Source organism: Coregonus lavaretus (genome assembly GCF_964263955.1).
Source record: "Coregonus lavaretus genome assembly, chromosome: 38".
Lineage (NCBI taxonomy): Eukaryota > Metazoa > Chordata > Actinopteri > Salmoniformes > Salmonidae > Coregonus > Coregonus lavaretus.
The window spans coordinates 1,374,876-1,519,054 of record NC_140025.1 but is presented as its reverse complement, the minus strand read 5'-3'; the positions used below and the strand labels follow the sequence as shown (position 1 = coordinate 1,519,054).

The 144,179-nt window shown below is 43.1% G+C and overlaps 8 protein-coding genes across 10 annotated transcripts in view; 6 read left to right on the top strand and 2 right to left on the bottom strand.

The window, feature by feature from the left end:
• Window positions 1-57,761: 57,761 nt before the first annotated feature.
• LOC311112257 (transcription elongation factor A N-terminal and central domain-containing protein-like) lies at window positions 57,762-58,976 on the top strand (the record flags this gene model as incomplete). Its single annotated transcript, XM_084155308.1, has 1 exon — window positions 57,762-58,976. The coding sequence occupies one exon, from the start codon at window positions 57,762-57,764 to the stop codon at window positions 58,905-58,907; it is 1,146 nt and encodes a 381-aa protein (XP_084011434.1). The 3' UTR covers window positions 58,908-58,976.
• Window positions 58,977-62,214: 3,238 nt separating this feature from the next.
• LOC311112265 (ras-related protein Rab-9A-like) lies at window positions 62,215-68,210 on the top strand. Of its 2 annotated transcripts, none has more exons than XM_084155317.1 (2): window positions 62,215-62,472; window positions 65,049-68,210. In XM_084155317.1, the coding sequence occupies exon 2, from the start codon at window positions 65,125-65,127 to the stop codon at window positions 65,728-65,730; it is 606 nt and encodes a 201-aa protein (XP_084011443.1). In that variant the 5' UTR covers window positions 62,215-62,472; window positions 65,049-65,124; the 3' UTR covers window positions 65,731-68,210. The 2 variants fall into 2 exon arrangements, with proteins under 2 accessions (XP_084011443.1, XP_084011442.1); XM_084155316.1 differs by having other exon boundaries at window positions 62,382-62,477.
• Window positions 68,211-72,294: 4,084 nt separating this feature from the next.
• LOC311112261 (neuronal membrane glycoprotein M6-b-like) lies at window positions 72,295-106,038 on the bottom strand. Its single transcript, XM_084155312.1, has 7 exons — window positions 105,904-106,038; window positions 77,610-77,796; window positions 77,283-77,442; window positions 76,427-76,595; window positions 75,714-75,787; window positions 75,345-75,410; window positions 72,295-73,030 (listed from the first exon to the last, which is right to left on the bottom strand). The coding sequence occupies exons 1-7, from the start codon at window positions 105,905-105,907 to the stop codon at window positions 72,935-72,937; spliced, it is 756 nt and encodes a 251-aa protein (XP_084011438.1). The 5' UTR covers window positions 105,908-106,038; the 3' UTR covers window positions 72,295-72,934.
• Window positions 106,039-107,056: 1,018 nt separating this feature from the next.
• LOC311112264 (gem-associated protein 8-like) lies at window positions 107,057-109,184 on the bottom strand. Its single transcript, XM_084155315.1, has 4 exons — window positions 109,104-109,184; window positions 108,796-108,841; window positions 108,261-108,624; window positions 107,057-108,048 (listed from the first exon to the last, which is right to left on the bottom strand). The coding sequence occupies exons 2-4, from the start codon at window positions 108,796-108,798 to the stop codon at window positions 107,789-107,791; spliced, it is 627 nt and encodes a 208-aa protein (XP_084011441.1). The 5' UTR covers window positions 108,799-108,841; window positions 109,104-109,184; the 3' UTR covers window positions 107,057-107,788.
• A 2,184-nt stretch (window positions 109,185-111,368) lies between these two features.
• LOC311112252 (motile sperm domain-containing protein 2-like) lies at window positions 111,369-117,469 on the top strand. Of its 2 annotated transcripts, none has more exons than XM_084155301.1 (15): window positions 111,369-111,676; window positions 111,765-111,822; window positions 112,146-112,301; window positions 112,637-112,723; window positions 113,056-113,210; window positions 113,805-113,865; window positions 114,183-114,221; window positions 114,316-114,440; window positions 114,844-114,999; window positions 115,125-115,222; window positions 115,414-115,507; window positions 115,595-115,691; window positions 115,852-115,981; window positions 116,131-116,233; window positions 116,570-117,469. In XM_084155301.1, exons 1-15 carry the CDS (start codon window positions 111,566-111,568, stop codon window positions 116,792-116,794), a joined length of 1,695 nt encoding a protein of 564 aa, XP_084011427.1. In that variant the 5' UTR covers window positions 111,369-111,565; the 3' UTR covers window positions 116,795-117,469. The 2 variants fall into 2 exon arrangements, with proteins under 2 accessions (XP_084011427.1, XP_084011426.1); XM_084155300.1 differs by having other exon boundaries at window positions 111,420-111,676; window positions 114,892-114,999.
• A 1,483-nt stretch (window positions 117,470-118,952) lies between these two features.
• On the top strand, window positions 118,953-132,308 carry LOC311112260 (26S proteasome non-ATPase regulatory subunit 14). The gene is made up of 11 exons (XM_084155311.1): window positions 118,953-119,126; window positions 119,860-119,909; window positions 122,076-122,147; window positions 122,257-122,376; window positions 122,491-122,561; window positions 122,734-122,884; window positions 127,455-127,562; window positions 127,675-127,749; window positions 128,042-128,167; window positions 131,961-132,023; window positions 132,141-132,308. The coding sequence occupies exons 2-11, from the start codon at window positions 119,862-119,864 to the stop codon at window positions 132,237-132,239; spliced, it is 933 nt and encodes a 310-aa protein (XP_084011437.1). The 5' UTR covers window positions 118,953-119,126; window positions 119,860-119,861; the 3' UTR covers window positions 132,240-132,308.
• An 899-nt stretch (window positions 132,309-133,207) lies between these two features.
• LOC311112255 (T-box brain protein 1-like) lies at window positions 133,208-136,230 on the top strand (the record flags this gene model as incomplete). Its single annotated transcript, XM_084155306.1, has 6 exons — window positions 133,208-133,740; window positions 134,009-134,163; window positions 134,253-134,374; window positions 134,664-134,816; window positions 134,960-135,021; window positions 135,618-136,230. 6 exons carry the CDS (start codon window positions 133,208-133,210, stop codon window positions 136,228-136,230), a joined length of 1,638 nt encoding a protein of 545 aa, XP_084011432.1.
• A 6,741-nt stretch (window positions 136,231-142,971) lies between these two features.
• Window positions 142,972-144,179, top strand: part of LOC311112250 (sodium-driven chloride bicarbonate exchanger-like) — a gene marked incomplete at both ends in the record, with an annotated part of 33,395 nt that continues 32,187 nt past the window's right edge. Inside the window, one exon of the mRNA XM_084155298.1 lies at window positions 142,972-143,019. Within this exon, the coding sequence (XP_084011424.1) occupies window positions 142,972-143,019 (48 nt within the window). The remainder of the gene's footprint in view (window positions 143,020-144,179) is intronic.

The following is a 144,179-nucleotide window of genomic DNA, read 5'->3' as shown; positions in this document are numbered from 1 at the left end:
CATTTTTGCCTCAAGGGTGTTGCCAGTGAGATTCTCATCCCTGTCTTTTTGTCACTCTCTCTGTCTCTCTCTCTGTCCCCAGCCATTGAACAGGAGAAGCAGGCGTCGTCGTGAAGACTACCCATCCGTCATGCACTGTTCACCCCCTCCTCCTGCATTGCCTTCTTTTCACTCACTTCTTTTTAGCTGTATAACTTTGTAACCCGAAATGTCAAGAAAAAACCCACCAACAACAACAACAGAGCTGCACTGCGATGGATGACTATCCATGTCCAGGCGCTGACCCCGCCCCTCCTACCACCTCCACCAATAGAGGAGCAGGCCCTCGCCAAGCCAGGAATGAGGAGGTACTACCAACCAACCAGGGGCAGTATGGTGGACGGGCCCAAAGGTGTGGGGTGTGGTGTCCAAACATCAACACGGGGTAGAGAGGGCTACAGGATGGGGGCGTGGCCATGGATCTAGGAAGTTACATCCCTCGCTCCACATCCAATTTCCTGTGTGGCCTCTTGTCGACCTGGTAACACGCCCCAACCGAGGTGTCCGGCGTTTTTTATTTCAATTTCGGAAAAATGCACAACGTTTTTTTGTTTTTACGCTGGTAATATGATTAACGTACCCATCGGTTAATACAAGTTTTCTGTCAGATATCTTTTTATCGAAGCAAGGATGAAAAAAAACGGAATCCATCTAGTCTTGGGAGATACTCGTGTGGACTTTATTTACGTTGATGTTTTTAAAACGTTTATTGTACGTTGACCTTTTTTATCGATGTGATTTGGGATAGCTTTTTGTGTTGCACCCTGTCTCTGAATTGTTTAATATTGTAAGGAAAAAAGATAATTACTGGGAATTAATTCCATGTGTTCTGCTTTCAACCGTACAGTCTATCAAATGATTTGGAGTTTTCTAAAGTCCCAACAGTCATGTTATTCAGACACATACCATTACCAATAATGGAAACAGTGAAATGTTGTAATAAAAAAAGAATTTGTTTCTAAGAAGTGAATTGCGACATGCTTTCTTTATCCATGCATTCTTTGACATTGAGGGATGCATACTTAGTGGACCACCCACATTCTGTATGTGTCAACTAAGGCCAATACTGTGGTCTGCCAACTAACCCAAATTTCAACCCTGCTTGTACTCCACACGACCCATGGGCCATGACCCTTGAACCTGCAAAGCGATGAGGCTGTTTGCACTGGGAAAATCCACTCAAAAACCACATTATCTTTGGGTATTTTACTCATTAGTCCACTGTTGATACAGTCCCAAAAATGCATTTTGCATCATCATGATGATGTGGCAGGTGATACTTTGCTTCTTGAAAGTCCTATATCTTGAAACCTTGACTGCTGACATGCAAAACATTTTGGGACTGTATCAACAGTGGACTAATATTATTATGTTTTTTTAAGAGAGAGTTTGAGTGAATATCCAGGAAATTTCAATTCACAATGGAGTCCTCTAGTTCCAGAAAGATCTGTGGGCACGTTGATGATTAAGGCCTTTTATCCCATGTTTATTGGGGAATAAGATGTCTCAGACTCAGCCTTGATTATCACACACATTCAGAATCAGTTCAGGCATTGTAGACACTTAGAGTTGAGTGAAAAAAGGAGTGGTTGCGTTCATATCTACTGTTATTCATGAAGTACACATTCATTCATAGAGTATTTATTTGTAGGCCATGTGAACAAATGTATGGATGTACAAAGTTCACACAGTGTAGATATAAACTCTGACAGAATAATTTAATTATTTCAAATGTTCAAAGAAATATAATAAGCGCATAATAAACATGAAGATTCACCTCTCGATTAGATTTTGAATGAGTTAGCAGTTCTTTGTCCTCAGTGTGGTCAATAGGGTGTTGCCTCTCTCTAAGTTGGAGATTTATTTAGCCCAACTCCCTTCAGCTTGAATTAGTGTTTGCCTGCAAAGCCTAATGGTATTATCATGACATCAGACACTCCACTTCCTGTAGATGGACAGACAGATGAAAAACATATCCCCTCCATCCATGCACAAGCCAGGCCTGTTCCACTTCACTTCCTTATCAATATAAAAAGACAAGTTGCGGATTGGGCCTTTAATGATGACACTGCTCATACTGTATGTTGCAACAACAATCAATTATGGTGACTGAAAATAATGAAATCTTGAGATGAATACTGCAGTCTACTCTGTTGACATTTCTATCCATCGGCCATGTGCTGGTGAAAAGACAAAGAATACTGAGTACTGTATAAGGATTTCAATCCATTCCTCATTCCGGCCTGTAGTGTCCACAAAAGGTGCAGCTAGTTTAATACCTAACAGTAGGTTAATCACACATGTCAGTGGATTGATGTTAAGTCAGTTACTCTTAATAAGGCATTAATCTGCTGCCCGGGCTGGACAAGGCTGAGGACTGCTGAGACAGACAGAGAGAGAAGGCCAGGGTCACAGCCTCATTCTCACGCCTCACGCTGCTCACATGCATGGGCACTGTGACCTCACTGGATTAACCCCATAACTACCTAACTAACTAACACTCTCTCTCTCTCTCTCTTTCTCGTTCGTAGTCACCAACTGACCAACCCCATTGAAGGATGTTATTTACCAAGATGAATGTACTGTATAAATAATCTCTAAATAATATTAGCAATCTAATAGTGGGGTGACTCATAGCTTATGTCTTAGTATGTGCATATATGATATGTCTATGTGCATTTGGGCGTGCATAATGAGGTGGGGGCGGGGAGGGGACAGGGCTGTACATCGGGTCAGATGTGTCACCGGGGTGTCTGGGGGCTGAGGACAAGGCGGGGATGACCTACACCGTAACCCATGGTAACAGCTGCATGGAGCTGCTGCTGAGTCACTTCCTGGTTTATTACTCTGATGCTTGTTGTGGATGATCACGGTGTCCTACCAAGCGCTTACCCTGGGTTTGCAGTCTAAATAGAAAAACCTTTATTGTTATTTCTACCCATTTTAAAGTCACAATCTGGACTTTGCGTTTTATTCCAATGACAGTCAATGGGTAGGCTAATCAACGGGTAGTCCTATATCATTAATTTAAATGATCATTGAACAGCAGGAAATATCCCATATTGTTCATTTAAAGAGCTGTGTGAGAAAGAAATACATAGGCAAACATTTAGGGCGTCCATCTAGAACGAGGTCATTCCATCTCTTAAATTCTGTGGATTTTGACATCTGTAACTGCCTCCATGGGTCCAGTTCCACAGAAGTCCTCTATTGTTTGAAACTGGGCACAGATAGAGCGATGGCCATATTCATTGATGGATTGATTGATTAATGGTCCCTGTACAATCGCTCCTTTCCTGGCTGCAGACATACCCTGCAGAGGCCAATGGGAGGCCGGTTAGCTCTTCACAGGCGGTTGCACAGGATCAGCGCTCTTTAATGTCCGGGGCGCTGGGCACTAAATAGATAAATGAAGATGGGTGTGAGAGTGGGTGTCGATGCTCGGCAGCACAAGAGAACAGCACCAGCTGCTCTCTCTCAGGAGTAGTGTTGTTGTGCCATAGGTAGGCATAGCTACTTATTGGGGACTGTACATGGTATGTAGGCTACGGAAGATGATTATAGATGGTGTGCAATAAAATGTGTTCAACTATGCCATATCGTTGTTAAATATTTGGCTGATTTGTGTTTACTAGCTTGAGACCATTGATATGCTCCATTGACACAATGAAAAATAACCAACAATCTGTTTTCAATCTTACAATGATTGTTCAAGGATGCTTGATTTCTTTCTCCCCAAAGACAACACAGGACGTATGTGGAAGGGACTCCAGACAATCACGGATTATAAAGGGAAGCCATGCCTCGCTCCCGGACCAGTTAAACACCTTTGTCCGCTTCGAGGAAAACAACATTGAGCTGCTGGAGTGGGCCCTCGACGCTCACGAGGACTGTGTGCTCTCGTTCTCTGTGGCCGACGTAAGTCATTTAAGCGTGTTAACCCTCGCAAGGCTGCTGGCACAGACGGCATCCCAAGCTACGTCCTCAGAGCATGTGCAGACCAGCTGGCTGGAGTGTTTATGGACATATTCAATCTCTCCATATCCCAGTCTGTTGTCCCCACTTGCTTCAAGATGTCCACCATTGTTCCTGTACCCAAGAAAGCAAAGGTAACTGAACTAAATGACTGTCGCTCTGTAGCACTCACTTCTGTCATCATGAAATGCTTTGACAGGCTAGTTAAGGACCATATCACCTCCACCTTACCCGACACCCTAGACCCACTACAATTTGCATATCGCCCCAACAGATCCACAGACGAACCAATCGCCATTGCACTGCAAACTGTCCTATCCCACCTGGACAAGGGGAATACTTATGTAAGAATGCTGTTCATCGACTACAGCTCAGCCTTCAACACCATAGTGCCCTCCAAGCTCATCACTGTGCAACTGGGTCCTGGACTTCCGGATGGGAAGGTAGGCAACAACACGTCCACCACGCTGATCCTCAACACTGGGGCCCCACAGGGGTGCGTGCTCAGCCCCATCCTGTACTCCCTGTTCACCCATGACTGCGTGGCCAGGCACATCTCCAACTCAATCATCAAGTTTGCTGACGACACAACAGTGGTAGGCCTGATTACCAACAACAATCAGACAGCCTACAGGGAGGAGGTGAGATCCCAGTGGAGAGGGTCAAAAGCTTCAAATTCCTCTGCGTGAACATCACTGACAACCACACAGACGTGAGGCTGAAGAAATTCGGCTTGGCCCCTAAGACCCTCACAAACTTCTACAGATGCACAATTGAGAGCATGCTGTCGGGCTGCATCACCACCTGGTATGGCAATTGCAACGTCCGCAACCGTAGGGCTCTCCAGAGGGTGGTGTGTTCATCCCAACGCATCACCGGGGGCACACTGTCTACCCTCTAGAACATCTACAGCACCCTGTGTCACAGAAAGGCCAAAAGGATAATCAAGGACCTCAGCCACCCTAGCCAAGGCCTGTTCACCCCGCTACCATCTAAAAGGCGGAGACAGTACAGGTGCATCAAAGTTGGGACCGAGAGACTGAGAAACAGCTTCTATCTCCAGGCCATCAGACTGTTGAACAGTTACCACTAGCCGGCCTCCGCCCAGTACATTGCCCTGAACCTTAGTCACTGTTCTAACCAGCTACCACCCGGTGCTCTACCCTGCACCTTAGAGAGTGCTGCCCTATGTACATAGTCATTGAACACTGGTCACTTTAATAATGTTTACAATACATACTGTTTCACCCACTTTATACAGTGCCTTCAGTTTTCACACCCCTTGACTTTCTCCACATTTTGTTGTGTTCGGAAATGGGATAAAAATTGGTTTAATTGTCATTTCTTTGTCAACGAGGTACACAAAATACTCTGTAATGTCAAAGTGGAAGAAAAAAAAAACATGAAAAGAAACACGCTAATATATCTTGATTGCATAACTATTCAACCCCCTGAGTCAATACATGTTAGAATCACCTTTGGCAGTGATTACAGCTGTGAGTCTTTCTGGGTATGTCTCTAAGAGCTTTGCACACCTGGACTTTAAAATTCTTCAAGCTCTGTCAAGTTGGTTGTTGATCATTGCATGGTCAAGTCTTGCCATAGATTTTTAAGCCGTTTTAGGTTAAAACTGTAACTAGGCCACTCAGAAACATTCGATGTTGTCTTGGTAAGCAACTCCAGTGTATATTTGGCCTTGTGTTTGAGTTTATTGTCCTGCTGAAAGTTGAATTTGTCTCCCAGTGTCTGTTGGAAAGCAGACTGAACCAGGTTTTCCTCTAGGATTTTGCCTGTGCTTAGCTCTATTCCATTTATTTTTATAATAAATAAAAAAAACGCCCTAGTCCTTGCCGATGACAAGCATACCCATAACATGATGCAGCCACCACCATGCTTGAAAATATGAAGAGTGGTACTCAGTGATGTTTTCTGTAGGATTTGCCCCAAACATAGCGCTTTGTATTCAGGACATAAAGTCAATTTCTTTGCCACATTTTTTGCAGTTTTAATTTAGTGCCTTATTGCAAACAGGATGAATGTTTTGGAATATTTGTATTCTGTACAGGCTTCCTTCTTTTCACTCTGTCAATTAGGTTAGTACTGTGGAGTAACTACAATGTTGTTGATCCATTCTCAGTTTTCTCTTATCACAGCCATTAAACTCTGTAACTGTTTTAAAGTCACCTTTGGCCTCATGGTGAAATCCCTGGGCAGTTTCTTTCCTCTCCGGAAACTGAGTTAGGAAAGACGCCTCTATCTTTGTAGTGACTGGGTGTATTGATACACCATCCAAAGTGTAATTAATAACTTCATCATGCTCAAAGGGATATTCCAATATCTGCTTTTTTTTTACCCATCTACAAATAGGTGGCCTTTTTTGCGAGGTTGAATCTGGTCTTTGTGAATGAATCTGTGTTTGAAATTCACTGCTCGACAGAGGGACCTTACAGATAATTGTATGTGTGGGGTACAAAGATTAGGTAGTCATTAAAGAATATCTAGTTAAAAACAATTATTGCACACACATGCAACTTGTGACTTCTTAAGCACATTTTTACTTGCCATAACAAAGCAGTTTAATACTTATTGACTCAAGACATTTCATATTTTTAATGAATTTGTAAAAATTTAGAAATACGTAATTCCACTTTGACCTTATGAGGTATTGGGAGTAGGCCTTGGCAAACAATCACAATTTCATCTATTTTAAATTCAGGCTGTAACACAACAAAATGTGGAATAAGTCAAGGGGGGTGAATACTTTCTGAAGGCACTATATGTATATACTGTATTCTAGTCATGGCTCGTCCTATGTAACTTATTTGTTTTATTTTTCGGGATTATGTGTGTATTTTTTTTTTACAGTATTATTGCTAAGTATTACCGCACTGTTGGAGCTAGAAACACAAGCATTTCGCTGCACCTGCGCAAATCTGTGTACGGGACCAATGAACTTTGATTTGATTTGTCTGAGGCCAGTATTTTCTTATCGTCCCACCCAGACAGTCTGTCTGAGCAAACAGTAGTACGCCCTAACCCCTACACATAACCACTCTGAGGTAGATTGTATCAGTAATGACTCTGATGTGTAGCTACACTGCATTCGTGCAAAGACCTGACAGTAGCACATGTATCCATCCAAGATACGGAGTGTGAACTGTTCTGCACTCCGCAAGACCTATGCCTACTTGTATAGATCGACTGTTACTTTGAAAGATATCTGGAGACTATTTGCCTGTATTACAACGTCACTGTTTGATATTAACAAGTGTCTTTTTCATATAGGTTGTGATTGAGCTGTAAGGTATTAGCCTTGATAAGAGGTACAGTGTGTATGATGTCATCATGGGGTCAAAGATCATGTTTGTTTGTGATCACATGAAGTGACCAGTGGCGGCTCCTGAAAAAATTCTCAGGAGGGGCAATTTTTCTGATGATTTAGGTGACCTACACACATTTAAAAAAAGATATGTCCAGCAACAACATGAAGACAGGGGCAGCATATAAGTCAATACCAGAAGCATTTATTGACTGATCTGGGGAGATGGATTCCAGTTTCTGTGACAGATTATAAATAATCTCTGATGCCTTTGTTATATTAGCTTTTGGTTGAATGTACTGTCGTAGTAAATATATAATGTTATAGCTTGGTCTGACTAAAATCTTGTGCATGACCCATTTTGTGTTGGGCCTTTGTATTCAATACAATGAACAAGAGTCCTATCTTGTCAGCCTTGTCAGCAGGTGGCTAAGGATAACACCCACGCCATAGGTCTCTCAGTTCTTCCAACTCACGAGTTCTTGCCCTGAGGACACACACACACACACCCACACACACACACACACACACACACACACACATCATCACTGATAAACACACACACACACACACACACACACATCATCACTGATAACAAACACACACACACACACACACACACACACACTGATAACAAACACACACACACACACACAAATCCTCTTCTCTTAGGCTGAACATCTGAAGACAGAGAACCCGACTCAGAGCCAATGCAACAGTGACACTAGCCTGGAGGTGACATCGCCCAACTCATCAGGACCAATCAGAAGATCAGAACTACTAGATTCAACCTACTTCATTTTATTGTATAAAATGTCAGCACACAATGTTTAGGGGCTCTTCTGATAAACTCCCTACGAGTTTGACGAACGGGTCCGTGCACGCGATTCCAGATATCTTTACCTCTGAATAAACTGCCTTATATTATACAATTATCCACCTTGTCCAAAAGTCTCTACTTTTTCTCCGTTCTCCAGTAAACTTGTTTTATCAACAATAGTAAGGTTCAATGACACAGAAAGCAGTTCAATGTCGGGGTACAGAGTCGCTCTCTTACCAGGATCGCGGTCCGCTCTGACCAGGGTGAAGGTGGCCGGCTCCACCTCTCTGTCCGGGACTCTGTCATCCAGCCAAGTCTCCCAGCTGTATTGGGATTTTGCTGCCAGCAGCGTTTTCATTATTTAGTCCGTTCGTAGCGGGTATGTACACGATCAACAAGATCAGTCCAAAACCGAAGATCAGTCCAAAGCAGAATGTTTGCAGAATGTTTGTAAACTAAGTCTACAAATTAAAAACATAAAATAACGCCACACAGCAGGTCGCAACATAGACGCTGGTAGCCGCCATTGTCTTAGTTACGTTCAACGTTACGTCACGTATGACGAAAGCGCGTAAGTGCATGCACACAGACACCCATAGAGAATGTATTGAAAGCTTTGAAATGTGAAAAAAATAGATTTTACATGACAGGCTATGAGAGACTTCTGGGCGATTTTCAACCTGACTGAAATCGCCCAAAAAACGGGCGGGGCCATTTGAAGCACGACTTTAGCCTGATTTGACATTTAGTGGCTGGCAGATCAGACGTGAACACTGATAACTGCCGTTGCCGTGATATAATTGATTAGAAAAAAAATCCCTTCCTTTTCCCGTTTGGCAGTGCGTCGCCCATATCGCCCTATTGAACAAGCCGTCCATGGAAGTGACTTCATACACCCTTTGAAGACATATGAACTGCAGGGATCTCTCAGGAATCCTTGTCTTGCCAAGGGATAGGTATTTTCATAATGTGAATTAACGCAAAAGAGGGAGGCAGGGCTGTACTATCCCTAATAATGCAGTTGGGAAATTGTAGCTTTACTGTTGTCAGCATTTATTACCCATGTTGGTTTGCTACGTGATACAATCTCTTAGCAATCTTTTATCTGTCACCGTGTCATTGGTTGTCTGTGTATTCCTCATCAAATTTCATGGAATTTCTCAATCCATGTCCTGGCCTTAAGCAAGAGCCATGACTGACATATTCATCGCTGCAATCAGTTGTATGTTGACTTGGCTCTGAGATCATAGAAAGAGATTTTTTTCTGTTTTCTCTGCTCTGCCCAGAGGAAGGAAGGTGTGTCAATGCTTGGGGAGAAATGGCTCTGCCCTCGTCTCTACATGCTGTGTGTGCAGGAGAAAAGGGGGTGGCACTATATCGTTGGCTATAGTAAAGAGACTATGGACAGCACTCCTGTAGTCTACTCACTACTCTATTAGACTAGCCCCAGTAGGCTGGAGATCAATGATGGCTAGAGGTGTTGACTGTGCTCCATTCCATGTCTGTACTGTAATGCATTAGCCGAAGTAGAGGGGAAATCGATGGGCACTGCTTGGACAGCACAGCTAAGCAGAGCATCAGTCCACCCATGGCAGATCGACTCATGGTGATTTGATGAAGTGGCATGCTGGTGCTGCTGACAGTAGTTATTGACTCAAAGATGTTGACTTTGATGTTGATGTTGACTTGAAGATGTTGACCCCCCCCCCCCCCCCCCCAGTGTCTGTCTGTCCTTCTATACAGTATGTCTGTGCCTCTGCATGATAAACGTGTGTATGTGATCAAGTCTCATGTTCTGCATTCAAGTGTGCGTGAATCACCTTCAGCAGAATCTGCCTGCCTGCGCTGTTCCACCACTCCTCGTTAAGAGGAGGGAGGTGTAAACATGGACAATCTCTCTTTATAACTGCCTCCTTGGGGCTTTCAGTGAGTGACAGTGATGACATTTCCACTCAGCAGGAAACTGTGCTCGACACACTAAAATCAAGTGTGCCTGTGTGTGCCCCCATGCATGTGTGTGTGTGCATGCGTCAAACCACAGAGATATCTGAGCTATTTCTCAGCTTCTTCTTCCTCTGAGACAATGCAGCTCTCTTCACGTTCAGATTTGTCTCTGTCTCTGTGAGACTGTGTGTCTGGTGTTGGGTTTGCAGTGAGACTGTGGAGTCACAGTATTAATTATGTTGTCACAGTAAGGCCTGAGAAGGAGAAAGACAGTTCTGGTTAATTACCACCCCTCATGTCATGTCTATCTTTGGGTTATACATTAATTAAAGCAACATTATATACAGTGCCTTCAGAAAGTATTCAAACCCCTTGACTTTTTCCAAATGGTGTTGTGTTACAGCCTGCATTTCAAATGGATTAAATTGAGATTTTGTGTCACTGGCCTGTACACAATACCCCAAAGGGTCAAAGTGGAATTATGTTTTTAGAAATGTTTACAAATTAATAGAAAATGAAAAGCTGAAATGTCTTGAGTCAATAAGTATTCAACCCATTTGTTATAGCAAGCCTAAATAAGTTCAGGAGTAAAAAATGTCTAACAAGTCACATAATACTTTGCATGGACTCACTCTGTGTCCGATAATAGTGTTTAACATGATTTTTTAATGACTACCTCATCTCTGTACCCCACACATACAATTATCTGTAAGGTCCCTCAGTCGAGCAGTGAATTTCAAACACAGATTCAACCACAAAGACCAGGGAGGTTTTCCAATGCCTCGCAAAGAAGGGCACCTATTGGTAAATGGGTAAAAAAAAAAAAGCAGACATTGAATATCCCTTTGAGCATGGTGAAGTTATTAATTACACTTTGGATGGTGTATCAATACACCCAGTCACTACAAAGATACAGGCGTCCTTCCTAACTCAGTTGCCAGAGAGGAAGGAAACCGCTCAGGGATTTCACCATGAGGACAATGGTGACTTTAAAACAGTTACAGAGTTTAGTGGCTGTCATAGAAGAAAACTGAAGGTGGATCAACAACATTGTAGTTACTTCACAATAATAGCCTAAATGACAGAGTGAAAAGAAGGAAGGCTGTACAGAATAAAAATATTCCAAAACATGCATCCTGCATGTAATGAGGCACTGGAGTAAAACTGCAAAAAATTTGGCAAAGAAATGTACTTTATGTCCTGAATGCAAAGCGTTTTGTTTGGAGCAAATCCAACACAACACATCACTGAGTACCACTCTTCATATTTTCAAGCATGGTGGTGGCTGCATCATGTTATGGGTATGTGTCACACCCCGGCTCTGGGGACTCTAGTATGTTGAGCCAGGGTGTGAGTTTTCATTTGTTTTCGTTCTAGTTTAGTATTTCTATGTTGGCCAGTGTGGTTCTCAATCAGAGGCAACGTGTATCAGCTGTTGCTTGTTGTCTCTGATTGGGAACCATACTTAAGCAGCCAGTTTTCCCACAGTGTTTGTGGGATCTTGTTCCTGTTGTAGGTTTGTGTTTTGCACCTTTGGACGTCACGTATCGTTTTTGTTATTTTGTTCGTGTATCAATAATAAAAGCATGTTCGCAAATAACGCTGCGCCTTAGTCCTCTGTATACGACGATCGTGACAGAATGCTTGTCGTCGGCAAGGACTGAGAAGTTTTTTGGGATAAAAATAAACGTAATAGAGCTAAGCACAGGCAAAATCCTAGAGGAAAACCTGGTTCAGTCTGCTTTCCACCAGACACTGGGAGATTAATTCATCTTTCAGCAGGAAATTAACCTAAAACACGAGGCCAAATATACACTGGAGTTGCTTACCAAGGCGATATTGAATGTTCCTTAGTGGCATGGTTACAGTTTTGACTTAGATTGGCTTGAAAATCTATGGCAGGATTTGAAAATGGCTGCCTAGCAATGATCAACAACCAACTTGACAGAGCTTGAAGAATTACAATCCAGGTGTGCAAAGCTCTTAGAGACTTACCCAGAAAGACTCACAGCTGCAATCACTGCCAAAGGTGTTTCTAACATGTATTGACTCAGGGGTGTGAATACTTATGTAAATTAGATATTTCTGTATTTATTTTTCAATAAATGTGCAAAATCTTCTAAAAACAAGTTTTCACTTTGTCATTATGGGGTATTGTGTGTAGATGGGTGAGAAAAAAGATATGTAATCTATTTTGAATTCAGGCTGTAACACAACACAATGTGGAATAACTCAAGGGGTATGAATGCTTTCTGAAGTGAAGTCGACAGTGGCGGCTCCTGAAAAAATTCTCAGGAGGGGCAATTTTTCTGATGATTTAGGTGACCTACACACATTTTAAAAAAGATATGTCCAGCAACAACATGAAGACAGGGGCAGCATATAAGTCAATACCAGAAGCATTTATTGACTGATCTGGGGAGATGGATTCCAGTTTCTGTGACAGATTATAAATAATCTCTGATGCCTTTGTTATATTAGCTTTTGGTTGAATGTACTGTCGTAGTAAATATATAATGTTATAGCTTGGTCTGACTAAAATCTTGTGCATGACCCATTTTGTGTTGGGCGTTTGTTTCTGTTCCTATCCTATAACAATGGACAAAAGAGTCCTATCTTGTCAGCCTTGTCAGCAGGTGGCCAAGGAGTGGTGATCCTAGCTGACCTAAGACAGGACACTTTTACTTTACTCGCGTGCACGAACGAGTCCGTGCACGCGATTCCAGATATCTTTACCTCTGAATAAACTGCCTTTATTATACCATATCCACCCTGTCCAAAGTCTCTACTTGGTCTCAGTTCTCCAGTAAACTTGTGATTATCAACAGTACACAACGGTAACAAACAATTGGGGGAACTCACGGGGCAGATAGTAACCACTTAAAAGGAAGCGATTCCCAAACCTTCCATAACAAAGCCATCACCTACAGAGAGATGAACTTGGAGAAGAGTCCCCTAAGTAAGCTTGTCCTGGGCCTCTGTTCACAAACACAAACAGACCCCACACAGCCCCAGGACAACAACAACAACAACAACAACACAATTAGACCCAACCAAATCATGAGAAAACAAAAAGAGAATTACTTGACACATTGGAAAGAACAAACAAAAAAACAGAGCAAACTAGAATGCTATTTGGCCCTAAACAGAGAGTACACAGTGGCAGAATACCTGACCACTGTGACTGACCCAAACTTAAGGAAAGCTTTGACTATGTACAGACTCAGTGACCATAGCCTTGCTATTGAGAAAGGCCGCCGTAGGCAGACCTGGCTCTCAAGAGAAGACAGGCTATGTGCACACTGCCCACAAAATGAGGTGGAAACTGAGCTGCACTTCCTAACCTCCTGCCAAATGTATGACCATATTAGAGACACATATTTCCCTCAGATTACAGCGATCCACAAAGAATTCGAAAACAAACCCAATTTTGATAAACTCCCTTATCTACTGGGTGAAAAACCACAGTGTGCCATCACAGCTGCAAGATTTGTGACCTGTTGCCACAAGAAAAGGGCAACCAGTGAAGAACAAACACCATTGTAAATACAACCCATATTTATGTTTATTTATTTTCCCATTTGTACTTTAACTATTTGCACATTGTAACAACACTGTATATATACATAATATGACATTTGAAATGTCTTTATTCTTTTGAAACTTCTGAGTGTAATGTTTACTGTTAATATTTATTGTTTATTTCACTTTTGTTTACTATCTACTTCCCTTGCTTTGGCAATGTTAACACACGTTTCCCATGCCAATAAAGCCCTTAAATTGAATTGAATTGATAGTAAGGTCGCAATGACACAGAAAGCATTTCAATGTCGGGGTACAGAGTCGCTCTCTTACCAGGATCGCGGTCCGCTCTGACCAGGGTGAAGGTGGCCGGCTCCACTTCTCTGTCCGGGACTCTGTCATCCAGCCAAGTCTCCCAGCTGTATTGGGATTACAGCTGCCTGCAGCGTTTTCATTATTTAGTCCGTTCGTAGCGGGTATGTACACGATCAACAAGATCAGTCCAAAACCGAAAGATCAGTTCAAAGCAGAATGTTTGCAGAATGTTTGTAAACTAAGTCTACAAATTAAAAACATAAAATAACGCCACACTGCAGGTCACAACAGAGACGCTGCTAGCCGCCATTGTCTTAGTTACGTTCATGGTTACGTCACGTATGACGAAAGCGCGTAAGTGCATGCCCACAGACACCCATAGAGAATGTATTGAAAGCTTTGAAATTTGAAAAAAATAGATTTTACATGACAGGCTATGAGAGACTTCTGGGCGATTTTCAACTTGACTGAAATCGCCCCAAAAACGGGCGGGGCCATTTGAAGCACGACTTTAGCCTGATTTGATATTTAGTGGCTGGCAGATCAGACGTGAACACTGATAACTACTGTTGCCGTGATATAATTGATTTGAAAAAAATTCCATTCCTTTTCCCGTTTGGCAGTGCGTCGCCCATATCGCCCTATTGAACACACCGCCCATGGAAGTCGATATATACCTTAGTTAACATATAACAGTGGATAAAGCCTCATGTGATGGTTTAACACTCAAACTATTACCAGAACATCTCTTTGCCATTGGATTGACACAACTAATCATTGGGATAATGAAATGAGCAGAATAATCATGCTTGTTTGGGAATATGTGAAGGAATAGCTGAGTGGAACTGGAACGTTCAATGTGAACATTTCGAGTGGATAAAACTGGGCCCTTTTTCCATTTTGTGAGTGCATGTGTGTCTGTATGTACACATTAATGTGTGGTGTGTGTTTTTGTCTGTGAAGGCAAATATTGTGCCAACTCACTGTAGCATTGCTCACCTCGAATGCTACTGTGTCCATGTGTGAGCATGATCCCCTAGCGCTAATTGATACTCAGTCACTGTTTGTGTGTGTTATAACACAAACTATGTGCCACAAAATGCTATTGTGTTCCCTTATAACACTCTACTTGTCTTCTTGAATTAGGAATAAGCATTAGGCATCAATCCTCCTGAATCTGCTGTTTGGGCCCATGTGCTATTCCTTATTCCTTAAAGCTACAATCTGGGATTTGTTGTATAGCAGAATAGCGAACCAACCATTCACTTGTTTTGGTAGAACAGATTCCCAGATCCCAGACTGTAGCTTTAACTAAAGCAGTGGAACCCAGGAATGAATGTAGTCTTTCATCGTTGGCCCAAACATTGCTCAATGATATGTGTTCATGTTGATCTCTATCTAGGTCGAATATGTTTCAGCCTGGTTCTGTCTGCTGCCTCTGGAGATGGTTATTAGTGTAATGATGACGAATAGGGACACATAAAACTGTCTGCTTTTTGGCTCCTTATTGATGAATCATCTCTTGCCAGAGCCCTTGAGCCAAAAAGTTGATAGCTTTCTCATTCCTGTGTCAATTCTGAAATCAAAATTCTCAGCATCTTATTTCATTGACTAAGACATAAAAAATTTGACTTGTGTGGGCTGTTCGGATGACACGTGTTGAAAGACGTATTGTACAGTATATTATAGGTCTCCTGAAATGTATACATACAACAGACTACAACGCCAGAGGCCATCCATGAGTCATGTGACTGGAATCCACAGTATGGGGAAACAGCGCCACTGACCGCCCCACCACCGTTGTTATAGATTTTGTTACCGAGCTGAGGAGCGCCGCACATCATAGTAAATCTTTTTTGCAGTACATACATATTGTGCTCTTCTATCAAGCGTGCAATGATGTCCCAGGGGAAAAAACTGTGTTCGTTGTTTGCAGTACAGGAACTAGGAGTACTTTGCTGTTGTAATATCTCAAACGGACGTGGCTGTGTCACCATTAAGGATTCCAGCTTTAAGTCACGCACACATGAGAAAGAAAACATTTGACTGTCTACATTTGAGATGGGAGCCCTTAGGCAAACTGTATATACAATGACATCACAGTGTCCAAATGCATCCTGGGGAATTCTGCCAGAAGGAAGGGTCAACCGCAGAATACTCTGGATGCATTTGGCTGTGTGTGTGTGTGTGTGTGTGTGCATGCATGCGATGTGCCTGTGTGTGTTGGTGGGGGGTTCAAAGATTAATGATGAGATGACTGTCAGTCTGATTAAAACACATGATAAGACTCCTCCCTAACACCTTAATGTGTTTATTCTGAGTTTCCATTTTGGGCACGAAGGCTGGTACGGCTGCGATAGCGTCTTCTGGTACGTTGATTACTCATACAGGTCAAGGTCGGCATGAAAGCAGAATCAACAAAATCAGACACACATTTCTCCAGCGCAAGGTAACCAATCCAGGAAGTTGGTCCAGAATCATGGGCAGGGGAACTAGCTGTAGTGGACTACATGCAAAGTCAAGGTGAACAGCACGGCTACACTTTGAATATGAATATTAGTGTATATGCAGTGAGTCTCAAGGAGGAAGCTGTTTTGGGAGGTTTTCTGAACTAAACCAGGTACAAATGTGGGAAGGATTGTAGCATGCAGCAAGCATATAATGTCTCACATACTTACATACATACATACAGTTGAAGTCGGAAGTTTACATACACTTAGGTTGGAGTCATTAAAACTCATTTTTCAACCACTCCATAAATTTCTTGTTAACAAACTATAGTTTTGGCAAGTCGGTTAGGACATCTACTTTGTGCATGACACAAGCAATTTTTCCAACAATTGTTTACAGACAGATTATTTCACTTATAATTCACTGTATCACAATTCCAGTAGGTCAGAAGTTTACATACACTAAGTTGACTGTGCCTTTAAACAGCTTGGAAAATTCCAGAAAATGATGTCATGGCTTTAGCTTCTGATAGGCTAATTGACATAATTTGAGTCAATTGGAGGTGTACCTGTGGATGTATTTCAAGGCCTACCTTCAAACTCAGTGCCTTTTGCTTGACATCATCGGAAAATCAAAAGAAATCAGCCAAGACCTCCGAAGAAAAATTGTAGACCTCCACAAGTCTGGTTCATCCTTGGGAGCAATTTCCAAACGCCTGAAGGTACCACGTTCATCTGTACAAACAATAGTACGCAAGTATAAACACCATTGGACCACGCATCCGTCATACCACTCAGGAAGGAAATGCGTTCTGTCTCCTAGAGATGAACGTACTTTGGTGTGAAAAGTGCAAATCAATCCCAGAACAACAGCAAAGGACCTTGTGAAGATGCTGGAGGAAACAGGTACAAAAGTATCTATATCCACAGTAAAACAAGTCCTATATCGACATAACCTGAAAGGCCGCTCAGCAAGGAAGAAGCCACTGCTCCAAAACCGCCATAGAAAAGCCAGACTGCGGTTTGCAACTGCACATGGGGACAAATATCGTACTTTTTGGAGAAAAAATTGAAAAATAGAACCGTTTGGCCATAATAGGGGCTGCAGGTAGCTTAGTGGTTAAGAGCATTGTGCCAGTAACCGAAAGGTCGCTGGTTCTAATCCCTGAGCCGACTAGGTGAAAAATCTGTCGATGTGCCCTTGAGCAAGGCACTTAACCCTAATTGCTCCTGTAAGTCGCTCTTGATAAGAGCGTCTGCTAAATGACTAATTATTTATTATTTATAATGACCATCGTTATGTTTGGAGGAAAAAGGGGGCATCTTGCAAACCGAAAACACCATCCCAACCGTGAAGCACGGGGGTGGCAGCATCATGCTGTGGGAGTGCTTATGTGCAGGAGGGACTGGTGCACTTCACAAAATATATGGCATCATGAGGAAGGAAAATTATGTGGATATATTGAAGCGACATCTCAAGACATCAGTCAGGAAGTTAAAGCTTGGTCGCAAATGGGTCTTCCAAATGGACAATGACCCCAAGCATACTTCCAAAATTGTGGCAAAATGGCTTAAGGACAACAAAGTCAAGGTATTGGAGTGGCCATCACAAAGCCCTGACCTCAATCCTATAGAAAATGTGTGGGCAGAACTGAAAAAGCGTGTGGGAGCAAGGAGGCCTACAAACCTGATTCAGTTACACCAGCTCTGTCAGGAGGAATGGGCCAAAATTCACCCAACTTATTGTGGGAAGCTTGTGGAAGGCTACCCGAAAAGTTTGACCCAAGTTAAACAATTTAAAGGCAATGCTACCAAATACTAATTGAGTGTATGTAAACGTCTGACCCACTGGGAATGTAATGAAATAAATAAAAGCTGAAATAAATAATTCTCTCTACTATTATTCTGACAGGTAGCCCTATTTGGTAAAAGACCAAGTCCATATTATTACAAGAACATCTCAAATAAGCAAAGAGAAACGACAGTCCATCATTACTTTAAGACATGAAGGTAAAGTGGGGAAAAAAAGTATTTAGTCAGCCACCAATTGTGCAAGTTCTCCCACTTAAAAAGATGAGAGAGGCCTGTAAATTTCATCATAGGTACATGTCAACTATGACAGACAAATTGAGAAAAAAAATCCAGAAAATCACATTGTAGGATTTTTAATGAATTTATTTGCAAATGATGGTGGAAAATAAGTATTTGGTCACCTACAAACAAGCAATATTTCTGTCTCTCACAGACCTGTAACTTCTTCTTTAAGAGGCTCCTCTGTCCTCCACTCGTTACCTGTATTAATGGCACCTGTTTGAACTTGTTATCAGTATAAAAGACACCTGTCCACAACCTCTAACAGTCACACTCCAAACTCCACTATGGCCAAGACCAAAGAGCTGTCAAAGGACACCAGAAACAAAATTGTAGACCTGCACCAGGCTGGGAAGACTGAATCTGCAATAGGTAAGCAGCTTGGTTTGAAGAAATCAACTGTGGGAGCAATTATTAGGAAATGGAAGACATACAAGACCACTGATAATCTCCCTTGATCTGGGGCTCCACGCAAGATCTCACCCCATGGGGTCAAAATGATCACAAGAACGGTGAGCAAAAATCCCAGAACCACACGGGGGGACCTAGTGAATGACCTGCAGAGAGCTGGGACCAAAGTAACAAAGCCTACCATCAGTAACACACTACGCCGCCAGGGACTCAAATCCTGCAGTGCTAGACGTGTCCCCCTGCTTAAGCCAGTACATGTCCAGGCCCGTCTGAAGTTTGCTAGAGTGCATTTGGATGATCCAGAAGAAGATTGGGAGAATGTCATATGGTCAGATGAAACCAAAATATAACTTTTTGGTTAAAACTCAACTCGTCGTGTTTGGAGGACAAAGAATGCTGAGTTGCATCCAAAGAACACCATACCTACTGTGAAGCATGGGGGTGGAAACATCATGCTTTGGGGCAGTTTTTCTGCAAAGGGACCAGGACGACTGATCCGTGTAAAGGAAAGAATGAATGGGGCCATGTATCGTGAGATTTTGAGTGAAAACCTCCTTCCATCAGCAAGGGCATTGAAGATGAAACGTGGCTGGGTCTTTCAGCATGACAATGATCCCAAACACACCGCCCGGGCAACGAAGGAGTGGCTTCGTAAGAAGCATTTCAAGGTTCTGGAGTGGCCTAGCCAGTCTCCAGATCTCAACCCCATAAAAAATCTTTGGAGGGAGTTGAAAGTCCGTGTTGCCCAGCGACAGCCCCAAAACATCACTGCTCTAGAGGAGATCTGCATGGAGGAATGGGCCAAAATACCAGCAACAGTGTGTGAAAACCTTGTGAAGACTTACAGGAAACGTTTGACCTGTGTCATTGCCAACAAAGGGTATATAACAAAGTATTGAGAAACTTTTGTTATTGACCAAATACTTATTTTCCACCATAATTTGCAAATAAATTCATAAAAAATCCTACAATGTGATTTCTGGATTTTTTTTCCTCATTTTGTCTGTCATAGTTGACGTGTACCTATGATGAAAATTACAGGCCTCTCTCATCTTTTTAAGTGGGAGAACTTGCACAATTGGTGGCTGACTAAATACTTTTTTCCCCCACTGTATGTCAGGAAAATGTCAAGAACTTTGAAAGTTTCTTCAAGTGCAGTTGCAAAAACCATCAAGCGCTATGATGAAACTGTTTCTCATGAGGACCTCCACAGGAATGGAAGACCCAGAGTTACCTCTGCTGCAGAAAATAAGTTCATTAGAGTTACCAGCCTCAGAAATTGCAGCCCAAATAAATGCTTCACAGAGTTCAAGTCAGAGACACATCTCAACATCAACTGTTCAGAGGGGACTGTGTGAATCAGGCCTTCATGGTCGAATTGCTGCAAAGAAACCACTACTAACACAGTCTAACACAGTCCAAGGACACCAATAATAAGAAGAGACCTGCTTGGGCCAAGAAACACGAGCAATGGACATTAGACCGGTGGAAATTTGTCCTTTGGTCTGGAGTCCAAATTTGAGATTTTTGGTTCCAACCGCCGTGTCTTTGTGAGACACGGTGTGGGTGAATGGATTATCTCTGCATGTGTAGTTCCCACCATAAAGCATGGAGGAGGAGGTGTTTTTGTGTGGGGGTGCTTTGCTGGTGACACTGTCTGTGATTTATTTAGAATTCAAGGCACACTTAACCAGCATGGCTACCACATCATTCTGCAGCAATACGCCATCCCATCTGGTTTGGGCTTAGTGGGACTATCATTTGTTTTTCAACAGGACAATGACCCAACACACCTCCAGGCTGTGTAAGGGCTATTTTACCAAGATGGATAGTGATGGAGTGCTGCATCAGAGGGATGTAGCTCAGTTGGTAGAGCATGGTGTTTGCAACGCCAGGGTTGTGGGTTCGATTCTCACGGGGGCCAGTATGAAAAATAAAAAAATAATGTATGCACTCACTAACTGTAAGTCGCTCTGGATAAGAGCGTCTGCTAAATGACTAAAATGTAAATGTAAATGACCTGGCCTCCACAATCCTCCAACCTCAACCCAATTGAAATGGTTTGGGATGAGTTGGACGACAGAGTGAAGGAAAAGCAGCCAACAAGTGCTAAGCATATGTGGGAACTCCTTCAAGACTGTTGGGAAAGCATTCCAGGTGAAGCTGATTTAGAGAATGCCAAGAGTGTGCAAAGCTGTCATCAAGGCAAAGGGTGGTTATTTGAAGAATCTCAAATCTCAAATATATTTTGATTTGTTTAACACTTTTTTGGTTACTACATGATTCCATATGTGTTATTTCATAGTTTTGATGTCTTCACTATTATTCTACAATGTAGAAAATACTACAAATAAAGAAAAACCCTTGAAAGAGTAGGTGTGTCCAAACTTTTGACTGGTACTGTAAGTCTTGAAACAGGAGACAGGGGAGCCAGTGTAAGAAAAATAAAGATGTCATTGAGCTCCTAGTTCCTGTTTATCATCTCTAGCGACATAAAGGGGATGTTTATGATTATATTCACACATTTACAGAGCCCCGCCCACTCTTCAAACACATGCTAACACGCGTGCATGCACTTATGCGCGGACACAAACACACACACACACACACCATGGGTATGCCATGGCAAGGGACCAAGAGGGCACATTGCCCTCATTACCTCAAATTAAGTCACCAACAGTAGGCTGTACGCCAACCTCGGCGCCCAAATAAGGAGGGGCCTCCTGAAACAGCACATGGAAAGCCCCTTGACCAAACAGTACCTCTTGTCCAGTAGATAACTTGGACAATAAAAAACAAATATTTAGTTAATCTACAGAAGGGTCTTGCTAAGTAAATATTTATCCTGCGTTGATAAACATAAACATAATTGATAATTGGTCTATTTTGTCTGCAAGGACAGCCTTGGCGGTTCATGAACTTCTTATTACACATGTACGTTCACAGAGAACGTACACAGAACGTACACAGAACGTACACAAAACGTACAAACAACGTACAAACAACGTATACACAATGTTTTATTTACTAGTTTGCAGGCATTTTAGGAATTTCAGCCACATGCTGTTTTGTCTGAGGTGAGTGAATTCTCTTATTGATCCATACAGACGTTGTGGGAATTGGCCAAAGAGCTTGACCCAACTTAACCACAGAGGATATTCAAGGACGTTGTTCTCCTTAGAAATGTGTTTGTTGCCGAAATTGAGTTGAAACACACAGTATGTTATCTTTAATCCATAATGAATGGTGTTTGCTGACTTCATCATGGTTTTTATCAGGAGGACCAGTGTCTTCTCCTCTATGTCAGAAGGCCGGCCAGAAAATTGTGTACTTTAAAGTTTTCAAAATAACTTAAGAAATAGGTTTACCAGCATTTGAAAACTGCATACAGTATATACAAACGTTAAAAACCACGTCTGCTATATGGTGTGTCTGAAATAATGGACATCTCTCTCTCTCTCTCGCTCTCTCTGTCAGAACAATCTTTCTGCTGCATGGGCTGAGCACCAATCACAGCCAAGTCTTGCTGAGCTTCCTCCGTTCACACCAGAGGACAGAATGTCCCTGAATGTACTCTCTTCTCTCTTCCTCCATCACAGATGAATGAGGCTTTGTCAGCTCGGTCTAAACAAAAATAAGAAGTTGAAGATTTAGCTTCCTCTTAGGATATATCAGTTGAAGAGTTTAAAAGTAACAGGAGCTATTTGAATACAGTTTGACAATTGCATTATATGTTATACTGTATGTTGTGTAGTCCACTGAAAATGAAGACATTGAATGCTGCATGTTCCAATAACACCTGAGAAGCGAAAGACATTCAAGTTCGAAATTCAATATGGGGTCACATCAGGGTGAGGGGGTGGAGTGACTCTCAAAGACTCCAGTGTCATATGAGGCAAAACAGGAAGTTGCACAGCAGTGGAGCTCCAAAATGGACTCTTAGTGTTTGGGGGCTTTTTTCTTCCCTTATCACTGCCCATCTCCTCTCAGATCCGAAGAGGGACTGCCTGGGCCTCAGCGCTGTCTCCATGGCAACCGACCAGCTAGTCCCCTCAGGATGTGTTGATGATGTAAACCTCACTCTGATAGCTGTGATAGGGCTGGGGGCAGTACTGTATCTAACCTGACCTACTGGAGCAATCATTTCAGGTGTGAAACCCTCTGAATTCGCTTCAATATGAAATGATTGTGAGATAAGTGTAATAGGGTTATTTGATAGGACAATTCAAGAATTTGCCATCTCTGATATACACTGAGTGTACAAAACATTAAGAACACCTGCTCTTTCCTTGACATAGACTGACCAGGTGAATTCAGGTGAAAGCTATGATCCCTTATTGATGTCAATCAGTGTAGATTAAGGGGAGTGGACAGGTTAAAGAAGGATTTCTAGGCCTTGAGACAATTGAGACATGGATTGTGTATGTGTTCCATTCAGAGGGTGAATGGGCAAGACAAAAGTTGTAAGTGCCTTTGAACGGGGTATGGTAGTAGGTGCCAGGCGCACCGGTTTGAGGGTGTCAAGAACTGCAACGCTGCTGGGTTTTTCACACTCAAGAGTTTCCTGTGTGTGTCAAGAATGGTCCACCACCCAAAGGACATCAAGCCAACTTGACACAACTGTGAGAAGCATTGGAGTCAACATGGGCCAGCATCCCTGCGGAACGCTTTCGACACATTGTAGAGTCCATGCGCCGACGAATTGAGGCTGTTCTGAGGGCACTATCGTGATAAGTTAATTCACCTTGTTGCGAACATTACCAGTAGGCCTATCTATGAGTCATTGACTATGACATTGATAAGGCAATCTACTTTAGACTGGAACTCATTGTCCCACAATACAGCAACCATGTAGGCCAATCTGATATCAATGTAGATAAGACTGGTTGACTGTGTCTGACTCCGTGCACCAGAGGAGGCTGGTGGGAGCGGTATGGAACGGTATCAAACACATCAAACATATGGAAACTACATGTTTGACATATGGAAACTACATGTTTGATACAATGAGCCCGTCCTCCTATAGCTCATCCCATAAGCCTCCTGTGCCGTGCACATATTCATAACAGTTGTAAAACCAATGATACACTTGATGTCAGGATGTGGCTGATATTGAAATCTTTAGATTTGCAACTATTCGTGTCGCACTGATAAGGCATTACTTAACATAATGAAGTTTGAACACAGGAGGTTGCTGGCACCTTAATTGGGGAAGACGGGCTCGTGGTAATGGCTGGAGCGGAATTAGTGCAATGGTATCAAATACATCAAACACGGTTTCTATGTGTTTGATGCCATTCCATATACTCCATTCCAGCCATTACTATGAGCCGTCCTCCCCTCAGCAGCCTCCACTGAGTTTGAATAATGCATAAGTTAAATCAGATAGGAACTTTCCCATGTGAACCACCTATTAGCATGCAGGTGTTCACACTACATTTTCTACAAAACAGGACATCATCTGAATCCTGGCTGCTCTTCAAGATTACATGGATACAAAACTAGTATAGTGAGGGTATACATTGTTTCTCTGAGAGGTTTTGTTGGTTTGAGGTTGGAAATTTGGCAGTGGTCCTCCTCTAGACTTCCTGAGCTCAGGTCTGTGTGACTGTGAGCTTGAGAAGACCCTGTGGTTCCTCTCTGTGTGAATGTAAAACAATACACACCGTGATGTGTCTGAGGTTCTGTTGTCTCTGCACAAGGAAGTCGGCTTCAAGGAGTTGATTGCACTTCCTGTTTTGGATGAGATTCTTTGGCCACCTAGCAGCCTACTGTTCTCCTTTCGGACCAGTTTCCTCGTTGTTATCAAAAGGTAAACCACTACACTGTTGAACGGTTGTACAGTCGACTGAGCATTGGCCAACGCTCTTCAGAGTTTCAGATACTATAGTCTCTTGTGACAGACCAAACATTATAATCAAGTAGCTGGTTATTGGTGCCGAGATTACAAATACTCAATTGCCCCACATGATTTGCAGGGACAAGAGTGGGTCAAAACAAATGGTACACCCTCGGGTTGATAATGACAGTACTGTGCGTACCACTACAAATGAGCACGCATCTGCTAATATATTAATTAAGCATGTGTTAATTAATTTGAATTTGAAAGAAAGTCAACAAGGGTTGCTCTGGGAAAAGGAATCCAGATACCTTGAGCTTTGGCGGGTGAAACAGGCGTCCCCTGTGTGTCTCTTTGTCCGTTGAGCCCCCCTTCATCAGAGAGGCCTTAGGTCGGACGTGTGCCTGCATTCTCCCCAACCCCCGGGGCCTGCCTCTCGCAAAACTCTGCGCCCAACTCGCCCTCTTTGCTTGCCAGCCTTGCGCATGACCCGGTCTGGCACCTGGTGCCACGGGCCGCGCTCCAAACTCCCTCACGGGCCATTGTTCCCTTCGCCCAAAACCTCCCCCCATGCCCCCCATCAACCCCATCCCAACGTGGCCACGGTGCCAGACTGTCCCCAACAACAATAGGCTACCCACTCAAGCATAGCTAGAGAAAGGAGAGAGCAGAGCGGACACAGTCGAGTTATGAAGTCTGTGCGCCGAGAAAATGTTTCCTTGATTGAGTCTTTTGTTTAATTTCAAACATTTTCCAGCCATTCATATTAAATACATTTATCAGGGATGGCTTGGGGGAGAGGGAGTAATCTGTGTGTGGTGGAGTAGAATAGTAGGAATACGGGGGAAACCGGGAATAAAGTGGAAGAGAGGGAATGTCAGCCATGGAGCACCCTATAGGGAGGTGTTGCAACAGATATTTTACCCAGGCATCTCACAGCACGAAGACAGATGATAGATGAGATAGAGGATGAGGTCTGACGGCCTGTCTTTCCCCTGAAGGTAGCTGATGCTATACCTGTCTGTGCAGGCAGTGGAGTGGAGTGTTGGGAGGCCTCAGCCGTAGGCTACACAGCCTGTGTTCTGCACGCAGGGTGTTAGAACTAATCCATCTTTCAAGTCCCCCCATGACTTCAGGGGATATATTTTCAATCAAACGTGGAGTTCAGAATAAGTTGTCCTGATATTCTAGAGGGCGTATCAGTTGACGACTAAAGTCAACTTGAGTAGTCTGCTGCGTACCAACTCATTGAGCCAAACATAATTGAAGCGTTTTAGGTAAACTTTGAGTGAATCCCAGAGAGCACAGCCTTTGCGGATTTTCCTCTTCGGTTCTATAATTAAACTGAGTGTATTTCTCTGTGGACTGGCCGGGGATACGCTTCTTGGTATGAACATTACTTGGCATTCAGTTCCTACGGGAAATGTGAAGGGAAATACCAAAGGATTAGCTGAGAGAGCGAGAGAGCGAGAGAGAGAGAGAGAGAGAGAGTTGGAAGAAAGAAAGAACGGCCTCCCTCCCTCCAAACAGAATTCTTCCAAACCCCCATGTTCTCTCTCAGAGAGGTCAGACTCAGGGTTACTTCCCAGAAACGATCCCACCCTCCACAGCTTTCCATAGCAAAGCTCTAGAATACTGATTAGGATAATACTGGAATTCTATTGTATTCCCTTTTAGGACAATTTATACAAACATTAGGGATGTATTACCACACTAAGTGTACTACGTGGAAAACAGGAAGTGTGGACCAATGTTAAATCAAAACAAACATTCTACCCTGACAGCGATCTCAACCATCTGGTTAGGATTTGTGATTTCGCAACATATTGTTGCTACCACACTAGATTGTATCCTCATCTGACTCAGTCTACTTAAACTGGCTTTATTATGAAGATTTCATCATGTGTTTCATGTGGACTTCATCATGTGTCTCTATGTTTGTGTACACCTATGGGCGTTTATTTGTCTGTTTGAATCCCCAGTAGCCATTTGCAGGTACTTTAGCAATAGCTAGTGTGTGTGTGTGTATATGTGTGTGTGTGTGTGTGTGTGTGTGTGTCTGTTAGAGCCACAAGCATTCTGAGGCCGTGGGCTGGTCCCTCCCATTCACACTTTTCACCTAATGTGTGTAATGGTTAAACTCTTGGCAGGCCGGGGTCATACCAAAATGCCCTTAGGGGCTTTTACAGAGCCTTGTGTGGTGTTCCAGTAATGTACGGTTGTATATCAAACATACTGATTTGATGAGGTAAAACTAGCGTTCAGGGAAAGACCTCATCCAAGCTGTCCATAAAAAACTAGAATGTGTGAAACAAACCTCCTTGAAGTTGAGTGCTTTTTGGTAACAGGGTTGAAAAGGCATCAGTTATTGCATGTTGACATTCTGGTTGACATGAGATTCCAATAGCACTACAAAGAGGGTACTTTAAACAGCAGAGAGGTGCTAGACCAACATTAACCAACCAATAGAATAGAATAGAATAATATAAAATTATGAGAGCTGTGGATGTGCATTGGCAGATTTATCGTCCCAGGACCCAGGTGTGGACGTCAACATGTTTATGAGGATTCCTAACTCCATTTCTTCTAACAGTACCACGACAGATATATAGATGAGATTAGCCAAGTCACAACAAGAGCCAAAACAATACAGTCTTTATCAGTCTCTATCAGTCTCTATCAGATGGGCACTATGAGATACTGAAACAATGGTCTAATGTAATGGGCGAGCTGGCTGGTAGCCGCCACTGGCATTCCTGCATTGAGCAGTCAGATAGATAGAGATAGACCCACTGACCATCCATTCAGCCCCATTAAGAACCCAATCAATTTGCACAGGGATGGGAAGAGCCCTGTTAAATGTGTCCACTCAGTGTCACATTCTGGTGGTGATGGTATTGTTGGGGTGGATGGGTACTGCTAGAAGGCTGCTATAGCCCAGAGGGGTCATTGGGCCAGTTGAGTATTCGGTTCAGTAATATAGGGCAACTGGTGTTGCTATAGCTACAATAACAATGTAATTTCAGTCTGAATATAAGTGAAAAAAAAGTCCATGTGTAAACTGAAACTAAGAGCCTTGTTATTGTCTGGGAGAAAACAAGTGTGTGTGTTCTCATTAGGAAGTTGGTATTTTGAGGTTTACTTTCTTTAGTTTTAATATGCTCCTCAAGAGTTGTCTTTAAATCCCATGTTCCAGAGTGTTGTTATCAACAAATATCGAAACAATGCCAAGTGGTTCGTATGAACACTTCAGATCTAATCAAGGGAATTCAGGCTTGTGTGTTAATTACTTTGCAATCTTCCACTCATCTGATCTGGTGTTCAAGCACTTCAATTTTGACATGGCGTTCATTTATGAAGTGTGAAGCGTTTCATCCTGTACCATGATAGATAGACCTACAGCTCTCATGGTACAGGATGACACGCTTCACACATCATAAATGTCACTCAAGCTTCCATACGTCCCGAGGGTTTAGAATTGGGTGGAAACAGACTGGTTACATAACAGACAGGCTGGATCCAAGAGCCTGAGGCAGGGTATGTTAACTCTCCCTAAAGTAAAATACCCGCATTCAACTCAGCTATTCTGTGAATAGCAATATGAATACATTACACAGTAACATGGACACTGTAATGTAAAGTGTTACCAAAGTGGAAAAGCTTCACCCTTTTGAATGAACTGTTAACCCAAGTTAATGGGCCTTAGTTTTCAACAGTGCCGTATGAGACTACCTACTCACACAGTATAGCCTTGCTAGGACCTGGTGTTTTTCTGACCCTATGACCTGAGCAGGAATATACAGTGGCTTGCGAAAGTATTCACCCCCCTTGGCATTTTTCCTATTTTGTTGCCTTACAACCTGGAATTAAAATGGATCTTGGGGGGGGGGGGGGTTGTATCATTTGATTTACACAACATGCCTACCACTTTGAAGATGCAAAATATTTTTTCTTGTGAAACAAACAAGAAATAAGACAAAGAAACAGAACACTTGAGAGTGCATAACTATTCACCCCCCCAAAGTCACTACTTTGTAGAGCCACCCTTTGCAGCAATTACAGCTGCAAGTCTCTTGGGGTATGTCTCTATAAGCTTGGCACAGCTAGCCACTGGGATTTTTGTCCATTCTTCAAGGCAAAACTGCTCCAGCTCCTTCAAGTTGGATGAGTTCCGCTGGTGTACAGCAATCTTTAAGTCATACCACAGATTCTCAATTGGATTGAGGTCTGGGCTTTGACTAGGCCATTCCATTTAAATGTTTCCCCTTAAACCACTTGAGTGTTGCTTTAGCAGTATGCTTAGGGTCATTGTCCTGCTGGAAGGTGAACCTCCGTCCCAGTCTCAAATCTCTGGAAGACTGAAACAGGTTTCCCTCAATAATTTCCCTGTATTTAGCGCCATCCATCAGTCCTTCAATTCTGACCAGTTTCACAGTCCCTGCCGATGAAATACATCCCCACAGCATGATGCTGCCACCACCATGCTTCACTGTGGGGATGGTGTTCTCGGGGTGATGAGAGGTGTTGGGTTTGCGCCAGACATAGCGTTTTCCTTGATGGCCAAAAAGCTCAATTTTAGTTTCATCTGATCAGAGTACCTTCTTCCATATGTTTGGGGAGTCTCCCACATGCCTTTTGGCGAATACCAAATGTGTTTGCTTATTTTTTTCTTTAAGCAATGGCTTTTTTCTGGCCACTCTTCCGTAAAGCCCAGCTCTGTGGAGTATACGGCTTAAAGGTCATATGGACAGATACTCTAATCTCTGCTGTGGAGCTTTGCAGCTCCTTCAGGGTTATTTTTGGTCTCTTTGTTGCATCTCTGATTAATGCCCTCCTTGCCTGGTCCATGAGTTTTGGTGGGCGGCCCTCTCTTGGCAGGTTTGTTGTGATGCCATATTCTTTCCATTTTTGAATAATGGATTTAATGGTGCTCTGTGGGATGTTCAAAGTTTCTGATATATGTTTAGAACCCAACCCTGATCTGTACTTCTCCACAACTTTGTCCCTGACCTGTTTGGAGAGCTCCTTGGTCTTCATGGTGCCGCTTGCTTGGTGGTGCCCCTTGCTTAGTGTTGTTGCAGATTCTGGGGCCTTTCAGAACAGGTGTATAGTATATATACCGAGATCATGTGACACTTAGATTGCTGTCACGTTCGTTCATAGACGGGTCAGACCAAGGCGCAGCGTGATATGCATACATGTTTATTTGAACTGAATAAACAACGACAAAACAACAAACTAAACGAAACGTGAAGTCCAAGGTACACAAACAACATACCTCACACGGAACAAGATCCCACAACCCACTAGTGCCAATAGGCTGCCTAAGTATGGTCCCCAATCAGAGACAACGAGCGACAGCTGCCTCTGATTGGGAACCACACCGGCCAACATAGATCTAGACATACTAGATCTAAACATAGAAAATACAACATAGAAAATCACAACAAGGAATATACACACCCTGACTCAACATATAAGCGTCCTCTGAGTCAGGGCGGGACAGTACCCCCCCCCCCCCCCCCCAAAGGTGCGGACTCGGCCCCGGAAAGGGGCCGGGTGGGCATTCCGCCTTGGAGGCGGATCCGGCTCAGGACGTGACGACCTCTCACTCTTCGCCTCCCTGTTGCGCCCCTGGTCTGGTCTAGACCTCGGCGCGTTGCTTCCCCTCTCCTTCCTCCCATTATATTCCAAGCCCTGTCTGGACCCTGGTGTGGGAGACCCCGAACCTGGAGAGGGGCTGACGTCTGGGTCTGGACTGGAGCCGCTGACTGGAGCTGGACCGGGCACCGGTGGAGCGGACTGCTCAGGCTCCGGACTGGAGCCCGTGGAGCGGACTGCTCTGGCTCCGGAGTGGAGCAGCTGACCAGAGCTGGGTCAGGCACCGGTGGAGCGTACTGCTCTGGCTCCGGAGTGGAGCAGCTGACCGGAGCTGAACTGGGCACCGGTGGAGCGGACTGCTCTGGCTCCGGAGTAGAGCAGCTGACCGGTGCCGGACCAGGCACTGGTGGAACAGGCACGGGCCGTGCCGGACTAGACACACACACCACTGGCTTGGTGCGAGGAGCAGAAACAGGCCGGACCGGGCTGGCGATGCGCACCACTGGCTTGGTGCGAGGGGCAGGAACAGGCCGGGCCGGCGACGCGCACCACTGGCTTAGTGCGGGGAGCAGGAACGGGCCGGACCGGACTGGCGACATGCACCACTTGCTTGGTGCGAGGGACAGGAACAGGCCAGACCGGGCTTGCGACGTGCACCACTGGCTTGGTGCGAGGGACAGGAACAGGCCGGACCGGGCTGGCGACGCGCACCACTGGCTTGGTGCGAGGGGCAGGAACAGGCCGGGCCGGCGACGCGCACCACTGGCTTAGTGCGGGGAGCAGGAAAGGGCCGGACCGGACTGGCGACACGCACCACTTGCTTGGTGCGAGGAGCGGGACTGTGTTCCTTTATTAACCCCCGCTCCTTCTGCTGCCTAACCAGCTCCTCTCGCCGTGCCTCTACACCTTCCTTCTGCTCCCTCTGAAACAATGGCCCCCGTAATCTGGTGGCCTCCTCTCCTAACCAGCAGATCTGCCCTGTCGCGGCCTCCTGCTGCCTCGTCGTCCACACCGTGTGCCCCCTCAAAACTTTTTATTGGGATTGCCTCTCCACCCTGATCAGGGCCTCCATCTTTCTTGCCAGATCCTCTCTCATTTCCTGCCAAGTCCATCCTCTCTGCTCCTCCTCGGCACACTGCTTGGTCCAGGTCTGGTGGGATCTTCTGTCACGTTCGTTCATAGACGGGTCAGACCAAGGCGCAGCAAGATTATGCATACATGTTTATTTGAACTGAATAAACAACGACAAAACAACAAACTAAACGAAACGTGAAGTCCAAGGTACACAAACAACATACCTCACACGGAACAAGATCCCACAACCCACTAGTGCCAATAGGCTGCCTAAGTATGGTCCCCAATCAGAGACAACGAGCGACAGCTGCCTCTGATTGGGAACCACACCGGCCAACATAGATCTAGACATACTAGATCTAAACATAGAAAATACAACATAGAAAATCACAACAAGGAATATACACACCCTGACTCAACATATAAGCGTCCTCTGAGTCAGTGCGTGACAATTGCACATAGGTGGACTTTATTTAACTAATGATGTGACTTCTGAAGGTAATTGGTTGCACCAGATCTTATTTAGGGGCTTCATAGCAAAGGGGGTGAATACATATGCACGCACCACTTTTCCGTTGTAATTTTTTTTCCATTTCACTTCATTCAAGTTGGGCTATTTTGTGTATGTCCATTACATGAAATCCAAATAAAAATCAATTTAAATTACAGGTTGTAATGCAACAAAATAGGAAAAAAGCCAAGGGGGATGAATACTTTTGCAAGGCACTGTAGTACATCTAGTTATAGCTATAACTAATCTGCTACCTGGTGAAGTCTGAGGTTCACATTTTACCAAACTTAATTTGACAGATGGAAGGGATGTCCATTTTCCAAACACACACACACATAAATGCATATGCACGCACACACATGCACACACAGTCTTCACACACACAAACACTGAAGGACAGAGGTGTTCATTGTAGTGACTGGAGACCATTCACACCTATTACACAGTGTGGAGGAGGAGGCCTGTAGGAAAACAAGGTTGTAAAGAGATAAAAGAAGAGAAAGAAGGTCAGAGGAAGAGATGTAATCTCCTTACGCACAATGGGGGCAACCCTGTTTTCATGGGAACTGCTGTGAGAATAGTAATGTTTTTGTTTTGTTTGCCCTGGTAAGGTTCCAATCTTGTATCTCTCTGCCTTCTTTCCTACCTCACAGGCTAAATGTGACACAAACACTCCCCCCCCCCCCCCCTTGGCGCGGTGATACTTCTACCACAGCCATGAAGAAAATTGTCCCATTGCAAATAGGAATCAAAATGCAGTTAAGGTTAGACCACACCTTAAAGTGTCATTCAGTGGATGTGCACGTTTTCGCTCAACGGTGATTATGGTGTACAAATGGCCTGTCATCATTATCAGTTCTAAGTTAGTAGAGGCCCTGAAGTTTCCCTGACCATGTAACCGGACCAGGAAACACTCCAGGGCCCAATCAGAAGTAACAAAGGAGAGGTTGAGACTAACCAGGTGATGTGAGACTCAGAAACTCATTGTGACTTTCTTCCCCCTATCGGAGGTGTGGTTAAGCCTCTTTCTCTGCTCAGTGTTTTCTCTGCTCAGTGTTTTCTCTGCTCAGTGTTTTCTCTGCTCAGTGTTTTCACTCCTCAGTGTTTTATCTGGCCTGTGGTGAGGAGAGGAGTGCAGTCTCCTTGCCTAATGATCTACATCACAGTGGTTAGGTTATAAATAGCGGAGCGGTCATGGCTGATGGCAGTGCAGTGGGGGAAAACGTTGTGCTCTCTCTGCTGAGAGAGAGACTCAATGGGGATGGGGAATACGGCATAGGGCGTTGCCACGGCAACATCAATGGGCAAATTAATTTCCCAAGTCATCAGGGCAATTTAATTCAAATAAGTTGCTATGAGGGAGCATGTCATATTGATGGCATGAGCATACGGTACGCAAATCAACTATATTGCTCACTCAGTATGCTAGTAGAATGTTCCTAATTCACACTGCTCAGGAGTTTCCATTCTATATCAGTACAGAAAACGTATAATAATAAGCATTTCCTTGACATGTAGCTTTTTCTTTCTCAAGCTCATACATGTATGCAGCCTCTATTACTGAACAGTGTGTGAGAGAGTGTTGTTTGTATTAATGTTCCCCATGCAGTATATACATTGGGGAAACTCTTTATACACTCTTTATGCATTCACATTCTTATGCAAATCACTGTTGAGGAATTTCAAAGAGGAACTTCGCTCTGGCTTCCTTTCTCTGTTTTAGCTGTCTCTGGCCTAATGTGGAATAGCGTGCACTTTGTATCAGGCTTTACTTATTATAGAGTTACAGTAGTTTGAAAGTGGTTTATGATTGATCATTTGCATCTTATCATGCAAACAGGTGGTAAAATAGCTGTATATTATCATAGTGAATTCCTCAGGTGGAGAAAGACGGGAGTACAACCAAATCAAAGTACGTCTTCTATTATGAAAAACAATGGATAACCAATCCCATTATCAATTACAAATATATTATTTGAGAATGTATTTTTTACAAAGTGATGGAAATTAGATTTTTGTTGTTTAGCGAATAGTCAACAGATTTCATTGGGGTTGAATTAGTAGCCTATATCTTTCTATGTATCAAACCGGTGTTGTCATGGAAATGGATATTGAGCCAACATACAACAGATGGCATGTGAAATCAGTGGCATCGTTTCAACACAGTAGCTTGCTAACAGTTCTAACCAGAGAGGAAGGAGTTCATTATGTTTCTCTACACAGCCTACACAGGCTAGTTCTTTCCCAAGTCTGTGAAAGTATGTGAGGGAGAGCAAGTATGCACAGGTCTGACTGTGTTTATCACCCAGATACATGGGTTATAATCTCTTCTCCAGTAATGTCAAAACTGGGTGTGACTTACTCTGCTGAGTGTTGTGGCTATCACAGCAGCTCCTGGAATAACTAGGCCTAACTTAGTGGAAATAATTGGACAGTAGTTTACATTTACATTTTAGTAATTTAGCAGACGCTCTTATCCAGAGCGACTTACAGGAGCAATTAGGGTTAAGTGCCTTGCTCAAGGGCACATCGACAGATTTTTCACCTAGTTGGCTCGGGGATTAGAACCAGCAACCTTTCGGTTACTGGCACAACGCTCTTAACCACTAAGCTACCTGCCGCCCCAGTTGTACCAAGGTTATTTTGCTGGACATGCTGGGTCAGTGTTTCCCATACCATTGTACTGTATAGGCGGGGCGCTCCCTTCCACTACCTAGCTTTGTTCCCCCTGCCTAAAAGTGTTTCAATTGAAAAGATCTGTGAATAAGAGGCCCTGGATGTAGGTGTGGGGGGCCTATGAATGGGGAATGACTGACTGTTTTTGTACAGTGCCCAAAACTTCCAATAGTACAGCAGTCAGGACTTAGCAGGCCCCCTCAATGCACACACACACACACACACACTTTTGCCTGGCTCTGGACCAAGACCAGATATAATTATTAACATTCCACCCCAAACCCAGGCCTGCATCTCAGGTTAAAGCTTCAGCAGGAATTCCACTATTCCACTGACGTCATCACAGTCCCCTATATGGAAGTGGGAGACTTGTTCAATTAAAGTTAGGTCAGCACAACACCTATGTGTGATCTGATGCACTATAAATGTGCATTACTGATGTACATAGTTCCTTCTCAATCGTCCAATAAGATAACCACAAAAGTACAGTACAGTGGGAATTATCAAGTAACTATCATGTATCATGCTGTCAGTCCTGTCTCTCTTTTTCCTGTATAATTGCTTTACATTTCTAGGAGGCTTCAAAGCTAAATCTGATGCTTTCCATTCTTACTTCCCTGAAGGAAAGGACACAGTGAAAAAAAACTTTCTTCAATCAATGCATTATTTTCTCTCTCTCTCCTTGTACAGTATTAGCATACCCGTGGCGGGAAAGTCTGGCATGCCATTGTCTGATTGGGGGGAACCAACGGCGAGGAGAACAGCCCACCAATGAGAGGACCACCTGCAGGGACAGCTGCCGTGCCATTCCAGTGAACTGAGGACATTTCTGCTCATTATGTGTGTGTGTGTGTAAGTAAAAAAGAAAGAGAGAGAAAGAGAGAGAGATGGAGAAAGATAAATTGAGAAAGAGTCAGGGGATTTGAATGATTGAAAATAGATAGACACAGTTGTTTTTCCAAAATACTGATTATCCAGCAGCTGGAGCATGAACCCAGTGAAAAATTCCACTTTTCAACACTCTTTCAGTGTCCTTTCAACACTCTTTGTAGTGCCATCTGAGGCCACTGGCTCGTTCCCTTGTTTTCGGGGGTAGGCGTACAAATGGGCCTTTTCCTCTTGGAGGCCTGAGTGGAACACATTCACATGGGGTCCAATCTCTCTCTCTCTCTCTCTCTATTCTCACTTCTCACTTTGTGTCTCTCTCTTCTCTCTTGCTCTCTTCCTCTCTCTCCCCAGGTAGCACATTTGGTTCCTTGGATGTTGTGGGAACGTATGTTTTTGGTTTCCCATTTGTTCTGGGAATTAAGCCATTAGTTTCCTTACCATTAAAAAAGAAAGTTTTCTAAACGTTCTGAGAACGGAAGTGAAAATGTCGCCTGTTCTGGGAACGTAAATTTGTAGGTTGCAGGGAGATTCTGAGAACGTTTTTCTATGGTTCACTGAACGTTTTCCTGAGAGGTTTTATTAACGTCCTGACAACGGAAATTATAGGTTATTTGAAGGTAATTAAATAACATTCTGAGATCATGTTTCAATAAGACCTTTAATAACACTGATAGTATAGTTTGGGTTAACTGTTTTGAACTCCAAGCACAGATAGAAATTCTATTGATTAGGCATTAATCATGCAAACACATTCATTTTTTTATTGTGGCATGGCGTCTGTGAGACTCAAACCTATGATCTTCTGCTCTCTATCCATGGAATTAGTCCACTGCGTCACGAGGATGGAGCTACCATGCCATGTTCTTTTTTTTACTCATACAATCTTGTTCATTTTAGCCTATTCAAACAGACCCTATTTCAAAGGAAACAAGCACTCATTCAAATCAGGTATAAGTATATAGGTTATAGGTTGAGAGCTTTTGTGAAAGAGCACAGTTAGAAAGATATAGCATATAGAAGCAAACCGGATGGACATCATGAAAATTATTGGAGAGGTTGAGGGTAGAGGAAGTTCAGGAGTAAAAACAAACAAAATATAATTATTGTAAAATTGACTGTGTCTATAAATGTATATAGTATGTATAAGCTGGAAGTAGAGCTTGGTCGCAAATGGGTCTTCCAAATGGACAATGACCCCAAGCATACTTCCAAAGTTGTGCCAAAATGGCTTAAGGACAACAAAGTCAAGGTATTGGAGTGGCCATCACAAAGCCCTGAACTCATTCCTATAGAAAATGTGTGGGCAGAACTGAAAAAGCGTGTGTGAGCAAGGAGGCCTACAAACCTGACTCAGTTACACCAGCTCTGTCAGGAGGAATGGGCCAACATTCACCCAACTTACTGTGGGAAGCTTGTGGAGGGCTACCCGAAACGTTTGACCCAAGTTAAACAAAGTTGTTGTTCACTAGTTTAATCCAATTAGGGAAGGGGTAGTGGCGTTGGAAAGTAATAAAGGATATGTATATACAGTTGAAGTCAGAAGTTTACATACACTTAGGTTGGAGTCATTAAAACTAGTTTTTCAACCACTCCACACATTTCTTGTTAACAAACTACTGTTTTGGCAAGTCGGTTAGGACATCTACTTTGTGCATGACACAAGTAATTTTTCCAACAATTGTTTACAGGCAGATTATTTCACTTATAACTCACTGTATCACAATTCCAGTGGGTCAGAAGTTTACATACACTAAGTTGACTGTGCCTTTAAACAGCTTGGAAAATTCCAGAAAATGATGTCATGGCTTTAGAAGCTTCTGATAGGCTAATTGATCTAATTTTAGTCAATTGGAGGTGTACCTGTGGATGTATTTCAAGGCCTACCTTCAAACTCAGTGCCTGTCACGGACGTTGAAGGACGGGTCAGACCAAGGCGCAGCGTGAAATGCATCCATGTTTATTAAACCGTATAAACATACAAAAAACAACAAAAGTAAACGAAACGTGATGTCGGAAGGCTAATACATACACAAGCCAAACTCACCGAAACACAAACAAGATCCCACAACACAGGCAGCAAAACAGGCTGCCTAAGTATGATCCCCAATCAGAGACAACGAGCGACAGCTGCCTCTGATTGGGAATCACACCCGGCCAAACACAGACATACAAAACCTAGATCTAAACATAGATCTACCACCACATAGAACTCAATATGCACACCCTGACCAAACTAACTAGAGTTCTGTAGGTCAGGGCGTGACAGTGCCTCTTTGCTTGTCATCATGGGAAAATCAAAAGAAATCAGCCAAAAAGTTGTAGACCTCCACAAGTCTGGTTCATCCTTGGGAGCAATTTCCAACCGCCTGAAGGTACCACTTCATCTGTACAACCAATAGTACGCAAGTATAAACACCATGGTACCACGCAGCCGTCATACCACTCAGGAAGGAGACGCGTTCTGTCTCCTAGAGATGAACGTACTTTGGTGCGAAAAGTGAAAATCAATCCCAGAACAACAGCAAAGGACCTTGTGAAGATGCTGGAGGAAAGAGGTACAAAAGTATCTATATCCTATATCGACATAACCTGAAAGGCTGCTCTGCAAGGAAGAAGCCACTTCTCCAAAACCACCATAAAAAAGACAGACTACGGTTTGCAACTGCACATGGGGACAAAGATCGTACTTTTTGGAGAAATGTCTTCTGGTCTGATGAAACAAAAATAGAAATGTTTGCCCATAATGACCATCGTTATGTCTAGAGGAAAAAGGGGGTAGCTTGCAACCGAAGAACACCATCCCAACCGTGAAGCACGAGGGTGGCAGCATCATGCTGTGGGGGTGCTTTGCTGCAGGAGGGACTGGTGCACTTCACAAAATAGATGGCATCATGAGGAAGGAAAATTATGTGGATATATTGAAGCAACATCTCAAGACATCAGTCAGGAAGTTAAAGCTTGGTCGCAAATGGGTCTTCCAAATGGACAATGACCCCAACCATACTTCCAAAGTTGTGCCAAAATGGCTTAAGGACAACAAAGTCAAGGTATTGGAGTGGCCATCACAAAGCCCTGACCTCAATCCTATAGAAATGTGTGGGCAGAATTGAAAAAGCGTGTGCGAGCAAGGAGGCCTACAAACCTGACTCAGTTACACCAGCTCTGTCAGGAGGAATGTGCCAACATTCACCCAACTTATTGTGGGAAGCTTGTGGAGGGCTACCCGAAACGTTTGACCCAAGTTAAACAATTTAAAGGCAATGCTACCAAATACTAATTGAGTGTATGTAAACTTCTGACCCACTGGGAATGTGATGAAAGAAATAAAAGCTTAAATAAATAATTCTCTCTACTATTATTCTGACATTTCACATTCTTAAAATAAAGTGATGATCCTAACTGACCTAAGACAGGGAATTTTTACTAGGATTAAATGTCAGGAATTGTGAAAAACTGAGTTTAAATTGATTTGGCTAAGGTGTATGTAAACTTCCGACTTCAACTGTATATGTCTTCAAATGACATTCTTAGAACGTTCTTTGAATGTTACTAATGTTTTCTTGTGGTTTTAATGGAAAGTTTTTTTAATGTTCCGAGAACATGACTTTAAATAGAACCATGAGGAAACCTGCAGAAAACATTATGCTGAAGTACTGGAATTCCCACAGAAGAACGTTGTTTCTTAACGTTCTACGACTGTTCTGAGAATATGAGCTTAAATAGAACCACAAGGAAACCTGTAGAAAACATTATGCTGAAGGATTGAAATTCCCACAGAAGAACGTTGTCTCTTAACATTTCTTAGAACCATGAGGAAACCTGTAGGAATCATTATGGGAAGGTTGTATGCAAAATAAACATAGGACAACCACGCTCTCACCAAGCTCTAAGAAACATCTGGTTCTCAGAACATTCTATGTTAGCTGGATCCCTCTTGCTTTTGTCTTTCCAACTCTCTCTCTCTGCCCCTCTCAATTCAATTTCAATTCAATTTAAGGGCTTTATTGGTATGGGAAACGTATGTTAACATTGCCAAAGCAAGTGAAGCAGATAGTAAACAAAAGTGAAATAAACAATAAATATTAACAGTAAACATTACACTTAGAAGTTCCAAAAGAATAAAGACATTTCAAATGTCATATTGTGTATATATACAGTGTTGTAACAATGTACAAATGGGTCTGCCTATGGGGCCCTTTATCAATAGCAAGGCTATGCTCAATGAGTCTGTACATAGTCAAAGCTTTCCTTAAGTTTTGGTCAGTCACAGTGGTCAGGTATTCTGCCACTGTGTACTCTCTGTTTAGGGCCAAATAGCATTCTAGTTTGCGCTTTTTTTTTTGTTAATTCTTTCCATTGTGTCAAGTAATTCTCTTTTTGTTTTCTCATGATTTGGTTGGGTCTAATTGTGTTGTTGTTGTTGTCCTGGGGCTCTGTGGGGTCTGTTTGTGTTTGTGAACAGTGCCCAAGGACCAGCTTACTTAGGGGACTCTTCTCCAAGTGCATCTCTCTGTAGGTGATGGCTTTGTTATGGAAGGTTTGGGAATCGCTTCCTTTTAAGTGGTTATAGAATTGAGCGGCTCTTTTCTGGATTTTATCATTAGCGGGTATGGTCCTAATTCTGCTCTACATGCATTATTTTGTGTTTTTCGTTGTACACTGAGGATATTTTTGCAGAATTCTGCATGCAGAGTCTCAATTTGGTGTTTGTCCCATTTTGTGAATTCTTGGTTGGTGAGCGGACCCCAGACCTCACAATCATGAAGGGCAATGGATTCTATAACTGATTCAAGTATTTTTAGCCAGATCCTAATTGGTATGTCGAATTTGATGTTCCTTTTGATGGCATAGAAGGCCCTTCTTGCCTTGTCTCTCAGATCGTTCACAGCTTTGTGGAAGTTACCTGTGGCACTGATGTTTAGGCCGAGGTATGTATAGTTTTTTGTGTGCTCTAGGGCAGCGGTGTCTAGATGGAATTCGTATTTGTGGTCCTGGCAACTGGACCATTTTTGGTACACCATTATTTTTGTCTTACTGAGATTTACTGTCAGGGCCCAGGTCTGACATAATCTGTGCAGAAGATCTAGGTGCTGCTGTAGGCCCTCCTTGGTTGGTGACAGAAGCACCAGATCATCAGCAAACAGTAAACATTTGACTTCAGATTCTAGTAGTGTGAGGCCGGGTGCTGCAGACTGTTCTAGTGCCCTAGCCAATTCGATGATATACATGTTGAAGAGGGTGGGGCTTAAACTGCATCCCTGTCTCACCCCACGGCCCTGTGGAAAGAAATGTGTGTGTTTCTTTGCCAATTTTAACTGCACACTTGTTGTTTGTGTACATGGATTTTATAATGTATGTTTTCCCCCAACCCCACTTTCCATCAATTTGTATAGCAGACCCTCATGCCAAATTGAGTCAAAAGCTTTTATGAAATCAACAAAGCATGAGAAGACTTTGCCTTTGTTTTGGTTTGTTTGTTTGTCAATTAGGGTGTGCAGGGTGAATACGTGGTCTGTCGTACGGTAATTTGGTAAAAAGCCAATTTGACATTTGCTCAGTACATTGTTTTCACTGAGGAAATGAACTAGTCTGCTGTTAATGATAATGCAGAGGATTTCCCCAAGGTTGCTCTCTCTCTCTTCCACTCTCTAGTTCTTAGTGTTAGCACACAGACAGCCATATTAGGATGTGAAAGAACATTACGTTTTTTCTGCACAGGAATTTCTCAATTCAGCTCCTTATCTCCCAGTACTCAGAGTGTAGATGATAACAGATCCTTCTGGCTGGGTACAAGAGCCAGCGCTGTGTTTCAGTGAGAGGGGAGGAGAAGAAAGGAGAGGGGGACAGAGAGGGAGAGAGAAAGTGGAGAGACAGAGACTTAGAAAAGAGAAAGCGAGTGAAGGAGATGGATAGATATTATTCCATTAGGCACTCATATTGGAAACCAAGGAAAAGAGATCTAGGGAGGGGTCTGAGCCTGCATTTCATGCCAAAACCTTGTCCCCTTCCTTCTTCCCTAACTCGCTCCCCTTCACAGATCTGATAGGATTGGTTAGGTCAAAGCAACATGGATGAAATTAGGTAGATCTATAGCGTTTAAACCTAACCAATCCTTTCAGTTATGTGAAGGGCAGAAAGAAGGGCACAACGTTTTGAAGTGAAATGCAGCCTCATGGTTTCAGCATAATGCTCTCCCTCTAATCCAAACATGTTTTGAGGAAGCATACTTGGCTGCTTACGACTGCACCACAAAATAACAGCTGGAACAGGGCTGCTGTTGCAAAACGGAAAATGATTTCTCACTTAAAAGTCAAGCGTCACACCAAGATTCTTCTCTCAGCTAGTATAGAGTGTGGGTCATGTGTCTAAACTTTAAACCAATCACTGTAGGTTTAAACGATGAAGTCAGAGCTGAAGAATGTGGACCGCCTTTATTACTCTGGAAGTCAGCAAACGGATCTGTATAACCTGTCCATTTTAGGGACTGTGGGTTACCATGGCTGTGTCCTCAAAAGTAGTGCACTATATAGGGAATATGGTGCCATTTTGGACTTAGCCTAAAACTGAGGTTTTATCTCTGGGCTGTGGGTTACAAAACTGCTAATTTGGTACAAAGTGCAGACATTATATTTGGAGGAATGTATGAATGTTGTGTGTTTGGACAATTCAAAGAGAGTTTCCTCACTGTTAGTGATGATGGTGATGGTATCTGGTACAATATTACTGAAATGGTGTACTGTGGCCATGACGAATATTCTCTTGCATTTCATGAACATGTTAGATTGAACGAAGGTGCAACCAAACCTGCCATTGTAATTTTTATGCAGTAGCCTATCTTTATACACAAACTCCGTGCACACGACTGAAAAGTAAACACAAAAGGGAGGAAGAACAGGAGGATTGGAGGGAGAACTGAAAACACTAGCCCTCGTGGCCGAGTCTTGTCCACTTCTGCATTCACCGTTGCAGAGGAAGTAGGAGCACAGACTTCTTGTCGCGATGATGAGCGCCACGGGTCCTATACTACCCAGAACCCCTTGTGCCCCAGCAGGCAGTAGAGCTACATGAAGTGTGAGCTAGGGGTCATACTGGATGACTATTTCAGATGGACTGACCACAGGGTAGACAGAGATGTGTCCTTTATGTTTCCTGTTTGTTGCTTGTCAGCAGATGGACTATAGTTTGAGTTAGGTTAAAGGGTGGTGTTTTGCTGTGTTAGAGTGGATTGTAGGATTGTAATATTCTGAGGCCTGGACCCAGTAGTCATGTGATGGACACTATTTAATAAAACCAGGAGAGCAGCTTCAAAGTTCAAGCTCCCCCTCAGACAAGTCAGCAAAGTAATAGAGGAGGGAATGGCAGATGCAGACAGTGGAGTGTCTCTCGTATGTCCTGTGCAGACAGGCTGAGTCTCTCACATGGTCATGTGAAGAAAGGCTGGCTGGTGTATTGCACTGCCAGAATGTGGGTTCACACAGAACATGGTATCAGACTAACTCAGCGGAGTTGTGTGGGTGTGTGTGTGTGTGTCCTATTGTACCTTGTACCATATCGCTTTTATTTTCACTCTCTCAAAACTTGGGTGCACAACTCTTGTCCTCGAAGCACAGGCACAGTCTGTTAAAACAAGACTTGGGAAACCAGGTGTGGGCCCTCTCTGGCCAAGTAGGGCCATTAATTGGTCAATTAAGAGCCAGAGGGAAACCGAACCCAGCGGGACTTTGGCACTCGCGTACTTGAGTCGTGCCCCCCTGCCTTAAACCATCATACCCCTTCCTATCCCTTAGGCTACTCTGTCAGTCAAGACACAACTTCAAAGCTGTCGCTAATAACCCAGTCGACCGCTCTGAGTTACCTGAGGTCAAGAATCCTTCTTAGGGTATGCAGTGACCTAACCCGAAGCCATGTTATGACATAAAACACACTGTAATTCTTGTGCTCTTAAGATGCCAGACTTGATAGCGCAGGGTATGTTATTCTCAAGTCCTAGGCTGAGCAGACGCCCCTTGGTCAGGCTTAGGTTGATAGGCTACTGATGCTACGCTAACTAATGCTAAGTTCGTCTCGGTTTGATAAAAACCTGCTGTGGAATTTTGGCTCTCTGGAGCTTCCTTCCTCTTCGCCGTGATGCCAAATATGGCCTGGGCTTGCCACATATGCTGAAATATGAAGCTGTGTGTGTGTGTGTGTGTTCACTATGTTTTCCCTGCTGACTATGAGATATGACCCCAGCTACATACTATGAAATGGATGACATCATCGTTTCGTTCTCTCCCTCCCCCCTCTCTTTTTTGTCCCTCTGTCCTGCATTTTTACATTTTCTGTCTTATGTAACTCCGTTATACTGGCCAGGGAGATAGTGAACCTTTGCACTGCTCAGAGAAAACAGTTCCGTCTTTTTCCCCTTTTCAACTCTGCAGCCAGCTGCTCTGTTTCACTAGTTTTCAGTGTGTGAGTAAAGAACGTCAACAAGAAACAGACATATTTTTATTTTGGGCAGTTTGCATTTACATTTAAAAACAGCTTTATAACAAAGCCTAAATTAGGAAAATGGAGAGTGTTGACTGGGTTTGGGGAAAAGTCTTGCACAATGTGTGTCTGTAGTAGGATACACAAGGTGCTTTTTCGAAATTTTGTTGTGCATCAGCAGTTTTTCTCTTGTTATGTCAGTCACTGACAGTCACTCAATTAGCCTGGTCAGCTAACAATTTTTTGATTGGTAAGTTAGTCTAGCCAGCTATCTAAACTTGTATTAATCATGGCCGAATACCGACCGGGCACGCATGGCACGATTTGATTTGATTGATTTGATTTTACCTTCAGGGGGCCCACATTGATTTTGTTGGTCACGCTCACTCAGATATCATTAACATGGCATAAATCATAGCAAAATGTGTAGAATTGCAGGTAATTAGCTTTAAAACTGCTAAAATTACTCTCCGCCCCATGTCAAAATTTGTAGAATTTCAGAAAACTTGGTTTAAAGCTGCAACAGGCTCCTGTGGTTGCAGTAAAAAAATATATATATACAGTACCAGTCAAAAGTTTGGACACACCTACTCATTCCAGGGTTTTTCTTTATTTTGACTATTTTCTACATTGTAGAATAATAGTGAAGACATCAAAACTATGAAATAACATATGGAATCATGTAGTAACCAAAAAAGTGTTAAACAAATCCAAATATATTTTATATTTGAGATTCTTCAAATAGCCACCCTTTGCCTTGATGACAGCTTTGCACACTCTTGGCATTCTCTCAACCAGCTTCATGAGGTATTCACCTGGAATGCATTTCAATTAACAGGTGTGCCTTCTTAAAAGTTATTTTGTGGAATTTCTTTCCTTCTTAATGCATTTGAGCCAATCAGTTGTGTTGTGACAAGGTATACAATCTGGTAAAAGAGCAAGTCCATATTGTGGCAAGAACATCTCAAATAAGCAAAGAGAAACAACAGTCCATCATTACTTTAAGACATGAAGGTCAGTCAATACGGAACATTTCAAGAACTTTGAAAGTTTCTTCAAGTGCAGTCGCAAAAACCATCAAGCGCTATGATGAAACTGGCTCTCATGAAGACCACCACTGCAGAGGATACGTTCATTAGAGTTACCAGCCTCAGAAATTGCAGCCCAAATAAATGCTTCACAGAGTGCAAGTAACAGACACATCTCAACATCAACTGTTCAGAGGGGTCTGTGAGAATCAGGCCTTCATGGTCGAATTGCTGCAAAGAAACCACTACTAAAGGACACCAATAAGAAGAAGAGACCTGCTTGGGCCAAGAAACACGAGCAATGGACATTAGACCGGTGGAAATTTGTCCTTTGGTCTGTAGTCCAAATTGGAGATTTTTGGTTCCAACCGTCGTGTCTTTGTGAGACGAGGTGTGCGTGAACGGATGTTCTCTCCATGTGTATTTCCCACTGTAAAGCATGGAGGAAGAGGTGTTATAGTGAGGGGGTACTTTGCTGGTGACACTCTCTGTGATTTATTTAGAATTCAAGGCACACTTAACCAGCATGGCTACTACAGCATTCTACAGCGATACACTATCCAATCTGGTTTGGGCTTAGTGGGACTATCATTTGTTTTTCAACAGAACAATGACCCACCACACCTCCAGGCTGTGTAAGGGCTATTTTACCAATAAGGAGAGTGATGGAGTGCTGCATCAGATGACCTGGTCTCCACAATCCCCTGACCTCAACTCAATTGAGATGGTTTGGGATGAGTCGGACCACAGAGTGAAGGAAAAGCAGCCAACAAGTGCTCAGCATGTGTGGGAACTCCTTCAAGACTGTTGGAAAAGCATTCCAGGTGAAGCTGGTTGAGAGAATGCCAAGTGTGCAAAGCTGTCATCAAGGCAAAGGCTGGCAATGTGAAGAATCTCAAATATAAAATATATTTTGATTTGTTTAACACTTTTTTGTTTACTGCATGATTCCATTTGTGTTATTTCATAGTTTTGATGTCTTCACTATTATTCTAAAGAAAAACCCTTGAATGAGTAGCTGTGTCCAAACTTTTGACTGGTAGTGTATATATATAAATATTCATTCCCATTTTTCTCTGCCCTACGGGCTTGGGACCTGGGGCTTCAGTCCCTGCATTAATCAGGCCCTGCTCATATGATCTGCCTAGTATAACTCGTTTTTATGTAGGCTACTATAGGCCTGCATTAACACTTCTCCTTAAACATGAGATGTTGATTCCTCAGTTGATCATCTCAGTTCCTGTTTGGCGATGAGATGAGGTTGCATGTGAAATGTTCACAGGGAAGTGAGTGAGAGAAGCTTCTGTAAATGACACTTGTCACTTCTACATGAACAGAGAGAACAGAGATAGACAAATCTTCATAGCTGGCTCTGGTGTTTCCGGTTCCAAACACTGATCTCATTCCAGAGATATGCAAGAGAAGTGAGGACTGGTACTGTAGGCCTACATCCTACCAATACTGTACATCCAACCCATTCTCCCATCTACTCAAAACCAACCCCAACAACATGTCTGATTGTCTAAGTTGAATACGTGTTCTTTCTGTCTCCTAGTCTTTTTTGAGACAGACGGCCTTAACACTAGGTCAGAGGTTAAGTATCTATACATTTGTGAGAGCGCTTGGAGAGGTTACTGGTTGTAGATAGTGAGACGTGACGTGTCTTTGGATGTCCTCCTGAGTTGTTTTACTACTCCCAGAGGGCTAAACTCACCCTACCACACCCACACACCCCAGCTCTGTTTGGTAGGCCTGGTGCAGGAGTGGGACATCTTTGAGGGTCCTTCCTCAAGACACTCAGGGAAGAGAGAGAGAGGGCTCTCCTCCTCTCTGTTTATGCCTTTGCCACATGAGCAAGCAGGAATATGATGTGCTCATAGAGTGGGTAGGAGGTGTGTGTGCGCATGTGCACACACGTGCATTGGTCCTCTGTAGCTCAATTGGTAGAGCATGGCGCTTGTAACGCCAGGGTAGTGGGTTCGATCCCCGGGACCACCCATATGTAAAAATGTATGCACACGTGACTGACTGTAAGTCGCTTTGGATAAAAGCGTCTGCTAAATGGCATATTATATTATTAAGACAAGCCAAACAACCTCCCCGCCACATACCCACGAAACAAAGCTCCTCCCTACTACACACATACCATAGCCCAGTTGACGATTGGCCCAAGAGGCTACATAAAAAATGAAAGTATCAGTCCAACTGAAAGAACTCTCCCCACCTTCTGTTTCTCCCTCTCTCTCATTCTCCCATTTTCTATCCCTTAATACTCACTCCCCTCATTTTTCAAAACACTATTTTAACCCCTCCCTATCCACTATCTTTCTTCTCTTGTTTCACTGTACCAACCCTGTTAAGCCACGTGACTGTCTATGTTGTTTCTCTATCATGCATCGATCTGCCTGTGTAGAGGAGGAGAGGGGAGAGGAGGGGCGCTGGGAGGAGAACAGAGGGCCAAGGAATGCACAGTTGGGAAATCTGCAGGGGAGGAAGAGTGGAGGAGGGGAGGAGGGAGGGCTGGGGGTGCTGAGAGATGGAGGGAGGGGGTGGTTGACTAGCGTTCTATGTACGCCACAGGCCAAAGAATCCTCACTGTGGGATATCTGGTATTCATGCTCAATCACCCAATGGACATTACCATAAAAGAGAAGGGGGGGGGGCAAAACAGACAGCAGTACAGTACATACAGCCTTTGTCCTGTCCTCTTGGGGAAAGTCATATATATATATATAGTGCTATGAAAAAGTATTTGCCCCCTTTCTAATTTTCTCTACTTTTGCATATTTGTGATACTGAATGTTATCAGATCTTCAACCAAAACCTAATATTAGATAAAGAGAACATAAGTGAACAAATAACACAACAATTATATATTTATTTCATAAACAAAGTTATGCAACACCCAATTCCCCTGTGTGAAAAAGTAATTGCCCCCTTACACTCAATAACTGGTTGTGCCCGCTTTAGCTGCAATGACTCCAACCAAATACTTCCTGTAGTTGTTGTCAGTCTCTCACGTCGCTGTGGAGGAATTTTGGCCCACTCTTCCATGCAGAACTGCCTTAACTACGTGACATGTGGGTTTTCAAGCATGAACTGCTCGTTTCAAGTCCTGCCACAACATCTCAGTTGGGATTAGGTCTGGACTTTGACTAGGCCAAAACATCCAATTTTTTGCTTTTTAGCAATTTTCATGTAGACTTGATTGTGTGTTTTGGATCATTGTCTTGCTGCATGACCCAGCTGCGCTTCAGCTTCAGCTCACAGACGGATGGTCTGACAGAGTTTGATTTTCGCCAGTCTTGATGATCATCCAGGTGCTTTTTGGCAAACGTGAGTCAACTTTTTGGACAAGATGGGTCCCATTATGCGTGGCGAAAACCAAACACTGCATTCCACAGTAAGAACATCATACCAAAGGTCAAGCATGGGTGTGGTGGTGTGATGGTTTGGGGATGCTTTGCTGCCTCAGGACCTGGACGACTTGCCTTAATAGAAGGAACCATGAATTCTGCTCTGTATCAGAGAATTCTACAGGAGAATGTCAGACCATCCGTCTGTGAGCTGAAGCTGAAGCGCAGCTGGGCCATGCAGCAAGACAATGATCCAAAACACACAATGAAAAATGCTAAAAAGCAACAAATTTGAAGTTTTGGAATGGCCTAGTCAAAGTCCAGACCTAATCCCAATTGAGATGTTGTGGCAGGACTTGAAACGAGCAGTTCATGCTTGAAAACCCACACGTCACTGAGTTAAAGCAGTTCCGCATGGAAGAGTGGGCCAAAATTCCTCCACAGCGACGTGAGAGACTGATCAACAACTCCAGGAAGCATTTGGTTGGAGTCATTGCAGCTAAAGGTGGCACAACCAGTTATTGAGTGTAAGGGGGCAATTACTTTTTCACACAGGGGAATTGGGTGTTGCATAACTTTGTTTATTAAATAAATATGTAATTGTTGTGTTATTTGTTCACTTATGTTCCCTTTATCTAATATTAGGTTTTGGTTGAAGATCTAATAACATTCAGTATCACAAATATGCAAAAGTAGAGAAAATTAGAAAGGGGGCAAATATTTTTTCATAGCACTGTATATATATATATATATACAGACAGATACTTTTCAATCTGTATATATATATATATATATATATATACAGACATATACTTTTCAATCTGTATATTCTACAGTCATCATACACAGCTTCATGCATCTGATGCAAATCTAATATGATCCAACTGCTCCTACAGTCAGTGGCGGCTCCTGAAAAAATTCTCAGGGGGGGCAATTTTTCTGATGATTTAGGTGACCTACACACATTTTTAAAAAGATATGTCCAGCAACAACATGAAGACAGGGGCAGCATATAAGTCAATACCAGAAGCATTTATTGACTGATCTCAAAAGTGTTGGCTTACCAGGGTTGGTGGAGCCCTCAGTTTCATCTTTGCCTCGCAAAGCTAACTCAAACACTCCGCAAAACTTGTCCACCAGTATCTGTCTTTTTATCTCACGTTGTACATCTCTTAAAGCCTGTCTATCACCCCCATCATAAACTGCCTTCTTCCTATCAAGTAGTGATTTTAGATGTTTTGATACCCAAGGCTTGTTGTTAGGGAATATTTTACAGGTCTTAGTAGGCACAACTGACTCAACACAGAAGTTTACATAGTCTGAAATAACCTCTGTGAGTTCATCCAGATCAGAGCTGCTGTCCTCAAATACCTCCCACATTGTACAGTCAAAACACCCCAAGTGATACTGTTGTCATTCCAGATCTGGACAGTTTTAACTGTGGGTTTCTCCCTCTCCAGGAGGCGACAGTAAATTGGCCTGGGGTAGACCACATTGTGGTCTGATGTCCCCAGAGGAGGTCTGGTGGTGGCAGAGAACGCCTTTGGTATTGTCCCATAGCACAAATCAAGAGTCCTATTTTTCCTAGTGTGACATTTCACATACTGATGGTATGTGCGCAAGACTTTGTGCAAGGTACAGTTGTTAAAATCCCCTAAAATAAATTTGGGTGCGTCGGGGGAGATGGATTCCAGTTTCTGTGACAGATTATAAATAATCTCTGATGCCTTTGTTATATTAGCTTTTGGTTGAATGTACACAACGGTAACAAACAATTGGGGGAACTCACGGGGCAGATAGTAAGGTCGCAGTGACACAGAAAGCAGTTCAATGTCGGGGGTACAGAGTCGCTCTCTTACCAGGATCGATTTACACCACTGGTCCCTGACAGACGCCCCCGCCGTGAAGTTTCCCTGTGACTGTCAGATCGCGGTCCGCTCTGACCAGGGTGAAGCCGGCCGGCTCCACTTCTCTGTCCGGGACTCTGTCATCCAGCCAAGTCTCAGTAAATGCCAGCAAACAGGCCTCCCGATATTCGTGTTGGAAGCGCAGATTCGCTGACAACTCATCCGCTTTCCCCCTCAGTGACTGGGCATTAATCAGCAAGGTGGTGGGTAAGGGAAGTTTGTTCTTAATTTTTTTTAAGTCGTTGTCTGATTCCCCCGCGTTTTCCACGTTTGCATTTGGGTTTGTAATCCACTCGCAGACAATCAGGTATTAGATGGGCCATTGGGATATCCATCGCGTTCGTATTTGAGTTGCATTGTAGTAAAAACTCCCTGCTGTATTGGATTCCGCTGCCAGCAGCGTTTTCATTATTTAGTCCGTTCGTAGCGGGTATGTACACGATCAACAAGATCAGTCCAACACCGTGACCCCACCACTGGAAATCCATGGTTGGCAGAATGTTTGTAAACTAAGTGTACAAATTAAAAACATAAAATAACGCCACTAAGTGTACAAATTAAAAACATAAGATTAAAAACATAAGATAACGCCACACCAAACGTCACACACACTGCAGGTCGCAACAGAGACGCTGCTACCCGCTCTTTTCTTAGTTACGTATGACGAAAGCGCGTAAGTGCAAGCCCTCAGAAACCCATAGAGATTGTATTGAAAGCTCTGAAATTTGAAAAAAATAGATTTTACATGGGAGTCTATGACAGACTTCTGGGCGATTTTCAACCTGACTGAAATCGCCCCAAAAGGGGGGGGCCATTTGAAGCACGACTTTAGCCTGATTGGACATTTAGTGGCAGTGTGGCACTGTGGCAGATCAGACGTCTAGATTACAACACTGATAACTACTGTTGCCGTGATATAATTGATTAGAAAAAAAATCCCTTCCTTTTCCCGTTTGGCAGTGCGTCGCCCATATCGCCCTATTGAACACACCGCCCCTGCCTACAGTATTTTAGTTTTGTAACACCTTTATGTGTGCAAATTCTGATATGTTCAAGTGCACTGCCCACAAAAAGTATTTGAAGTCCAAAAAAACACACCCCCTACACATACATATCATGAGTATAAAATGTGCTTGCATTCTAAAGTGACTAGAGTAACGGGCCAATTCAAACCATAATACATCAACTGTGTTACTTGTTGTGGAATGGTCATTGACACACAGGGTGTGACCGTACAAAACAAAGTACCACTGTCAGACCTCTTATCAGACCTTGGTTAGACATCACACCTGTGTACACACAGTCATATACGTAAATGTTTTACCACAACTGATTAAGTTCCTTCTTTGTCACTCCATTCCTTTGGACTACATATGAGGCTGGACTTTCTGTTGTCTTCAAGTTGGGAGAAGTGAAGGTTGTGTAGTATGAATAGGTAGCCTAACGGTTTAGAGCATTGGGCCAGTAACCAAAAGGTTGCTGGTTGAAATCCCCCGAGCCAACTATGTGAAAAATATCTGTTGATGTGCCCTTGAGCAAGGCACTTAACCCCAATTGCTCCTGTAAGTCGCTCTGGATAAGAGCGTCTGCTATATGACTAAAATGTAATGAGTGTGGGAAAAGTATTGTTGCGATTTGCAGCAACAGAAGACTATAGCATGGGTGTCTGACACAATAAAGGCGCCTGTGGTTTCACTATGGTTGAAGTGGTTTGGAGTATGCAAAACAAACAGACACCTGATAGTGTGGGAGTACAACTGAACAAATAGAACACGACACACACAGTACCAGATAGATTCCCCCCTAAAGCATTTCATTCATACCACATCACAGTGACCATTAATAAACCATAAACCTCCAGATACATATGATGAGCACGGTCACGCATTGGAGCCTTTAAAAAAAAAAAAAGTTTTACACATGCAAACGACAGCGTGCAGACGCACACAAACATCAAGGACATCACACCTGGCCAAACCCACCTGCTCCCACCCCAACCTCCAGCACCCGCATCACTCTCTGCCACATGGTCTCAAGCTGCACCATTTTGTTTCTCTCCGATGCCCACGCACTTTCAACGTTTAGATAATAAAGCATTTGACCTTTCCATTGTATTAACGATGAAGGATTTGGTTGATTTCCAATTTTTAAGTTTATGTTTTTTAAAGATGATTGACGAGAAAAGTATCATCCAACCCATCAGGCATTGGAGGCATTACTAACTTCATTTGCATGCCCTTTTGTATTTATATGTAGATAGATATCTCTAAGCATTGTGGGAGGATGTGGGCGATTGTGTCTATAAGGAGTCTGGTGGGCTGTGACTTCCCGTAAGACCAATCATCTCTCCGATGGGAGTTCATGGGAAAAACAATGTGATGAGTCACCACAGTGGCAAATCGTAAATACACTGTACAGCCGGTCGGGTGGACATGTGTTAAAAACCACAGCAGTGGCTGAGCAGAAACATCAACATTTTCCTTCGCAGAAAATACCTTATTGTTATCCGAGGCCTATGGTGAGCAGGATGGATCAAAATACATAATTCAAACAATGTGAGAGTGGTAGAGAAGTAAGTGCAATCATTCACATTCACTTGACAATGGAAAGGCTGTAAGCATCTGTATATGTGCATTCAGTCAGGGGAGTAATGGAATATGTTAATCAATTGTGCAGCGCACTTGAAATGAGTCATATTTTCACCCAGATTTCCCATGGACTGTTCTGATATCATCATCTGAAATATGAACCATGCTGTAGAGCAGGGGTACTCAACTCTTACCGTACGAGGTCCAGAGCCTGCTGGTTTTCTGATCTACCTGATAATGAATTGCACACACCTGGTGTCACAGGTAAAAATCAGTCCCTGATTAGAGGGGAACAATGAAAAAATGCAGTGGAAATGGCTTTGAGGTCCAGAGTTGAGTTTGAGGGCTGAAGAGCCTCAATGAATCTTAATACAAGCGGAAAGCAGACACAGTAGGAAAAAAATGAAACACAACACACTGTAACAGTTAATAACAACAAAATAGGCCAGGAGAAATCTCTTCTCAGCTATTTCTAGATGAAAAATAACAACGTCTCTTATCAGACCAACTGAAACATCACACCGCGTCAGACATAACAGTCCATAGTCTCGCTGGCTGTTTGTGGAGTCTCATCTACTGAGGCATGGGTGTTTGGGGGGAATGTCAAACATACAGTAACAGATATGCTGTCCAATAGTATCCCGAGGTGTTGTACTCGTGTCTCGTGAGACTCTTTGTTAGTAAACACACAGATGCATAGTTCAGGCTAGGCGAGCAGGGGTGAATCCCTTGTGGGATAACTAAATCTGTCACACACACTAACCCAGCCCCCTCCCCATCCCTGTTGTCTGTCTGCTCTCAAGGTCAATGTGCGTGCTTGCATTTGTGCGTGTGCGTGTGTGTGTGTGTGTGTGTGTGTGTGTGTGTGTGTGTGTGTGTGTGTGTGTGTGTGTGTGTGTGTGTGTGTGTGTGTGTGTGTGTGTGTGTGTGTGTGTGTGTGTGTGTGTGTGTGTGTGTGTGTGTGTGTGTGCGTGTGTGTGCGTGCGTGTGCGTGTGTGTGTTGGCCGGGACAGTCAGTCTCCCCCTCCCTTCCGGTACACTGTGTTGTCTGCAATACTGACTGAATCCATCTCTCCAGTCTCCCCTAACAGACTGATGCAGAGATGATGCAGTTATATCACTGCTGTAAGTGAGTCTAATGTGAACTGACCTAACAGACAACATGACACATTCTTCATAGACACAATCCTTTCACTAAATGTGATTAACAAATAACATAAACCCAATAAAATAATTTTCAGAATAAGTTTATTTTAATTTTTTTAAGTATGACTAGTGTAAGAGTACTTATCAAGCTGGCAGCAGGGAGAAAATATAACATTTGTGGGAGGTAAATTGCTGCAGGCAATGGTCTTGTTTGGGTGTAAGGGGTGGGGGCTTGGGGACTGGCCACATTCCTTTTCTACCTGCTCATTCTGTATGAGAATCTTCATACTTTAAAACAAGTTCCCTCCTTATGAGGTGTCAAGCAGAGACATTGGACGGGGTTGTGTGTGTGCGCGCGTTTTAATCGCTGTGTGCGCATGTGTGTGATGGAGGAGGAGACAATGTGACACAGCACATTACTTCATCACGTCTATCTGATGAAATCAGAAGGCAGAGAGCGCCTCCTTTTGGCCATAACACATCTGAGCATCATCATCATCATCACTACCCTCTGGTAAAATTCCATTCCCACGTACAAAGGAACGCACGAGTGCAGGAAGGCCGGACTGCAGCAGCCGCCAAGCAAATTATTCGATAAGATCCAAAGGAGGCTGGTGCGGGTTTTTAGGAATTCCAGTCATTCCTGGTTGCCGTCAGAACAGCACATTGGGGCCAGTCGTTTGGAGCCCTATAGCTGGTTTTCCTCCTTCCCCGCATACGCAAATAAGCGCTAGCACACACACTCTACACACACGTACATTGTATTATTGTTGTATGGTGGTATTATACATTTTGTATTGTAGATATGTAGTGGTGTAATAATGTTATATGATGTACTGTTTTATATTTTGTTTTGTATGTAATGTAAGTGACTTAATGTGTTTGGACCCCAGGAAGAGTAGCTGCTGCCTTGGCAACAGCTAATGGGGATCCCTAATAAATACAAAATACAACAACAACAAACAAAAAAATATACTAATCAACATACCAACCTGACTCCACCCATCTCCTTCCCCATACTGTAGCACGATAAGGGTGAGCTTAATGTGTTCTGAGAATTACGTTTTATTCCCCACTGATCCTTTGTATTTAAAAAAGTATTCATACACATAACCTTTGTATACCTGCTGTACACAGTACATAGGAGGCCTAAACACATAGGAGTGGCAAGATTTTGTGAGAATATTATAAGTATTGTAACTATCACCTGCATGTATGCTTTCAGAGAAAAGGTGAAACTCTCCCTTAGTTTATTGAAAAGGTCACCTTGTATTCATCAAATAAAAAATAGAGCTAAATCAAATCAAATTGTATTTGCCACATGCGCCGAATACAACAGGTGTAGACCTTACAGTGAAAAAACAATGCCGTTTTTAAGAAAATAAAAAAAAGTGTTAAGTAAAAAATAGATAAGTAAAAAATAAAAAATAGCAAATAATTAAAGAGCAGCAGTAAAATCAAATAGCAGTAGGGAGGCTATATACAGGGGGCACCGGTTAGTCAAGGTAATTGAGGTAACATGTACATGTGGGTAGAGTTAAATGTGACTAAAGAGTTACAAATCCCCCCAACACAAGGGCTCACTATACCAATACCTTTACTCTGCTTACCTTCTATGGCCAATGGGTGTAGTGCTAAAGCAGGGATTCCCAAATTTGGTCCTGGGATCCCCCCTGGATGCACGTTTTGGTTTTTGCCCTAGCACTACACAGCTGATTCAAATAACCAACTCATCATCAAGCTTTTAATATTTGAATCAGGTGTGTAGTGCTAGGGCAAAAACCAAAACGTGCACCCAGGTCCAAGTTTGGGAAACCCTGCTCTAGGGCATAACTGCATGAATATATATATACATTTTTTCTTCAATACAAACCATGATGTCATGGCAAACAATGCCTAAGGTTGAAGTCAATGTGTTTTTGTATTTTTATTTATTTATTTTAGTTTTTGTTATTTTAAATTTGTTGACGTCAATGTGTACATACAACCCATTCTCTGTTAACAGACTAAACACATTGTGCACAGCTGCTTATGTAATGTAGCCTATGTCAGTTATGCCATTAAACACACTGCCCATTCAATAATAATTACATATATGAGTAATATAATATATGCCACATTCACACAGTCAGTGTGTGTTAAACTTTATCCTGGTTAACTTTTACAAGGCCCCACTCAGTAAACCTGTCCGATGCCACACCTTAGTAATGCCTACTGCTCTAACTGTAAACCTACCAGTATGTGGCTGCAAATAGAAATGCAACACATGCATGTACCTTTCTTCTTTATGTCATACCAAACAGTGAATAGCTCAAACCCCATTCATCTAACACCAGTCGCTTTGCAAACCTTTAGCTTTGAAAGTTCTCAAGCAAAAGAAGGGGAAAAGATCCTCATGCCTATTCTACTTTAGCCATTTGCTTGGCAGCAATCTTGCTAGCCACAATTTCACAACCCAGATGTCATGTGCCCATTTCCACAGTTCTCCCTCAACTTGCTAACTTTATTACATAACATAAAGTTATTCCATTTCACAACAACTGACAGACTTGCCTCATCTTGCTTGTATACTTCATTTTCTTAGCTTTCATTCATTGGCTGCATTGCAGAAAATTTCACTGGTTTCAGCACTACTGCTTCAGAGCATGCTCCAACATGTCACTTACTCTCCACAAACAACTCCACAACAAACACTATTATGGCTGACCAAGGTGTGACCTCAAAATAATACTTTAAAACAATGTGATATGGGTAGATATGACTTTATTTATATAAGATTAATTATTATTATATATTTTCTACCTAATAGATTTTTCTACCTAGCCTACAATATATTTGATATAATGGAAATGTAAACATACATGGCAAAAAGTCACATGGACATTATTACAATCAAAGATTTTCTATTATATTGACAACATAGTCGAGTGAACGCTCTAACAATGGAAATACTTGTCCTCAAAGGTGAAGGCCGGCGGGAGGAGTCACGATCAGGTGGGACCATTCTAGCTAATGAGAGGGCAGATACACGCGTGTGAACAACGGGCACAACTCCGATATAAAATCGTTGTTTTTTTGTTGCCGAAATGCCACGTGCGTCGACTTCTATCAATACATTTGTAACAAAATAACCATTACGAAACTTCTATTCGATCAATTAAGCCTCACGTAGCAAATGCTATATTAATTATTTTGTTCTAGCAAATTCAACACACTCATTGACCTCCATACAAAAATGTCTCACTTCATGGTGTTATTTTCGTCGACAGATTTTGGGCAGAGTAAACCCTCTCGCTTAGCCTCTTCCTCTCTGTTACAATGTTGCAAGAAATAACTGTTGAACACCGCCAGGCAGAGCCGCGCCCTCTATCGAATATATGGTTTGTAAAACAGAACAAATATGGCGTCCGTCAGCTCGAGAACTGCAATTCGATTCGAGTGAGTTACTGTGCTGTAATTTTCTTAACGAAAAGGAGTATGCATAACGTTTGGTGCTTTGAAATTATATTTGGTGTGATAGAATTTAGCTAACATATTGCATCAAAGCTTCCGTTTCCCAACATAAGATGCAGTGTAGCCTGCCCTGAAGTGCATTAGCGGCATTTTATAATCTGGTTTAAAAATTCTGTTGACATGTGTCTGCCACACTTCAAAGCATTGCATAAAAAAAGTGTTTGTAGGCCCAAGGGTTTCCAATGCAAATATCTAACCAAATGTCATGACCCTACAAAAGCTGTAGCCTAAATTGCATTTACATATAAATGTATTTCTCCCACCACAGTCGCTAAGAATATGACCACCATGGACACAAAACAGATCACTCATCATACTCTCCAAATTGACAAATTTAACAGGGCGGGTAACTATGGCAACATTATGCCTCTCCTGACCGCCCTTGATAATGCCTGTGTGACTTGTGAGCAGCTGCAAGGCACAGACATCGTCAGGGTTCTTTACAGACTCCTCAAAACCTGCTTAGACCATTCAGTGAAAAGAACAGTCAAGCACCTGTTGTCAAAATGGAAGAAACTCTACAGTCACCCCTATCACATCTCAAAGGAGAAGGGAAGTGGAGAAGAATTCACTGTCGTTGGAGACAGTATACTGGCTGACATAACTTGTCTGGCAGACAGAGGTGGCCTAGCTGCTGGTGATGCTACTAAACCAGTGGAGTTGGGTGCGTCTTGTGAACATGTGGTTTTCCATACTGGGTTCGAGGACAGAACACTCCCAAATGGGACCAAGTGCGGGAGAGCTAAGGGAGAAGGGGTGTCATCGTGGCAGGCAGCTGGTGATTCGTCTTCGGGGTCAATTTTGCCCACCCTCTCAAAGCAGTCAGATTCTCCTGCCACCACTTCCCTGGGTACCCCTCCTCCCTGTAAGGATTCCTCTGAGTCAGCTTTGAGGACAAAGTGCTTCCAGCTTCTCCTTGGTGCCCTCGATCCAGAAACTTCCAAGGAGGCAGAGGGGAAGACTGCAGATCTGGCCCGGGTCATAGAGGTGCACATCCACACTCTGCACCATACAAACCAGGCCAAATACAAGGCATGCATCAGGAGTAAGGTGGCCAACCTAAGGAACCCCAAAAACAGCCACCTTCGGTGTGGTCTCCTGGGCGGCAGCCTGGGGCCGGATGTCTTCGCCGGGATGTCTGTGGAGGAGATGGCCAACGAGGAGCTCCAGCGGCTGAGGGAGGAGTACTCGTCGCGGGGGGTGAGCGAGAGGCAGCTCCCCCAGGGGGTGGAGGGGACGCCCACTCAGAAGCTGCGGTGCAGGCGGTGCGAGGGGTCGGACTGCAGGGTGACGCAAGTGTCCAGGGGCACGCTGTTTCTTCCGGCGTGGGTCCGCCAGGCCACCGCAGACCAGGATGCCATGACCTTTGTGACCTGTAGCAGGTGTGGGGAGCAGTGGTACCACAGCAGCTGGGTCTGCCTCTGATAGGCCATCCTCACCACACCACATGTTAAAAAATGCCTGCTTTGTTTTTGTTGAGATCCTGCTGATATGTCTTCACCCTATCAAAATGACTAATGTCATGTTTTAATGACAGAAATTAAGAATTACATGTAACATTTTATCACATGGTTATGCTGTATGCATTACATTGTCATTAAACTTGCTTCGCTACATACTGTAATACAAATTTGGATTTGTGTTCTCTTTCTTTGACTATTTATTTCTCATTCTGGCATTAATAGGTACTGTGTGTTTAGCATGGGGTCTTTCTGTGTGTGAGAACACAAGATGTAGTTCCTATGGTGACATTTCGGTGGAGCTGCAGAGTAAGACCCATGTGGCCTTCCTGTGGCAATGTGACCCCGTGAGAAGCACAAGGAGCATGTGACCCATTAATCAGCCTAAGACAAAGCTCCAACAGGGTAATGTCTAGAAGGGATACAGCTTATGTCAAATTGACGTCAACAGTAGATTTTTATTTTATTTTAGCTAACCCTTTTCCTAACCTTAACCTAATTCTCCTAACCTGCTACAAAAAGTCAATTTTGAGATAAGCTGTATCCCATCTACACAAAACCCTCCGGCCGGGGGCTTGCTGATCTCCCATGATCCCTCACTTTCTAGCCCACAGCCAGTGCTAATGACTCAGGACCCCATCGTAGTGATGACAGTGAAGTCTTAGTATTCCAGAAAGATCCAGGCTAGTTGGACAAAGTTGTCTTAATGAGCTATTCTCTGTGGGCAGGGATAGGGGTTTGAGAATATATGGAATGGTAGCAGTATTTTGTATTACACAAGATTATAATAAATGGTTATATTGTTAAATGAGTATATATTTCATTGAAATGGCCATTGAACAGCAGGAAATGTAAGATTACAGTATATGATTTGTTCTCATCGTGTTTTTGTAATCTGTAAGATATCTGTATCGGAGTCATTTGAGATATCATTCTGTTTTATCAATTGAATTTGTTTTGTGTTTCACTAACAGTATGTTGTGTATTTTCAAGGAGTGGCTTTTCCAAAGTCCATGCAGTTCCCTATCTTATTGATAGTCTCCCTGTTCATAGCCTTTAACTTTTCAATCATTGTCTGAAACTTGATTTATTTGATACACACACACACTTGCATGCTTAGGCAGTATGTGTGTACTGTGCATGGTGGTACTTACAAACATAGACACACCTTCACAATCATTCACATTCATACTGTTTAATACATTGTGTGTGCAGGCTTTTCTACCCATTCCCACACTGATAATATTACAATAGATCAACTTTATCAAGGGGAAAGTCCACATTCTCATATCTTTCAAAGAGCACACTACTGCTGATACATTGAGCTACAGCAGAATAAAACGTAGGGGAGAGTGGGGTAAGTTGAGCCAAAGAGGTAAGTTGAGCCACCCTTGTTTCTAGGAAACCATACACAAAATTAATATTTTTACCAAATATTTAGGAAGAGGTCATCATTTCAGGGAGTCTGTTAAGGAAGAAACCACGTGGAAAAAGTGGTAAGCAAGTTAGGTCCAAAAAACTGATTTTCACCAAGTCATATGAATTTATTGTGTTAGAGGTTTCATGATGTTTGTATCTAAACCAAAGTAGATCATTTTAAGATTGTTCTATACATCAGTTGGGGTCAATATGAGGTCATAAACCCAGCATAAAATGGAATCCTTGTAGCTGTGTGGGCTAAAATAGTCAAATGTTTGCCTTGGGGTAAGTTGAACCAATGGTTGAGCCAATGGCAAGTTGAGCAAATTGAAGTGTCAATACGGAACATTTCAACTTTGAACGTTTCTTCAAGTGCAGTCGCAAAAACCATCGAGCGCTATGATGAAACTGGCTCTCATGAGGATCGCCACAGGAAAGGAAGACCCAGATTTACCTCTGCTGCAGAGGATAAGTTCATAAGAGTTACCAGCCTCAGAAATTGCAGCCCAAATAAATGCTTCACAGAGTTGAAGTAACAGACACATCTCAACATTAACTGTTCAGAGGAGACTGTGTGAATCAGGCCTTCATGGTCGAATTGCTGCAAAGAAACCACTACTAAAGAACACCAATAAGAAGAGACTTGCTTGGGCCAAGAAACACGAGTAATGGACATTAGACCGGTTGAAATTTGTCCTTTGGTCTAGAGTCCAAATTTGAGATTTTTTGGTTCCTACCGCTGTGTCTTTGTGAGATGCGGTGTGGGTGAACGGATGATCTCCGCATGTGTATTTCCCACTGTAAAGCATGGAGAAGGAGGTGTTGTGGTGTGGGGGTACTTTGCTGGTGACACTGTCTGTGATTCAAGGCACACTTAACCAGCATGGCTACCACAGCATTCTGCAGCGATACGCCATCCCATCTGGTTTGTGCTTAGTGGGACTATCATTTGTTTTTCAACAGGACAATGACCCAACACACCTCCAGGCTGTGTAAGGGCTATTTTACCAAGAAGAAGAGTGCTGTTGTGCTGCTGGCCTACACAATCCCCCGACCTCAACCAAATTGACATGGTTTGGGATGAGTCGGACCGCAGAGTGAAGGAAAAGCAGCCAACAAGTGCTCAGCCTATGTGGCAACTCCTTCAAGACTGTTGGGAAAGCATTCCAGGTGAAGCTGGTCAAGAGAATGCCAAGAGTGTGCAAAGCTGTCATCAAGGCAAAGGGTGGCTATTTGAAGAATTCCATATGTGTTATTTCATAGTTTTGATGTCTTCACTGTTATTCTACAATGTAGAAAATAGTAAAAATAAAGAAAAACCCTTGAATGAGTAGGTTCTAGAACTTTTGACCGGTAGTGTAAATATAGACATGGTTTTAAAAAGGTAGTGGTAATATTTCATTCAGTACAGACATTTGTAGGCGGCTTAACTTACCCTCTCCCCGGGCTCAACTTACCCCATACTACAATTTATCTTCTTAAAATCTGATTTTAAACCTAACCTTAACCCTAACCTTAACCACACAGCTAACGTTATGCCTAACCCTAACCTTAAATTAAGATTTTGACTTTTGTGGCCAATCTTGACTTTGTGGCTATGCTTTCTAGTGGAAACCGTATTCTTGTCACAACAGGGCTTGGCTATCCCTGACAAAGTGCAGTGTTTGAGTGATTGACTGTGTCATCGACTAAAAGATAGCTACAACATATGATGTGGTTAGCTGATCCTTAAAAAACCTATCCATTGCGTTGTAAGATCTCACATGTGTCAGCAACTCCTGGGCAGAGGGACGCGCCCATTGTATAGAATGTTACAGTGACGTCATCACAATATTGCCAGAGATGTTTTGTATGGGCATTGCCATGAGCACATTCAAAAGCCACGACGCATCAGTGTTTAGAATGTCCATTTCCTGATATACTTTTTCAGTAGATAGCTTCCTTGATCCATTTTGCCCATAGTGGGCGTGCCAAACGATCGGTCATCTGAACGTCAGTAGCGCTCGAGCAGTCCTGCCCAGTAGCGACATGTCACGGGGAAACCTTGGCCGCTCGTGAGGATGTCGCAAAGGGATGGAGCGGTATGGCACCGCCGACGTACATTATAAACAGTAAGGTACAGTTGTAACCAATTGATACTGTTCGCAGCTAGATATTTCAGACTTGCAGACTTTCACATTGAATGGAAATTATATTTGTTAACCAGTTAGCCTAGCCAGCTACATGAAGCCAGCTGATGTTTAGGCTACGCGCATGATCTCACAGACTACGTGGTTCATGGCAAGCGAGCAGTTGGTGCTTTCGAGACAACTGGGAATTCTGAAAAAAGAGGTCAAATCATGAGTCAGTGTTCCTCAGGTCGGAAATTCGGAGCTCTAAGAAAGATGCCGAGGTTTCCGAATTGGAAATCCGAGTTGGATGACAGTTCAAAACGATTTGTCCCAGTCAGAGCTCGTTTTTTCCTTCACGCATTGAAGTCGGAGATGTCCGAGTTCCCAGTTGTTTGGAACGCGGCAAGTGATTTACTGTATATTCACAAGCAGTCTTTATTCCTAGTGTTTGTTTGTTATTTAGGCCGTGGGAGTCCGCTATACTTACTCCATGTGACAGTCTTGTTGTTTACCTGCTAATCAGCCTACTACCAAAACAAGTTTGTTTCCAAAAGCCTATACTGTCACAGAGCTATAGCATACGTCCGTTTTCAGATCATCTTCTCGATGTGTTCACTTTTATCTAGGCGTGTCATCAAACAAACATTCCAACCTTCTGCGCGTGTTCTATCTAACGAAGTTCTCGGTTGGCTAGTGATGGATATAATGCTGGGGATAGGACCAGATTGGCTTGTTCTACAAATCAATGGTAGGATATTTTAATAGGGCTCTCGGTTGAATAGATAGAGCATTACCATTGGTTACCATGCTGATAATGCTAAACAGTATTTGTTTTCTTCTAACCTGATCAGTAGGCCTACTTTCCCTTTAAATCTTGTGACCGTGAGAGCCAACGCTGATGTGGGCACATGACTGTGTGTGTGTGTGTGTGTGTGTGTGTGTGTGTGTGTGTGTGTGTGTGTGTGTGTGTGTGTGTGTGTGTGTACCCCAGCTGCCATTGCTGCAGAAAGGCAGCGTAACAAAGGTGCAGTCAGTCAGTGTCCTCTCCAGTCCAGATATATTACGCCACATTAAATTCACTGTAGTTGGCTCAGGCTGAGGCAGCTAACAATAGGCAAAGTCTCAAAAACGAGTTTCCACTTTAACCAATTTGACTAACAAGATGTGCTTCTGTCTCTGACCTACTTGGGCTGATTAGCCCATTTCACTACCCTTTTGGATGTTATTATATCATTATGGAAATAAAGAGAGGGCTAGAGAAGATTTCTAAAGTAGTTAACTCCATTGATTAGAGGTCAGTAGTGCAATTCATTTAAATTTAGTGGCACAGTGTTGTCACAGTATTTGAGGAGGCTGCTGAACACTACCTCAATCAGAGACCAGACATTGATGATTATGTGATGGAGAGGCATTGAGGGGGTGATAAGATCAGATTTCTCTACTCATTTTAATCCCTTCATCACCAACCAGATAACAGTCAGAGCCCTGTTAAACTTGTCACTCTCTCACTCTCTCACAGGGCTCAATCAGGTCTCATAGGGATGTTAGGAATTGGACGATTGGATTTTCTCTTCTCTTTTTTAAAAACTTGAAATGTAATTCATAGAATTGCAAGTGGGTTGACCCACCTGGTCTCTTGGACTAATTGGGTCTTTGTGTTTGTTTAAGGATAACATTCTTCTTTACTTTCTCAGCAGCCTGCAATGCTAGTCATTGCTTAATAGCAGAAACATTGAACCCTTCAGTGTGTTAGTGTGTTACTGGATTAATAACCAAGGCCTGCAACAACCTGGAATTTTAATACCCATACCAGACATCCGTTTGACTAATAGGGTCGAAATTAACCACATTCATTCTAATTACAAGAACTTAAAGGCCTCATTAAATGCACGTCATGGAATCCTTTGATATGTTGACATAGGCTAATACCATGACGATGATGAACTAACGTCATATCTTCTGTTTTTTCAAACAGGTGCTGAATTAGGCTATGGTTTGCCTTGATACATAACTGTAAGAAATGGCATCTGTTGCAACAATTAAGATTGCATTACTGTAACTGTCTCTTCTTCACTGTACTACTGTATTGTAGCAGACTAAACTAAGTTTTAGGCCTATAGTTGTCTACTGTACTGTACAGCAGGCCAAACTCACTCACCCCACGTTTTTAATGCATCATGTCTGCTCTGAAGCCGCGCATGACGCATACAAAACTTTCTTGTAGTGTGTGGCCTGCGGCCGCTGGTTTGCTCATGTGATTCTCTAAGAGATGGTCATCTGATCATTGTCCATGTGACACATGCATGCTGAGAATATTACAACAGTTAATGTCGGCAGGAAAATGTTACGTCTTCATTGGATAAGATATCAACTACTAGACAGTATAACATTGTGACTGATTTGACTTTAGCTGACTACAGATGAGGTACTGCGTTAATATTGTTAATCTGTGTTTCTTAATCTTGTTCTTTTCTTTCCTCTGCCTGTTAAGAGAGCAATCAATCACAGTCAGTCAGTTGATTGATTAAACTGAATGACTATCTGTTTACTGACTGACTATGTCATCTATTTGTCAGGTAGCAGCAGCGCTTCCCAGATCTCCCCCCAGCCAGCTACCCCACCAACACTCCAGCCCCAGCCCCGGGCCCAGCCATGACAGCCAAGTCGTCCCTGCTCAAAGTGATCCTCCTGGGGGACGGCGGCGTGGGCAAGTCCTCCCTCATGAACCGCTACGTCACCAACAAGTTTGACACGCACCTCTTCCACACAATTGGCGTGGAGTTCCTCAACAAGGAGCTGGAGGTGGACGGGCGCACCGTGACGCTTCAAATCTGGGACACGGCGGGCCAGGAGCGCTTCCGCTCGCTCCGGACACCTTTCTACCGCGGCTCCGACTGTTGTCTGCTAACCTTCAGCGTGGATGACAACCAGAGCTTCCACAATCTCAACAACTGGAAGAAGGAGTTTGCCTACTACGCTGATGTCAAGGAACCCGAGAAGTTCCCGTTTGTGATCCTGGGTAATAAGTTGGATGTGCCGGAGAGGCAGGTTTCGGGCGAGGACGCCCGCCAGTGGTGCCGCGAGAACGGCGGCCACCCGTACTTTGAGACGAGCGCTAAGGACTCGACCAACGTGGCGGCGGCGTTCGAGGAGGCGGTGAGGAGGGTGCTAGCGCAGGAGGAAAGGGGGGAGCACCTCATCCCCACGGACACAGTGGACCTGCACAGGAAGCCGCGCTCTGGCGCCTCCTGCTGCTGAGGAGATGTAGGGTTGATTACCTTTATTTGACTCTTAAAGGCCCAATGCAGCTGTTTATCTCAATTTAAAATGGGCAAAAATAGCTTTTTAGCAAAAAACTATTTCTCAAGCAAGAATTTAGCTAATATTGTCTGGGTGTGGTCTGAGTGGGGAGGGGAAAACGAGCTGTTATTGGCAGAGAGGTTTGGAACTGTCTTTGTTATTGGTCTATTAACCAATCTGCCGCATGGTGATGTCACCATGGAAGCTGAAACTCCCGCCCATGCAAACCTGCTGATTTATAATGTCCTGTGTAGATTATATTTTCAACCACCAACTATCAGGAAATAAACTGATCACATTTTTTCACACTTTTACAGTGTTAGTTTCATCAGCTGTTATACAATATGATATGAAACACAGGAAAAACAGAATTTTGACTGCACTGGGCCTTTAAAGAGACAGGAGGGGCTTATTTGAACTTCTGCTCCCCAACTCTGGCCAACTTGGCTGTAAATTGTGAGTACTGATGATACCAACGGCCACTTGGTTCCAGTTCTCCTTTTTAACTGTGGTTAATGCATTCGTTTTGCTCTGTGCTCCTCCCTTGGTTTACACGACTGCATGTGCACGCGGACACACAGCCTGTTCATAGCATCATATACACCCGACCCACTTAGGCTATATACGTTTTATCATACACAGGAGTGTAAATAGTTGGGCCTGCTATTTGACATTCCTTTGCGCTGGTGAGAGTGTGTGTGTTATCAGTGACCATTACGATCAAGACATGACTTTGTTCTGCATTCCTCCTTCCAAGAGATGCATTACTACTGTGCTGAAAGACACATACAGCATTACTACATATTTTCATTTTAGTCATAGCAGACACTCTTATCCAGAGCAACTTGCAGTAGTGAGTGCATACATTTAATATACTTCTTCATACTGGTCCCCCGTGGGAATCGAACCCACAACCCTGCCGTTGCAAGCGCCATGCTCTACCAATTGAGCCACATGGGAACTATTACATTGTCATCCCATCTGTTAAATGGGCTGAATGTGCCAAATGTATATTAATATTGTTGATTGTTAAAATAATCAGATTTTGTATTAACGTCAGTGGTTAGTCCAGTACGCAGACTGACTGAACTACAGTATGTATTGGGGTAAAACCAGTTCTGTCCAATCTACATCATTGTACAAATGGAAAGAAGATTCCAGTCAAACCCATTTCTCTGATTATTCTCACTTGCTGCGCTGATTTTAGATTTTAAACCCACTCAACCCAGCCATGCAAATTTTGGCTGTTTGAATTCGAAGCCGTTCATTGGCTGGATCACGTGCTGTATAGCCCAGACCAACGTTGAATGGACTCCCATCAACATCCATAAGTATGTCCAGCATTCATAATGACCGTAAGAGCTTTAACACGTTTAATCTCATCCAATTTCCAGATCAACCGTCAAAAGCCTTTTTATAGCCATGTTAATGTGTGTTTGTTAGGAATGTCATGGCACTGAAGCCTGTAGATTGGTCTTTTAGCGTCAAAAACATTAGCTTTAATTTATTTGCAGTCACTCACTACGCGAACTAGTGCACCCGAAGCCTCAGGACGGGAAGTGCATTAGCTAGCCTAACTGTTCTTGGAGAATTTGGAAATCAATGGCTTTTTAATGTTATATTTCCTGGAACTGGACTAATCATTAAGGAATGGAGCAGCAAATCCAGGGCCATTGCACCACAGTTTGTTATATGTAGGCTATTAGGTGACTTGTGCTATCATGAGTTGTGTTTACTATAGGCCCAAGAATACCAGTCGTAAATGCAGACCAGTTGTTTCTACGTTTTGCTGTAAAACAAGACCAACCATGAAACACTAAAAACTGTAGGCTATTGTACTTTGTTTTTATGTACAAAATATAGTTGGTCATTTGACAAAAGACTCCCAAAAAACAGTGATGTCACCAGTATTGAAATGCGAACCAGTAATTTCTACAGCAGGGTTCCCCAACTGGCAGCCCGCGGTCCGGATTTGGGCCGCGGGTGATTTTATTTGGCACATCAAGTTTTCTGAGCAAAATGTTTTATTTTATATATATATAGAGAGATTTTTTTTATTGTTGGACATAAGACTGTAAAAACACAGTCAAATCAGCTCCAAGTGATTTTCATTTTGGAAATCTGTTCCCAAGTATTCCCACGCATAATAGAAAGATACATATGATCGTATACAAATGTAAGCAAGGTTTGAAATGATTATGTTTTAGTAAAATATTATATCTTTGGGCTTCTTGTGGTCAATTTGCAGTCTACAAATAATTTTCCGGCCCACTGACCATCCGCTCAGGAAATAAATTGTCCAGCGGCTGAATCTAGTTGATCATCCCTGTTCTAGTGTCTTGTATTAAAACATGAACCACCCTGAAACACTATCAATATGGTCTTAAAATGTATGTTTTTGTGTGTGTGTTGAAATAAAGTTGGCCATTTTAAACCTATGTGCTCCATCTATGGAGTGTTTGGTCTTCCACTGACCACTGTACTGTCGGTCAACTGTAGGCCAAATGCACTGCTATCCTAATTTGTGCGGACCCCCTTCTTGGGGTGTAGGGTGAAGTTGCCCCTAGATACTGATCTTGGGTCAGTTTTGTATTTCCCCCATTAATGATTAAGGTTAGGATTGGGGGAGAGGGAGTGGATCCTAGATCTGTTCCTAGGGGAAACTTCACCCCGGAGCTTTCCTTGGTCTTAATCAATGGTTTTGGACTACCATTTTAGGAAATGAACAATGCTACATCTTTCCACCAGGTGGCATCAGCATCTCACAAACCTCTACAAAGGCAACACCCCAAGGTTGTCCCATCACTGTGATTGAGGGTGCACACTAGGGCTGGGGTGCGTTAAGCAGGACGCAAAATAGATAGAAATAGGCTATGTAGAACCAACATGCCTCTCTGAAATGTAGAATAAGGAATCACATCAGCTCTATTCATGGCATTTCTATCTGCAACATTAAAAGCATATTTGTCATTCATCCCATTGTGTGTGTGTTTAACAGGAAGTCCAAACTTGTAAGAAAGAGACCGAAAGCAGCTCTTTCACGATAATAAAAAATATCGTTTTTACTAAAGAAGGTTACAAAAATCATCACTATACAGGAGTCATATAACTATTTAAAACGTTTAAAAGAAAAACAACTACAGGGACTACAATGTCATCAAGGTACAATGGATATCTTTTTAAAAAAGAGAGTTGAGTGGGGGCAAACACTGCCTACCATAGTTGTCAGTACAATTGACTACACATCACCTGAAAAACTGCAAAGACACAGTCATGTCGCCTTCATGCAATAACGAGGAAACGACAACACACCCTGACTGAAACGCATCTTCTTATATGAAACGGAACATACGCTTGCCTACATCAACCTGGCAGCAAAGCACACTGTATTATATCAAACATAACACACATGGGAATATAGTACTTTTTTCAGTATTTAGACGTTTCCACACGTGGACAATACCGACATGCCTTTTCATATGAAAGTTAAAAGAATCATTGTTTCACTGGTTTGAGGAAGATAACTCAGGAGCTTGGGACTATAAGGTTCTATGTGCAAAAAGATGATTCTGAGATAACTGGCTAAAGTTTCGAGCCCTCATTGGTTTGAATGGTGTCAGCTATTTTATATTGTATTATTTTTAACTTAACATGAATTGGGGTATTTAGAGTATACTGTATGTAGGTAGAGAACATTGAACAGAACAAGGCTATGTCAATAACTCAATTTAGACTAAAATGCAGATAGAACCTTATAGTCCCAAGCGTTTGAACTACTCAGTGATCATTATTATCGAATAGGTCATTATAATCAAATAACTAAAAACAAATATATATATATAAATTCCTGACTTGTTAACTCTTTATATTGTAAACATCCAAACAATATCTGTTCATATAACAGGCCTAAAAATATGACAGATGAGTCACTTTTATTTGCCTTGCCATTGTAAAATAATCGCAAATAATGTCAAAGACAAGTTATTATTCATTACTTTAGCACAGGGAAAGATTCAGCTGCCTAAAACTGATAAAAACATTGAAAACATTTTGTATTTTTTCTTCTTCACATTTCTAAATGTATACAATACAAGCATCGTAACTCTGTATTTGCTTACAGTTTCAAAGATGTTACATTACTATTATATCAAATGCAGAACTAGTCATTGGATGCTAAACATATACTCCAAAGGAAACATTTACATATTGGTAATCAAAGGTAAAATAGCATGTTAAAACATTTGACCGTGCTCTCCACATTCAGGAGGTGTCATTCAATAGAACTTTCTTTGGGGGCGGTCCATATATTTACAGGTGAACTTCACCCCTTTAAGGGTGGACTTGTCTTGAGGAAAGTGAATGTATGATTCCACAAAACCGGGAGGAGAAAGACATCCACCCTTCACGGTTGTGTACGATGAACACAATGAACAAGCATTGAACTTTTGTTAAGTTCGCTTCAGCTGTGACCTTGTCTTGTAACAAGTGTGTGCTTAATCAGTGAAGTGTTAGCCTGGTCCCAGATCTATTTGTGCTGTCTTGCCTCCTATGGTCATTATCATGCCAAACATAGGAGCTATACAGCACAAACAGATCTGGAACCAGGCTAGAGGAGTCTTTATTTTGGTTTAGTCCCTGAGGTATGTATAATGTATCACTTACAACCAGAACAAGGCAATCTGACCTTGAGTGTTGGTTTGTCCTGTGGGTTTAGAAGCAAGGCTGTTTCCAGAGGAAACCTGCCATACAGAGGGCTAGGTGGAGGTACACTAGCCTGGTCCCAGATCAGTTTGTGCTGTCTTGCCAATTCCTATGGTCATAATAACACGACAATGACCATACGAGTTGGCAAGACAGCACAAACAGACCAGGCTAGAGGTTCACCTGCAGGTCAAAGCAATGCGTTAGCACTGCAGACAGCTGCTGACAGAACTGCCGCTTTGGGCCAACAGTCACATTAGTGAATGTGTCCAATCCGGTTAGGGTACAGCACACGTTTTTCTCCTCAGGCCAAAATAAAGAATTACTCAACAGAAATTGCTGGCTGTCAATAAAGGAATCGGAAAGTTAACATAATAGTAGGAATATTTTCTATGAGAGGCACCCTGAGATGCTTTGTATGTAATGTATACATGGGGTTTTGTAATTCTACTTTAGTTTTTTATATTTTTAACTAGTGCAACATATCATGCATTACCATAAAAAAAAGCAAAAAACGAAATCAGGTAAAACAGGGTTGCGATAAGATAACCAAAGGAGAGAAATACCAGAGATAAGAGAAGACCAGATAAATACAATAATAGCAAACCTGTCATACTTTGAAGTAGTATAAAAAAAAAACATTCATACATACACATTCACACAATATATTCATATTCATATATATAAAACACCAAAAAACTGAGGACATTTTGTGGCACGCTTCCTCAGGAGTTGTGCAGACAGTGACCTTGTTGTTAGGCGGTTATTAGGAGCTGTGTTAGTGCTGTGCTGTGATTGGCTCAGAGCAGTTAGGCTATGGCAGCAGGGTTGCGCTCAGTAACGGTCCAATCGAGAGCAAACGTTCGCAAACAGGAAGAGGTACCACCCAACCTGAGCTCATCCAATAGGAACTTCTCATATACCTGTTCCGTTTGAAAACGTTTGCTCCCTTTTGGACAAAGGACCTGATTCAGAGTTGAGAAAAGTGTTCGCAACTCAGACTTTCGCTTAAATTGTCCATTGATGTCAATGGAAGACATGGGCTGCATTTACACAGGCAGTCCAATTCTGACATTTTCTTCACTAATTGGTCTTTTGACCAATCAGATCAGCTCTGAAAAATATTTGATGTGAAAAGATATGATAAGATTGGTCAAAAGACCAAGGCTTGTGTAAACGTAGCCAAAGTGTGAAAATTTGAGTTGAGTGCACATATCTCAAGTCAGAACACCGCCCATAGTGAAGGAGACCCAGGTGTTGGTTTTACTCAGAATGGGGTTGGAGGTTAGGAAGTGTGTGAGGGGTGGTTGGCCGGTTCTTATGAGTAAGAGGAGTTGAGACCCTCCTTGGAGCCACCCTCCTCCACATCGTCGTCCTTTGTCTTAATGTCCTGGTACTCGTTCTGGTTGCAGGAGCTCCTCAGGTAGGCCCAGTTCGCCGACAGGATCATCAGATAGTGGATCTGTGGAGAAAGAGAGAGAGAGGGTGCAGAGAGGAGGGAGGGAGGGAGGGAGGGAGGGAGGGAGGGAGGGAGGGAGGGAGGGAGGGAGGGAGGGAGGGAAAGGAAAGTGCATAGGGTGGTGGCCAGTGAGAGGGTTAGTTAGCCAAAGCAAGCTACATGAGTAAAAGCTACACATCATGTTGACCAGTCTACCAGATGTCAAACAAGACACATTAGCATTGCTACTGTACAATGTCAGTATTTGTTGGTTAGGTTGGCTAGGTTAGTATTAGTCAATTACAGAAAACTAAGTCAGTGGGAATTCATTTTCTCCAAACAGTCACTCTATCCTAAAAGGAGAGGACAATGGTCTTGGTTTTCCTTCACATTTTATGTTTATTTTGCATAAACTAAAAAGGCACAACGTCTTTCATAACAAATGTCACAAAAAGAGCCTAAACAGGCTAAAATATACTAACTTCAAGCTAGACAGTTGGCACTTGGGGGAAAGATATTAAAGTCTCATTGAAAAGAAAACTATATCCTTCGATTAGAATAACTACAGAATATTGTATTCATCTGAAGCTAGACACATCAACACAAATATTCCCTTCTTCTTACACTTGCGCTGTCCCTTTGTATTGATAATCTATCCATCCTTAATGCTATGTGCCTGCTCTACTTGAATGAACTGATAGCCTTGACTAGCGGTCCCTCAAGGAACTGTACCCCTACTGTATTGGATCAGTACTTTTGTGAGGGACCTCAGCCATGTTCGCTAATCATGCACTCACTAGTCCCTCAATGTGGTTTAAAGGCATGTGTGGCAATAGGGCTGGAAGCAAAGGCACACACTGTAGATCTATCTGTATTATGTTAACAGTAGTGTACATTTCTCTATATGCTACAGTACATACTCTCCTCCCCACCCTCTCTGTCTTTCTTTCTGTTCATCTTTCTTTCTTCCTTGAACTATCTTTCTTTTTCACTTTCTATAATTTCTCTCTCTTCTCTCTCTCTCTAATATGGCTCTGAGAACTTTGTGGAGCGGCGGTTGCCGTGGCTCATGAACTTGAGAACAGCATAGTTATACGTGGTGGCCATCATGTAGATCAGCTGGGAGGGAGAGATGAGAAGACAGTCTGAGAAACAAAGTCAATGACCAGGAGGCCTTTGGGAGGCCAGTGCTGTTCTTGGGTGGCATCTGGCTAGATTGTGCAGTACTGTACCTTCATATTGCTTCACATTGCATATATCTACATCTATAAAGAAAGTTAGATTGCTACAGCGCACACAATTTCAAATGGCCGTCTATGTGCTGAATCTAAACGTCACTTCTCGCACCCACTGATGAGCAATCCAAGTTTGGTAGAGTAGCTGAAAGGCCTTGAGCAAGGCCTCATGACCCCATTACTGAGTTCAACTGAGTTAAACTAGCCATCACATAATGACAACCACACTGATTGGATAAAACCACTTCATTATTTGAAAAAAATGATGTACAAATCATTAGCTCCACCTACAGTGGGGAAAAAAGTATTTAGTCAGCCACCAATTGTGCAAGTTCTCCCACTTAAAAAGATGAGAGAGGCCTGTAATTTTCATCATAGGTACACGTCAACTATGACAGACAAATTGAGAAAAAAAAATCCAGAAAATCACATTGTAGGATTTTTTATGAATTTACTTGCAAATTATGGTGGAAAATAAGTATTTGGTCACCTACAAACAAGCAAGATTTCTGGCTCTCACAGACCTGTAACTTCTTCTTTAAGAGGCTCCTCTGTCCTCCACTCGTTACCTGTATTAATGGCACCTGTTTGAACTTGTTATCAGTATAAAAGACACCTGTCCACAACCTCAAACAGTCACACTCCAAACTCCACTATGGCCAAGACCAAAGAGCTGTCAAAGGACACCAGAAACAAAATTGTAGACCTGCACCAGGCTGGGAAGACTGAATCTGCAATAGGTAAGCAGCTTGGTTTGAAGAAATCAACTGTGGGAGCAATTATTAGGAAATGGAAGACATAAAAGACCACTGATAATCTCCCTCGATCTGGGGCTCCATGCAAGATCTCACCCTGTGGGGTCAAAATGATCACAAGAACAGTGAGCAAAAATCCCAGAACCACACGGGGGGACCTAGTGAATGACCTGCAGAGAGCTGGGACCAAAGTAACAAAGCCTACCATCAGTAACACACTACGCCGCCAGGGACTCAAATCCTGCAGTGCCAGACGTGTCCCCCTGCTTAAGCCAGTACATGTCCAGGCCCGTCTGAAGTTTGCTAGAGTGCATTTGGATGATCCAGAAGAGGATTGGGAGAATGTCATATGGTCAGATGAAACCAAAATAGAACCTTTTGGTAAAAACTCAACTCGTCGTGTTTGGAGGACAAAGAATGCTGAGTTGCATCCAAAGAACACCATACCTACTGTGAAGCATGGGGGTGGAAACATCATGCTTTGGGGCTGTTTTTCTGCAAAGGGACCAGGACGACTGATCCGTGTAAAGGAAAGAATGAATGGGGCCATGTATCGTGAGATTTTATGTGAAAACCTCCTTCCATCAGCAAGGGCATTGAAGATGAAACGTGGCTGGGTATTTCAGCATGACAATGATCCCAAACACACCCCCCGGGCAACGAAGGAGTGGCTTCGTAAGAAGCATTTCAAGGTCCTGGAGTGGCCTAGCCAGTCTCCAGATCTCAACCCCATAGAAAATCTTTGGAGGGAGTTGAAAGTCTGTGTTGCCCAGCGACAGCCCCAAAACATCACTGCTCTAGAGGAGATCTGCATGGAGGAATGGGCCAAAATACCAGCAACAGTGTGTGAAAACCTTGTGAAGACTTACATAAAACATTTGACCTGTGTCATTGCCAACAAAGGGTATATAACAAAGTATTGAGAAACTTTTGTTATTGACCAAATACTTATTTTCCACCATAATTTGCAAATAAATTCATTCAAAATCCTACAATGTGATTTTCTGGAAAAAAAAATCTCATTTTGTCTGTCATAGTTGACGTGTACCTATGATGAATATTACAGGCCTCTCTCATCTTTTTAAGTGGGAGAACTTACACAATTGGTGGCTGACTAAATACTTTTTTCCCCCACTGTATGATGACATACAGGTCTAATTATATAATCTCTGGTGCAAAATACAATATGGTCAGAGTCTTGTGAGGCATTGCTCTCCATTGGCCACAAAGCAAATGTGTGTTAGCCAGGAGCTCTTTCCTCTGGCCCATGTCAGTGTGTGTCCAGCCAGAAGCTATAGGGCAGACTTACGCCCTCAGGAAAACTGAGTCAGAACCATGAAGCGTGGAGGAGGGATTACCATGGCAACAGATCAGCGTGCCATGGCAACTCATGCAAATGATGCAAACATGGGGAATTCGGGATATAGGGCATCCAAAGCTTACCAATGCAATGAGGGTGGCGCCTGCTCCAGCACACGCAACAATGTACAGGTGAAAAGATAGGTAGAACTGGAAAACATGGAGACAGATCTCTGGTTAGTGATGATACTTTCTTTGATTGACATTCATAAAATATGTCTTTCCCACAATCAGCCTCTGTATAATTACAGTACAGTGATGAAGAATCTACAGCACGTGTTATATTTTTGCATTATTTCAACTTACGCTTTTGACAAATGTATAAAACTTATTTTTTTGGTGAATAGGAAGGTTTATATGATATTCCTATTATATGAGGTTCATGATGGTTAATATGGCCGTCATATGATGTACAGAAAGCTTTACAGAAGGAGGAAGGGTTGCCGTTCTCACCTCACTCGTGCTACAAATGTCTCCTAGTGTAGATCCACAGGCTTTGCCAGGTGTCGCATTCCATGGAATAATACCTAGACAATCAGGAACAAGAGATATCGGTTAGGACCAACAACTGTAGCTTTAAGACAGGCCCTATTCAGTGCAGAGTGGTCAATCACTTCACTTGTACAGCATTTGTCGTAAATATCACTTGAGTTGACCTAATGCGATAGTAAATGTTCACGCATCCTCTCATTCTGATGTATATCTGTTTATACCATCTGCCATTAAAGAGGACAGATGATGATGATGATGATGATGATGATGATGATGCACTGCTTGAGGGTGATGGTAATGTTGCACGGATATGGTTGACATACCATACATTCCTCTAGTCATAAACATGATATAGATGTCGATGCAGTAAATGACTTAAACACCCTATTGATATTTAAAGGCTGTGTTATCAGCATCCATAACACAGGCATAATGTTAATAAGATACAGCCTACCACTGCCAAGTGGACGTACATCACACTCCTTGCATTAGGCCCTTATGCAGGGCTATATCCTGATATGACTCATCAATATATGGCTCATACATGGACGTGTTCTGCCGGATGCTATAGGCAGAATGGCCGTCATATGAATATGGGTCCTACTCCTAAACACATGAACCAGGTTGACATGTAATCACACGGATCAGTGTGTGTGTTACTGAGTGACACTCACCGTACTGCCTGACGTCCACACAGATGGAGTCAGGATCAGTGATGTTGGCCATGGGGGACTTCAGGGCAGCACAGGTAGTCCACATGTTGTAGAAGAGGAAGACGGGGATGGATGAGAAGCCGAAGATCCCCAGGAAGGCCAGGCCCAGGATATAGGTAAGGAACACAAACTGATGAAGAGAGAGAGGTGTTAGTGACATCATCATCATCATCATTATTGTCGTCATCATCATTATCGTCGTCATCATCATCATCATCATCATCATCATCATCATCATCATCATAATCATCATCATCATCATCGTCAACCTTGTCATTGAAATCTACTGCTACTGCTATACCTAACATAACACTCTACTATGTATAATTCTCCATTATTGCATTCATAGCCTTTACCATCACCTAATGACAGAGGATATTTATAACCAAGCTCATCCTCATCTTCATCACCATATCGTCATCCACATTTTCCTGATACAAAAGTTTCATCCAATGTTAGCTTGACGACACTCAGGAGAATACAACCGTCCTCATAGCAGCCTTCCAGGCCTTAGAGGCTGACGTTACTGGACATCTGCAGCGATTACACTGATCAGCCTAGAGAGGACAAACTGTGCCAGAGTTACCCTCCGGGACAGTACGCCTAAATGCATGAGTGTGTACAGCCGTATGTGTGTGAACGTCACAGACGCAATGTGTGCGGTTGTACGTGTGAGCATGTAAGCATGCCCTTGAATGTGTGTGTGTATGTATTCATGAGTTCAATATTTTTATGTATGTGTGTGTGTGTGTTTAAGCATATTTGACCGTATTTGTGTGTGTGACCATATTGGCGGGTGTGTGTATTCATGTCTCACCGTGGCTGTGATGCAGCGGCCGCACACGGTGGTCTTGAACTGGCTCTGCAGCTCCTTCTTGACGGCGCTGGTGGTGTAGAAGCCCTCAGCCAGCAGGATGATCCCATAAACAAAGAAGAAGGAGGCGATGCCATAGATGATGTACTGCATGGTCTGGATCCTGCTCGGACAGATACAGTCAAGATAGGAATGAATGTGAAGGTAGGCACATTCATATTGAATACCTTTATAAACTGTAAAGGTTGACATATAGGTAAAGACATATAGGAGATACAACAGAGAAAATGAGTTATCTTTCTCTCACACACACACACACACACTACTTACACGATGGTGAGGGTGGCGTGATCAGTGGTGATCCGGGAGAAGTGGTTCTCCAGCATGGTCAGTGTGCCGGTCAGCGCCACGTGACCACACCCGCAGAACAGAGCCACGCCCGAGAAACAGAGGATGGTGGCCACCAGTGAGGCATAGGGCACTCCGCCCAGACACTTGATGCAGCATTCAAAGCAACCTGCGGGGGGAGACAGAGAGCACTTTGCTTAGAAGGAGCAAAGAACTACACAGTTGGTCAATGTTTTCTTTTCGAGCTACATTAGCCTATAATTCGGCCTCTTGCTACATTATAATGTAGGCATACATTGGAACTATACTATGTATGTTTTTGTCCTGGAGAGCAACCGTCACTGCTTAATTATTCATGAATTAGCGAATTCATAAATACTAAATGTGATCATTTCTGACTGAGAAAGGGATTCACTGTATGCTGTAGCCTGAAACCCTTGAGGATTAGCATTCTTGCTAACCTGTGTTGCGTAAACAATGATTTGACAGATACAACCGAGTCACATTTACAGTAAAGTTGACAGATACAGTAGTCACATTCTCTCCAAACAAAAGCCACAACATTATCTTCATCCATCTCAACCATATCTGAACCGTTTTCACTTCATCATTGCAACTTTCCCAGTTAGAATTGACACACTCAAGCACCCAGGAGTGTTAAATATTACATGTGTTCCATCTTCCTCTCTACTTCCCCTAAAAAAAAATCCCTCTCCTTTGTCTTCATAGAGAAACATACACAAAGCCCTTTTAACCAATGGCATGAATAATGCACGTCTAATTCTAAACACACTACCAGTCAAAAGTTTGGACAAACCTACTCATTCAAGGGTTTTTCTTTATTTGTACAATTTTTTACATTGTAGAATAATAGTGAAGACATCAAAACTATGAAATAACACATATGGAATCATGTAGTAAACAAAGAAGTGTTAAACAACTCAAAATATATTTTAAATTTGAGATTGTTCAAATAGCCACCCTTTGCCTTGATGACAGCTTTGCACACTCTTGGCATTCTCTCAACCAGCTTCACCTGGAATGCTTTTACAGTCTTACATTTTAGTCATTTAGCAGACGCTCTTATCCAGAGCGATTTACAGGAGCAATTGGAGTTAAGTGCCTTGCTCAAGGGCACATCGACAGATTTTTCACCTAGTCGGCTTGGGGATTAGAACCAGCAACCTTTCGGTTACTGGCACAACGCTCTTAACCACTAAGCTACCTGCCGCCCCGTCTTGAAGCAGTTCCCTCAAATGTTGAGCACTTGTTGACTGCTTTTCCTTCACTCTGCGGTCCGACTCATCCCAAACCATCTCAATTGGGTTGAGGTCGGGGGATTGTGGAGGCCAGGTCATCTGATGCAGCACTCCATCACTCTCCTTCTTTTATTTTTATTTATTTATTTATTTATTTTGTTTCTTTTTTTCGGGGGGAATGGATCAGCTTAATATTGCAGATAGATTGTATCTTCTATCAATGTAATTGTCTGCATCACTTCCAATCCCCCATGTTTATTTTTATTTTTATATATATACTCCCCTTTATTACTTTTCAACCCCACCATCCTTTCCCTACTTGGAGTAAATTAGTGAACAACAATGCCCAGGCCTCTACTTCCGGTCTATACTTACTATCTCTCCATCACTCTCCTTCTTGGTAAAATCGCCCTTACACAGCCTGGAGGTGTGTTGGGTCATTGTCCTGTTGAAAAAACAAATGATAGTCCCACTAAGCCCAAACCAGATGGGATGGCGTATTGCTGCAGAATGCTGTGGTAGCCATGCTGGTTAAGTGTGCCTTGAATTCTAAATAAATCACAGACAGTGTCACCAGCAAAGCCCCCCCACACCATAATACCTCCTCCCTCATGCTTTATGGTGGGAAATACACATGCAGAGATAATCCGTTCACCCACACCGTGTCTCACAAAGACACGGCAGTTGGAACCAAAAATCTCCAATTTGGACTCCAGACCAAAGGACACATTTCCACCGGTCTAATGTCTATTGCTCGTGTTTCTTGGCCCAAGCAGGTCTCTTCTTATTATTGGTGTCCTTTAGTAATGGTTTCTTTGCAGCAATTCGACCATGAAGGCCTGATTCACACAGTCCCCTCTGAACAGTTGATGTTGAGATGTGTCTGTTACTTGAACTCTGTGAAGCATTTATTTGGGCTGCAATTTCAGAGGCTGGTAACTCTAATGAACTTATCCTCTGCAGCAGAGGTAACTCTGGGTCTTCCATTCCTGTGGCGGTCCTCATGAAAGCCAGTTTCATCATAGCGCTTGATGGTTTTTGCGACTGCACTTGAAGAAACGTTCAAAGTTCTTGAAATGTTCCGTATTGATTAACCTTCATGTCAAAGTAATGATGGACTGTCGTTTCTCTTTGCTTATTTGAGCTGTTCTTGTCATAATATGGACTTGGTCTTTTACCAAATAGGGCTATCTTCTGTATACCCCCCCTACCTTGTCACAACACAACTGATTGGCTCAAACGCATTAAGAAGGAAAAAAATTCCACAAATTAACTTTTAAGAAGGCACACCTGTTAATTGAAATGCATTCCAGGTGACTTCCTCATAAAGCTGGTTGAGAGAATGCCAAGCGTGTGCAAAGCTGTCATCAAGGCAAAGGGTGGCTATTTGAAGAATCTCAAATATAAAATATATTTTGATTTGTTTAACACTTTTTTGGTTCATGTGTTATTTCATAGTTTTGATGTCTTCACTATTATTCTACAATGTAAAAAAAATGTAAAATTAAAGAAAAACCCTGGACTGAGTAGGTGTGTCCAAACTTTTGACTGGTACTGTAAATGATTGCTACTTATTGTCAGAGCAGTGGTTTATAGGCCACAGGCACCAAACGGAAGAAAACAGACTGAAACAGGGAGGGACTACCTGGACTTGTTTTCATTTTCAGCATGTTTTCGTTTTCCGTTGCAACGCGTTTTGCTACAGTGTGTCCTAATGAATATGACCCTGATGTGTGGAACTGCTGTTAGTTAAAATCCTCCCCAGCACACAGTGGTCAGATCTCCTATTGGATGTTCATAGAACGTATACAGAATCAATGCTAACCAGTGCTAGCACCACGAGATGCTAGCGTTGACCTTTGACTTCATGCATTGCTAGACTAGATCCCTGACCAGTCCTCTGTGCACAGCCCCCAGTCATACCATCTAATGGACACTGCTAGTTCAACACAGGCAGGATGAGAGAGTTATGAGGGGTATGCTATATTAAATAATACTGTGTCATATGGTGAGTCAATGGTACGCTGATATTTTGCTTTGCCTATGGCAGCTACAAAACTCCCCAAAACTCTGACTTCTATTCTATTTGTTTTGTTTCAAGACCATTAAATCTGACGTTGCCTTGACAGTGTACCGTGACAAGCTCGTAAAGAGTTATGGGCAGGGTTGTAATGAGCGACCATTGTGGAAGGCAGTGGAGCGGGTTTGGCAGTGCTATGGTTGCTGGTTCCTTAGAGAAGGAGGCAACAGCAGTGTTGTTAAGAGGGAAAAAGAGAGAAAGAACACATTGCATTGAACACAAGTGTTGAGGCTTATGTAACTGCCCGTTATAAATAGCTCCGCATTGCAAATGTGGGACGTTACTCTGGGAAGATATTGCATTCCCTTGCATGTGCCACTTTGCTGTTTCCATGACAACCCGCTCCAATTGGCATCTCTCACACTTCGTAATTACAGACCGGCAAATTTCTTCTTCAGGAGTGTTATGGCTCTTTCTTTTACAGTTATTTCTCCAAATAAACAAATCCATTCTGATTTAATGTTTTCCATTTTGGAAGCTGTAGCTATTAATTTTTTTCAATTGACAAGGCTGAAATGAATGTCGGAACAGACCCCCACCAAAAAGAAGAGGCCTATAGGCTATTCCGTTTCTATAGTGACGGGTGACAGAGTTGACTGTTAATGACATCCACATGCCAACATCAATGGCATCCCATAATATAAGCCAAAGCATTTAGTCACCCTCATTAGTGTTGCTTCCAACTGACGATTCGATTCACATGTCTATGGACTTCAACATCAACTGGATATCAACAGTTTGCTACAGGCATTGAGATAGAGTGCTACAGAATCTTGTCTGCATGCTAGTCCTAATAGTAATACTTCCATTCAGCACTAAGATTGGCTTATCCAGAAAACACAAAGGGTTAAACCTAAGCAGCAACTGCTGCTGAGCGAGAAGCTGAGACTCCAGGATGAGGCGTTGGTTGGTTGCATAAGAGCACGGAGACCGAGCGAGCATTGCATAATGGATCTCTATCCCATTAATGTTAATGAAATACCAAGGCAAGGCATGGATGTGGTGGGGCACTAACTACTCTAACTCCTACCATCTCAGCAGAAAACCAGGCTAAATGACGGAACGCCAAATCGGTTGGTCAAATATGGGACAACTAGGTCTGGTTCCCTTGACTTGTGCCCCTAGTCAAAAGGACAAATGGAATGGTCCACTTCCATCTGAACAGACAACCATCCTGACAGAGCTCAAAAGGGATTGGTCGAAATGGGACAAACAGGTCGGGCCCCCTGAGTCTTGTGCCCCCTTGTCAAATGGAATGGTCCACTACTACTCCACTTCCTGCCTTAAACTAGGGGCCTCATCCGGTGCTAGGCTGCCTGTGGCGATGCCAGATGAGCTGAGCGTTTATCATCACAGTTAAAGTGCACTAATGGGAAACAGACAGGCATGAGCGGACGGCCGCGGCGGACTAGAACGGAAATCGATGGGCTATTCATTGGAGGAGAATTTAGGTGACAGAGCGAGGTCTAGTCCATCTTTCTCACTCTGCCCTGCTCTCTCTGGGGTGAAATATGAGAACTACAATTACAGGGCCCCAGTACAGCTATAGACAGAGGGCTCAGACCAGACACAAGGCTATATGTATATGTGCCCAGTACAGCTATAGACAGAGGGCTCAGACCAGACACAAAGCTATATGTCTATGTGCCCAGTACAGCTATGGACAGAGGGCTCAGACCAGACACAAAGCTATATGTCTATGTGCCCAGTACAGCTATAGACAGAGGGCTCAGACCAGACACAAGGCTATGTCTAGTTCTCCACTTTCAATTATTCCCATGTTGTTTGGGTGGAATCTGACACTAGAATACAACCAACCTTAAACCCATTCAGATAGACAGAGTATGAAAAACCTACTATGGGTATATTTACGATTATAAACTGGGTGGTTTGCAGCATGAATGCTGATTGGCTGACAGCCGTGGTATACCACGGGTATGACAAAACATGTATTTTTACTGCTGTAATTACGTTAGTAACCAGTTTATAATAACAATAAGGCACCTCGGGGGTTTGTGGTATATGGTCAATATACCACGGCTAAGGGCTGTATCCAGGCACTCTGTTGCGTCGTGTATAAGTACAGCCCTTGCCAATATACCACATCCCCTCGGGCCTTATTACTTAAGTATAGCCTTTGCATTTAGTGAAGTATGGAAGCCTATGAGGCTCAGTTGGAGAATTACAGTGGCAAAAGAGGAAACTGTCTTTCATTTGTGGCCTATTTTTCTACCAGCAGTGAGAGAATAGCTTCACGGGCCTCCAAAGGCTCTCTCACAAACCCCTTTCAGTACAGTGGTTCTGCTGTCAAGAAGTTCATCCCACTGTCTTTTGATGCCAGAGAGAGAGAGAGAAAGAGAGTAAGAGAGAGGGGGGAGAGACAAACCGCCAGAGAGAGAGGGAGATGGAGAGCAGGAGAACGATTGAGTGAGATAGACAGAAAATCAGAGAGGAAGCGAATGGGGCAGAGAGAGAGAGAAAGCAAGATGAAGAGAGAGATAGACAGAGAGAGAGAGAGGAAGCAAATGGGAGAGATAGAGAGAGAGCATGTGAGATTAAGTGAGAACAAGAGAGAGTAAGCAAAGAGTATTTTTTGGCCCGGGGGCCAGTGAATAGTGGTTGCCATGGCAGCATGTTACCCACGACCCAGTTGAGCGGAGCCTGTAGCTAGCTGACTACGCCACTCCACGGCTCCTCACTTCCCTTCCCACGCGTACACAGCAGAAGGGCGTGAACTCCCCTCGGGGCTCAGAGCAGCGGGTTCAGGGATGGGGACATGACTCTGAACCTCAACCTGAGCATGGTCTGAACGAGGTTCAAGCAAAGTGAGGCTGAACAGGTATCCAGTAGAGGAAAATGTGGGTGGTCCAAAAGTGGTCTGAGCACTCTGTCAGCCGGTCCCAATTCTCTCTCTACGCCTTCCCTTTGGCCCTAGACATTTAGTGTTTGCAGATCTGTAAGATGGAAGCAATATAGTGGAAGCTCCACCACCACAGTGCTTGTACCTATCCAGACCCTTCAGATGTGTAAACATCAAAGGAGAAGGGGTAAGGCTGTGTGACTACGCCTACATCCAATATTATTTCGTTTTCAGTCAGGTGATTGGTTTTGGTTTTATCCCATTTGGAAAATGGGCCATCCCCAGCCAGAGGAAAAGCCACTTTAACGTTCATGCATTGAGGGGTAAAAAACTAAAGCCCTGCAAAAGGACACACATCTATTTAAAATAGCTACTGTACTTGATACATTTCCAAAGGGATTTTCCCGCTCCAAATTATGAGTCATATTACGACACATTACAAAATATTGCGAAACATTATGATGAAATGTTACAGTGACACAGCTTAAACCTAATGTACAACATATTTGTCAACTCTACATTGACTAGTTTTAGCGTCAAATAAAGTCGCTTATAATGACTAGCCTTGTGAACATTTCACCGGTAGTCTGTTCTCTTGCCTCGGGCTAATCCAGTTTAGAAGCTCTGTATTCATTTTAGGATAATTTATTCTTCCTCTTGCATTGCATTGTAGGAAGATTCCCAACAGAGCTGTGTGGATCACCAATGAGAGACACATCTCCTCTCTACAGCAGGAAAAAAAAGATGGCTGCTTCAATGAGGCGTTGATGAAAGAGAAACCCCATCTGTTTAAAAAGTGAATAGGCTTGGGGGGGTGAAACACAGGCACACAACATACAAATACTTTCAGCATGTTCTGATATTTTACGCTACACTGTGTTTTTTCATGTGACAGTATGTTATATCCTTATTCTACAACTGCCAAGCACAACGATATGGACCAAATAAATATTGTGAAATCTAACTGTTTTAACGACACGACAACATGTTTCGGACTATTACTGTCAGATATCAAAGGACGGTAGAGTTAGAGGATCACGTGACATGTGACCTTCATCAAACTTCTCTGCCATACCCAGAGAACCTTTCCCCCTGACCCTAATCTGGTCTACATTCTATAGCCAAGTCCTTACCCTGGTCCAGCATTAATATGAAGGACACCGGGCAACAAGGTCAGCATCTGCCCACGCTTAATTGAGTGTAATGAAGTGTACCGCTTTTAAATACCCCCTCAGCACTCGTCTACTACACTCCTATAATTTCATCAATACTTTATCCCAGCAGTGGATTAACAGCGCCGGAGAAGATGGCTGCCGTTTTACAGCCCTCTAACCAATTGTACTATTATGTGTGTTTTTCCGCGTTATTTGTAATTTATTTTGTACATAATGTTTCTGCCATCGTCTCTTATAACCAAAAAGAGCTTCTGGATACCAGGACAGCGATTACTCACCTCATATTGGACGAAGATTTTTTCTTCAACGAGGCGGCCGCGAAGGATATCATACAGACACCCGACAAGGCCCAAATCCCCGTCATTCGCGTGAGGAAGAGACGGAGATATCGTGGACGTAGATCGGGGTGCCTTGTAAGGATCCGACGGCGAGCGAGTAAACTGCCTCTTCCATCAATCCTATTAGCTAACGTTCAATCATTTGAAAATAAATTGGATGACCTAAGATTACGGTTATCCTACCAACGGGACATTAAAAACTGTAATATCTTATGTTTCACCGAGTCGTGGCTGAACGACGACATGGATAACATACAGCTAGCGGGCTATACGCTACATCGGCAGGATAGAACGGCTGACTCCGTTAAGACAAGGGGTGGCGGTCTGTGTATATTTGTAAACAACAGCTGGTGCACAAAATCAAATACTAAGGAAGTCTCGAGGTTTTGCTCGCCTGAGGTAGAGTATCTTATGATAAGCTGTAGACCACACTATTTACCAAGAGAGTTTTCATCTATATTTTTCATAGCTGTCTATTTACCACCACAAACCAATCCTGGCATTAAGATTGCACTGAATGAGTTGTACAAGGCCATAAATCAACAGGAAAACGCTCATCCAGATGCAGCGCTCCTAGTGGCCGGGGACTTTAATGCAGGGAAACTTATATCCGTCCTACCTAATTTCTACCAGCATGTTAAATGTGCAACCAGAGGAAAAAAAACTCTAGACCACCTTTACTCCACACACAGAGATGCATACAAAGCTCTCCCTCGCCCTCCATTTGGCAAATCTGACCATAACTCTATCCTCCTGATTCCTGCTTATAAGCAAAAACTTGGTGACTCGGTTAATAAAAAAGTGGTCAGATGACGCAGATGCTAAGCTACAGGACTGTTTTGCTAGCACAGACTGGAACATGTTCCGGGATTCTTCAGACAGCATTGAGGAGTACACCACATCAGTCACTGGCTTCATCAATAAGTGCATCGATGATGTCGTCCCCACAGTGACCGTACGTACATACCCCAACCAGAAGCCATGGATTACAGGAAACATCCGCACTGAGCTAAAGGGTAGAGCTGCCGCTTTCAAGGAACGGGACTCTAACCCGGACGCTTATAAGAAATCCCGCTATGCCCTCCGACGAACCATCAAACAGGCAAAGAGTCAATACAGGACTAAGATTGAATCGTACTACACTGGCACTGACGCTCGTCGGATGTGGCAGGGCTTGAAAACTATTACAGACTACAAAGGGAAGCACAGCCGCGAGCTGCCCAGTGACACAAGCCTACCAGACGAGCTAAACCACTTCTATGCTCGCTTTGAGGCAAGCAACACTGAAGCATGCATGAGAGCACCAGCTGTTCTGGATGACTATGTGATCACGCTCTCCGTAGCCGATGTGAGTAAGACTTTTAAGCAGGTCAACATTCACAAGGCCGCAGGGCCAGACGGATTACCAGGACGTGTACTCCGAGCATGTGCTGACCAACTGGCAAGTGTCTTCACTGACATTTTCAACATGTCCCTGACTGAGTCTGTAATACCAACATGTTTCAAGCAGACCACCATAGTCCCCGTGCCCAAGGACTCTAAGATAACCTGCATAAATGACTACCGACCCGTAGCACTGACGTCTGTAGCCATGAAGTGCTTTGAAAGGCTGGTCATGGCTCACATCAACAGCATTATCCCAGAAACCCTAGACCCACTCCAATTTGCATACCGCCCCAACAGATCCACAGATGATGCAATCTCTATTGCACTCCACACTGCCCTTTCCCACCTGGACAAGAGGAACACCTATGTGAGAATGCTATTCATTGACTACAGCTCAGCATTCAACACCATAGTGCCCTCTAAGCTCATCACTAAGCTAAGGATCCTGGGACTAAACACCTCCCTCTGCAACTGGATCCTGGACTTCCTGACGGGCCGCCCCCAGGTGGTAAGGGTAGGTAACAACACATCTGCCACACTGATCCTCAACACGGGGGCCCCTCAGGGGTGCGTGCTCAGTCCCCTCCTGTACTCTCTGTTCACCCATGACTGCATGGCCAGGCACGACTCCAACACCATCATTAAGTTTGCCGACGACACAACAGTGGTAGGCCTGATCACCGACAACGATGAGACAGCCTATAGGGAGGAGGTCAGAGACCTGGCCGTGTGGTGCCAGGACAACAACCTCTCCCTCAACGTGATCAAGACAAAGGAGATGATTGTGGACTACAGGAAAAAAAAGAGGACTGAGCACGCCCCCATTCTCATCGACGGGGCTGTAGTGGAACAGGTTGAGAGCTTCAAGTTCCTTGGTGTCCACATCACCAACGAACTATCATGGTCCAAACACACCAAGACAGTCGTGAAGAGGGCACGACAAAGCCTATTCCCCCTCAGGAGACTGAAAAGATTTGGCATGGGTCCTCAGATCCTCAAAAAATTCTACAGCTGCACCATCGAGAGCATCCTGACTGGTTGCATCACCGCCTGGCATGGCAACTGCTTGGCCTCCGACCGCAAGGCACTACAGAGGGTAGTGCGTACGGCCCAGTACATCACTGGGGCCAAGCTTCCTGCCATCCAGGACCTCTATACCAGGCGGTGTCAGAGGAAGGCCCTCAAAATTGTCAAAGACTCCAGCCACCCTAGTCATAGACTGTTCTCTCTGCTACCGCACGGCAAGCGGTACCGGAGTGCCAAGTCTAGGTCCAAAAGACTTCTCAACAGCTTCTACCCCCAAGCCATAAGACTCCTGAACAGCTAATCATGGCTACCCGGACTATTTGCACTGCCCCCCCACCCCATCCTTTTTACGCTGCTGCTACTCTGTTAATTATTTATGCATAGTCACTTTAACTCTACCCACATGTACATATTACCTCAACTACCTCAACTAGTCGGTGCCCCCGCACATTGACTCTGCAACGGTACCCCCCTGTATATATATAGCCTCCCTACTGTTATTTTATTTTACTTCTGCTCTTTTTTTCTCAACACTTTTTGTTGTTGTTGTTTTATTTTTACTTTTTTTGTTAAAAATAAATGCACTGTTGGTTAATGGCTGTAAGTAAGCATTTCACTGTAATGTCTGCACCTGTTGTATTCGGCGCATGTGACCAATAAAATTTGATTTGATCCCTAACCCTGTGCACTTACTGTAGCCTACGCTCTTTAGCTGTCTGTCTGCCTGGCTCCCTGCCTGGCTCCCTGCCTGCCTGCCTGCCTGCCTGCCTGTCTCCCCGCCTGCCTGCCTGCCTCCCTGTCTCCTTGCCTGCCTGCCTGACTGCCTGTCTCCCTGCCTGCCTCCCTATCCCCATCAGCCAGTGTACAGGTATGGGAAATCTGGGATAAACCTAGCCAGCTGTGCAGGGGACTCCCATCATAGACCTATGCACACATTAATATACACTCATACACATATGCACACAGAGAACTAGCTCTATGCAGTCAGGCACATGTACATGACATACAGTGTGCAGTGCACATCATGTACAATATACACAGCTAGCACATTTGGTTCCTTGGATGTTGTGGGAACCTACATTTTTGGTTTCCCATTGGTTCTGGGAACGAAGACATACGTTTCCTGACCGGTAAAACTGAGAACATTCAGCCTATTCTGGGAACATACATTTTTACATTGCAGGGAGGTTCTGAGAACGTTTTACTATGGTTACCTGAAAGTTTTCCATTAATCATGCAAACACATGTATATTTTATTGTGGCACGGCATCAGTGAGATTTGAACCTATGATCTTCTGTTCTCTATCCATGGAATCAGTCCACTGCGCCACCAGGATGGATCTAGTATGCCATGTGATTTTTTAAAACTCAAAGCTGTTAATTTTAGTCTATTCAAACAGACCCCATTTCAAAAGAAACAAGCACTCATTAAGATCAGATGCGGCCAACACACCTGAAAATACTTAACAAGACAGAGGATAGAGAGAGTTTGTTGACGCTGAGAATAGAATGTACATATTTTTTTATATATTCTTTGAATGTTCTTTGAATGTTTTCTTGTGGTTTTTATGGAAAGTTTTCTTAATGTTCTGAGAACATGGCTTTAAATGGAACCATGAGGATGCCTGCAGAAAACGTTACGCTAAAGTACTAAAATTCCCACTAAAAAACACTTATTTCCCTCATTAAAATGCAAATCAATTTATAACATTTTTGACATGCGTTTTCTGTTTTTTTTTGTTGTTATTCTGTCTCTCACTGTTCAAATAAACCTACCATTAAAATTATAGACTGATCATGTCTTTGTCAGTGGGTAAACGTACAAAATCAGCAGGTGATCAAATACTTTTTTCCCTCACTGTATGTGCTAGCTGGGTATCCTGCACCATTCTATGGTTCTAAGAATGTTATGTGAAGTTGGGGAGTCACGTACACATACAAACACAAAACTACACATAGCCTAAGCAGCTAAACACACACACACACACACACACACAAGCTTCGAGACAAGCAACACTGAACCATGCATGAGAGCACTAGCTGTTCCGGACAACTGTGTGATCACGCTCTCCATAGCCGATATGAGTAAGACCTTTAAATAGGTTAACATTCACAAGGCCGCAGGGCCAGACGGATTGGAGCAAGTGTCTTCACTGATATTTTCAACCTCTGCCTGACCCAGTCTGTTATACCCACATGTTTCAAGCAAACCACCATAGTCCCCATGCTCAAGAACGCCAAGTTAACCTGTCTAAATGACTATCGCCCCTTAGCACTCACAGTTGTAGCCATGAAATGCTTTGAAAGGCTGGTCATGGCTCACATTAATACCATCATCCCAGACACCCTGGACCCACTCCAATTCGCATACCGCCCCAACAGATCCACAGATGACGCAATCTCTATTGCACTCCAGACTGCCCTCTCCCACTTGGACAAAAATAACACCTACGTGAAAACGCTGTTCATTGATTACAGCTCAACGCTCAACACCATAGTGCACTTCAAGCTCATCACTAAGACAAGGACCCTGGGATTAAACACCCCCCTCTGCAATTGGATACTGTACTTTCTGACGGGCCGCCCCCAGGTGGTGAGGGTAGGCAACAACACATCCGCCATGCTGACCCTCAACACAGGGGCCCTGCAGGGGTGCGTGCTTAGCCCCCTCCTGTACTCCCTGTTCACCCACGACTGCGTGGTCGCACACGACTCCACCACTATCATTCAGTTTTCTGATGACACGACGGTGGTAGGCCTGATCACCAATGACAATGAGACAGCCTACAGGGAGGAGGTCAGAGACCTGGCAGTGTGGTGCCAGGACAACAACCTTTCCCTTAACGTCAGCAAGACAAAGGAGCTGATCGTGGACTACAGGAAACGGAGGGCCGAGCACACAAACCTACATGTACATACTGTATTACCTCAATCAAGTTCCAAGTTTTAATGTCACATGCACAAGTACAGTGAAATGCCTTTCTTGCTAACTTAATCAAATCACCCCAACTACCTCGTACCCCAGTACACTAACTCGGTACCGGTACTCCTTGTATATTGCCTGTATATAGTATAGCGTTGTTATTGTTATTTATTGTGTTACTATTTTATTTTTATCTATTTATCTATATTTTTGTATCTATTACTTTTTATCTATAAATGTTCATACTTTTTAACTGCATTGTTGGGAAAGGGCTCGTAAGTAAGCATTTCACGGTAAAGTCTACACTTGTTGTATTCGACACATGTGACAAATAAAATGCGATTCTATTATTATTTTTTTACACACACACACGAACACTGAGCAAATTACACTCAAACTCGATGAAAGCATAGTATCATTCCTATGGTGAAACCAGAGGGATGAGAGTGTGGTCTACCCTTGCCCTCAATCCTCAAGGTAAAGATTATGGTCCTCTGCTCTGAGACATTACATGAATGTACGGCTCAGAGGGCTCAGTGCATTGTTTGCAGCTGTGTCGCATTAATTCACCAAAATGTAAGTCTGAGCCTCCAGCCAAAGGGTCTGGTACAGTCTGAACCGGGGTGGCAATGGGATGGCTGTGGGCTTATGTAACAGACTTAGCTAATGCCCTTTCCCATGCCCCTGTCATGTGATTATGGCCATTCACATGGTCAAAAGAAGCATTTCCATTTCCACCAATGTCCTCCTCAGGTCAGAGTGAGTGGAGGAAGGTTTTCATACCTCACTGGTAAGGATGGACACTGGCTCTATGTGAAGTCCAGTCCATTTCTTACAGATGCCAATAGAATCAAAGATGGACTCCACAGAAGAGATGGGACAGGGGGCTCTCTAGCCATTCTTAGTGGTGGTTATTTCAACATGATGTTATATTGAGAAGATAGACAGATACAAGTGAATCAGAGTCATGAGAGAATGGTTTTACTAACAACTAGGGAATAACACATAGTATCATGCAGCCCATTTCCATAGAATAGAACATTCAATGTTTCCACTAACACACCATATTCCTCTTTGTCTTTCGCTCCATTTCCCTCTCTTTGTAGTCACAGGGCAGAATCACATTGGCTGTCTCTCTTTATGATCCTGGATGTATTGATGTCATCGTTAACACTAACGAGAGTTAATCGGGCACACTGAGGTTTATGGGATCTGAGTGGAGCGAGCAGATTGGGCATCAGTAGGCGATGGAAGAGGGCCAGAGAGACTGGCAGGAGGTTGGCACGGCTGGCATTGCATAGGAACAATGCATGCTGTGCCAACCTGTCACTCAGTGCTATTCATACACCCACATACAGACCATACTGTAGACAAAATGAACACACAGCATACACACACTAACATGCACACATAGACACATACAAATATACATAATTGAATTCACACAGACTAAGGAGCTGCATGTGGATACACTCCCACTAAAATATACATTTTATGCATGCATGAACACACACACACACACACACACAAACACACACACACACACTCCGCAGATGGAGGCTGTGTGTGTGTGTGTGTGTGTGTATCAGAGATAGCAAGAGCAAGAGAGAAATGGTTGAAGGGCTTGGAGATGAATTGAGATAGTGGAGATGAGCGAGAGATGACAGTGGATGGGTGAGGGGGAGAGAGGGATGTAGCAGGCTGAATGAAAGAGCAATAGGATATGAAAGAGAGAGCGACAGAGTGAGAGAAATTAGGAGAGACTGGGTAGAATAAATGAACAGAGAAAAAGATAGAAAGGGGAGAGAGAGAGAGAGAGAGAGAGAGAGAGAGAGAGAGAGAGAGAGAGAGAGAGAGAGAGAGAGAGAGAGAGAGAGAGAGAGATAATCAACATATAGCCAGCAGCATGAACATCCTGCCAAGTGAAAGCATCACTGTACAGAAAAAAAGGTTCCAAAAGGGTTCTTCGGCTTTCCCCATAGGAGAACCCTTTTTGGTTCCATGTAGAACCCTCTGTAGAAAGAGTTCTACCTGCAACCAAAAATTGTTATTCAAAGGGTTCTCCTATGGGGACAGCCGAAGAACCCTTTAAGTTTCTAGATAGCACCTTTTTTTCTGAGAGACCTGCCTATGACAGCCGTGATATGAGAGAGATACCAAGCCAACACACAAAGACCTAGGAAACCTGCTCACCCCTCCCTCATCCCTTCTCACTCCCACCTCCGCCTCCCCCCACGTCCATCAAACAACAGGCCTCCTGAAGGGGGAGGGACCTTTAGATAGACAGGGCCTCAGCTGGACCTTTCCGGACCCTTCTGTGAGCTGAGAGCGGAATGACTGTGTGTGTGAGTGTGTATGTGCGTGTGTGTCTTGCACATGCCCTTATAGCACCTCCTTGGCTACATGTGTTGTCGTGGAGATGGCAGAACGCCACCCTAGCCACTTGGTCTGTGACATCGCGCTCGCCTACGCCGATAGGGGCGGAGTCTCATCAGGATAACAAAGACCCCTAAGTAGTCCTCCATTGATAATGTTACTGTGACTCATAATCAACATTGGTCACAATATTTCACAAAGGCGCACTCTCAACACTGTAATCACCACTGAATGTGTCTCAATCAGTACATTTACATGCACAGTAATAATTTGCTATTAAACTGATTATGGCAGTAGGCAGATTATGCATAGTCATGTAAACACCTTACTCTGCTTAAGGTCATAATTGAAGTAAGCATACGCTGATTAAAACACCTGGATTTCTGAGCAATCTTTCAAATTATTAGGACATGTAAACACCTTAATCGGAGTTCCAGCATTGTATTTGATCTGCGCATGTGCTAGCACCAGCAGTGCGAGCCTCTCTCTTTAACGCGAGTGAAGTGAGTTCGGAACAACTGAAAGTATGCATCTTAAAGTATACTGAACAAAACTATAAACGCAACGTTCAACAATTTCAAAGATTTTACGGAGTTACAGTTCATAGAAGGAAATCAGTCAATTGAAATAAATTCATTAGGCCCTAATCTATGGATTTCACATGACTGGGCAGGGGTGCAGCCAGGGGTGGGCATGGGAGGGCATAGGCCCACCCACTGGGGAGCCAGGCCCAGCCAATCAGAATGAGTTTTTCCCCACAAAAGGGCTTTATTACAGACAGAAATACTCCTCAGCACCAATTGCACGCTCCCTCAAAACTTGAGACATCTGTGGCATTGTGTTGAGTGACAAAACTGCACATTTTAGAGTGGCCTTTTATTGTCCCCAGCACAAGGTGCACATGTGTAATGATCATGCTGTTTAATAATAGCTTCTTGATATGCCACACCTGTCAGGTGGATGGATTATCTTGGCAAAGGGGAAATACACACTAACAGGGATGTAAACAAATTTGTGCACAACATTTCAGAAGATTAATATTGTTGTGTGTATGGAACATTTCTGGGATCTTTTATTTCAGCTCATGAAACATGGGACCAAAGTTTATATGTTTTAAATATTTTTGTTCAGTGTAGTTTTCACAATATATGCTTCCCAAAAACAACATGGTCGCTGTGGTAGAACGTTTATTTTGATTGCCGATGTTCTGCATTTATCAGAGTGCCATCAGGTAGCCTGATTTCAGATGTGTCCATGTAAACAGGATTATTAGGGAAATCGTTCTTCTTGCAAAGCATGTAAACGTTTTAATCGAACTATTATATTAATAATAATAATAATAATAATAATAATATGCCATTTAGCAGACGCTTTTATCCAAAGCGACTTACATTCATGTGTGCATCAATTTTTACGTATGGTTGGTCCCGGGGATCGAACCCACTACCCTGGCGTTACAAGCGCCATGCTCTACCAATTGAGCTAATCTGACTATCCACAATGATTGCATTATTGTGTGCATGTAACATTACTCAATGTACTCAATGTAACCAAGGAATTTCACACACACCGCCTACAGTGCTACATTCCAATGGCATCCACTTTTCCTGCTGTTGGATACATGCATTGAGAATCACAGTTCAGTACAGTAGAGGGATTAGCACAAGGGAGCGTAGTGTTGCGAGTGTTCTGCCTGCGTTAAGCTTGAACGGTAGTGAGTAAATGATCTACGACTCATATTAAACAGAACCCATCAGCGCGCCACTGTTATGCCCCATCGCCGTGGTGATGATGATGTAATCCCTCACGGTTGTGATCTGAAGATGTGGATGGCAACGCAGCGGAGAGTTATGTAAGAGAGAACATACTGTCCCCGCCCCCTCCCTCCTTTCCTGTGTGGTACAGGGTGAACAGGAGGTTTATGGCTAGCTAAGTCAGTCTGACATCATAGAGAGAAAGAGAAGAGGGGAGGGAGAGAGAGAGACGGGGAGAGAAACGCAGGTGAGAGGAAGAGGAGGGAATAGGAAAGGCCAAAGGAGAGAGAGGGAGAAAGAGAGAGAAAGAGAGAGAGAATAACTATCCTGTATCATTCAATAGGGTCAGAGAGCAGTCCCTGTACACTAGCACCACAGGTCCAGATAGACAGGATGTAGCCGGCCTACTGTAAGAATGACTTCTGGGGTTATAATACAATCATCACACATTTGTAATAATTTCAACTCTCTCTCTCTCACAGCCTCTACTATTTTGGAGTACAATATAGCCCAACTGAAACTCCACCTAGCCTCCTCAAGGGGTTTGGCAGAAATATATGGAGGGATGCCAATTGGGTGTTCGAAATCACTGCCAATGTGAGCGGTTGAGTTTGTCTTCAGCCTGAAAGGCGGGTGTGACAGATGTCAGCAGAGATGTTTTATAGGCTACATTGTAAGGGGCTTTGATGTCAGGTCACATCTTTGATCAGATTACATTATATGAATTATGACGGATGCCTCAACTGAGGTTTTAGGCCTACAAGCATGCTTTGGTTAGATACCTCAAGGCTGCCTGGTTGCCTGAATCTACAGCTGTTACTGTGCAACGGATGCTGTTGGATCCCCAATGGAGGCGAGGCACTTGGCACATACAACACACAAGCTTCTTACATGACATGGCAGAGCTTCAACTGCTTGCCCTACTCACTATAAATCTCTTACATCTTAGAGATGCTGAGGATTATGGTGGAATGTCAACAGTTGTAGAATATACTCCAGTTGTAGATGATGAAAAAGCCAATAACATCGCCAGCCACACAGCCCCTTCCCTCACTGTGAATGCCATCCACATCCATAACCCTAAGCAAACCATAGGATATCATGTTACATTACTTTTGTAGAGATAAGCTACATATCCTGTAGAACATTAGTTCTGCAAGTGTCATGTAAGATGATTAACCATAGGACAACTTCATGAGGAGATGTTATACAGTGTTGGGAAAGCTACTCTGAAAATGTAGTTTACCAAGCTACCAATTACTTCACACTGAAGTTAAACTACACTAAAGCTACCCTTAAGAAAAATATAGTTGACTTAACTAAAGTTACTTTGAAAATGTAGTTCACTACCTCCAAACTACATTTTGATAAATTATCATATCTAAATCTTAAATGTCATAGACTACAAATTGCAAGAACAGACCACTCTGGAGTCAGATGTTAACATAATGTGTGATTTGGCCTATTAAACACAAAAGCTATGTTTTAAGTGAGAATTAGGCATGTCTGATGCTAAATATGAAAGGACATTATTGTCTACTTCAGCCATCTTTTCTTTTCTTTTGCAGTAGTGTGTAGTTCCAGTAGTTAGCTACACTGCTATATACATGGCAAAACAGTAATTAACTACTGAAAACACTAGCAAGATTTGAATTTAGTTCAACTACCACCAAGCTACTGCAAAATCTATTAAAATTACTAGTTGAACTATGTATAGTTCACTACTCCCCAACACTGATGTTATAATATTAGTAATTATGGTTAGGTTAATGTAGGCTATTTGCTGGCTATGGCAAACCCTGTGACATATTTATGTAGCATTAATGCCTACTGAATGTAAATCTCTATGTAAAACACATTCAAATGTAACAACATCTGAACAACGTATTGAAAGGATGGGGGATGGAAAGAAAGGCTTGGTGTATGTTGTACTATCTAGAACCTAAAAGGGTTATTCGGCTGTCCCCATAGGAGAACCCTTTGAAGAACCCTTGTTGGTTCCAGGTAGAACCCTTTTGGTTAATTGGTTCCAAATAGGTCCATTTTGGGTTCCATGTAGAACCCTTTCCACAGAGGGTTCTGCATGGAACCCAAAATGGTTCTACCTGGAATCAAAAAGGGTTTTACCTGGAACCAAAAAGGGATCTCCTATGGGGACAGCCGAAGAACCCTTTTGGAAGCCTTTTTTCTAAGAGTGTAGGGTTAATGGCTAGAAACAGGAGGATGGATGGATGGATGGATGGATGGATGGATGGATGGATGGATGGATGGATGGATGGATGGATGGATGAGGTGACAGGGTAAAGGAGCAGCCCTGAGGGCACAGCTTTAGCTGCTACATAGCACTGCCCCCTAAGAACTGATTTAGGATAGGATTTGTGCCTTCAACTCCTGACCTCAGCCACAGGGAGGTAATATAACTAGCTGCTATTATATTTAGTAGGCTGTAGCACCAAGGGATAGCCTGTATCAAAATGATTGATTGAAATAGTGATTGTAAAATAGTGTAGCCTAATTGATGTGATGGACAATGTAGCCTGTTATCTGATTAGGAGAGGTAATGACTGGACAAGGGTGTTATTTTGCCCCAGTAGCCTATATCAAAAACAAATGTAATCCCTATATACATTCCTATACATTGGGCAAATTGAGACGGCCCCACCCCCTGCTTTGCAGGTGGACAAAGGCAACGACAACCCAACATATAGCAGAAACAATATTATGCGTTGCCTATAGGCTACTATTTATAATTTCTCATTCCATGAACAATGATGGTAAAAAACTGCTGTTTTTACGAGTGTTATCATGTGAAATGAGAGGACCGAGCTTAGTGTGTGTAAAGTGGATCGGGACCCCAGTTTATGTGTCGCTGATCCCTTATTCCCAGAGGGATGTGGCTTTTTATCAACATCACACACGGTCAAGATACGGGCGCCACTGCGCTGCATACTCTTATACTCGAACAAAAGACCCAAATCCTAATTTCTCTATTCCATCAACCAAAGACAAACAATGACAGTCACATTGACGACCACGTCTATGGCAAAATCCCTTTGTGAAACGGTTATTTCGCAATGATGAGATCCAATCTCGGCAGCAGTGGTCCATGCACCTGACCATTAGCCCACACCAATACGCGCAACTGAGACAAAACAATACAAAGGAGAAATACAAAGGAGACAACCCCGCCTTTGATGGGTCACGCGAGGCATTTTTCATTTGCCCATTATTGAAAAACAGGGTAATCGTGATTATACATGGCTGCAGCAAAGCAAAGCAAATTGGCATTAACTATGCTCCATAAAACCTAGCGCGCGACTTCCCCCCTCCCCTCAATCTTGGTCGCGCAAAACATGTCCAAATAAAAAGCAACGTTGATGGGACACAAAAATACAAGAATGTTATTGAATATTCTTTGTCATTTGTAAAGGGCTCATAACAAAACATATGCTCGAGCGAGCCACCGTGCAGGGTGAGAAAACACCGCAAGTAGGTTAAATCGCGCAGTAGCCTAACAGTGCGGTGGATACGCGCAAAAACGCTCCGTATCACAACGACGACCATTCCGTACCTTTGCTTTCTTCCCTCTCCTCTTGGTTTTCCTCTGCGGTAGACTCCATGACTGGCTTCGTCCCATCCATTTGGAATGTTTTCCTTTCAATACTTTTTCTTCTAGGCTTTTGGATTCTCTCTCTCTCTCTCTCTCTCTCTCTCTCTCTCTCTCTCTCTCTCTCTCTCTCTCTCTCTCTCTCTCTCTCTCTCTCTCCCCCTCTCTCTCTCCCTCCCTCCCTCCCTCCCTTGCAAGCTTAGCTCCCCTGTGTATACTAGGCTAAAATCCCGTTTCAAGATTCAAAGGTCTTGTCAGATTTTGCACAGATTAGTGGTCCCTAAACGATGCCAGCTAACGCTTTGGCCCTATGTCACTTGCAATCCCAATTTGGCGATGGATAAAAACGTTGATCGTGGCAGATTTTTGAGCGCCCACCCTATTTTCTAGTATAGAATGAACTCCCTCACATGACCCAACCCCTGCCTCCAGGCACATAGCATCCCTACACTTGTGGAAAAAAGGGTTCCAACAGGGTGTCCTCATAGGATAAACCCTTTTTGGTTCCAAGTAGAACCCTTTTTGGTTCCAGGTAGAACCCTCTGTACATGGAACCCAAAAGGGTTCTTCAAAGGGTTCTCCGGACAGCCAAAGAACCCTTTAAGGTTCTATATAGCACCTCCTTTCTTTCTAAGGGTATACTGCTATATCACACAGGTGAGAGAAAGAAAGCAAGAGAAAGAGAGAGAAAAAAGGAGAGAGATACAGATAGAGAGAAGGTTACCCCCTCCCAGTTGGTACTGGGTCTATTATTAAATCAGGGTTATAGGTTACTGCACCGCTGGCTGTATCTGTTAGTACACACATGCACCATTGTGAAAACTCACAGCACTGACACAGAAAAACACACAAACGTCAACGCTCACATAGACACTTGTGCTATTGCACAGAAGTTATCACACAAACACACACACCGCCCACTCTCCATCTGGTGACTAAAGGGCTAGAAAGAGAGAGAGTGGGTGATCTACAGAGAGGGAGAAGAGGAGAGAGGGAGAAGAGGAGAGAGGGAGAAGAGGAGAGATGGAGAAGTGGAGAGAGGGAGAAGAGGAGAGAGGGATAAGTGGAGAGAGGGAGAAGAGGAGAGAGGGAGATGATGAGAGAGGGAGATGATGAGAGAGGGAGAAGTGGAGAGAGGGAGAAGAGGAGAGAGGGAGAAGTGGAGAGAGGGAGATGAGGAGAGAGGGAGAAGTGGAGAGAGGGAGAAGTGGAGAGAGGGAGATGAGGAGAGAGGGAGAAGAGGAGAGAGGGAGAAGAGGAGAGAGGGAGACGAGGAGAGAGGGAGACAAGGAGAGAGGGAGAGGTGGAGAGAGGGAGAAGAGGAGAGAGGGAGAAGTGGAGAGAGGGAGAAGAGGAGAGATGGAGAAGTGGAGAGAGGGAGAAGTGGAGAGAGGGAGATGAGAGAGGGAGAAGAGGAGAGAGGGAGATGAGGAGAGAGGGAGAAGAGGAGTACATATAAAAGTGTGTGAGAGAGAATCTGGGTGGTAGGAGAAAAAGTATACAGAATAGTCTAGGTTTTATTTGATCTGGAGTTCTGGAGTATAGGCCTACTGTTTTGGGAATGGTTACAGACTGTCCCATTATAACAAATTATAAGATATTTGATGCTGGAGAAATAATTAAGAAAAACCCCATTCATAATTCATTTTAATTAATTTGGCCCTGCTCCGTTTACTATTGTTCACCTTGTTTTCTAATAATACACACACATCCTCAAACAAAGGGACGCCATCTGCCCCGAATCCTCTTAAATAAGGTATTAATTCTGATGCACGTTGCCTAATGCAGCTCAAACGCTTGCTGTGTAGCTGGACAAAGCCTAGTGCTCTCTCTGTCTGTTGTAGCAGAGCTACACAACTGTGCAGGAAAGGGTCTTTCAGAGCACACACAGGTGTCTTACATAATGTCATCAGGAGTCAGGAAGACCCTTTTATTTTTCTATCTGGGGGTCCAATATGTGGTGGAAAAATGTTCATATGGAGGCTCAGGCTGGCTATCTGAGCTGAGCACTGGGCAGTGCAGTTTAAACCTACAGCTAGGCTCCTAAAGGTTGAATATCGTCACGCACACACACACACACACACATCCAATCCAATGGTCATAGAGGGGGAGCAAACAGCAAACCTCCTGGGTGAACCTCAAGGTCCATTTCCCCCCACATCCAATAATCTCTTATGCTGGGTCACAGATTAAGCACTTGTCCAGAAGATGAGATACAGTGGGCCCTGGCACTCTCTCCTCTGGCACACACATAATACATACACACACACATACTACACACACTTTGAGGTTCGGATCCAATCTGTTCCAATTTAGGAGATATAACAGGTCAAGCCAATACTGTATATCCTCTCTGGAAATCTCCTGCAGAATTAGACATTGGGCTTTGGTCAAGTAGAGTGGCTATCAGCCCTAATCATAGCATCCTCGACCAGAGTGTCATTCCAAAAACAGCTGTTCTAGTTATTATATTTCTATGGTTAGTCTGTGATTGGGAGGGACATTAGGGCTGAAGCAGGAATAAGGAGGGCATGGGGGGATTTAATATCCCTGTATATTAATCCTCTGTAGCCATATGACTGCATTCTGTATACTGACTGTGAATTATCCACTAAGGACTAACAAATGGGGTCCATACAGGCCAAGAACTAAACTAACTAACTAACTAACTAACTAACTAACTAACTAACTAACTAACTAACTAACTAACTAACTAACTAACTAACTAACTAACTAACTAACTCTCTCTCTCTCTCTCTCTCTCTCTCTCTCTCTCTCTCTCTCTCTCTCTCTCTCTCTCTCTCTCTCTCTCTCTCTCTCTCTCTCTCTCTCTCTCTCTCTCTCTCTCTCTCTCTCTCTCTCTCTCTCTCTCTCTCTCTCTCTCTCTCTCTCTCTCTTTCTCTCTCCACCCTGATCACTAGTCTTTGCTGCCTCATTCTATGTCCCAGAATTCCTCTCTCTATTGGAGTCCAAAAATGCACTGAACCAAAGATGTCAGCTACATGGCTGCCCTTTATAAAGAGCTCAACAATGGAACACTGCCTTTAATTTCTCAGAGGAAATGACTACTTACTTTCTTATGACCACAAAATAACATGAATTAAGGAGCGGGACCTGTCCTTCCTCATTACTGTGGAACAGAGAGAAACTAGAGCCGCTGGAGCCACAATGGGGTCTTCTCTCTCCCAGTAATGAGGCCATTACGGCTCCATTATGCCCTCCGATGTGGAGTTAATGGGGAGAAAGGAACAGTCTGGCCTCCCTTTGATGCCCCTGGAAACAACACTGCAATTATGTCCTCAAATTCTGTCCCACTCCCAAAGCACCTCCATTTTGGAAATCGGTTTACAAAACTTAACCAATTCCATTTAAGGATATGTATGTGTGTCTGACTTGGCAAACTGGATTGGTCCAATCTTTCACAAGTCAACTTGTGGGTCAACTGAAATATCAACTCAACATCAGAGAGATTATGTTAGGCCTAGGGGATGTTAATAGCAGTTGCCATGGTGACATGTCAACATGACGATAGGCATAGCCGATTGAAATCTATGAATCTAATGATGCTATCGGTTCCTAGGACACGTCTTCCGTGTTCTCTCCGTCAATAAAGTGCAAATCTTTGAAATCACGAGCTAAATATGGATGCTGTAAAGAGAGTCTAGTCAAGTTTGGAAAAGAAACAGCAACAGATATGGTCAACGCTGTGGGTGGATGTTCTGTCTAGGCCATCAGCAGTTCAACTTATGGCATCGTCTGCAGACCATCTCCCCAGAGCTAGAGGATGGCCACCCAGACAGAGGCTTTGGCACAAACAGTCATGTTTTTGTTTACGCCTCAAGCTGTCTCTGTCTCCCTCCCTCTCAGAGTTATTTAAAGCCCCTGAAGACCTGCTCCCCTCCACCGCTTGTGGGACTCTCCATCCATTAGAGAAAACAAGAGAAAACAAGAGAATAATTTTCTCAATGCACGAAGAACACCAAGCAGCACACCACCCTAGAGCCATTTTGCATGCATCCGCATCATCCCAAATGGCACCCTATTTCCTATTTAATGGTGCACTAAAAGTAGTGAACTACTGTATATAGGGAATAGGGTGCAATTTGAGACACATCCATGTTCTTGGACAAGTTCCCATGATTCTCATGACCCCCATTAGGTCACACTACTCCAGCCTATTGCGTTTCCTCCAATGGGCTGCCCTTGTCTGACCCCTGAACCCTCTCTGAACAGTCGTCTGAGTCTAGTATCCTTCTAACCTGGGATAGCAGCAACCCGTCCAGTGATGGGTGTGTGTGTCTACTGTCTATCGGCTGGGGCCGTTGTTTCATCGATACACAGACGACTGATCCCAAACACCAGCAACCTAACACACAAACTAATACAGACACACACGAAGACACACACACAAAGACACACACACAAAGACACACATACACTTTGCACATTATCTAGAAGCGGGCATTAAGAGCCTCCTGCTGACGCTTTAGTCTAATCCTGGCCATTTTAATTGCCTTTGCTCCCTGTAAAAGGGAAACCTTGGCTGGGAGAGAGCCTATGGAGGTTCTGAGTAAGTCATCCACAGCTGGGACTAGGGGGACATGGAGGGCTGTGACACAGCAGCGACTCCCATTCGGCTCCCCTGGTTAGACGGGGCAGAGCGGACAGAGCTGGGCACACGGGACGTAATCTGGCAGGATGACCCACTTTCCTGCCAGGCCATTCTCTGCCTGCTCTCGCCCCGCCCCTACACGAGCGGTCGCTAAGGAGACACCTAGCCCCCTCTCATCAGGGACTCTGAACGTGGATGCTGGAGAGAGTTAATCCTTAGTAACCAAACACACAAACATCAACAGGGGGAGTTGTCGGTTCTGGAGGCACCTTTCCCAATCCTGCTGACAACCTTGGCTGCTCATACTCACTCCCCACACAGCTGAACTAGAGCACACACATGTACATCCATGCAAACTCTGCTGGTCGCGTCTGACTTGGCTCTCAGACGCTGCCTAAATGAAAACACCTGCAACTCTAGTTTTCTCACCTCAACTCTGGCTGAACTAAGCTGTGTAGGCTGACATTTTCCTGAGCCAGCATCCATCCTTAGACATATAGGGATGTGAGGGGAGTTATATAGGGAGGTGAGTTACATAGGGAGGGGAGGGGAATTTGAGGGTCCAAGTGACTCCAAGACAAACACTGAGATCCCAGGAATGGAGACACATTGGGATAACTCAGGGGACAGGTCACAACACTCCTCTCGAGAAGCAACCACTGTTTGATAAGACAGATAATTAATGCATTTTTAATTTCCCGTCTATCTCGTGCAACATCTTATAGTCAGAGAGCTCAAAATCCAAGGAGCTGAGGATGGAAATCGAGGCGGGAGTGTGGGGTCTCCCTTAACAACTCACCACTGTCTTTGCTGACATGCTTAACCCAGCCCTCCTACCCCACCCCCCACTGTTTTAACTGACTAGCCCCATAATCCCTCTGGCCCAGATACTGCAGGCAGCTCAACATGATGTCACATCCCACCCCACCATTTCATGAATCCCCCAGGAAGCCAGGGTCACATGACCAGGGCCTCTGCTTCAAAACAACCCGCCCCCCACCACCCAGGAATATGTTGGAATCCTTTACAGCGACCCTCAGAGACCAATAAGTCATGTTGCAGGACAGAGAACGTACAGGCCTGGAAGGTTAGTATCATCATCATTGTCATCATTATGGTTCCCATGAAGATGGAAGGAAAGATTGACAGGGCTACAAATGGGCATGCTCGGCTTGTGTGCTTGTGTATGTTCGCGCACATGAGTGTCCCCAGATCACACGTGACAGGATTGAGATGGTGCCTTTAAGTTCCCAGCATACATACCTGTCGCTATGGCAACAAGTCATCTCAATGATCCCTCCATCTTCAGTCTCAGAGAAACCAATGGTTGCATGAAAGTCTCAGAAATGGCTCCTACCACGGGCATGGCTAAAGTAGCCAGACAGCCTATGACGGTCATGGAGATTTCTTTACAGTTAGAAGTGGAGTAAGAGAGGGAAGAGAGAGGAGTAAGATCTACGCTCTGGTCCTCCTCTGTTTACCCAAATATCCTACTTTAGTTCCCCTAGCGCGTGTGTGTGCACGTGTGTGTCTGTGCACGTGTTCATCAAGTGTGTGTTGAAGAGGCTTTCTCTTAGCTGCTCAACTCACAATAAACAATGGCCATTTAATGTTTTTAATGTATTTATTAATTTAACACTTATTTTACCAGGTAAGTTGACTGAGAACACATTCTCATTTACAGCAACAACCTGTGGAATAGTTTCAGGGGAGAGGAGGGGGGATGAATAAACCAATTTGAGCCATCTCTGTCTGTGAAGCGCTTCATGTAGCAGTATTCAACCGCTTCCTAACCAATCAGAGAGGAGAGCAGAGAGAGAGAGGAGAGAGAGATAGCGTCTCGTTGGAGAGTTAGGCTGACGTCACTGCCTCCCTGGGTAAGAGTGTTAAAGGCTGCCGTTGCTAGAGAGCACAGCCAGTGTCATGCAACTCTGTAACGGTCAGCTATAACAACAAGCCAAGGCTGAAACAATGACACGACATGCCTAGAAACATAGCTATCTGGGTTCCATTCAACAGAGAGGGCAGTAACAACTAAGTGAGGTCATCATGGGTAGTCAGTCAGTGTAGAGCGCGATGGTTCCCTTTTGATTAGTCGGTCAGTGTCACAAGTCACACACATTCATTGCATTTATAACGCACTCGCTCACACACAGCAAGCAGACACAATTTCACTGTGAGAATATTCCCAGTCTCTGTTGGGGCAGAGAGTAGTCTGCCATCAGACTCCATGGTCGGGTCGGCGGAGAATGTCCAGTGTAAAATGTATCATTCCAAGGCCCCAGCTGGGACAGATCAACACTTGAATTCTTTCCCATCCATTTGTGATACCACAGGGGCCAGGGCACACGCACGAGGATATGCACACACAATATGTCACTGCATTCACTTCGCGTATTAATGTAGACAGAAAAAGCAGAAATAATATAAAAAATAATACAGAATACAAAACAACAAGAAACTATTTAGTAACTGTAGGCTACTACATTCTTTAGGCCCTATTAGTTCATGTATTATTCTTTTTTTTATTGTTGTTGCGTAAAATCACAGAAAAAGCTCCGCATTCATGTATTAGACAGTAGACTAGATTAGGCAAAGGAACTATGAGAGCTGAGTTCAGATCACAGAATTTATACCTGCCACCATAAATAAAATCCATTTAACATCGCCTTAATCTAGTCAACGGATCGTGCTTGTAGGCTATGTCTATATGCCCGCTAAATCGAGCACTCTATCCCGTTGAACACCATTGCTATGACAACAAAAACGTAGCCAAGCATGAAGAAGTAAAAAAAAAAAAAAAGACAAGACATGCATACTCAAGTTTTCCAGTTGAAGAAACGAAGAGGAAAGTATTAGGGTATTGATAATTGCACCTACCCATTTTGTTACTTTCGTAGAACTTCAGTGCTTGGCCGATGCGATGTGACAAAAGTTCTGCAAGCGGGGAGCTGGTTCGTGCAGGGCAGCAGGGCGCGCGCTGGAGCACCAGTGCACGAACGCTCTCCCCGAAATCAATGCACCCCATCCGGTAGATACTGGGGCAGGGTGAGTGACGTCATTGCTGGGCCTTGGGCCCTTTTTGGTCAATAGGAAAGCTTTCTAATGTCTGCACAAACATTGCTTTTAACATATTTTGATCTCTATAATGACATGCTTGATGTAGTAATGTTCTGTTTATTTGGTTGTTTTGGTCAATACTGTTACTGTGCCTGTTTTTGTAAAATTGAAAAAACTTGAAGGAGACAAGAGAAGTAACCTCAGTGTTTATCCTAGGGGAGGAAATTATTTATAAATTATTTATAAAATATCACATTTCACCTCTTGGCTTGGCCTCCATGGCCAGTGGGCTATGAGTGAAATGCCAGGTGATGCAAGACATTTACATTTACATTTTAGTCATTTAGCAGACGCTCTTATCCTTATTTTTTTATACCCCCCGTGGTAATCGAACCCACATCCCTGGCGTTGCAAACGCCATGCTCTACCAACAGAGCTACATCCCTGCCAGCCATTCCCTCCCCTACCCTAGACGACGCTGGGCCAATTGTGCGCCGCCCCATGGGTCTCCCGGTCGCGGCCGGCTATGACAGAGCCTGGATTCGAACCAGGATCTCTAGTGGCACAGCTAGCACTGCGATGCAGTGCCTTAGACCTCTGCAGCTCCTACCCTGACACAGAATGCTACCAACCGTTTGTTGCACCATAAACCCCAATGTAAATGTCAAGCGTGTGTTGATGTTACGCACTAGAGTTGAGGTCTGGTTCTGTGTGCTGGCCTCTTTTCTAGCAGTTGGACCACCAGGTTACCTGTGACAGTAAGACTAGGGTTAGATGAAGTTTCTTTAAATCAGGCCAAAACATTGACTACAGCCATGCCAGAATCCACTCAGTGGCTGGATTCTCATGTACCACAGAACACAGACCCAGACCAAATGAAATCAAAGTACCAAGATCCAGGACCATAAATCATTAGCCTCACTGAAACAGATGTTGACATTTCAAATCTGATATAATAACGTATTCAGTGTTTCAATTAATCACATACATTCTTTATTAGAAACGATATCAATAATCTTATAAAAAATACAACTGATTGATATAAAACAGACACATGGGAAGAAACCAACACATTGTTCTACCTGAGCCGCTGAGACGGATACAACCCATCTGATTGTTGAGAAAGAAGCAAACAGAGGCGGAGGCTATTAAGCAGTATCTGAAGATGATGAAAACGATCTATGGTGAAACCAATATAGCAGCAATTGCATCCTTCACTTATGGTTAAATGAACTAGGAAAGAAATCCCCCAACATAAAAACAACAACTACTTTGACAGCAATAGGAGGATCATAGATTGTAGGCTACCTGGACATGAAACCCTGCTAACTGACAGAACAGGTAGCCTGAAAAAGAGTCTGTAAACTCAATTTGCAGGGGGAGTTTTAACATTTATGCAAATTGTGTATACTTGTCCTCATCTTATGCATTTGTAATTTCATTGTGAAACCAGAGGAACAGAAATAACTGGGTAGGAATGACAGAAACAAAATTCCCTCCTAAATGTTGGTTGACATAAAATGTTATGGTGAAAGGGGGAATGTTTAGGTACTTTGATCAGGTTGCAGGTAGTACCTCCCTGTTTCAAACAGTTTCCTCCCTACTGAACATGACCCAGTTTCTCAGCTATGTTTCAGGGGGTTGTCTAGACTGGAGCAGTGTGTGGGTGGGCACCAGTGGAAGAACATAGATATCCGTAGTGGAGCTACAGTTTTAGAGGGATGACGGGCCAGTATTTGGGCTGTTTCTTGTCACAGTTTCTGTCGAAGTTGAGCTGCATGGCCGTCTCCATGCCCTGGATCTTTGCCGCGTCTTCGCCGTACAGCTTCTTCATCTCAGCGCCTCGGCGCTCACCCGGCCGCTCAGAGGGGGGCAGCGACCTGCTGTTCCAGGAAATTCTGTGCATGTCCTGGTCGGCCAACACGTAGGTCTCCTGCTGCTCCGCCTCCAGCTGCTGCTGCTTCTCTGTGGGGAGGAACACAAGACACAAGGCTTTTAAAGTCAGCATCAGAATACTTCGGAATTCATTCATTGTAGTTGTAATGGTGCTTTAAGTTGTCTACTCGTACAGCAGTATGATCAGAAGACCATATGATGTGGCGTTAGAGGGTTATTATAGAGTTATTAACACTCATTGTGGAACTTTTAGATGTAGATGGAGAGAATGACACACTCACTGAGCTCCTCCTTGTGCCGCTCAGTCTGGGCAAAATACTGGCGCAGCTCCTCTGTGATCTCCATGTTGCTGACGTCACATTCGATCTCGCTGTCTGAGCCACTTTCCCCATCATCTGTGCCCCCCTCTAAATCCTCCTCCACGTGGTCCTTAGCAGCGAACGTCTCCTCTGCCCTCCTCCCCCCACTCTCTCCCCCATGCCAGTCTGCATAGCGTTGGGGGTACCCTGGCCCGTAGGCTGCCTCCCAGGCCTTTCTGTAGGCCTGCCTGTGTCTCTCGTGCCAATTCATAGCCTGCTGGTAATGCTGCCAGTAGCGGCCATACACGGGGTGGGCAAACCAGGAGTGGATGCTACCAAGGTCCTCCTGTCCAGGACAAGAGGATGGATGACATTGTTATCATCATGATTCATTGATAACATCCAACCAACATAGATTTTTTCATAAATGTTCACGTGCAAAACTAGCCACAAAGTGCAGAACTAGGCTAACCAAAAAGGTCCAATGTGGTATCTTGAATCTAGAAAGGCACCTTACCATGGTGGTGCTTCTCCTGCAGCGTGGTTTAGATCGCAGCTACTGTCTGTAAAGGGAAACACATTGTTGTCATAATAAACTTCATTTCAAACTAGTCATAGCTAGCTGGCTAGCATAGGAGCTCCAGGGGAGCCATAGCAAGCAAGTTAGCAGCAGCTAGCAAAATGACATCATCAATACAAAGATGGAGGCAGCTGGCGGTTTTGAGCGATATATGCTCAAACGTCAATAGCTATAACATTATTATAGACGGTAATTCAGTGTGAATAAGTGCACGATACATTGAGGCAACGTAGATCGCTCGTTACCTTCATCATAGTGCACCCGAACCGTGACAAACGCATGCAGCAACAAAGAAACAGCTGAAAAAATCTCCCAGAAGCCTTTGGAAAATAAAAAAGCTATTTAGTTCACGACTACATGATGCCACCTAGTGGATAGTAGTTGAAACGAATACCTCTAGAGCAGGGTTTCCCAAACTCGGTCCTGCCCCCCCCCCCCCCCCCCCCCCCCCCCAGGGTCCACGTTTTGGTTTTTGCCTTAGCACTACACAGCTGATTGAAATAATCAAAGCTTGATGATGAGTTGGTTATTTGAATCAGATGTGTAGTGCTAGGGCAAAAATCAAAACGTGCAGCCAGGGGGGCCCCAGGACCAAGTTTGGTAAAACTCTGCTCTAAAGAAGCTCACCTGGCAATGGCACACACAGGTGCTGAAAATGTTTCTATATATTTTGTGCGTCATGCATGTGCTCTTCTACAGCTGTATTAGTCCAAATTAAAACGTTTGTTTTTGTTGTCATTAGTGTTTGAGTGTTCAGTGTTGACTACAAAATCTGTTGTAAACTATCCAACCTCATACTGCACAATCATTGCATCAATGTGGCCTAGTGTTGTGTTCAGAAATATGGTATCCTAGCTCTATGCCCCCCATATACAGTTGGTCGGAAGTTTACATACACTTAGGTTGGAGTCATTAAAACTCGTTTTTCAACCACTCCACAAATGTCTTGATAAGTCGGTTAGGACATCTACTTTGTGCATGACACAAGTAATTTTTCCAACAATTGCTTACAGACAGATTATTTCACTTATAATTCACTGTATCACAATTCCAGTGGGTCAGATGTTTACATACACTAAATTGACTGTGCCTTTAAACAGCTTGGAAAATTCCAGAAAATGATGTCATGGCTTTAGAAGCTTCTGATATGCTAATTGACATCATTTGAGTCAATTGGAGGTGTACCTGTGGATGTATTTCAAGGCCTACCTTCAAACTCAGTGCTTAACATCATGGGAAATTGAAAATAAATCAGCCAAGACCTCAGAAAAAAAATTGTAGACCTCCACAAGTCTGGTTCATCCTTGGGAGCAATTTCCAAACGCCTGAAAGTACCACGTTCATCTGTACAAACACTAGTACGCAAGTATTAACACCATGGGACCATGCAGCCATCATACCGCTCAGGAAGGAGACGCATTCTGTCTCCTAGAGATGAATGTACTTTGGTGCGAAAAGTGCAAATCAATCCCAGAACAACAGCAAAGGACCTTGTGAAGATGCTGGAGAAAACCGGTACAAAAGTATCTATATCCACAGTAAAACGAGTCCTATATTGACATAACCTGAAAGGCCGCTCAGCAAGGAAGAAGCCACTGCTCCAAAACCACCAAATAAAAGCCAGACTACGGTTTGCAACTGCACATGGGGACAAAGATCGTACTTTTTGGAGAAATGTCCTCTGGTCTGATGAAACAAAAATAGAACTGTTTGGCCATAATGACCATTATGTTTGGAGGAAAAAGGGGGGACAGCATCATGCTGTGGGGGTGCTTTGTTGCAGGAGGGACTGATGCACTTCACAAAATAGATGGCATCATGAGGAAGGAAAATTATGTGGATATATTGAAGCAACATCTCAAGACATCAGTCAGGAAGTTAAAGCTTGGTCACAAATGGGTCTTCCAAATGGACAATGACCCCAAGCATACTTCCAAAGTTGTGGCAAAATGGCTTAAGGACAACAAAGTCAAGGTATTGGAGTGGCCATCACAAAGCCCGGACCTTGATCCTATAGAACATTTGTGGGCAGAACTGAAAAAGCGTGTGCGAGTAAGGAGGCCTACAAACCTGACTCAGTTACACCAGCTCTGTCAGGAGGAATGGGCCAAAATTCCCCCAACTTATTGTGGGAAGCTTGTGGAAGACTACCCGAAACGTTTGACCCAAGTTAAACAATTTAAAGGCAATGCTACCAAATACTAATTGAGTGTATGTAAACTTCTGACCCACTGGGAATGTGATCAAAGAAATAAAAGCTTAAATAAATCATTCTCTCTACTATTATTCTGACATTTTCACATTTTTAAAATAAAGTGGTGATCCTAACTGACCTAAGACAGGGAATTTTTACTAGGTAAAATGTCAGGAATTGTGAAAAACGGAGTTTAAATGTATTTGGCTAAGGTGTATGTAAACTTCCGACTTCATCTGTAGTTCAGTTGAGTATTGAATACTGTGGCTTTAAGAATGTATCAGGCACGTTGTGCGTGAACCGAGGCGTGAGGATTGGATGAGTGAGTTTTGTGCGAGTTGTTAACATGTTGATCTGAAGTAAAGACGTTCAGTTTAATTGCACAACAAGCCCCATCCCTCAGTTTACCACACAAAGTGACAGGGTCAGACTGTCGAAATGGCATTGTGGCTTTTAAGCATTTGCAGTGTCAGTTCGTCTGTTCGTGGTCTGTAACAGCTGAAATAGTGAAACATGATGGTGTACTTCCTCTCAGACAGCGCATCAGGCACACATCCCAACCAACTGGTTTTGATTTCTTGTCTTTCGAGCATGACGGACGCAAAATCAGCTTTATCAGAGCAGGTAGGCCTAATAAAAACAGTAACAGTTGACATACTAATTGTAAAAGTTGCAGAAGTAGCCACATTTTGAAATATGTCCTCTCAAACAGGACATTCAAAAGAAAATAGAGGAAACAAGACACATATTCCGGATCGAATATGCACAAGGTGAGCGCTCTGCTTTCTACTGGTAGTCCTGGAACAGCTGTTTGTGTATAGAGTAGGCTAAAGTAGGATTGCGCAACAACAACAAAAATGTATCCTGAGAACACTGAAATCCATGTGCATTTACACCCTTTGAAGTGTATATTAACCCAGGTGTGTGTTGTGCAGTATATGCCTCTTTTGATGCTCCATAGTTGTCCATACCAATCACAAGTCGAGTATTTTAACCTGAAACTATCACTTTTTTTTTTAAAGACAGAAGCAGCTCAACTGAATTCAATGTACGCACAGCGTAATAATACTGTGTGTCATACATTTTCCAACAGACTCAGCAGACAAGTATGACTCAAGGGACGTGGACAGGTTATGGAAGGACGATGTTTTGGTTGACGGTTATCTGGAATGGCGACACTATGTGGTGGAGGACACCTTGAAGATGATCGACGAGAGTCTTCAGTGGAGAAAAGAATTCAAACTGAATGGTGGGTTGACCTTTGCTTTTACAGGGACTTGATGTCAACCAGTACCCTTGTCCAATACTGTATAGCTGTAATAACGAACATATAGCTCCAACAAAGAACAGTAGAATAGTTGGCTAGGTTATTGTGCATTCTGCAAATTGCTGACATACTTCCACTGGTTGAACATGATGGTGTTGATAAGATGTTTCCTGCTTTGAGATGTATTTATGTAATGAATAGCGCTATATAAGTATAATATATAATAATTATGTATTATTATTATTATTATTATTATTATAGACAGCAGTGATAGTCCGGTTTGATTAATTTATGAATATCCCTCCTTTATCTTCCAGACATCAATGAAAGCTCTGTTCAAAAGTCTCTTTTTGAGTCAGGCATGCATTATCTCCATGGCTACGATAAAGAGGGCAACAAACTGTGTAGGTTTTTGTGTTCTCTTTCCCAACATATGTGCTGACAATCAAGAAGGTTCTGTTGTGAAAATGTTTTTTCTGAGATACCTCATTTATAGCCACCCTCATCATTTTATCTCTTGTAAAAGCCTCATCCTCACTTTGGGGTGCTGTGATCATTTTCTATGCATCTCACTATTCAGATTGTAGTTTCCTGATTTAGGTGCACACACAACTCAAGTTAGGATTGGGATTGGCAATCTTGCGTTTTTGTATGGTGGATTAGAGTTTGTCTTTTTGAGCTATTTGGGTCTCTGCCTCGAAGGCCACTGAGCTTTAACCGTATGTTGTCTGCCAAGTCTGGTTCAGGGTTAAGCTGCACGTGAAGGATGTGAAGATGTTGACAGAGAAGAAGAGGTACGTGGCCTTCTGGTTGGAGAGCTACGCCCGGCGGGAACCAGGGGTTCCCCTCACCGTGATCTTTGACATGTCCGAAGCAGGTCTAAGCTGCGTTGTAAGATGTCCACTCTCTGCTCTCCTTTCATTCCCCTCTAGATGCTTTGTGGGATTTGTGTTGTAGAAGTTGGTAAAAATGCCCAAACATTTTGTGTTAACAAGTCACTGAGTGGATCTTTACACACTAATGCTTGTCTTTGGTTTCCTTTTAAACTACCTTTGTGAAGACACACTAAGGTGAACCTGAACTATCCTCACCTATTCTCTGCTCAAGTATGTGCTGTTATTTACTTTCCATATTATGTACAGTGCACTGTGCATGACAAGCTCAAACATGTAGTAGACGGCAAGCTCTGAAGAACTAGATGCTGACTATTATATGTATTCTACTATTTTTCTCTCTAAATTGGTTTCTTAGGAGCATAAGATTGTATAAACAGAAGCAGTCTTGAGTACATTGAGACAAAGTATTCTCTATTGCCAAATCTGGGTCATGCCTTAGCTTGGGGCTCAAATATGGTAGGAGACATACAGTACAGCAGTGTCCTTTCCAAACAGATTTCCCCTCACATGCCAGGTTGAAAGATGTATTGGTTTATTTGTTGAAAATATTTATTTAAACAATAGGAATTCTCTCTCTTTTCTCTTGTAGGACATGGATTTGATCAAATATATAATAAATTGCTTCCAAGTGTATTACCCTAGATTGCTCTGTAAGTATCTATTTCTTCTGGTGTTCTTCCACCACAGGAGGCTGCTGAAGGGAGGACGGCTCATAGTAATGGCTGGAATGGAGTCAATGAAATGGTATCAAACACATGTCTTCGATACCATTCCATTGATTCCATTCCAGCCATTACTATGAGCTCGTCCTCCCCAATTAAGGTGCCACCAGCCGCCTGTAGCTTCCACCTGGTGCATTTGGTCCCATAGTGTAAAAGGACTCAGTGAACCCAATTGCATGCCTTTGTTGCCTACAGAGAATGTAAAATGAATCGTGTTATGATTTATGTGTCCTATTTAATTTCAGCCAAAATGCTCATGTACGAGATGCCATGGATCATGAATGGTGAGTCACTTAAAGAAGAAAATGCTACGGTTCCACTCAATGTCACTGCTGCAGTCAGTACTACTAACTACACTCCCCCCATCTTCCCTTATAGCGGCATGGAAGATAGTGAAGAACATGCTCAGTCAAGACGCCATCGACAAGCTGAAGTTTGTGTCCAAGAGTGACATCCAGAACTACGTTGATGGAGAGCACCTCCCGTCCTACATGGGAGGAACTGTGTGTAACCTACCACTCAATGGCCACAATAACCCCCATACATACAAATATCTACTGTGCACATAAGCACATGCCGATGTTAAAACATCTGTGTATGCCCATTGGCTAACATGACAACATGCATGCACGTTACTTTCAGCACAGTGCATATGATGCACATGACTGACATATTCAAGAGTCATACATCCATGTTCTCATGTAAAGCTGCTGTGTCTGTGCACACACACATACTTGCATGCATATAAACAACTCCCTCTGCTGGTATCATGCATACAGTGCATAAAGCAATACTATTTTGTATACACACACCTTGCCAGAATTCATCACCAATACGTTGATAAATAATTGATGTATTACAAATGCATTGCATTTACCTTGGAGTTATTTTCACATTTTCTCCTAGGATCCATTCAAATTCAGTTACCCGCCTTTGCCTGATGATGTCTTCCAGAACCCCATATCAGAGACTGGACAAGAGGATGACACTGAGTCAAAGGATGATGACCTGGAGGCCAAGGACACCCTGGAGCCGAGCTCTCCTTCACTCAGAACCAGAAATGTTGTTCTTCATTCCCCCTATGACACCCCTTGGTTTTAACACTGAACTTTGTTACACTCTCGAATGATATCAACAACAGGAATATTAGTGTCCTTGAGCTCAATTTCTCTCTTTGTCTGAGGCAGGTATACTTTGCAGAGGATGGGGACAATGATGCAGCCATCAGATGGAAAGGATCCCGTAGGTCAACCGTCACTTTTAAAGGCACCTTACTCTATATCAGGTTAGCTTTGGAAACTGTGTATTTTCCCTGATACATACAGTATAGTGTAAGCACTTCAAAAACTAATTGAGTCACATAGTTTCCAACCACAGACCTCACACTACCTTTTAAGGTTATGAGTCCACTGTTTACACTGAGGCTGCTAGACAGAGATGATATGTGGCTCCCACACTCTCACTCTCTTTTTCCAGTCCTGCTGAGGAGTTGTGCTTTGGCCCCAGAGAGAGTGAGAAGAGATGTCTGATCATGCTCAATAATGTCACCAAAAACCAAGTGGCCTTCAAGGTCAGTTCTCATGCTGCTCTTTCTAAGTGTGTGAATGAATCATTACAATGTACTTGTATGAGAGCACCCTTGTTTGTGCGGCCTCAGGTGCGGACCACAGCCCCAGAGAAGTACAGGGTGAAGCCCAGCAGTAGCAGCTGTGGGGCGGGCACGAGTATGGAAATCACTGTGTACCTGCATGGAGGTACTACATATCGTAGCCATAATTCTACCATCTCCTCTGTCTCTTTGTAATACAAACCCATCATTCAGGTTTTGAAAAGGTCAAGGACTGGCCCATGTGGAATTGTAGCTGTCCTCTAATCGTTTGTGCTCGGATTTCCTCCTCTCCAATTGGCTCTCAGGTTCCCTGTGCTCTCCTCAGGACCGCTTCTTAATCATGGCTGCTGAGATGGAGCCAAGTAGTGGTGGGGGGAGCACAGACCTCGTCCAGTTCTGGAAGGACGTCCCAAAGGCTAAAATAATGGAGCACAGGTAGCACCATACATTGTACACACACAGAACACAACTCAAACCAGTTTTTATGAGTATTGGTTTGTTGACTGTCACCAAAGGCAACAAGGCCTCGAGGACGCATATTTAAGGACTGTTCACCAGTGGTCTTCTACTTTCTTTACCTACAGGCTGCGATGTCGCATGCTGGAGGGCATGAAGTCGGCACTCAGCCCTGTGACTGACAGGTCTTACAAAATGGAGACCAATGGCTACCAAGACATGCACACCAAGGTGAGTTGTGACCTCGGGCGACAGACTCTGACACACACCCTTATTATGCAAATGTACAATAGAACAATTACATATTGACTATTATCTTTGCCTGCTGAAGTGCTTTTCAATCTATCAAGACCATCTGAAGTCAGTGTGTGGTCTGAAAACGGTTCTTCACCTGGGTCGTGTTCCATTTGGCATGGAAGGGAAAACATCTTCAAATGTTTTGCAACTGAAGACAAAAATGTGCATTTCTTACGGGACAAGGGCAGGTAGTCCCACCCTGTTTTGGTCTGTTTTCTTCCATTTGGCGCCTAATGAATATGCCCTTGGTGCCCTCTGTTCCTCCCCCAGCTTGTTCAGTTGATGGCCAGCAGCTCCAGGCTGGAACAGAAGATGGACCGCTGCCTGCGGTGGCAGAAGCTATTGACTGTACTGGTGACTGCGCTGACGGCCTTAGGCTTCTCTGTCCTCTACATACAGTACACTGGGGAGTGGCCATTTTTTAACTTTCCCACAGTGGAGGAAGAAGACAAAAGGACCAGTCACAGTGGAGTCAGGATGAAAGTGGATTTCTGATTGGAGCAGAAATATGAGGAACTGCTCGCAATCCACTCAATGGCCTTTGGACACTGTGAATACAATCATATTTCCACACTATCAGGTTGGAATAATACTGTGAAATTGTGAAAGTAATGATAATGCCCTTTTAGTGTAAGAGCTGTTTGAAAAGACTGCCTGAAATTTCAGCCTGTTTTAGTGGGTCATGGCTAGCAGGTTAGGAGAATTTACAGCAGGTTAGGAGAATTAGGTTAAGGTTGGGAAACTTTTTACATTCATTTGACAAAAACTGGAGCCCTTCTGGAGTTTTGGCCTGCCTGGTGACATCACCAGGCGGTAAATTAGTTAACAGACCAATAAGAAAGAGGGTTTCCTAACCTCTCTGCCAATAACAGCTAGTTTTCAGTTTTCCCCTACCCACTCAGACCACTCCCAGACACCCCTAGCAAAATTATTGCTTGAGAAATTGCTCTTTGCTAAAAGGATATTTTTGTTTCTTTTTGACCATTTAATTGAAAAAAATCAGATTAAGGTACGTAATTGTTACCCAGAAATGATTTGATATTGAGATAAAAACAGCTGCATTGGACCTTTAACCTGTCTGTTACTAATATCTTCTCAATTATGTCTAACTTGAACTATTTACTATGGGTTTATATGAATGGAAGACCATGAATATAATTTGATAGCCAACATGTCGTCTTGGTGTTTTTACAGTGTAATTTACGTTAGTTGTTACATTGTAATAGTTTACAGATTGTAATTTCCCCTAGATTCATCTGAAGAAGCAGAACCAGCCAAATACCTACATACACTCTATGAAATAAACACAATTATTGTTTTTGATTTAAAGATAATCACACTCACTCACCTCTCTCCCATTGACACCAATGCAAAATAATTGTGCTCTGAAGCACATTCTGAGTTATTTACGGACGTAATCAACGGTTGTTGCTTTTTGAACCCACCTGTCTGTCACTATGCACTCCACATCCAACTCACTTACAAGGGATTGGGAGAGACACATTCATACATTTTTCTGAAGAAATAGGCAGCGTTGTTTTTAATTGGTCTACTCTACTGCATAGTGTGTGGTTGGCATCTTGGCGGAGGACCCCCGCGTTGAGCAGATGGCGCCGGGGTGACCTTTCACCTCCACTGATGTGACAGGCGTTCTGGAGGGAGGTGTAGATGGAGAGAGAAACAACGTTCTCCTCCCAACACCTCCACTGATTAGCTGGGGACATGGCGGCTAGGTGATACACCTACAGAGATAGACGATTTAATGGCTGACACGCATTCCGTGTGACAGATGTGATCAGTAGGTGTTTTTTCCTCTCACTGGTAGTTTGCTTGTGTAATTATCTTGACTGCTCTTATACTAATTGGGTGTGATTCACTATTTGACTCCCTCTTTGATGATGAGGTACGGCCTTCCAAGAACAGATGTACAGCAAGTAGCACATTAAGATGGTGATAAAGTATGTGTGATTGTTAAGTGTTGATCGTATTGAACCCATCTTCTATTTGTCATTGTTGACAATGGTTATGTAGCCTAAACCAATGTCTTATACTTCTATTAGACACATTGGAGACCAATGAGCTGTAATATCAATATTGGTCGGTCTTGGCTGAAACCAAATAACATGTTCCACAACTGTGGATCATCCTTTACTGTTTTGTGTCCTCATTCTGTGTAGGCTATGTCTGCCTGCCACCCAAATGTTGGTTATGCTAGAAATCCATAAAGAGAAGAGTATGGGAGCCATTGTGGGGGTGTAGTAAGAAGCTAATTACAAGGTGTCAAAACCCCAGGGAAATGGGGGGGGGGGGGGGGGCAACAGTTATATATTGTGTGAGATGGGAAGCAGAACAAAAACAGCTTTTAGTCATTGCACGACAAACAAGCTACAGATCTCAGGGGGAAATAATCAGATGATGTGACAATTATAGCAGGCTGCACTAGGATGCCCACATTGGTAGCTAGGGACAATTGGAGATTGTATTATTGCCAAAGGTTGGAACAGGTTTGTTAGCCTAGTTTGTATCACACTAATATTTAGGGCTTTGAGCATTAATTTGGGTCTGTACTAAATGCACAAACTGCTTTACGGGCTGGTGCAGCTTAAGTGGCACTGATTCAGCTGCTTTCAGCTCCCCCTTGCTTCTTGAAAGCGATCTACAGCAGAATGTAGCGGAGAGTGGAAGTGGTCATTAAAGCGCCGGAAGTACCCAATACTCCGACGAATTTGTTTTGAATGAGGAATTCTGGCTGATTCATTGTAGCGAGCTAGACTTGAATAGTTAGCACACACGACTATTCTTTCCAACATTTTTACAGATTAAACAGGTATGATAACACTTCCACAAATGTTTATAGCACCACCCTAGCTACCGAAGCAGAAAATAATCCATACCGAAGAAGTTGCTATGTAGTCAGTTCGGTTGTTCGACTGTCGCGTGTAATGAAAGAGTTAGCTAGCTAGCTAACTGCCGCTACGCTACCGCTAACAAGCTAGCTAAGGCAGTTTATCTGGTTAACGTTAGCAAACTTAGTCAAACATGTTGGTTAGTTGAGAGACCAAGCTTTTTATTAAGAATGTGATATTATACCGCGTTTAACATTATTTTATTTGTTCTGGTAGATAACATTAGCCAGCTAGATGATTAGCCAACTAGCTATAATAGGTAGCTAACTGTCTACGTTAGTTAGCGTAGTCAATACTGTCATTATCAATAATGTGTGATGACACAATTTAATCTATCTAGTAATATAATAGTCAGGAAAAATAGCTAGATTGTACTGTCTGAAAAGCAGGCATTCCAGATTAATCAGGAAAATCAACTAGCTACCTGTGAAACAGATGGTGTTGTCACAAAATCGTATTGTCTGACAGCTAGCTAACGTTAACTGACAACTATGCCATGTCATTCCATCCTGCTCTTTTGACTGCCTTTGGTTAGAGGGATTAACAACTGTTTTTTTTGTTTACTAGCTAACAACAATACATAATGTTTAGAAGGTGATAGGGTTGAAAATTATAAATAGGGTTGACATTCATCGCTGTGTTTTCCCTCAACAGAAATGGATCGGCTGCTGAGGCTTGGAGGTGGGATGCCCGGACTGGGTCAGGTGTGTTTTTAGCCATGATTTATCTCGCACGCTGTCGCTATGGAATGCCCTTAGACCTTGTCTCATTAATTCAATAATGAAGCAGAACTCTAATATTGGGCTATAACAATCCTAGCTATATATCTACAACACCAATCGTATCCCTGATCACCAAACAGGGAGTGATTCTGACTAGAGATAGGTGGGATAGGGAGAAGTGACTACAAATGACAAGTGAGTGGCTATAGCCAGGGTAGACCTTGTTGCTCTTATCCACAGACTGAAAAGGACCTGGCAGCTGTCATAAATATTGTACATATTAGTCTGTTGTATGGTCTATAGCCTACAAAATCAAGTTAAACATTTCCAATTGCCTCCCTCAATAATCTCTGCAAAGTTGAATCGTTTTTCTGGCTATAGCCTATTTGCTCTACACGTTCGTTTTCATGTGAAATGGATCGTGAGAATAGATTGTCAAGGCATTCTGTTCAATATTTTACAGTTTTAGTCATTTAGCAGACACTCTTATCCAGAGCAACTTACAGTTAGTGAGTGCATACATTTTTTATTTTATTTTTTATCTCTCCATACTATGTATTATAAATATGTATTTACAAATTCTAAGTAGCCTAATCAAAAATAATGATTGTTAAGGCTGCCTAACCACTGCAGGGTCCCCCTTGCGCTATTATCAAGCATGCTTTGTTGGAACATGTTTTTAGAGTAGTGTAGCCCTGCCCAATCAAAAGGGCCCGGGGCGCTCTTTGGTGAGAGAAATGAAAAGAGCCCACTTTGTTGTGTTCGTAGCGGCCTTGCCAGGCGAGGCCAATGAGGAGCTTGCTCCTGACTGGCATTGAATTAGCCAATTAACACCTCCAGTAACTGGCTGCCTTGGCACCATACAGAGGTGTTAAAAAGAAGGGGGGGGGGGGTCTTCTTTCAACCTCTTCCTCTCTGACATGCAGGGCTTCAGATGACCAAATTACAATATTACTTCTTTTTTTTTTGTCATTTAGTAGACGCTCTTATCCAGAGCGACTTACAGGAGCAGTTAGGGTTAAGTGCCTTGCTCAAGGGCACATCGACAGATTTTTCACCTAGTCGGCTCGGGGATTAGAACCAGCGACCTTTCGGTTACTGGCACTACGCTCTTAACCACTAAGCTACCTTTCAGGGTATTGAACATACACTGGGTGTACAAAACATTAGGAACACCTGCTCTTTCCATGACATAGACTGACCAGGTGAAAGCTATGATCCCTTATTGATGTGACTTGTTAAATCCACTTCAATCAGTGTAGATGAAGGGGTGGAGACAGGTTAAAGAAGGATTTTTAAGCCTTGAGACAATTGAGACATGGATTGTGTATGTGTGCCATTCAGAGGGTGAATGGGCAAGACAAAATATTTAAGTGCCTTCGAACGGGGTATGGTAGTAGGTGCCAGGCGCACCGGTTTGAGTGTCAAGAACCGCAACGCTGCTGGGTTTTTCACGCCCAACAGTTTCCTGTGTATCAAGAATGGTCCACCACCCAAAGGACATCCAGCGCTTGACACAACTGTGGGAAGCATTGGAGTCTACATGGGCCAGCATCCCTGTGGAAAGCTTTTGACACCTTGTAGAGTCCATACCCTGACGAATTGGGGCTGTTCTGAGAGCAAAAGGGGGTGCAACTCAATAATAGGGAAGGTGTTCTTAATGTTTTGTGGACTTAATGTATATTTGAAATGCGTTCATTGTATTAAGACATTTGTAGAGAAATGTCACTGACTAGTGGCTAAGCTAACGTCAAATTGCAGGTGGTGTTTATTGTCAACAAAATATATTAAAGGTAAACTCAACAATATGACGTAGATGCAGAAAGTAAACAGCATAGTGGGTCAATTTCCGCAACAACTAAGAGCGTTGAAGCACGCGGCTCAACTTCTCCGTGGACATGCGCAGATACTGTGTGTGACTGTGTGAGAGCGAAGTCTTGCATCTCGCTCATCTCAATATCTGCGGTGCCACTCGTGGCAACGTCATTTCGCTGAGTCTACTTTTAAATAATGATAATCAGTTTGTCAATAATATTGACGACTGCGACTATTATATTATAAACAGCAGTGAAGCTGTATTTTGTTATCCTAGCCAGCTCTGTGTGCCAGTAAACTATAGCCTACAAGCTATTATTTCCACCCCCCCAGGGCCCACCTACAGACGCCCCTGCCGTAGACACTGCAGAGCAGGTGTACATCTCCTCTCTGGCACTGCTCAAGGTAAGAGGGAAATAAACAGTAGTTGCCATTATAATTTATACCAACTAGTTACATGATGTGTGTCCATCGCAGTCGTCAACGGCTCACCGTGTATTTCCATCTCTTTTAGATGCTGAAGCACGGGCGTGCCGGTGTGCCTATGGAGGTCATGGGTTTGATGCTGGGCGAGTTTGTGGATGACTACACTGTGCGAGTGATTGACGTATTCGCCATGCCGCAGTCAGGAACTGTACGTTTTCCAAGCCATGTCCCCTAACAGACCTTGCAGGACAATGTTGAGTAGCTCTTGCATGTGATGCTTTCTCCGCCAGTGTTTGCGTAATAGCACTTCTCTCTCCAATAGGGTGTCAGTGTGGAGGCTGTGGACCCTGTCTTCCAAGCTAAAATGTTGGATATGCTTAAGCAGACTGGCAGGTAAATGCATATGGACAACTTACTGATATACAAAATATTAGTTAGTACGCCATTATTGATTTGGCATAGCTTCTCCAGGACAAAGTCACACAAGTGCTCTACACTCTGCGCAGTAATAGTGTGTTGAACAAAAATCATTGAGGTGGTTCTCATTGCTGTCTCTTCCAACTAGGCCAGAGATGGTGGTGGGCTGGTACCACAGTCACCCCGGGTTTGGCTGCTGGCTGTCAGGCGTTGACATCAACACCCAGCAGAGTTTCGAGGCCCTGTCGGAGAGAGCCGTGGCCGTGGTGGTGGATCCCATCCAGAGCGTCAAAGGAAAGGTACGTCCAAAAACCACAGGGATGCAAATGTGTCACTTTTCAGCGATTTTCGCCATTTTGATCTGAAAATAGGTAATCAACATGAATTGTGTAGATCTGTAAAAAAAAAAAAAAAAAAAACACACGTCTGTGGGGGGGGGGGGGGGGGGGGGGGGTTCTGACTGGGAAATTTGGAATGCAACCTGGCTTCAAAATAATGCTGTGATTATAGTTGATAAGAAGCATGTATGTTTCAATAGCGCAAATTATTACACACAGTTATTAATGTTAGCTAGCTGACTACGTTAGCATCTAAGTTGGCCAGCTAACATTAACACCCGCTTGCCTCGGCTAACTTCGTGTTGCTCGGCTTACTGTGTGTAATAACCTACTGGAACACTTATATGCATTGGAGGAAGCGAGGGAGTAACTTTATAAACTTGGTTGCTTGATTATTAAACCTAGCATGGTAGCACAGGTAGGTAGCTGCACAACAACGGTGTATATTGGAGGTGTGACGTCCCAATACTCTTAATGATACAAATGAATAATGGTGCCTAACATTTGGGAGGTGTGAGAGAGAAAGGTGTGTGTGAGGGAGGGAGGTAAGGAGAGTGAGTGTAGGCTGTGTGTGTGAAGTTGTCTGAAGAGTAGGCTAAAGATGGTTTCATATAGGCCTAGTGTGTTTTCCCCTTACTGCCATAATGAAAATGCAGATCATTATGCATTTATGTCCCTTACTACATTCTTCCTGCCCAATCACAGGTAGGCCTTTGGATATGAGCAAATCAGCTATTTTCTGCAGTAGCCTTTTCTATTATACAGTGAAAAGTGTGACGCTAAATTCAATGTGTTGTATTAAGTAGAGGTGTGACTGTCAGGGACAGGTTTTTGTGCAGCACACATATAGAAAATGGGAACAGGCGTTTACACCGATTTTTCGTGTGTTTCTGCGCGAAAAAGATTTCTCACCTTTTTGGGCCCTCATCAGTTTGTATCCCTGAACCACCATGATTGTGATGGCACATTCTCTTTTTATTTAGCAGTGTTCTAATTTAATTTGTATGCCAGTTGTGTGACAGGTTGGCTTTCTCATGGGTGCAAACTTCAATCAATCCAACAATAAAATCAGTGATTGATTGATTGTGTGGAAACTCGAATCGTTCGAGATTTTAGCTAACAGCGTTCTGCCTGTGTAGCCATCTAAGGTTTTTACTATTAGATCTCCTGGGATTGAGATGTCTTCATCCAGAACTGATCATACACCCCCCATCCCCACCACACTCCTTTCCTTGTTATGTTTTTCTCTTTTCCACCCTCCCGGGCCCCATATGGCACTTCCTCCATCTCCTCCTGCCTCTGTGCTGCGGGGAGCTGTCTATTATCACCTCCACAGAGCTGTCTGTGAATGTGAGAGCCAATTCCATCTCAATGTGTGATCTCCGCTCAGAGGAGAGTGCACCGCTAGAAATGAAAGTTAGCTCTCCAATGTTTTACATTAGAAATGGTTCCTAAGCATAGGCGATCTCATAAAGATATTTAATAAGATTGCTATTAAGAGTAGTGTGTTGATGACCGAGGGGATGGTTTAAAACCTTTTTAGTCGTAATAATATTTAGCCGCCCAAGCAAGAGAGAAAGCATATATATATAAAAAAAATATATATATACAGTGAGGGAAAAAAGTATTTGATCCCCTGCTGATTTTGTACGTTTGCCCACTGACAAAGAAATGATCAGTCTATAATTTTAATGGTAGGTTTACTTGAACATTGAGAGACAGAATAACAACAAAAAAATCAAGAAAAACGCATGTCAAAAATGTTATAAATTGATTTGCATTTTAATGAGGGAAATAAGTATTTGACCCCTCTGCAAAACATGACTTAGTACTTGGTGGCAAAACCCTTGTTGGCAATCACAGAGGTCAGTCATTTCTTGTAGTTGGCCACCAGGTTTGCACACATCTCAGGAGGGATTTTGTCCCACTCCTCTTTGCAGATCTTCTCCAAGTCATTAACGTTTCGAGGCTGACGTTTGGCAACTCGAACCTTCAGCTCCCTCCACAGATTTTCTATGGTATTAAGGTCTGGAGACTGGCTAGGCCACTCCAGGACCTTAATGTGCTTCTTCTTGAGCCACTCCTTTGTTGCCTTGGCCGTGTGTTTTGGGTCATTGTCATGCTGGAATACCCATCCACGACCCATTTTCAATGCCCTGGCTGAGGGAAGGAGGTTCTCACCCAAGATTTGATGGTACATGGCGCCGTCCATCGTCCCTTTGATGCGGTGAAGTTGTCCTGTCCCCTTAGCAGAAAAACACCCCCAAAGCATAATGTTTACACCTCCATGTTTGACGGTGGGGATGGTGTTCTTGGGGTCATAGGCAGCATTCCTCCTCCTCCAAACAAGGCGAGTTGAGTTGATGCCAAAGAGCTCCATTTTGGTCTCATCTGACCACAACACTTTCACCCAGTTCTCCTCTGAATCATTCAGATGTTCATTGGCAAACTTCAGACAGGCATGTATATGTGCTTTCTTGAGCAGGGGGACCTTGCGGGCGCTGCAGGATTTCAGTCCTTCACTGCGTAGTGTGTTACCAATTGTTTTCTTGGTAACTATTTTCCCAGCTGCTTTGAGATCATTGACAAGATCCTCCCGTGTAGTTCTGGGCTGATTCCTCACCGTTCTCATGATCATTGCAACTCCACGAGGTGAGATCTTGCATGGAGCCCCAGGCCGAGCGAGATTGACAGGTCTTTTGTGTTTCTTCCATTTGCGAATAATCACACCCAACTGTTGTCACTTTCTCACCAAGCTGCTTGGCGATGGTCTTGTAGCCCATTCCAGCCTTGTGTAGGTCTACAATCTTGTCCCTGACATCCTTGGAGAGCTCTTTGGTCTTGGACATGGTGGAGAGTTTGGAATCTGATTGATTGATTGCTTCTGTGGACAGGTGTATTTTATACAGGTAACAAGCTGAGATTAGGAGCACTCCCTTTAAGAGTGTGCTACTAATCTCAGCTTGTTACCTGTATAAAAGACACCTGGGAGCCAGAAATCTTTCTGATTGAGAGGGGGGTCAAATACTTATTTCCCTCATTAAAATGCAAATCAATTTATAACATTTTTGAAATGCGTTTTATGGATTTTTTTGTTGTTATTCTGTCTCTCACTGTTCAAATAAACCTACCATTAAAATTATAGACTGATCATTTCTTTGTCAGTGGGCAAACTTACAAAATCAGCAGGGGATCAAATACTTTTTTCCCTCACTGTACATACATTACGTTTTTACAAACCTACAAATGCCAGGGCAAATTTGCTAATCCTCGTTTTTAAATATTTGTGTTTTTACCAGGTTTTACCCCTTTTTAGCAGGTGTCTCCCGGCAAAGTCTTGCTTGTGAAAAATGTAGCCTACTCTTGACATGCTGAAAACATTGCAGTGTCCTGCTTCCCTGTCTCTCTTCACTCTCTGTCTGCCACTCGGAATCTCATTGTACACAATACATTATGGTCCATTCAATGAGCAGCCAATATAACCACATAGATAGAACATAACTATAATGTCAGTCGTTTCACGGTGCTCGGCACCTTTTCTTTGTGTGACCCATTTCCATGCAAGACACGGTAACCTAGAGTTAATTTGGAGCGACACAGGTATTAAAAGTTGAGTACCTAATCTTTGGCTAACGTAGCCAGGACCAGCGAAAGAAAACAGCTAAATGTATTTTAACACACTAATTTCCTATGCTTTGTAGTAAAATGATTTCGCAGTGATTTATGGATGCAGGTCTCAGGGTGACATCTAGTAAACAACGCATGAATAAGTCAGGACCACCATAAACCCATCATCCTCATCAATGTTTTAACATGACTGTAACCGTGAGCTACTCACCTGTCATGCTCTCACACACAACCGCAGTTGGCAGAGCCTCTCATAGCATGGTCGCATATCTTTGCCTTGCTATGACTATGCAATGTCTGCTCACCTGAAAGGATGCAACTTAGGTCCTAGTAATAGGATGTGACTAGGGACATGTACTGCACTCAGGCAGGGTGTGGTTTCACTGTCGTTTACACACATCTGGAATGACAGCCTGGTTACAGCAGTTGGTACCATCCCTGATCTGATGTTCATAATCTCCCTCCCTCCCCAGTCATCTACTCTCCCTTTCACGGCATTCTCACACACTAACGTTACCCTAATGACTTAGATCCAAAGCACAGTGTTCTACCTACTTTGCAATCTTAAAAATATATATGTATGTATGGCCCCATGTAGCTCAGTTGGTAGAGCATGGCGCTTGCAACGCCAGGGTTGTGGGTTCGTTTCCCACGGGGGGCCAGTATGAAACAATTTATGCACTCACTAACTGTAAGTCGCTCTGGATAAGAGCGTCTGCTAAATGACTAAAATGTAAATATATATATTTTTGGGGGGGATTAAATACAAGTTCAGCAATAAAACATCTGAATTCCGATTATTTGTCTTCTTAGGAATTGAATTGAATTTAAATGGAATCGACACGGACGCCGTTCCTTTCCTCTCTGTGAGATAACACATGGTTCCTTTTGTTATTTCGGGCAGGTTGTTATCGATGCGTTCCGGCTGATCAATGCCAACATGATGGTTCTGGGACACGAGCCCAGGCAAACCACCTCCAACCTGGGGCATCTGAACAAGCCCTCCATCCAGGTAAGACCATGGAGCCGCTGACCACTACACCTCTGACCAGTTATGTGTTTTAACATGCAAGTGAATGTAGAGTTTCTGTTCTTATTTGAATCATCCGTTTTCCTCCTCCAAGGCTCTGATCCACGGACTGAACAGGCATTACTACTCCATCACCATCAACTACAGGAAAAATGAACTTGAGCAGAAGGTGTGAAACATTTCTGAAAATCTATTATACATGTCAAAATTACTTCTGTTTAAGGGGAGCATAGAATATCAGAAAAAGATAAGGACTGTTGACTGTCATAATTGAATGAGAGTTATAATTTCACCACTGAGATTGACATTTTATAATATGTCTACCGTATGTACTCCTGAATGGCAGGTGATGTCATCTTCTGTGCGCCATAACATACGTACACGGCGCCCCTATCATCTCTTGGTTACATGTGCACATTAACATATGATCCTTGAGTGACTTTTGATCCTTGACCTCCCAGATGCTGTTGAACCTGCACAAGAAGAGCTGGATGGAGGGCCTGACCCTGCAGGACTACAGCGAGCACTGCAAGCTCAACGAAAACATTGTCAAGGAGATGCTGGAGCTGGCCAAGAACTACAACAAGGTGAGCACGCAGGGATCAGAAAGGGAAAGTGGGAGGGAAGTATTTTGAGACCAGGGGTCTGTGTGGGCAAACTGCATGAGTTATCCTGGGTGGTGTTCATTAGTATTCAAATAGAAGAAAATGGACTGAAACAGGGAGGGACTACCTGGACTCAGAAACATGAGCATTGCGTATGGGGGTGTAGTGAAATACCTGATGGGTTGGACGATTCTCTTCTCATCACTCATCTTGAAAAAACGTGTACTAAAAACGTGGAAATCAATCAATCCGCCATCATTAACACAATGGAAAAATCTAATGATTTATTATTGAAATATTGAAAGAGGGAGAGAAACAAAATGGTGGAGTTTCAGACCATGTGGAGGAAAGTGATGCGTGTGATAGTGGGGCTGGGCAGGTGTGATGCAGCTGATGTTAGTATGATGTACAGTGCCTTCGGAAGGTATTTAGACCCATTGACTTTTTCCACATTTTGTTACATTACAGCCTTATTCTAAAATGTATTAAAAAATATATATATATATATACACACACAGTGGGGAGAACAAGTATTTGATACACTGCCGATTTTGCAGGTTTTCCTACTTACAAAGCATGTAGAGGTCTGTAATTTTTATCATAGGTACACTTCAGCTGTGAGAGACTGAATCTAAAACAAAAATCCAGAAAATCACATTGTATGATTTTTAAGTAATTAATTTGCATTTTATTGCATGACATAAGTATTTGATCACCTACCAACCAGTAAGAATTCCGGCTCTCACAGACCTGTTAGTTTTTCTTTAAGAAGCCCTCCTGTTCTCCACTCATTACCTGTATTAACTGCACCTGTTTGAACTCGTTACCTGTATAAAAGACACCTGTCCACACACTCAATCAAACAGATTCCAACCTCTCCACAATGGCCAAGACCAGAGAGATGTGTAAGGACATCAGATATAAAATTGTAGACCTGCACAAGGCTGGGATGGGCTACAGGACAATAGGCAAGCAGCTTGGTGAGAAGGCAACAACTGTTGGCGCAATTATTAGAAAATGGAAGAAGTTCAAGATGACGGTCAATCACCCTCGGTCTGGGGCTCCATGCAAGATCTCACCTTGTGGGGCATCAATGATCATGAGGAAGGTGAGTGATCAGCCCAGAACTACACGGCAGGACCTGGTCAATGACCTGAAGAGAGCTGGGACCACAGTCTCAAAGAAAACCATTAGTTACACACTACGCCGTCATGGATTAAAATCCTGCAGCGCACGCAAGGTCCAAATCAAATCAAATCAAATCAAATTTTATTGGTCACATGCGCCGAATACAACAGGTGCAGACATTACAGTGAAATGCTTACTTACAGCCCTTAACCAACAGTGCATTTATTTTAAACAAAAAAGTAAGAATAAAACAACAACAAAAAAGTGTTGAGAAAAAAAAAAGAGCAGAAGTAAAAAATAAAGTGACAGTAGGGAGGCTATATATACAATAGAATAAAGTGACAGTAGGGAGGCTATATATACAGGGGGGTACCGTTGCATAGTCAATGTGCGGGGGCACCGGCCAGTTGAGGCAGTTGAGGCAATATGTACATGTGGGTAGAGTTAAAGTGACTATGCATAAATACTTAACAGAGTAGCAGCAGCGTAAAAAGGATGGGGTGGGGGGGCAGTGCAAATAGTCCGGGTAGCCATGATTAGCTGTTCAGGAGTCTTATGGCTTGGGGGTAGAAGCTGTTGAGAAGTCTTTTGGACCCCCTGCTCAAGCCAGCGCATGTCCAGGCCCGTCTGAAGTTTGCCAATGACCATCTGGATGATCCAGAGGAGGAATCGGAGAAGGTCATGTGGTCTGATGAGACAAAAATAGAGCTTTTTGGTCTAAACTCCACTCGCCGTGTTTTAAGGATGAGTACAACCCCAAGAACAGCATCCCAACCGTGAAGCATGGAGGTGGAAACATCATTCTTTGGGGATGCTTTTCTGCAAAGGGGACAGGACGACTGCACCGTATTGAGGGGAGGATGGATGGGGCCATGTATCGCGAGATCTTGGCCAACAACCTCCTTCCCTCAGTAAGAGCATTGAAGATGGGTCGTGGCTTTGTCTTCCAGCATGACAACGACCCGAAACACACAGCCAGGGCAACTAAGGAGTGGCTCCGTAAGAAGCATCTCAAGGTCCTGGAGTGGCCTAGCCTGTCTCCAGACCTGAACCCAATAGAACATCTTTGGAGGGAGCTGAAAGTCTGTATTGCCCAGCGACAGCCCCGAAACCTGAAGGATCTGGAGAAGGTCTGTATGGAGGAGTGGGCCAAAATCCCTGCTGCAGTGTGTGCAAACCTGGTCAAGACCTACAGGAAACGTATGATCTCTGTAATTGCAAACAAAGGTTTCTGTACCAAATATTAAGTTCTGCTTTTCTGATATATCAAATACTTATGTCATGCAATAAAATGCAAATTAATTACTTAAAAATCATACAATGTGATTTTCTGGATTTTTGTTTTAGATTCCGTCTCTCACAGTTGAAGTGTACCTATGATAAAAATTACAGACCTCTACATGCTTTGTAAGTAGGAAAACTTGCAAAATCGGCAGTGTATCAAATACTTGTTCTCCCCACTGTATATATATCGTGGTCCTCTGTAGCTCAGCTGGTAGAGCACGGCGCTTGTAACGCCAAGGTAGTGGGTTCGATCCCCGGGACCACCCATACACAAAAAATGTATGCACGCATGACTGTAAGTCGCTTTGGATAAAAGCGTCTGCTAAATGGCTTATTATTATTATTTATTATTATATATCCTCTACACACAATACCCCATAATGACAAAGTGAAAAACTGTTTTTTATCAATTTTGGCAAATTTATTAAAAATAAAAAACAGAAATACCTTATTTACGTAAGTATTCAGACCCTTTGCTATGAGACTCCAAATTGAGCTCAGGAGCATCCTGTTTCCATTGATCATCCTTGATGTTTTACAACTTGATTGGGGTCCACCTGTGGTAAATTCTATTGATTGGACATGATTTGGAAAGGCACACACCTGTCTATATAAGGTCCCACAGTTGACAGTGCATGTCAGAGCAAAAACCAAGCCATGAGGTTGAAGGAATTGTCCGTGGAGCTCCGAGACAGGATTGTGTCGAGGCACAGATCTGGGGAAGCGTATCAAAAAATGTCTGCAGCATTGAAGATCCCCAAGAACACGGTGGCCTCCATCATTCCTAAATGGAAGAAGTTTGAAACCAAGACCCTTCCTAGAGCTGGCCGCCCGGCCAAATTGAAAAATCGGGGGAGAAGGGCCTTGGTCAGGGAGGTGAGCTTGAGAGGATCTTCAGAGAAGAATGGGAGAAGCTTCCCAAATACAGGTGTGCCAAGCTTGTAGCGTCATACCCAAGAAGACTCAAAGCTGCAATCGCCACCAAAGGTGCTTCAACAAAGTACTGAGTAAAGTGTCTGAATACTTATGTAAATGTGATATTTCCGTTTTTTTATTTGATAAATTACCAACATTTCTACAAACCTGTTTTTGCTTTGTCATTATGGTGTATTGTGTGTACATTGATGAGGGAAAAAAACAATGTAATCAATTTTAGAATAAGGCTGGAGCCTAACAAAATGTGGAAAAAGTCAAGGGGTCTGAACACTTTCCGACGGCACTGTATGTGTATGTTTTGTGTTTAGAAAATAAAATTAACACACTTTTGTATTCTGTTGGAAAATGTTTTCCATTGCATGCCGTAATGAACAGCTTTAAATGTTAATGTCTGAGTGAGAATCAATGTCCCTGTGTTCTACCCCAGGCTGTGGAAGAAGAGGATAAGATGACCCCTGAGCAACTAGCCATCAAGAACGTCGGAAAGCAGGTAACCGTCCTCGCTGTAACCTGAACACAACATCTGTTTTGCGATCGTCATCAGAAATGCCCATGTATAATCTTTGCAATGATCTTCCTTGACCTCTTCAATGTGTTCCTCTCCCAGGATCCCAAGAGGCACCTGGAGGAGCATGTCGACGTCCTGATGACGTCCAACATCGTTCAGTGCCTAGCTGCCATGTTGGATACTGTGGTCTTTCAGTGAAGCATTTAACTGTTAATATTCTAACTCTCTTTGTTTTGTTTTATAAAAAATAAACGTGTATGAAAGGTGGACCGTGGACTTGTTTCCATAATATACAGAACAGCAGCATGGGTGATGTTGAGGTTTGACTGGTTGGTCTCAGATGGGTGTCTGAGAGAACGTTTTGGTCCATACATACAGAATGGCTGCGTCTGAAATGGCACACTAATCCATATGTAGTTCCCTGGACCCTGGTCAAAGGTAGTGCAGATATATAGTGAATAGGGTGCCATTTCCGACACACCCTATGAATCTTGCCTAGCAGCCAGCTGTCACTAGCTGTCATTTTTCAATTAGTTATGCCATGGTTGATGGCTCTTCTGACACTCCTTGAAGCCTTGTTTTCCAATAACATTACAATTACCATCCCCATTTGATGAGAGGTGATGCCCACTTTCAAGATTTAGTAATATTTCCTAATACAAAAATGAAATATATGAATGTTCTCATTAACTATAAACATGTTTAAATATATAATCTACCTACCACAAGGTACTAGAGGTATACAATGTGCAGTCTTTTGTTCCAGTCCAGCAAAACGAACATGATCAGAGAGATTTCTATAACTGTTATAAATATAAGTTGTAAATATAACTGTTTATATAGGCTACTTATAAACCTTAAATCCCTATACTGTAATGCAAAGTGTAACAATTGTAGACGTTTCATTAGTTTCGTTGCAAGAATGATATTTCGAGTTCATATTCCCTTCATGTGATACGCGTAACCTTAACCAAAAAGTAGTGATGCTATTTGCGCAGCTCCAATATCGTCGCCTCTCAACATCCAACGCCCAATAATATGGATAGCGACTACCACAGCTCAGACAGGTCTGAACTCGCTACCCAGTACCCACCCTATGCTCTCCTCTAGTGAGGGGCTGAACTGAATAGAGGAACCTAACACGTTCTAATAAAGAAACCACAGGGATGACAAATCCGTCCGACGTAGACGACTTTATCGACTCCGAGGACTCATTTGGTGACGGCGGCAAGGGAAGCAGTAGGCACTCTGCTCAAGCGACCGTCTGTGACATTCGTCATAACTTCCATGGATCTACAGAGGGACGGTATCCCTCCTCGTCTCAGCCCAGCCCCAGCCAAGCTCAGCCCGCGTCTGCTACCTCGCCTGGTACCATGTTCCCACACCGGACACTGCACGGAGCCACCTACCCGGCCCTCGCCATCACCAGTTCGGGTCACTACATGGCACACCATCCTGTGGTCACACAAGGCTCATATAATAGCCTCTTAAACACCACGTCACCTCAAGGCTTTCCAGCGCCCGGATACTTTTACGCGCAGCCATATGGGCATGGCCACCAAGGAGGTGCTTTCCACAAGAGTTCAGCAATGCAAACCGGGATGGTTTTTGGTAAAGCGCAAGTTTATCTCTGCAATAGGGCCCTGTGGCTCACGTTTCACAGGCACCAAACAGAGATGATCATCACTAAACAGGGGCGGTGAGTATTGACCCATTCCCTTTCTCGCCTCCCTTGTCTTGCATAATGTTGGCTAATGTCAACGTAGTGGGCAAACTGCCGTAATTATTTGGACGAAGTAAGATTGACGTGTTTATTGAAAACGAGTGGGGTTTATTAACAAAATATGACCACAGCAATAGTCCAAATTATATTTAATTTAGTTCTCTACGTAAAAAAAAAAGTTTTAGCGGGCTTTTGGAATTTGTAAAGGAAATAAGACTCGTCTGAATCTTTTTTCTTCTTCCAGACGAATGTTTCCATTCCTGAGCTTTAATATAGCTGGGCTTGATCCGACGGCAAATTACAATATTTTTGTTGACGTCAGTCTCGCGGACCCTAATCACTGGCGGTTCCAAGGAGGACAGTGGGTACCTTGCGGCAAAGCTGACTCAAATGGGGCAGGCAAGTGATTTTACTTTCCCCCCTTCAATTCACTCCAAGTAAGATATCTGACAAAAAAGTGAGTAATGTCTTCAATAATTAATTTATAGGGAACAAGGCCTACATGCATCCAGACTCTCCGAACACCGGCGCGCACTGGATGCGTCAAGAAATTTCTTTTGGAAAACTGAAGTTGGCAAATAATAAAGGACCATTGGAAAGTGCAGGGCAGGTACGTTTAATATGGTCCTAATTTCGTACAGTCCCAAATATTTAAGGTGAAAGAGGTCTTGAAAATATGCTATATTCAATTCTGGAGACGTTGCATTGAGAGATTTTCTTTACAAAAAGTTTTCTTTAATGCATTTATCAACCACATTGTATGAAATAATACAGAATTTATTCTAATTTTTTTGTCTTTAGTGTAAAAAAAGAAAATATATATATTCAAGTTGTGCTTTGTCTCTAGAGATGGTCACAGATGTCCCAATTAACACCTGTTTTTCATGTCCTCTGTTCAGATGGTTGTCGTTCAGTCCCTCCATAGGTACCAACCCCGTCTTAATGTGGTCGAGGTGCACGAGGATGGGGCGGAGAACGCCAGTCAACCCAGACAATCATTTACGTTCCCCGAGACGCAATTCGTTGCAGTCACAGCATACCAGAACACAGACGTATGGAAATTCGTTCCTTTAAATATTGATTCATTTTCTTAATTGGGGCTAGGCTAAATGTTTTCATATTGGGGTAAAAGTGGTTCACAAATTTACAATAGATTAGACTAGGCCTTTTTAATGTTTTTCTCTTCCTCTTTCAGATAACACAGCTGAAAATAGACCACAATCCTTTCGCAAAAGGTTTTCGGGACAATTATGACAAGTAAGTAAAAATATATTAGCCTAGCCATTGTTTTATTTTTTAATATCTTACATATTTAAATATTATTCTATTGGAATTTTTCGAATCACAAATTGTGACTAAAATATAAACACATTTAACATGGTTTGTTTCGAGATTAAGCTATGCTTTACGCACGACTTTTTCCCATTTATTGGTGACGTTACTGTCACTCCTAAAACAGTCATTTGTTTTTTAAAATGATTTCTTCAATACCAGCTTTAATTTAAGGACTAAATTCTGACGTAAACGAGCTTGAAATGCATTACGGATTTGGATACGCGTATGTTTTAGTTCCAATGGGAATTTATGCGTTTACGTGTCAGAATTCCTGTGGACAGACAAGTTCGATTTTTTTGCCAATATTCTCTTCAAATATGTAGTTTTTTAAATCTAATGTAAGAAACTATTGGAGATTAATTAGGCTTAATGGTGTAAGACCTCCGGAGTGCTTTTTGTATTTATTTATAATTGCATGCCATTGTTACTTCACACGTGTGGAAGGGTTTTATTTTAAGTCTTCTTTCTCATATGTATTATTTCCCCATTTCCTAATTGATTGTTTTGGATGTCTCTAGAATCTACACAGGCTACGATAGTGACCGGTTGACGCCATCACCGAGTGACTCGACCTACGCCCAGTTTGTCCCGGGTGCCAGATATGCACTTGCTAATTCTTTCCTTCAGCACCAATTCGTCAGCACTTATGCCAAGTCCTGTTTCCGCCCTAGCGCAGGGGCTACTTCTGGACTAGACTATAACGTCCCCTTAACCAACAGCATGCTGTCACCGCAAACCAGCGAGGAGGACATGGTGGCGGCATCACCGAGATGGTTTGTCACACCAACCAACAACAGACTGGACTATGCCTCCCGCACAAATGACGCGACTGGAAACACGGCCACTTTGCTGTCATATGCAGCAGCTGGAAAGGCACTACAGCTGTCCGCAACAGACTGTTCGGGTAGAGCCCTTACTTATTACACAGAACCAACGGATTTTGCGCGTACCTCACCCCAGTATTGCGGTGCGACTAGTCCGGCTCTATCCTGCTGGACTAACGGACACGCTATTGGTACTGCGAACTTTGACGAGGTCCACTCACTTTCAAAGGAGAGTTTGCCAACGGGTGTCTCTGAAGACGCAAAACCACAAGATATCTCGGAGTCTAGTTGGCTAGAGACATCATAAACTGAATTGAAGAGATATTCCATCCTAGGGTATTGACACTAACGACAGCAGTCTAGATACCCATCTGGACATCGTGAATTCGTTTTTTCATTAGACTGCATTTTTGGATTAGCCTACAGTGGGCTATGGATATGACTGCAGTATTAAAATGTTAACGACAAAATAATATATTTAAGCTATAATGTATCTATTTAACATTAGCTGTAGGCCTACTGTAGATGTTTTAATTGAATCCTGTTTTCTAATTTGACTGATTTGATTGATAGATTTTCATTTGTTGAATACATTTTTGGAAAGTGTTCATGTCTTAGCCTGCATAGAGTTTCATAAACATGATGTTTTATTGGGCTGGCTATAGTAGGCTATATAGGATCCACAATGTCTTTACTAGTGCAAAAAGCAAGGTTCTGAGTTCTAACAACTGTACTAAAAGTAAGTAGCCTAATGCGTCAAAACACAAAGGACTTATTAATAAATCAATGCCCAACGTAAAAAGGTGAAGAGGGAATTTGTTGTAGCCTTTGAAACGATGTATACTACTAATTCATTATCTAAAAATGAAATAAAAATAGAAATTCGATTAAAAGCAGATGGAAAAGTTGCAATTCCTTTTCTCTTACCGTGATTACACCTGGCATGATGGTCTATTAGTGCTGTTGCTGCTTTGCTTGCAGGTGCATGAACAATGGCGCAAAATGAAGATGAAAGATATTCATATTGGACCACAATGGATATAAATAATCTGAACTTGTTTTTTAATCCTCGATAATGTTTAATGTGTGTATTGTTGTACTCACATAGCTGATTCAACATATATGTATTTTACATTTGTCAAATAAAACGTATACGTTCATTTGGCAAGTTTTCTTCAGGGAAAAACCCCAACATATTTTAGTGTTAAAGTAACTGTCCAGTGTTTCCAGATTTCTGTGAAATATGACCTATAACTTACAATATGAGTGAAATACTTTTCCTTCCAAAAAATTGTAATTAAGTATGTTAAAAAGCAGCTTTTCGGTGTTTGAATGGTTTGTGCGTACCCTAATAACACAATGGTGTGGGCATATAGGCTACCAGTGTGGGTGTATACAGGTCATTAAAAATATTAATGTCAAGTTAACTGCTGATTGGCCAACTCAGCCAATGAGCCAACCTGACTTCACATTATATGAGGAAATAGTCAGCATTTTTGAGACCATCTGTTTGAGGTGGGGTTTTTGAAGTGTTTTTCTCTAATTTATGCTTTGGCATCAAATACGAGTATAGGACGAGTCAACAGCATTATTTGAGTATGAGCTAACAGAAAATGAACTTTTTAAAAGTGACATTTTCACTGGACAGTTACTTTAACCTTCATTTAAGTATTTACAGAAAGTTAATCTCGGTTAACCCAGAACAAAAATCTTGAGCAATTTGCTCATCTGTGTTGACATATTTCGGAAGCTGAACCTCCAAGTTAAAATAACTTAAGTTATTTGCATAGAGCTTCCTATTGGTTGATTCTGATACTTTCCAAGTGGGAAACTCGGCCAAATTATATGTTTCTGAGTTGTCTTGAGCACCAGTAGTCTTTCCATGAGAGATTAACAGAAAGTAGTCATGGGCCCAATCCCAAACCAGGGACTGTTTACATAGCAGGTTAGGATAATTAACGTGGCAGGTTAGAATTATCATAACAGGCTAGGAGAATGAGGTTAAGGTTAGGAAAAGGGTTAGGCTTAGCTACAAAGCTACAATTGTCAACCACTGTTGTCCCCGGACGCGACCACTAGATGGAGCTGTAGTAGGCCTACTCAATCTAGCCACAACGGTAGAAACGTAAACAGACCATCAGTCCTGACATATCATCAGTGTTTTTGTTTACATAAGACAACACATCAGGCTTTTTTTAAACTTAAGAAATACTGCACCAAACACCTTAGCTAGATGTACAACTGAGCAACTAAAACCTGCAAAAACGTCAATTAATTACCGATTTTTATTTATTTTTTATTCTCACTACTTTGATGAAGTATTGGCTTTGTTCCTATGGTGTCTCATGGGGGACAACTATCATTAACTGCCACATCGAACCACACCCCCAAGACTGAAATCTCGTTTTTCTTAATGAGCAACAGAGAAACCAATTCGGAATCTGAGCATTCAGTTGCTCTTTATCCTAATCAAAAAGGGGTGAGTTTCCAAAAATGTAATGGTATGCTGTCAAACAAGGCTCCAAAAAAGCTAAAAGGGACGTATAAAGATTTGCTATGTATTCTCCATAGGCCCATTGCCACCAGAGCAGCCCTTCTTCAAGACCAGCCACCTGACTGACTTCCTGAAGCAAGGCCACTGGAGAGGCCCATTGGATACATCAATCTACCATCCACTGCTCAGCCTGTGGTGAAGATGTCAGGTGAGAATTGTAACTTGACTGGTTTAGGCTACAATTATACTGTTTAATTGCCTATACAAAAAACAAAACTTTTTTGTAATCATCTTTAATTGCATATCCTAATTTTGTGTTTCTTACCAGGTCATGGTTTCAGGTGTTCAGACATCTTCATATACACAGTATGTCAAGTGTGGCTCAGTTGGTAGAGCATGGCGCTTGCAACGCCAGGGTTATGGGTTCGATTCCCATTGGGGACCAATATGAAAATGTATGTAGCAGAGCATCTGCTGAAATGTAAATGTATAAATACTCATCTTTGGACCAAGAGCAGTTCATAGTGCTGGAAGGAGACAAGATATGGACATCAAGTCCCCTTCAAAGGGGTTCTTCATTCACCTTTTGTTGACATTCTATAATTTATCCATGTAAAAAATGTTTTAGTGTCCCCTTCACTGTCTGCTATCTTGAATTTAAATTAATGAGTGCACACATTCATTTGAATCAGGAAATCTAGATTTCTGGATAGGAAAACGGTACAAACACTGGCAGGGGCCCCTGTGCAGTGTCATTGTGATTATGCTTGTGCCTCTTGGCACAGCGGTCCCCCCAGGGTATCAAGCATAAGCATCAGACCTCTCAGAATAAGATTAGATCAGATCTGAAGCTTCCACCTTGTACAAACCTTGAACCCTCTCACGTTGATGAACTGAAATGTCTCAAGGTAGAAACAAGTAACCCAGATTAAGTTGGGGTTTACCCACAAAATTGTCCATAACTCTGTCTCCAAATATCTGGGGTTGGACTAATATGCACTTTAAGCACTTTGACAAGCAAATACAGGCCCAGCCTTACTCAGACATGTTAAGACCTTTGCACTATCCTGCAGACTTTTTGTAAATATTCTGTAAATATCCGTTGCTTTTTTCTGTTATGTTTTACATTTTAATATGTGATCTTGTCATATGAACTATGACTGCTGTAAAATGGAATTGCCTCTTGAGGACATTAAAGTCTGAATCTGTGTAATTATTTCAGGCATATAAATGACACCCATCAGTACTCCACAGAGGGAGCTCTACCAACCTTGTTCCCTGCAGATTTAAGCGCTCCATTGGGAAAAACGAATGTGTATTCTGCTGCAGTTCTGTGGAACAGTTTACCAAGCTACCTGAGAACTTCATCAGAGAATAGCTTTAAGGTGTCACAAAAACAAAAACAAAAAACATTTGAGAAATACCATGGCGGTTTGATAAGGGGTATTCTCTCACGAGGTGACTCGTAAACGGGCACCTCTGTGCTGTAGATGTTGTTGTTGTAAATGGTTTGCTGTAAGTTGTTGTTTTTAACTGCATTGAGTGCATGTGAAGTGTTGGTCTTTACCACCTGTCATCTTGCTGAAAAATGAGGACCACAATGGAAATAAACCACCAGGTTTTATTGTGTTTTCATCCTCGATCATTTTTTATGTACAGTGGGGAAAATAAGTATTTAGTCAGCCACCAATTGTGCAAGTTCTCCCACTTAAAAAGATGAGAGAGGCCTGTAATTTTCATTATAGGTACACGTCAACTATGACAGACAAAATGAGGAAAAAAAATTCTGAAAATCACATTGTAGGATTTTTAATGAATTTATTTGCAAATTATGGTGGAAAATAAGTATTTGGTCAATAACAAAAGTTTCTCAATACTTTGTTATATACCCTTTGTTGGCAATGACACAGGTCAAACGTTTTCTGTAAGTCTTCACAAGGTTTTCACACACTGTTGCTGGTATTTTGGCCCATTCCTCCATGCAGATCTCCTCTAGAGCAGTGATGTTTTGGGGCTGTCGCTGGGCAACACGGACTTTCAACTCCCTCCAAAGATTTTCTATGGGATTGAGATCTGGAGACTGGCTAGGCCACTCCAGGACCTTGAAATGCTTCATACAAAGCCACTCCTTCGTTGCCCGGGCGGTGTGTTTGGGATCATTGTCATGCTGAAAGACCCAGCCACGTTTCATCTTCAATGCCCTTGCTGATGGAAGGAGGTTTTCACTCAAAATCTCACGATACATGGCCCCATTCATTATTTCCTTTACACGGATCAGTCGTCCTGGTCCCTTTGCAGAAAAACAGCCCCAAAGCATGATGTTTCCACCCCCATGCTTCACAGTAGGTATGGTGTTCTTTGGATGCAACTCAGCATTCTTTGTCCTCCAAACACGACGAGTTGAGTTTTTACCAAAAAGTTCTATTTTGGTTTCATCTGACCATATGACATTCTCCCAATCCTCTTCTGGATCATCCAAATGCACTCTAGCAAACTTCAGACGGGCCTGGACATGTACTGGCTTAAGCAGGGGGACACGTCTGGCACTGCAGGATTTGAGTCCCTGGCGGCGTAGTGTGTTACTGATGGTAGGCTTTGTTACTTTGGTCCCAGCTCTCTGCAGGTCATTCACTAGGTCCCCCCGTGTGGTTCTGGGATTTTTGCTCACCGTCTTGTGATCATTTTGACCCCACGGGGTGAGATCTTGCGTGGAGCCCAAGATCGAGGGAGATTATCAGTGGTCTTGTATGTCTTCCATTTCCTAATAATTGCTCCCACAGTTGATTTCTTCAAACCAAGCTGCTTACCTATTGCAGATTCAGTCTTCCCAGCCTGGTGCAGGTCTACAATTTTGTTTCTGGTGTCCTTTGACAGCTCTTTGGTCTTGGCCATAGTGGAGTTTGGAGTGTGACTCTTTGAGGTTGTGGACAGGTGTCTTTTATACTGATAACAAGTTCAAACAGGTGCCATTAATACAGGTAACGAGTGGAGGACAGAGGAGCCTCTTAAAGAAGAAGTTACAGGTCTGTGAGAGCCAGAAATCTTGCTTGTTTGTAGGTGACCAAATACTTATTTTCCACCATAATTTGCAAATAAATTCATTAAAAATCCTACAATGTGATTTTCTGGATTTTTCTTTCTCAATTTGTCTGTCATAGTTGACGTGTACCTATGATGAAAATTACAGGCCTCTCTCATCTTTTTAAGTGGGAGAACTTGCACAATTGGTGGCTGACTAAATACTTTTTTTCCCCACTGTATGTAATGTTGTCTCCGGCTGGAGCAGCCTACTGCTTTTAATTATCCAATAAATTGTATCAATCGATCAACAGCTTTATCTTGACTTGTACCATAGAAATAGAATTGACTTGAAACGGGTATTCATTGGTTTTAATGGACATTCATTTAAATCTAATATCTCGATGTGATTGGAGACGTTTGGTTTTTCTATTGATCGTTTTTTTGTATTTGTAATATATTCCTGCTTGATTAATGTTGATCATTGAATTTGGAAGAAAATGAGCTGGCCACTAAAAATTCCGCCAAAGGATTAATCAAATTGCTGTTTGATATGATACAGCATCCCATTGAACGCTAGGTGGCGCCAATGTAACGTTTTATTCAAATGATTTTTATTTTTTTGTCGTTTTGTCATTTTATCCAGAGCGACTTACATGAGCAATTAGGGTTAAGTGCCTTGCTTAAGGGCACCGACAGATTTTTCACCTAGTCGGCTCGGGGATTAGAACCAGCGACCTTTCGGTTACTGGCACAACGCTCTTACCCACTAAGCTACCTGCCGCCCGATTTCAGTCAACGACTTCATAAATGGGTGAATGAATCAATGTGCTGTATATCCCTTCGCACTGCGCACATATGTTGGCCATGATAGAAAGGGTTCATGGTTATCTGCGTGTATTTTAGAATTGGTGAAGTAGGTCATTTGATTACGGTCCCAATTTTCCCTCATCGATTGCAACAGAGCAAATTAATTGCTGTATAGGCTGAATTCATGGGTCAGACAGCAATCCTAGGATCCTTTGTTAACCACAAAGGGAACAGAACCAGAATAGGCAACATTAAAATATAGTAGCCTACGTGATTTTGTGTGTGGTTAATTTGTATTACAATAGGGTCTTGGTAGCGTAAAATAGCCTACCTAATACCGAATTAAATATCGTCCCAAATGAACTCGAGTCTACCTCTGTTTTATCCTGAGCTTCAATATTCTGTGGATTATTTTTAAGAATAGGTGCAATCTTGGGGCAACGCGCCAATGTAGATAAAATCAAAATCGTGCTGCGCTTCATTGCCTCACGTTTGCTCCACCTCGTCATGGAGCGCAAATTGCACTCTCCAAGCTTGAGCGCGTGAATGGGAAATCGCTACCCAATGCCTAAATTATGTAGGACAGGACGAGCAGGATGCTTACCTTAATTTGAGAAAATCGGCACGGTTTATGTAAAGATTCACCTTGATATAGCCCGGCAACACTAGACAGAAGAAGACAACAGGAGCGTATCAAGTCTACAGAGAAAGCGAGGCAAGGAAAATATGGACATAACGGACCAAGGAGCACAAATGGAGCCGCTACTGCCCTTGGTAAGGATGTCCCATAGGCTACCTACAATAGGCAACCATTGTGTCCTCATTGAAAATGTATTTCATAGCATTGGTTGAGAATGTCTTGATATGGGGGTCGAACACCACCGTAGAACAGCCTATGTGTAAAATACATTTGATATAAATCATAGATAGTCTATGTATGTTATTACATCGGTTATTTTATAGCATTTGAAAATGACAAAACTGTAGTAGGCCTAATATAGGTAAGTAGGCTATAACCTAGTTTTATAGACCGGTTTGCCAACGGTTTAATCCCAAATATCGAGACATCATAAGGTATGTGATGATTTCTTCATTCTGGACCATCCTGGACCTTTTTTTATGTCCTGGACCAATAGACCTACATTAATATTGTCATCAAAACTGGGCTATTTTTTTTTATTGCATAGCCTACTACATCAAATACCTATAGAATTAACCTGATTTAGAAAGATATGGTCGTATACCTATTACTAATGCCTAATTTTCTTCTTATCCACTAATTTCTCCTCTAATGCCACAGCTGACACATTTTGTTATTGATAAATGATCATGTAGGCCCATGTCTTGTTGAGTCTGCAATTGATGTCTGTGTCTGTGGCATGCACCTACTGTCAATGGTTGCTGAGGGGAGGACGGTTCATAATAATGTCTGGAATGGCGCAAATGGAATGGCATCAAACCATGTATTTGATCTGTTTGATACCATTCCACCTATTCTGCTCCAGTCATTACCACGAGCCCGTCCTCCCTAATTAAGGCGCCACCAAACTCCTGTGCTACTGTGGTTCCAGTTCAATTGGTCCCCTGCAGGATTACCTTACAGCGGAGTAGCTGATTAGAATGTCTGTCATCTTGTGAACGTTCTTCATGACTCAGAGTCGGACACATCCTAACAATGTCACCTCTCCTTTCTCTTATAGGGAACATCACCACTGATCACCAAATACTTCATAGGTAGAAGCACTATGGTGAAGTCCTATTCAGTCTGTCCGTCAATCACTGGTTATGATGCAAAGGAAATAAGGAAAATAATCAATTTAAGAGCTTTGGGACACAGCCAGGTCCTATAATTGTGGACGGCTGTAAATTCACGGCCCATGCTGTTATGATAGTTTACTAGTAGACATTGGCTCATCTGATATCTGATTGGACCC

Coding starts and splice junctions, on each gene's coding strand:
- LOC311112261 (XM_084155312.1), bottom strand. Junction 77,443..77,609: donor CACGCCACCCTCACCATCGT/GTAAGTAGTGTG, acceptor CTGTCCGAGCAG/GATCCAGACCATGCAGTACA. Junction 73,031..75,344: donor GCGCCACCCTCATTGCATTG/GTAAGCTTTGGA, acceptor TCTCCCTCCCAG/CTGATCTACATGATGGCCAC.
- LOC311112265 (XM_084155317.1), top strand. CDS start 65,125: ATGACAGCCAAGTCGTCCCTGCTCAAAGTGATCCTCCTGGGGGACGGC.
- LOC311112252 (XM_084155301.1), top strand. CDS start 111,566: ATGATGGTGTACTTCCTCTCAGACAGCGCATCAGGCACACATCCCAAC. Junction 115,508..115,594: donor AAAACCAAGTGGCCTTCAAG/GTCAGTTCTCAT, acceptor GTGCGGCCTCAG/GTGCGGACCACAGCCCCAGA. Junction 115,692..115,851: donor CACTGTGTACCTGCATGGAG/GTACTACATATC, acceptor ATTGGCTCTCAG/GTTCCCTGTGCTCTCCTCAG.
- LOC311112264 (XM_084155315.1), bottom strand. Junction 108,049..108,260: donor GCGGCACAAGGAGGAGCTCA/GTGAGTGTGTCA, acceptor TCCTCCCCACAG/AGAAGCAGCAGCAGCTGGAG.
- LOC311112260 (XM_084155311.1), top strand. CDS start 119,862: ATGGATCGGCTGCTGAGGCTTGGAGGTGGGATGCCCGGACTGGGTCAG. Junction 122,377..122,490: donor CCATGCCGCAGTCAGGAACT/GTACGTTTTCCA, acceptor TCTCTCCAATAG/GGTGTCAGTGTGGAGGCTGT. Junction 128,168..131,960: donor TGGCCAAGAACTACAACAAG/GTGAGCACGCAG, acceptor GTTCTACCCCAG/GCTGTGGAAGAAGAGGATAA.